Here is a 144,179-nt window from a genome sequence, read left to right on the forward strand (position 1 = left end):
GTTTGTTTTTATGGAGTGAAGGCAAATTACTCGTGGACTCACTGCTGTATCATGTCACTCCCAGGGTTTCTCAGCTTCGGTCCTGGTGCCATGTTGGGTCGGATAAAGCCACTGTGGGGGTTGCCCGTGTTTTGTAGGCTGTGTAACAGCACCCCTGGCCTCTGCCCATCAGATGCCCATAGCACCTCTCCCTCAGTTTAATAACAAAGAATCCCAAACTCCAGGATTTCCACTGTTTCCTGGAGGGGGGCAAGTTTGAGAACCACTGACCTACGGTAGTAACATTGTGGAGATACGTGGGCAGTGGTTTATCTGAAGTAGTTGTTTTCCTACAATATTGAATTAGGTAGCAATTATTATTTCAAAGGTGTTTTTTTCTCAATATGTAATTCATTAGGGTATTTACACTATTCCTGAGGATTAGCTGAATCACGCATGTTGTTCATTGTATTGATAAAGAAAATGACACAGAGAAAAGGTGACTTGCTCGAGGTGATGGAGACGAGAGCCAAACAATCTATTGACTTGTTCCCTGTGGGGCTGATCAAGGCGAAGCTGTGATATCAGAGAAATCGCTGCTTTAACGAGCTAAATGCCCAGAATGCACCAGAGTCCCACTACACTGTGGTGTACTGTGAGAGTCTCCATTATTCCTTGACTCCCTAGTAATGAGAAAGTTGGTCTGTAATCCCCAAAACTCTCAGGCGGGGCTGCCTGTGGAATTCCCCCAGGGCACCTCCGATGCACGGCCTGTGCTGTGTGAACAGACTCTTAAAGCCTGGAGTAGGTGTCGCGTCCTCCACGCGGGCCGTGGGCTCTGCCCAGCACATGAAAACCACCCTTCTGTGCCTCTAGTTCTGTGCCCTGTGATCCCTGCTGCATCACTATCGGCTCTCACAGGTTTATCGCGTCTGGACTCTGGGCTCTTTCATCAGGATGGGGCTGCCTCAGAGTCTCTTATTCTGAGAGCGAGAGTGGGAGGGACCAGGCATGTTGTTAGAGGTGCACGGAACCCAACTAACCTCAGGGAGTTCCAGGGTTTTCTACTCTCTTGTCAAGAGTTAGCGAACTGAACACTCCTGGGTCCCGCACGACGCCCTAACACAGTTAGTCCTGTCCCCACGCGTTCTGTGAGCCCGAAAGTTCCACCACGTCGCACTTAACTAGAGGCCAACTTTTCAGGTATATATACATATTCACACACATAATATACATTGTCCTACATATGTGTGTATATAATATACATATGTACACACATCTATACATTCATACAAGTTTCAATGATACGAAAAAGTGAATATTTCAGGTATGATTCTGACTATTCCTTAGAGAGGAAGTCGCACATTTTCAGGGCCTGTGTTTCTGGAGATATTTGTACGTATCTCTAGGGGTTATTTGCACTGTGCCGACAACTGATGTTCAGTATGCCTTTTCCCACTGGGTTTTGAGCTCTTCCAGGGCACACTTACAAATACTCTGTGGACACCCGTGGTGCTGGGCAGTCTTTGTCACGCGGGAGACACGTGGCATATGTGCAACAGTGTACATCGCCCTACAGAGAAACCTCCCGAATGGATTTCTCCGCTTCATAACGGGTTTGGCTTATGGCAAAGCAGAGTCCGTGTGCCTTGTAGTTACACAGCTCAGAGAATACACGGTGTTGGCTTGAATTGTCCACATCAGTGAGGCAAAAGTAAGAGAGTTTCCTAACTTCAAACTCTCGCACCAACATTTCACACGTATGCGCTCATGCACACACATACACAGAAGACTGCATGACACTGAGTAAAACAGGTGTGGACGGTCAAATATTTTAGGCAAGAAGTCATCGTGTGCAGAAATGGTAGATTTGGTGGGGTGACACTGCTGACGAGACGTGGATGACGACAGCTCTCCCTGGATCTGGACCATTCAGGTGTGTGTTGGTGGCTGGGGTGGGGTGGGGTGGACAGATGGTGCCAGGAGTGGGAAGGACAGTCCAGGGAGTCATATTTATATCTATTAGGGTGGTGCAAAAGTAATTGTGGTTTTTGCAATTATTTTTAATCTTTTAAACCGCACTTACTTTTGCACCACCCTAATAAACGGACAGGCTCAGTGATCTGTTCTGCTGTGCCTGGGGGAAATTGGGTCATTTTGTATTTCTTACATTCGTTGAATTATCAGGTTCCCACAAGAAAATTGTGGCCTCAGATTTTATGAGTGTAGTCCTAATGAAAAATATAAACAAAATACGTGTCCATTGGCTGTCAGTCCAAATGGCTTATTCAGTGAGTGGCAGATAAAAGAGAAACACCTTTAATTGAAGACTTTGAGTTCCTTGGGGTGGGGGTAGGGGTGGGGTGCTCTCTGCTCTTCTGTCTGCATTTCCTACCTCAGGAAGTAACAGCAATTCCACCCACCCGCAAATCTGTCCCGTCCCTAAAACTACTTAAAATCTCTTAGTTGCTACTATATCCATCCGTAACCAGTGCAGACGCCTCATTGGGCCGTTTGGGGTTCTTTCTAGTTCCTGCTAATCCCGTCACCTGCAGCTCTCAGCACCCCTCCACCCTGAATCTGAACCCTTCAGCTATTCCAAATGTTTTTCAGTCTTCAGATTTGCCACATAGCCTCATACATGAGGTTGGGACATGACAGCCTGGAATCATGTCCCCAGCCCACCCCCCACCCCGTCTCCCTGACTGGTCACTACCCCTTCTCTGCTGCTCTCTGCAGGTGACAGTCCCTCTGCGAATTGTGCCCTAAGCCAGCAGACAGGCTGTGCTAACTCCCCCTCTGTTCTCCTACAACATTCCGTATTTACTCTTGCTTTGATGCTTCTTACTCTGTTATCACCTCCTTTCTGTCTGCCTTCCCCCACTTTAGAATAGAGGCTACATGCCTGGAAAATAGTGAGCACTTGATAAATATTTGCTGAATAACAGAATAAATAAACTGTCCATCCTGTCTTCTTCCTAGGACCTATTTTAAAAATTGGCACAAAATGGTCCATCAACCTTTTTGAATGCGTACGTAAGCATAATTAGATTTGGAGATTAACATTTTGGCTAGCAAAAGCCCGATCTCTGCCTCGGAACTCCCACAGTATTTTACATATGTATGCATTGTTCTCTCTAAGGATAATTTCAGGGAAAGGCCCAAATCAAAAGAGTAAGCATTTTCTTAGCTGTTTAAGGAATCACTTCTATTTTGCTTTTTCACATGTGTCCCTAAGACACACCCTAGAAAAAATACATTAGCAAGCATCCACAGTCAGAAGTCAGGGTCTCATTTCCCACTCGATTCAACTGCGAAGGATTCGGTTCAGATGGGGCAAATGACGGCTGGAGGACAGGGAGCTAGGCTGTGAGGGGCTGGAGCCGTCTACCTGCGACTCCTCACTGGGTGAAAAGGGCCTTAGATCCCGGGCGTGACTTCGCTGCCTCTAGCCTACTGAACCGCGGGGTGTCACAGGGACAGACAGGCTCCTCTATCTGTAGCTATATCTTTATGATTTGATGTTGAATTTGTCAAGTGCTAGTTCTGCATCAGTTGATATGATCCTGGATGTTTTCTTCTTTAGATTCCTTTTCTAGTTGATTGCATTGATTGATTTAAAAAATAATAAGGTAGCTTTGAATTCTCAGGATATAGCACAATTGGTCATGGTAACCATTTTATACGTGTATATTCCTGGAATTCATTCACTGACATTATGTTAAAGGTTTGTTCATTTAGGATACAGGCTTTCTTTCCTTGTGTTGTCCTTGGTTTGGTATAAGAGTGATACTGGTATCATACAGTGTTTGTGGGTGTTTCCTCATCTTTTATCCTTTGAAACAAATTGTGTAGAATCCACATTATTTCTTCTTTAAACATTTGGTAAAAGTCACCAGTAAACCGACCTGGGCCTAGAGTTTTGTTGTTGTTGGTGTGTGTGTGTGTGTGTGTGTGTGTGTGTGTGTGTGTGTAAGGAGTGGTACATTTAACTACAATTAAATATACTAAATAGTTACAGGACTATCTCAGTTATCTAATTATTCTTGGGTAAGTTTCGGTAATTTGTGTTTTTTAAGGGATTAGCCTATTTTTTTCTGAGTTGTCCAATGAAAATTCATAGAATTTTTTAGTCTTCTTTAATTGCACCTTTAATGTATTATACTTTTAGTGCACATTGTAGTGATATCCCCCTTTTAGCTCTTATATTGGTAATTTGTTTACTTTCCTGTTTTCTTTGTTACTTTTCTTGCTAGAGTTTTATCAACTTTACAGTGAATGAACCAACTTGGTTTGATTTATTCTCTGTTGTTTTCTGCTATAACATTTATTATTTCCTTTCTTCTACATTATTTAGGTTTATTTTGCTTATCTTTTTCTAATTCCCTAAGGTAAATCATGATGATTGATTTGGGTCCTTTCTTCTTATATGAGCATGTGAAGATTTGAACTTTCCCCTAAGCACTGCTCCATCTCCGTCTCATAAATTATGTGTGGTACTTTTCTTTGTGTTTGGTTTTAAATACTTAAAAAAATATATTTTCCTTGAGGCTTCCTCTTTACCCATTAATTTCGTAGAATTCTGTTGTTCAATTTTTGAATGTTGGGAGATTTTTGGGTTATTTTTCTATTATTGATTTATATTTTCATTCAATTATAGTAATAAAACATATTTTATATGATTTGAATTATTTGAAACTTGTTTAGGTTTTTTCATGATGCCAAGTATGGTCTTTCTTGATGAACGCTTCATGTGCGTTTGAGAAATGCTTGTATTCCACTGCAGCTGGGTAGAATGTTCTGTAAATATTGATTAAATTCAGGTGGTTGATAGTGGCACTCAGTTCTTCTGTATTCTAGCTGTTTCCTGTATACCTGCTCATTCAGTTACTGAAACAGGAGTATTAAGTTCTCCAGATAAAACTATGCATGTGTTTATTTCTCTTTTCAATTCTATCACTTTTTTCTCCTCATGTATTTGGCTGCATGCACATAAACTTTGAATTGTCATATGTTCTTGGGGAAATGACCACTTTATCCCTGTATAATTTATCTATCTATTTATCTATTTATTTATTTGTTTATTTATCTATGACAATTTACTTTTAAGTCTACTTTGTCTGATATTAATATAGCCACTCCAGCTTTCTTTTACTTTGTTTTTGCATGATATATCTTTTCTCTGTATTGACTTTTAACCTGCCTTATCAATATATTTGAAATGGGCTTCTTGTAGGCAACAATTAATTGGGTAATTTCTAAAAAATCTACATATTGATATAATCTGTCTTTTAATTATTGTGGTCTGATAACTTACTTTTAATGTATTACTGATACATTTGGATTTAGGTCTCCATTTTTAAATTTTATTTCATTTTTTTCCTTCTGTTTTTTTCATTTCTCCACTTTTATTTTCTCTACCTTCGTTGAATTATTTGAACTTTTTGTATAATTCCATTTAAATTTATCTATCGTAATGTTTTACTACTTGACCTCTCTTCGTATTTTTTAGTGTTTTATTTAGTGATTTCAATATAAATACATACTTTTTATAGTTTAATTAGGATCAATATTTTACCACTTTAAATACAATGTAGAAATGTGCTGCATGTAGGTCCCTTCACTGTATTTAATACAAATGACATTTTTAGGTTTCACATATATTGCATCTACGTACATTAACAATCATATCAAATGATGCTATTTTTGTTTGCTTTTAATCACCAAATGTATTTTGAAGAACTTAGTGGAAGAACAAGGTACTATATTTCTCCAGATAGTTACTATTTTTACTGCTTTTCCTTCATTTCAGCTATCCTAACTTTCTATCCATATAATTGTCTCTGACTGAGAACTGTCTGTAGCAATACTTGTAGAATAATCTGCTCTCTATGAATTCTTTCTGTCTTTTTAAATTAAGAATACCTTTATCTTATATTTATTTCTAAGGGATATTTTTGCTAGATATAGAATTCTGGACTTACAGTCCTTTCCTTCAGCACTTTCAATCTGTTGTTCCACCTCATTCTGCCCTCCAAGGGTTAAGACGAGAAATTTGCAATCACTAAAATTATTGTCTCCTTGCAAATAATGAGTCTATTTTCTTGCTCTGTTTTCATGATTTTTCAATTTGACTTTAGTTTTAAGCTATTTGATTATGATACCTCTCGTCATGAACTTCTTTTGATTTTGCCTGTTTGGATTCAACGAGCATCAAATATCTGCATGTTTATGTCTCTCACCAAATTTGGGAGATTTTCAGTGATTATTTCTTTAACACAATGATTTTGCACTCTCTTCCCTCTCCTGAAACTTTGATGGCACAAATGTTATATATTTCGCTATTGTCTCACAGTTCCCGAGGCTCTGTTTATTATTTTTGACACAATATCTCTTAATTTTTTTCCCCTCTCATGTATCCATTATCTTGGAAGTCCATCAGTGAGTTTTTATTGAATTACTGCATTTCTTTATTTCTAAATTTTCCAACTGATTCTCCTGTGATCTTCTTTTGAATTTTATTTTTGCTAATACTTTCTAAATTGCTGTTTCAACCGTGTTCAATAGCTCTTCTAAGCACTTGTATAACAGCTGGCTTAATGTCCTTGCTTGATACTTTCACCATCTTTATTATCTCGTCATGTAGGTCTGTCCATTGATTGTCTTTTTTTAGCAATTGAGACATTTGTGATTCTTTCTGTGATGAGCTGTATCCTGTACATTTCAAACATGACATTATGAGATGATGGGACTTGCCTGGTGTTGGTGTTTTTAATTCAGCAGGCAGTTAACTGGTTTAGTTTCAGGTCCCAAGTTCTAGCCCATCATCTGTGGGCCATATCCAACGCCATCTTGAGATTTCAAAGCCTGCTTGATGCTATTCAGAAGTCTCCATGGCAGCATTGTCCAGAGCTCCGTGTGGGATCTTTCACTCAGCTCTCACGGCCCACAGCCCGCCAACCAGGACTGCGTTCCCAAACGTGCAGTTTAGGGGACAGCCTGGGAGCTCATGCACAGTGTCACAGGGTCTCTGTCCCAAGCAGAGATTCTGTGATGTCCCTGGAACTTTATGATTTCCTGGTCCCCTTTTCTCCTTCAGCCATAAACGTGGGACTTTAGATTTCCTAACTCCTGCCTCTAGGGCCCCTCCCAGAGTTCTCTTTCTCTATCAATGCCCACTTCTGGGTTTCTAGATGCCTTGTCTCGGGGCTGGGAAGTCCAAAATGAAAAGCAAAGGGTTAAACTCACTGCCAGCTCAATGGAACTTCAAACCCTGGGTTCTTCTGCCTCTTCTTCTTCATCTATTATCACTTACTTTACTGAATCCCCACATAGCTGCCTCAGGAACTTTGTTCTGAGTTTACAGGTGTATTCAGTGGAAAAGATAGGGTGAAGTGTGCCTGTTCCTTCTCTTTGAGAACTGAAAGTCTAAACTTCACTTCTGAGAAATGTTTTGTACTAAGTGAATTCTAAGTATGGATATCCTGGGTCAAATACAGATCTAACACATAAGAGCAACTGTGCAGTTAATTTGTAAAAATATTTTGTCCCTATGCAATCAAAAGCATTACCCAGAAAATTTTTATTCATGCTGACATACTTCAGGACATAGACAATGTAGTTTTATTTCTATGTCACTAGAAAAAAAAACAAGCTAAATAGGTCTACTTAGTTCAAACTCTGGCAGAAACAAAGACACTAATAGAGACATTCAAATTAATATTCTTAGCTTTAACATAGTGTCATTTTTTCATTTAATGCAGTATTGTATTTTTTCATACTGTGATATTATTACCCCTTTATATAAAATAATACATGATTAATACCTTGAAGATTTGGGCTCCATGTAAACATTTCCATTTTCTAGAGAATCTATTTTCTTCCTTTACTCAGAAAATAGGAACTTTATAAACGTGCATGTGGTCATTTTTTTCTTGGCTTCCAGGAAACATGACAAAGTTCTTACTAACTTAAAATGAATACTATGGCCTAGGATTTCAGTATTGACGTTCTCCATTTATATCATGTAAATTGACCTAATTAAATTTTCATTGTTGTATATTAATAGATGTAAGTTTAATCCTCTTCAGATCTTTAAAAAGTTTTCTAGAATCCACATAGTAAGTTACAGATAAAAAATAAAGCTATGAAGAAACTTCCACCCTGTTGGCCAATTTTTCCACACATCTGTGTGAGAAAACAAGATCCATTCAAATGCAGACACAGCATTATAGTCACCTGTGACTTCCTTTCTCATGAAAATGTCAGTTCAACACTTTTATCTATATTTTCAAACAGCCTCAAATTTCATGTGTGTATATTAACATCTAAACCCATTCTACTTTTTATCAGACTATTTATTTATTTAAAAGCTGAAACATAGAGTTCTCACAATTCAAACAGTTTTGTAGAGTCCACTGGAGAATATGTATACCATTTTGGAAAAGCATAAAACATCCAAAGCTTCCCCTAATTAGTCCCTTAGAGAATTACTAGAACAAACAAAAGTATAGAATTTGGATCTCCCAGGTGCCATTTTAACAGCATCCTAATAAAGTGTTACATATCTTCCAAAGCAATTTAACGCGAACACGGATGACTTATTTGGGTAATAATCAGGAGACCAGCACAGGCAGGATGTTTAAATAAACATTATCATCAAAAAGTGCATTCACAGAACATGGTTACCCCAATTGTAGTCTGATTATGTTTGCTTTCCCTCTCTCTTTGGGTCTGCTGCACTACATTTCAGTTTAACAACATTTGGCAATTTCTCTCTGAATACACATTTGTGCAGAAATTGAAACGCAATGAACTCTCCCATGCCCTGCACTGTGCTGTATGGCCACCTTTTCTTTCAAAGCCAAGTCCAGGGCAAGTGGCCGGCAGTGGGAGTTTGATAATCAATTCCGTACGTGTGCAATCTATTCTCTGCCCCATCTCTGATGGCAAGCAGACACAGCTGGTCTGTGAGGACACGTTTCCATTTCTCCACTGCCCTTAAACATCAAGGTCATTGACGCAAAGCTGGGGTGGGGACTGGGAATGGGGGTGTGTGTGCAGTGTGTGTGGCTAGAGGGCCACTGGCGTTGGCGGAAACTGCATAGATGGCTGCACAGCCCCTCACACTTCCTTCGTCAGCGGAGATGGCTGTCTAAACTGATCAGTAGTTTCCATGACAGCCACTCCAGCTAATATGAGCCTTCCACAGCAGGGATTTCAAGGGTCAAATTATTTTAAAAATTGCCTAGTTTTCCCTTCCGCAGTTATCACCTCACATATTAGTTGCTAGAATGTGGAGATTGCTTCTTTATGAAGAAAATATTGGAAATGCATTACCACAGAAATTGTAGTGTGTCAAATTTTATGCACATATATCCCACAGGGATTTTCTTCTAGTCCACATCTGCACAGAACTGAATTTCAAAGTGATTGTTTCGTTGTTGATATTTTTTTGCAAAGCTAGACAGTGTTTCCTGTTTTTAAAGAGAATAGGGCAGGTAAAGTCTACAGAAATATTGAAATGGAAGATGCTTCTGATAATTTTGGCATTTCTTTACATATCCCCACGGCCACTGCATTAATCGTTATCATCCTGCGTGAGAGGAAACCAGCTGGCTTCCAACTCATCTTACTTAACTCCTGTGAGCTGTAATTTATTTTTTGACGCAACAATGTAATCACACCTTGAAATAGACTGTTAGGTGGTCACATGATCCTGATAATGCTAAATATTGTCACTGTTCACAGATGTTTTCTGTCATGTAATAGATTCAGGATATATAGGGCATATGTTGTGCAAAATGATTCATAAAGAGGGTATTTGAGAAAAATATTGCACCTTACAGGAAGATTTCACCAGGGGCTCTCCTATATGGTTTGAGTCAATTTTGTTAAACTACGATTCCTATGTTTCAGGAGACCTCTGGAAAACTGCACTGCTGCACTGGCACGTGTGACCGAGTGGCCTTCAGGGAGCAGACTGTCACATGTGCATGCTTGTCCTGAGGAGCCCAACCTTTGACAAAAGGGACATGTGGCTGGGAGTGTAGTTCTCTATGCCACTGGTTCTCTGCCACCCCTCACCTCTGGGCTCATGCCCGAATCCCAGAACAAAGCATCTCAGTAAGAAGTCCTGATGGGCACACTAAGACACTAATAGTTGTAGAGTATTAGTTAAAAAATAATAGTTATAGACAAAAAGCCAACAAAAGAAAAAGGGGATCATTAAAAAAATTACCAAAAGATGGCAGAAAAGATGAAAAGGGAAACAAGAATAGAAACAATAAGAAACAGGAATATGATAGATTTAGATTTAACCACATCAAATATGACATAAATGTCCTGGGACTAAACATCGCTGTTAAAAGTCAGAGATCGTCAGTTTGGATAATAAAGTAAGACCCACTGCGTGCTCTTACACTACCTTACAAATACAACACTAGGTAAAGCAAAATTGGGTGGGAAAAAATGGAACACCAACGGTACTCAAGAAAGTCTAGAGGTGCTATATTAATATTTGACAGAGTCCAATTTCCAAGCAAGTAATTTTCAGAGCATTAGAAGATCATTTCATAGTGATAAATGTGTCAAGTCAGCAAGAGAAAGTAATGTTCCTAAACATTTATGAACCTCATAACAGAGCCTCAAAATACACGAAGCAAAACCCAATGCAACCACAGGAGAAGTAGACAAATCCAAATTTATAGTTTCCAATGGAGGAAAATCCTACAATATACCTGACCAGTACTCCATAAAACCGTCAAGTTCATAAAAGACAAGAGAAGTTATGAAAAACCACCGCAGCTGGGAGGATACACAACAGCTAAATATAATACGTGCTGCTCAAGTAGGGAAAAAGTAAGGAAACCTGAATAAACGATGGCCGTTAGTTATTAACAGTTTAGCAATATCATTTCATCGATTATAGCAGATATACATGTGTATATGCAATCTAAAATGTTAATAAGTGAGAAACTATGTCTGACTATACGGGAATTCTCTGAACAGTCTTTTCCACTCTTCTGTAAATCTAAAAGTCCACTAAAAAACAAAGGCAAATTGAAAGAAAATCACAAACTCTTCTTGCTAGAGTACTTTTTTTCCGGTGGTTTATTCCACCTGTCTTATTGATTCTTACTAGATTTCAGTTTCCTTTTCTTTTAAGTTGCTGTAAATATTCCCCAGGGCTGTGGGTGGGGGTGGGAGGGTGGGTAGGAAGGTCAAGAGGCTGGGCACAGAGGAAAGCCAACACTCTTTCCTATGCTCCCACCACCAAAACGGCTTCAGAGTTGCTGTTTTAGAATTGCTGTCAGGGCCATATCGGAAAATCAATTTCACAAATAGGTTGAGATCTAGAATTTGAACAAAAGGGTATTTAAAAAACACGATTGATTTATGTATTCATTTATTTTTATTATTTTCAAATATCAAATTTGCCTCAATTCAAAACATTGCAGAAAATACATGTCAGTGTATTTCAAACAACTGCCTTAGGGATATTGCCAGGCTCCCGAACCACCAAGGGAGGCAGCGGATGTGTGGATAATGAGACAGACTTGGAATGAGGCAGATTCAGGTTCAGACCAACTTACGCAGCTTGGGAACTTGTACTTCTGAGCACGTGACTTAAAGCCTCTAGGCCTCAGTTTTCTCATCTTAACTCAAAGATAATGATTTTTTGCTCGTGTGAAAAGTACATGAGGTGACGCTCATTCGTTTCCAACAGAGGAGAATCCTACAATGTACCCGACCAGTACTCCTTGGCACATGGTAAAGTGATATTATATTGTGATTAATATTCTATGGACGTTCATAGGTCCTAAATTTTCCATTGATGTCGTAAAATTGCAAAAATCGAAAATGATTATTATACATTACAGATATGGGAACTACGGTAAAGCAGAGTCAGTGATTTTCCAAAATTTCCCAAACTTGGCAATCCTTATGCAGCTAGAACTAGAATACCAGGTCTCTTTGCTTCCAGCCAAGTCAGCTCTCTGTTCAAAAAAAAAGGAGGATTATTAATATTCCCAAATATTGGGCAGAATAAGAATAGATGGCATTTCTTTTTCCTAGCTTTATGTGTTTTTTGATCTGAAGACTCAGGAAACAATGTTGGCTCCACTGTGTTTTAGAAACCACACTGATGGTCTTTCACTTAGGTAAACGTGGGGATTCGTTCCCTACAACCCAACTCCACTGTATTCACAAAAGGATGAGTAAATCAGAAAAAGACAGGGCACATTTTGCTCCAGGGAGCTGCACCAACCCCTCTCTACCAACCCCACTCCCAGTGGGTCAGGCGTGTTGCCATGGAGGGCACATTTTCCTATATTTTGAACATCTTAGAAATATTAACTCTAACGTGTGGTCACTTAAGGACACTACGGATCAGAATGTGCATAAATTGCATCTCCATGCATCTCCCATACCTGCCTACCGCTCATCACCTGATTTCACTACTTTTTAACCAAAGTTCTTAAAATATTTGCTAGCAAGCCATAAACAATTTTGACATTAAGGGATTTGATAGAGGCTGTCGCAATAAGCAGGTGCACTGATAGGTGGTTACAGATGACAGTCCTTTTAAAACACGAGCTGGCTAGTATCATATCACATCAGATGTTAGTCACTTGCATTAAGACGTGTAAGAGGAAACAAAAATGCATTCTTTCTAACAGTGATGATGGACCTATTTTTAATAAGTCTTTTCACTTGCGATAAGAGTTGTCATAGACATAAAACCAAGTAAAGAACTATATGCTATCTTGAAATATTTCTCTTCCTCAGGGAAGGGCCCCCACCACTGACTCAGCTACATAATTGACTAAACATCAGTTGCCCAAGCACTGCTACTTAAAAATTATTTTTACATTGTATGTAAACTGGAAAATTCAAATCAAAATGAGAGAGAGAAGATAATGTCTTCCAGATGACAGCTTTCTGGATAGAATCTGAAGCCTGGAGCAACAGAAATTTTCATTAACATTCAGATTACATGTCATTTTGATTCACACTCCCTAAGCAAGCTAATTTGGTTGGCAGCCAACCTTCTCACAGTGTGATGACAACACAACAAGCTTCACCGCCTCCCTTTTAGTGCTAATGATTCCTTGAGTGACAGCCCTGGTCTCGGAGCTCTGCAGGGCACCACACTCTGCCTGGCCCACAGTGTCAGCGCTGAGTGTCCTGGCAAGGACAGTGTGTGACTTCAGGAATGGGGCCCCCATCAGCCCCCACGCACATGCATACTGACCCACACAGGTGCCCCTGACGCTCACCCCTCAAGCACTACATGTTCTCAGAACAGTGTCACCAGGATAAAATAAATTATTGTGTTGGTAATTGGATGCCCTCTGAGGACCTCTGACCTTTCCATTCGGGCAGGCAGGGTTAACCCTTCACCTCACCACGGCTTCACCTAAGCAATGACTTTGGTGCTGTCTATATGCCATTCTGTCTCTGGTTTAATACACACACACACACACACACACACTTTTTTCTTCAGGAATAAAAATGTTTTGTTTACTTGTTTGTCTTCGTGTTTCAGCTTAGCAAACCACAGCCCTCTCATTCCAATTCACGCTACCTGACAGGCGTGTCGAGCTAGGAGAAGAGTACGGACCTTCATGTCCTTTCTGGAAAGGATATAGATTTGGGGCAGAAACCTAGACACCAGGATGTCAGATCTATAATGGCGGACCTCTCGTTTTAATTCCCTATGGCATCCTCAAGTAGGGAAGAATATCTGGCATATGAAAGTCTTCAGTATCTACCTGTGAATGAATGAACGAACAAATGAATGAATGAACAAATCTGAACATCTCCTAAGGAATTTCTGCCTGAGATTTATCAGGGTCATTTGCAAGTTCACAAAGCAAACGTGCCACGTGCATGCATCTTCTCCCTCACCTGGGTCCTCTTCATTCTTTTCTTATGCTACAAGCCTTACTTTTGGGGAACAAAAGGTCAGGAGGTGCTTGTCCCCTGGCACCCGCTCTCTTGCCCCATAATGTGCCCAGTGTGCAGTTTCATTCATTTATGTATTCTTCCACGCATTGGGCTGATAGGGAGTCACTGAGTGTCCCTCATATTCAGGGCACAGTGCTGGACTGTTGGGCCTCAGAGGTGAACAGGTGTAGAGGGGAGGTCCCCCTACTGGCTGGCGTCTTGAACCCACTGAAAGATGTAGGATGGCTCCTCATAGTTTAGAGGCATGGGAGTCAGGGAGGTCCTGAGCTGACACATGAAAAGAGCGGTGGTCAGGGAGCAGGTGACAGGCTAGGACAGGCTGCCTCCCCCTGCAAGCCCTGGGTGCCCCCTCCGCCACTGCTGCAGGGAGTTCGTTCCCCTGAAATCTCATGTGAGGTCTATGCAGTGCAGAGCGTGCGCAGGTACATAGTTTACAAATAGAGATAGTTGCACTCTTCCTGTAAAGTGATGGTCATCGGCGATCTCCTATAGGAAAGCAGCTGTATGTGTCGACAGGGAACAAAATATAATAAGGGCTGTCGTAGCGCCAGCTTTTAGGAATTTCAGTAAGGACAACTTTCACTAAATATTCTTCCTTGCTCCCACCATGGTGGTATGTCAATTAACTTTTTATTTTCCCCAATTTTTGGAACGCACGTGTGGGAGGGACTTGGCATTTGTGAGCAGAGAATGAGAGACTTTCATCAGAAATGTACGCCTTCTTTCTTTGGCCTATGTGAACATGTGGAAAGGTGAATCAGTTTGGAATCAAAGTAAGTAAAACATCTACAGTTTATTATACTGTTTAATTTTGTATCCCATCCGAAACTCTGTATGTACATGTGTAGAATGAGGATAATAATAATAATGCCTATTTATAGAGTCTTTTCAGGATTAAATGAGGTGATTTGAGCACTCAGTATAAGTAATTAAACTCTGAACACGTCAATTTTTATCTTCAATTCACGTAGCATTCCTGTTATTACACAACTAAAGCAAAGATGTATTGCCATTAAAAGTAAAAACTTTTTCTTCACTTTATAATCTATTACAATTTCCTCAAGGTGAAGCTATTTAAAAACCATGTCTATAATGCTTTAAAATCAAATTTAAAATTGTGGCGAGACCAGTGGAGGCAAAGGGGACTGAATATTATTGATATCAGCATGGTTGATGCCTTGTAGCTTAAACTAGCACAGGAACATGAGGGAAAGATCTATCTTTGCACTTTCCAAATGCATCCACGGTTCACAAGAGTTTGTGAAAGACAGAGACAGTTAACTTGCAACATAAACACATTCATTTGCGTTCAAGGCCAGAGCATGTTAAGTGGCCTAGCTCAGGTAGCAAGATAATTTCTTAGTTCAACGCGGGCCCCATAATGAACACGTCTCTGGAAGTTGGACCTGATTGCTTTTGAGGGTTTTTCTAAGACTGTTCTCTTATACCCACTACCTCCTGAGACACTGCTCTCAGCTGTAACCAGGCACCTTCGGCCCTCAAACCATGGGCGCCTGGTTTGCTTTGTGCGTTCGCTCCTGCTGATGACTGAGAAGCGTGTTTGTGAGACACAGCCTGGAACCAGAAGGAGAAAATCCAGATGCCTGTACAAAAGCGCATCTGAATCATGCCCATCAGCTTCCGTCTCGAAAGGGGTAAAATGTGTTTCCTGTGGTTCCAAAGGGTGAAAGCCGCGGGGAAATGTTCTTTCCTATGAAGAATTGCTTTAGAAAAGCAGTAAGTTACATGGTGCTGTAATTTTTATGGAGCAGACAAGTTCCTGTGAAGGATGTTTAAGCCTGTCCTTCCGTCTGGCACACATAGGACTTCAAATGTCCTCACTCTGGATTAAACATTTGAGTCTCCTGGGAGGCATTTTGCAACAGGGTAAAGATTCAGATTCCAATGGTCTGAAATCATCATCATCATTTCTCAGCCAGGGTTAGAACAACCCTCTTAGGGTTCTACTGTGCACCCAGAATTCAGAAAGTGCATGCTAACTGATTGCTAGAACTGTTTCTCGTTGGATGAATCTGGTGTCTTCAGTAGGTATCTGTGCTGATCAACGTTAAAACAGCTGCAGTTGGGGATCAATGTGGACTGTCATACACACGCACACGCGCGCACACGCACACACACACAAACAGCAAAGCAGGCCTGGTGCCCAGCACAAGGGCACATGGGTACACCTCAGCCAGGGTTCACGTGGCCCTGCTCATTACTGCTTTATCCAACAGGCAATTATCAGCCTGGCCTTGGCCTCAGCTGGAGACGGACACTGACAGTGCCGGCGGCCCACCGTCCCCTGAAGACGGTCTGCATGGAACCACGCCAGTAGCACCGTCCCAGAAACCGGGACAGAGAAAAGGCTGTAATATATGTCCACCGAGCCAGTGCGTAGAAAGACTGCTGAGCCCAGGGCGTATTTCAAACCACCCCATGCGCAGAGCCTGTTAGCCTGGAAAACACTCTCAGTACAGTGGGGAAAATGCTGGCATTTTATAGGAGAAGCAGGACGGGAATGCTGACATCTCAGTGTGTGTGTGTGCGTGTGTGTGTGAGTGTATGTGTGGCAACCTCGTTTCCCTGTGATTGCTCCGCAGACTTTATGACACCAGGTTTGGACGTCATTCCCACCCTCACTCACACGTGTCCCTACTGTGAGTCAGGCGTTCATTTTCTGGGCCCTTATTGTGGCTTTTTGGATGTATATTTGCATTAAGTCCTTTCTGTGTAAATAGAATTTTGCCACAAGAAGAGCAGCAGTGTGGATGGCGTGGCTGCTGGCACATCATTTCAAATCCGTCTGTCCATACTGCAGCTTAATTTAAAGACTGGGTTACTTGAAAATGCATTGACTGAGTCTGACCTGATTTGTAAATATTTAATATTCCATTCTGGTTTCCCTATAACACAAGAAGCTTCAAGGTCTCATGTTCTTGCCAATTTTTAAAGCACTGATATTGATTCAGCTAATAAGACTGTACAGACTCACCGTTCCTGGACCGCTTTCAAGAGTCGTATTTAAAGCAATTAGCAGTTCACAAGATCTTCTGGGGACTCAAAAGTCCCAAAGAATGATCTGTATTTGTTCTTCATGAAAATTCTCCTCTTTTATTTTTTTCAAATATGTGACTGTGTTATGGGTGAGAAGACAGAAAATTCACAGCAGGAAAAGAAACCACCATCATGACAGAGTGAAATCTGTTTGCAGCTTAATTAAGGCCTATTCCTTTGATCAAAATGTTCTGATTTGGGGAATGAGAGGCATAGAGGCAAAAGATAGATGTGAATTGTTGAGAATGGCGGTGGGGGGGGAAGAAAGCAGAGAGAAAATAAAAACGAATGTGCAATGCACATCTGTGAAGTTTAGCACTATTTGTATATGCATATTGCTTAGTTCATTGCAAAAATAAGTTAGGGTAGCAGTCACTAAAAAAACTCAATAAAAGACAATAAAAAGAAAAAGACGGAATTAGGTGTGAGAACACAGGAGGGTAGAATAACTTGCAGCCAGGCTAAGTCCAGCACAGAAACACCTTTAGCACAGAAAGTTGTACGAGGTGCAGATCAAGGTCCCTGGAACAGAGCAAAGGTAAAACATGACAACGCCATGACCTAAGTCTCCACAACCTGAATAATCGTGTCCGTCACAAGAGCAGATGCCTTTGACCCTGAACGCACAGTGAGTTTCTCCACAAGAGACACTTACCAGGGCTCTTGTGACCTAGATGAGAACACCCAACAGCTCAGCAGCAGTAAATATGATAAGGGGCGGGTGTCACAGAGCTGAAAGGTATCCTTTACATCAGGGTTCTCTGAGAGGCACACACTCATAGTTAGCTCTGGGAACAGAAATAAAACCGGCAGAGTTCAGTCTTGCTCTGTATTCTGGTAGCAACAATTATTGAAACTGGGCGGAGGTGGTGGTGTCGGAAGTGAGGGGTTATTGCTCAATTCCGGCAGAGAAAAACCTGTGTGCCAGGCCGGCTGGAAGGGACGGGCTTTAAAATAGCGAAGGACTTCACTTTCGTCTCCTGTACTGTGGAAACAAGGTCGCTAGTACGTGTGGAGAGAGTGACAGTAATTCTTACAAAATAATCCAAGAGACTGCAATTTTCTGACAGCCTTTAAGTCTGGAACAGAAAAAACTTGGGGATAAATTATGATGGGGACAGTTTTGGGATTAGACTGAGCCCTTATGAGGGGCGCACTCTTTGTAATAGTAGAAATCTACAGAATCCTCATATTTTTATTAATAGTTGTATTATTTTTATAATAAAATATAATGAACAAACATGTTGTTTTGTGTTGGTTTTACTAGCTTACTTTTAGTGGATGTAGACTCAATGTCATTTCCTGCCCTGGAAACTATACATGTAATACATCTCATCTTTAACGGATGAAATTTGGATGTCACTGCTTTCCTTTTAATTTTTAAAAATGTGAACAACTCCTCATTTGATACCACTGACGTTTCCACTGAGACTCTCTTATCTTTTGAGTGTAAAGGTATCCTTGCCGCTCTTTATCCTAGGTGTTTATGCTGCTCGCCTGATGTGTTGGCTGGACTTCAAGAACAACGTTGAATTATATTAGTGATAATGGGGCTGAGGCTTTGTGACTCATTTTCATAGGAATTCCACTGTGTTTTGCATTAATTAGGATCTTTGAAACCAGTTTGAGATATATTCCACTCATCATATTAAGATATGTCTCTTTCATATCAAATTTACTGACCTCTCTTTTAATGTGCAAAATATTTTACATTTTAAAACTAGTTGTAATGCCACTCAGAGAGTGCATGGATTCCTCTTCTGACCTATTGCTTAGATGAATTAGAGACATTAGTTGGAAATATGCATCAATATTTTTTGCAGGAGTGGAACATTTTGTAACCTTGATATGGTGTGTGTGTGTGTGTGTGTGTGTGTGTGTGTGTGTGTCTGTGTGTTTGTGTGTCTGTGTATTCATGCAGGTAGAGATATCAAAGTCATCAGTCTTTTTAAAACATTGACCTTTTTCTATGCTTTCAACCTTGAAATGATTTACAAAGTATGTATTCTTTAAAGACTAGATAGAGCTCCTAAAATGCATGAAATAGATAATTTTTAAATAGAATTCGTCTTGATTATTTACATTTTTCTAGAAAAAATATTTTTCAGTATATTTTCAAACTTATTAATATAGGATTTTATATATTATATAACACGTGTAAAACTTTCTTAAAAATTATCTCCTCTGGAATGTGGTTATACCTTCTTACTTGTTGCTAAAGTTTCTTATTTGTGTATCCTCAATTTTTTATTTAATAAATCAGAAATTTGTCAGAGGTCTTAGATTTATTTGTCTTTTTCCTGTGACATGGGGCATTCTACTTTCTTAATTCCTGTTGTGATTTTTTTCCTTATTTGAATTTCTTTGGCTGGCCTGTCCATCAACACCGGGCATCTGAGGTGACAATGTCGGTGGCTTAAACATTACATTCACCTGTTGCTCGTGCTTCCTGTCCACTTCTACGGCTTTAAACTCTAAATCACCATCGTTTCCTTCGGGACATATTGCAAAATATTCAATATTTCTCTTTATAAACACTTTCACCACTTTCTGATACTTTCTTTTCACAGAAGCTAGATGGATCCTCAAAAAAACAGGTAAAACTTGTGATACTATATGCTTTGATGCTTATCTTAAACCCTATGAAAACACTCCCAGGTACAGAGTAAGCAGGTGGCCAAGGCCCTGACCATGATCTGGCACCTGTTAGCCCCTCGGAGTACCCAGTCCCTTCATTACTACCCTCTACTCTCACTGTCCATTTTATGACACCCCAAACCATCGCGCTTTCTACTTTATGTGGCGACCTCTTAATTGTGTTGGTCATACAGTAGATACGAGGTGTGATCAAACAATATGGTAAATGTTTAAATAAAAACTTATTATAGTAAAAGACACATTGCCATTAACACCCCTCAAAATACTCCCTTCACTTTGAACTCACTTATCCCATCGTTCTTGCCACTTTCTGAAGCAGTTCTGGAAGTCTTCTTTCGTGAGTGTCTTTAGTTGTGCTGTCGTGGCTGCCTCCATGTCCTGAATCGATTCAAAACGTTTACCTTTCATGGTCATTTTGACTTTGGGGAAGAGCCAGAAGTTGCACAGTGCCAGATCCAGTGAATAAGGTAGATGAGGACACACCGTAATGTTTTTATTTGACAGAAATTGCTGTACCAGAAGCCATGTGTGACACGAAGTGTTGTCATAATGGAGGATGATTTACGCACTTTAAAACACATCTTCTCTCAACCGTAGCTCACACCCGACTGCACCAAACAAGTTGAAACTTGTCACACACTGTTACTAAGTTTCAACATGCCGCTTGCGGTACTGAAGATCTCTTCCTTTCCATTGGATGGCACTTGGCAGCAGCATTCACTGTATTTTGTGATCAAAATGGAAAGGCTCTGTGTCACATGTCACTTCTGGTACAGTGATTTCTGTAAAATAAAAACCTCATGGAGTGTCCTCATCCACCTTATTCACTGGATATGACACCATGTGACTTCTTGCTCTTCCCCAAAGCTAAAATGATTCAGGACATGGAGGCAGCCACAACAGTGCAACTAAAGACACTCACGAAAGAGGACTTCCAGAACTGCTTCAGAAAGTGGCAAGAACGACGGGATCAGTGATTGCAAGTGAGGGGGAACATTCTGAGGGGTATTAATGTCGATGTGTCTTGTACTGTAATACATTTTTAACTTAAGCATTCAGCACATGGTTGGTCACACCTCATGTTGCTTCTTCACAGACCATCACAGGACCTGACCCTTCATGACATTCATGATCACATCATTATATACCCAGTGATTTAATATCTGTCCCCCATTCATCTAAATGCTCCATGAAGGTCAGGAATGTTGTCACCTTGTTAACTTTTTTATTCCCAACACCCGGTACCTAGTGCCTGACACAGAATAGGTATTAAAAATTACTTGTCTAATAAATGGAATACTTAGAGACCACATAGAAACACCTAACAGTGCATACGGTCAACAAAACATCCTTTTAAAGAGAACGCCTAGCTATAGAAATTTCAGTAAGTTCCCTTGATAGCAAATTAGCCTGAAACTTAATTACTTCTGAAAAGAGTTTCTAACAAAATTCTAAACATATTCAAGATTATAGATTCTATTTATCTTTCAATCCCCTAATCCAACACTATCTCCTCCCCGAAGCCTTCTTGAACCTATTCTAGTCTTCTACCATGAATTCTAATGACTTTTGTTCTTGTCTCCTCAGTTATGCATGAGAGCAAAGACCTTCCTCTTGTATCTAGCATTCCATTTTGTGCACACCAAGTAATCATTAAACCTCTACTGAATAAATAAATATGTCCCGGGTAACCTATTATAGAATACTGAAAACCAGCAAGCACTAATGGCAGACCAATCATGATCCAGACATTCTATTAGACCACAAGTACACAAAATACAAATAACTAAAAATACAAACAACTTAGAGACCTTTCCTTAAAGACTTTATACTTTTATGTGGGAAGTCTTTTATCTTTATTCCTGCCACTCTTTCTGCCCCCACTGTGTCCTACTTCCATCACCCCCTAAGAGGAGATAAGAGAACCACCTCCAGCTCCTTGGTAACTGCTCCAGTAATCACATGTATCACAAACCCTATGACAGTTTTTTGAATTTAGAGTCTACACACCTCATAATTCATTTATACTTACTGGAAATGTGGCTTACCACTGTTATAATATTGCATATGGTTAAATGTGCCATCAAATTTGTATGTTCAAGCTTATGTTTGCTCCTGTAAGTGGGGCCATGTCTGTTTTCCTGTATTCTGTAGAGAGCTTACCATGATGCTTTGAGACTTCATTTACATGATATTTGCACAAATTTGCATTTCCATACTATCTTATTAATTTTACATAAGAAATACACCTAATTCTAATGATAATTAAATCGAATCTTATGATCCATAAAAACAGTGAAACTATTGAAAGATATTGGATAATATAGGAAGTTGGTGAGAAGTACAGAATGCATGTAAAAATACTGGAAATGATTACTCCCAATTGCATAAGGATTTCTATTTGCAAAACATTCCCATATATCTCATCCCATTTGAACCCCCACAAAACTGTTCAGATAAGCAGGTCAGAGATGATACCAGTCTTACTAGAAGAGAAAGGGTCCTAGAAGCTAAGGGTTATGGCCAAGGTCATGGAATAGATTCCTGGCAGAATCGATTTGAACTCTGGAGCCAAATCTCCAAAACTGGTGCCCCTTCCACCTGCTCCCAGATAATGGGCCCAGGGAGCTTTGATAAATAGGAAGAAAGTGAACTCTGCTACAGACAAGCAGTGCTCTGGCAGTGGGTCCTTCCTCCGTCCTCTCATGTCCTCACTCCCATCGACTTATTCTGCTGAAAGTTCTGCCTATGATTGCTAAATCGCTAAAAGGATCAAACAGAAAGACAGCTCTGCGTTATGAACTTTAAGTCCCCACGTAGATGAGAGTGAGTGTGGGAGAATTGGTAACACCTCCAGGGATAGCACTCAGTTCCTTAGATAAACAATTGAATCAAAAACATAATTCACAACAACAACCACAATAACTGGCTGTCTGCAATCCACAGACACTTTGCTCTGCAGACAATCTGTACTATCTCTAATCCTCTCAGTAAATCCACAAAGTAGGTATTACCAACATCCTAGATGAGCAAACCAATGCTTAAAAAGATTATATAACTTGTCCAAAGTCTCATAGCTAATATGTAGCTGCATCAAGATTTAGACTTTGGGTTCTGAAACTCTAATATCATTTCTTTAATCTGATGCTTCAGACTGTTGAGAAACACCAGCTTGAATAACTGAAAAACTAGAAGCTAATATAAAAGTCCTGCTCCTGTGTCAGCATTTTACAATAAGAAGATTAAGGCTGAGCAACATGCCCCAGATTGGAGAGCTGGCTGGTGGCTACATTAGGGCTACATCCAAGTCTCGGTTCCCCAGGCAGCATTGGTTTTTGTTTGTTTGCTTGTTCCCTCCCCTGACTCCCGACGCATCAGGCTGCCACTCTTGTTCCTCACACGGACTGTCCATGCACGTGCTCCGCCTACCTGAGTTTCTCTGATGGGTCCTTCTGCTTTGATCCCAGTGGCTGATATTAATCAGCTTGGAAATGGAACCACCCCAGTGGTGACCATGGTGGAGAATACCAACAGTGAATAGGGGAGACGCTGGACCCCAGAATGCAAAACTTTGTTTTGCATTTAGGATTAGTCACGATGCCTACGTGGCTGGACTAATGGGATCTGGGACAGTATGATTCATGTCCCAGTCTCAGGTGGCATGTCCTGGCTCCTGTCATACATACTCTGTGAGACCCAAGTTTCACACCTGTGCAGCTGAACCAATAAAGGCTCCCTCACAGAGCTGTAAGAACAGTGACAAGTGTGATGGAGAACGACACGCATAAATGACACACATAACAAGTTACATTTTCAGTGTTTTTCATGTTTGTTTGAGGCCACCATCACTGGGTTGCCGGGTAGTTGGTGAAAACAGGACATCAGCTGTGGTGTCACTGCGGAATCGTTTTCCAGGAAAGTTTTGGGATTGACTGTGCAGACGTGGCACAAGACTCGAATAAGTGCTGCAAACATCCTTGGCATATACGATGAATACTCGTTATTCCAGTATTTACCCACCTGGCTTTTCTTTCCTGTCCCCTCCGTGGTGCAGTGAACGTAAATGTTGTCAATTTTGAAGAGTAACTTTAACAATATTAAGATGAACATCCACACGGTATTGTTTGTCCCTTGCCCTTACTACGTTACGTGGAAAGTTTCCTGCTGTGATAGAAAAACATAGCTTTCTGATTCGTTTTACCAGGAAAATATAGTCATGCCCCAGTACATGGTTATCATGCAATGCCTTTCATTTAGTCACCATGCAGCCATTCTTTCAGCGGGTCGGGGGTGTGGGAGGAGGCGGACCACAGACAGAAGTGCAAATACACTTCAGACGGTCGGCATGGACTGCGGTGACCTTGCCCATCAGCTTCTCTGGGCTTCTTGCTCTTTTCTGAAGGTGCAAATATGCTGATTTTATTCACTATTGAGTGTCCTCAGCTCTGGAAGTCCCACGTTGCCTTTCCATGTAAATAATTCTCTTCAACTTCTACCTAACTCGGTGTCTTCTTTTTCCTGTGTTCTTATTAACTTCAGAATTGTTTGGGGCCATATTAGCCAATTTTCATAATTAGATTTTTCTCCCTAGCAACAATTCAGTTCAATGTCACAGAAGTTCTCCCTTGTTCCAGCTCATGGGGTGTATTTGAGTAAGATTTACCCTTGTACTTGTTCTTAAAGTGCTTATAGGCTTGTGGGAAAATAGAAATAATCCCTTTTTGATTCAAGGATAATGTCGTCACACCTGAGCAGATGAGAAAGCAACTTTGCCGTGGGGTTTGAAAGACAAGTATAAGTTATCCAGGTAAAGAAAATGTGAAAGGAAAAAGAAGGAGGGATGGTACAAAATCACGTGGTGTGTGAGAGGAGCCACAGGACGCTTGGTTTTTCTAGAACGTCAGCAGTCAGGTGGGGAGAGTCATGAAAGGGGTCTCCATGGGAAATGGAAGGAAAATAAGTCAGTATAGATTTTGGTCTGTATCTTAGAGCAATGGTACGGCACTTACAGATTGTAAGCACGGTGATGGCATGTGGGTTATATTTGTGATTTTGGTCCTTTGTTTCATCTCTATAGTGCGTATAACTTTTACGTTAAAGTATAACTTGCATAGATGGTGTGCACACATTTAACTGCACGGCTCAATAAGCTTCACATGTGGGCACAACCATGTGCAGTGACCACATCACCGAACCTCGCCAGCCGCCTGGAAGCTCCTTCACACGTCCCCCAAATCTGCTGCTCCAGAGGTAATCTCCATTTACTACTCAACCGCCCATGGTTACCGCGTCCTTTTGGACCTTTTGCCTACCAGTGTATCTGTGAGGCTCACCTATGTCACTGCATGCACCTGTGACTCATTCTTTCTGGGTTTTGTGCTGTAGCCTGTTTTTAATGCATCCTGTTGGGGATGGACATTCAAAACCTCACAGTGACTGATGCACGGTCAATAGGCTGAGCACAAGGGAGGCAAAAGGGACACTGTTTGGAGGCTCTTGCCATAGTTTGGGCAGGAGGAGATGACAGGTTAGATTAGAGCAGTGATGGTAGATTTGGGAAACTGGGTTATTTTGAGAGGTATCTGGGATCTGGTAAATGATTCAATACAAACAGTTTGGAAGGAGGAAAACTCAAGGCTAATGTTGGAATTTCTCCCTTTACAGCTGATACAGGGAATCTTGGAAAAGTAGATTGTTTGGTGGGGTACTAAGAGTTTAGTTTTGGACATGTCCAGTGTAAGGTATCTTTCATACGAGTAAGCAGAGATGTTAGGGATCCACAGCCAGAGGAGGGGTACTATGGGGAAGAGATAAATACGACACTTGTAGCGTAACAAGGGTTCTCACGAGGCCGGACACGCTGCGGTGTCATAGACGGGGCTGCCGTGCAGCCACAGGCCGACTTCCGTCTGTCACTCCACTGACAATCAGGCTTATACAAGATGCGCGTCACACACCAGTGACACAAGGGAGATTCTTTTGATAGTTATTGAGCCCTGCTTTCCTCTTGGCAGAGGGTTCAGCCACTGATGGTCCCACCCTACACCATTCACAGTGTTGTGTTCCAGGCCACTCACCTCAGTGACTGGGACGGGGAGGCTGAGGAGAAACCGAGGCCATGGCTTCTCCACCGTCTAGGTCTTGACCTCAGGGCTGGGCCTGGCAGCCACAACCACGATAAAACAGCCAGTTAATGCTACTCTGTGCACGCAGATGTGTTGGGCAGGAGAGATTCAACTAGAGAGGCGAGCGTGACCACGGTCCTGCGGGTCTTCCAACGAGCAGCAGAAGCTTTATCGTTAATATTTTTGTCAACATTAATAAAATTAAATCAAATACTTGAAAAAGGGAAACATCAATTGATAATTTAACAAACGTTTCTATTTTGAGGGCGTGTCTTCCAATCTCGCAGTGTTTCACAATGTCCTGTAGCTTGAGTTCACGTACTATAGAGCCTGCCACCATGACTGGCTTCTTCCTTAGTCCCACTGAGAATGATGAAGCGCTGCCTGTGATCACACGGATTGCAGAGCCTGTTCATTTCCAACCACCTTCTTTGCACCCCGCGCAACCACTGCTTCCACGCCCCCCATTTCAGTGTAAAACACTGGCAGTCGCCCTGCCCAAAATGTCTCTTCTTTTTTGACTTCTCTTTCATGCACATCTCACACATCCAATCCATTCTCAGTCCTGCTGGTGTGACTTTTGAAATGCATCCAGAGTTAAGCCCTTCTGGTCCTGCACCACCACCCGGCGGCCCCTGCACCACCGTCAGATGGCCGCGCCCACTCTCCTGCATCCTCCACCGTGGCAGTGTCTTCTGACTGGATTCTCTGCTCCCTCCTTCCTCCCACAGTCTGTCCTCTGCACATCAGCTAACTAGAAGCCACACTGTCCCATTCCTTCCCTCAGAACCATGTGAAGTGGCCTTCTTGGCATGGCCCCAGGAGCTGTGTCCCTCCTACGCTGCTGGGACTGCCCCCAGCCCTCCCTTGTCGGTTCTGCCTTCTCTGTCCCCCAAGTCCCCAAGTGTTCTTCTGCCCAAGCTGCCACGATTGCAAACCCAGCAACTGAAAATCAGGTGTTGTTCATGTTCCTCAAACGACAAGACCACACCAGACAAACAATATCACCATGTCATTAGAGGCTGTGTTGATTCTGAGTGTTTGCTCAGAGTGTATCTCCTAGAAGCACCAATGGAGACATTAAAACGGAATGGGTGAGTTCCTGCCATAGTCTAAAGTAAACAGCTGCATAACACAAGTGAAGACTTCCATTTTACCTCAGATTAACAGGGGAGAAGGGGCTAGGACAGGAGAAAGGCAGTTATATAATTTGGAATTAGGCCAGAGTAGCAGAGCAGAACTGAAAACTCTCAAGTTCAATGACCTCATTGTGAAGTGTGTGTGTGTGCGTGTGTGTGTGTGTGTGTGATATAATGACAACAAATGGTGAGGAATCCAAATCGATTACACACACACACACACACACACACACACACTATAATATATAGTTAGAACTCACAAAACCCGGTCAAGTTAGCATTTGCTACCATGTCTCCTCCACCCTCATTCTTTTCCTTCAAAGATAAAAGGTGTGTCCCTGACAAATATACTTATCAGTTACTTAGAGCAGTTCCAAGCAATCTCCACCTCTAATCTGAATGCTAATGGGGCTTATCTCTATTCACCTGTGAAACAGAATGAGATGAGGGAAGAGGGTGGGAGAATTGTTTTATTGACAGAACTCTTCGGAGACCACTGCTCTGAGCTTTGCCTCTCTCTGGCTACTGGGCAGGCTGGCCCCGGGGGGAGGTCGCCCCCTAATGGCATGGGAGGAAACCAGCGATCTGCTTTGGCTTAGTTGTAAAACGCCAACCAACCCCCCAACTTAATCTTAATTAAAACATACACACTAGCACAATGAGGTATAACACAAAAAATACCGGAATGGCATATTCGAGTTAAAAATTCAGCTTTAAACACTCCACTATACAAGTGAAGAATGGCAAAATACCATTTTTATCCACGTAAACTTTGTAGACCTTTACCCAAAAATTATTTTGTATTTGTTTCTTTAAAATTCCTATATTCCAATTTTTTTCTATTACCTCTGCCTTCTTTTGTTTTTAAATATGAGCTTATTTATGAGATCTTCACCATACATTTCTTTGAAGACTTGAAAAGATAGTCAACTTTTCGAAAAACAGATAAACTCAGGAATCAACCTCTACTGATTAAGTATAAGACAGAACAAGCTCACTGTTTGATTGTTGCTGTTTTACACGTGGAGACTTTTAGGTACAAAAGTCTTCCAGCAAAGTTTCACAGGTGCTAGACTTTTCTGAAGACTGCCACTGGGAAATGAGATCTAAAACTTTGATCTGTAAGTGAAATATTAACAGGAAAACAAAAGGCTGCTGTGAAGGAGGACAGGTGTGCTTATATAAGTGTTATTAGCAAGTAAAAGGCAAATAGCTATTCAAAACTCTGCCGAAAAAGTAGTTTTGAAAAATCTCCAGCCCAGGAATTATTTTCATCTTCTGTGTAACTCTGCATCAATTTACTTTTAATTTGAACATACCTTGTCATGTAACCCAGAACAGCTACTGAATTGGTTGATATATTCAAGAGACTTATTCATCAATTGACTTATTAATGAAAATATTTTTTATACAAACATCGAATATAATTTTCTGGATGTAATTTATTATAGTTAATCAAATTTTCAAAAGCTGAGTTAAAATTAGATCTGTTCCCTCACTGCCAAGGAAACACAAAATGAGCCCCCAGGAACCTTCTTTAAATCTGGTCTCTGTGATTTGGGTGGCACGGTGCTGAGTGTGTAATTCATGACAGCTGTACGCCCATAGAGGAAACAAATAAGGCTATTTCTGAGGAAACGTCAATTGCTTCTAATCACAGTTTCCACAATTTCTCTTGACCAAAATCAAATCTTAAAAATTGAAATTATGAAGAGATTAATAAAATTTGCATAGGGAATGTGTGAAGTAAACTATTGTTTTTAGTTTCATTAAAAGCATGGTTAGGACAGCTAAGAATCAAAGTCCCGGATTTAAATTTGGAATTCCGAGTTTCCCAAATGGGGATTAATGATGTGTTTGCATCAGCAGGGGAGCAGATTTAATTGGTTAGTTCATACTCAGAACTTAAAGTTGAGAGCTTGAAAGGTTTTTCAAAAATCCTTTTTGTTTCTTTACAGAGATGCTCCAAGGACGCTGGTTTTTAACTTTCTGTTTTGAATGCTATTTCAGATTTTTAAAAATTGAAGCAACACCATCAGTATCTCTATATTATAGCAATCCCAAGGCAATGCCGTGTGCTAACAAGATGCAAAAGGAACTTTAATCCCATTACCAATTGCAAGAATAAATGACCTCTGCTACTAAAGGGCTACAGCCCAGCCAACTATGGACTTCATTCTTTCTCTGATATGTCACCTGAATCTCTGCAGATTTCTTATTCAGTGCTAAAATGCAGCCTGACTCCAAAGGTAGCTGCAGTGCACGGGAAAAGGTATTTTAATGTAAGACCAGATTCAAATGCTATGTGGTGTTTGTGGTGCTTCAAAATATTTCTGAGAGGACGGCTGCATCGTGGTATTCTGACACTACATGCTGTAGCCACATCACTTAGAACACAGGATTTTCTTAATATGTCCCTTTGCATTTGAATGCGCTCATCTGTAAGGCAGCCTCTCCATTAACCCTTCTCCCACGGTTAACGATTAGCTATCTGAACGCATTTCTCCTCTTCCCTGATTAAAACAGCAGTCAGCTCTGCTGCCTGTTGGATGGCAATGTGCCAGTCAGGTAATCTCAGCGGGGGAAGTTGAGTCCTAATTAGAGTGGTGTCGGTGGGATGGAGGCACTGTTATTGTCACAAGCAGGAAGTGCACTAGACAGGTGGCTTCAAAAGGCAGGCTCTGAAGAAAGCACAGCTCATGATGAAGTCCCCAGGGACCCGGCCACACTGAGGCTCCTGCTCTTTCTGAAGCTGACCTTTGCACAGAAAGTGGGTCTTACGTTAGCCCTGTGAACAACGGGAGCCCAAGTACAGAATCACAACCTTGGGACACGTGGGCTGATTGCCCGCCACTTCCGGCACGGAAGGAATATGGCTGTGACAGTTTAGGTCATCATGTCCATGTGCAGACTGTTGGCAGTGCACTGTGCCTTCAGTTAGATGCACATTGTCACTGCCAGTCTGATGCAGGTAGTTTTCTCAGTCAGATTTCCTTCAGCACTAATTAAATAAGTCTAATCAGAGCAAAGACCAAGGAGGCCCGAGCCCAGCTGCCCTTCCTATGTTTGAGGCTGCTCTTTTTCCACCCCGTAACTGCAAACAGAGATTACCGCATATGGTCAGTTTCCAATCCACATACCTAAGAAATCATTCGTTAATATGATCCAATGAACCAGTTTCAAATGTATGGCACAACCTTCAGATTGTATTATCAGGGATGTTGAAAATAACGTGACCAAGTAAGAGTCTGCAGACCTGGAGTTCCCTTCTCTGCACAGGTTTCTCCTGAAGTCTGTCTCACCTGGCTGTATTTTCTAGGCATCCTCAAGGGCTCCTGAGCACCCAGTTCCCCATAATTCTACACTGAAGCTAAAACAGCTCTCCCCACAAGGCTCAGGTCTTGCTGGTTTGGTCTTCTGGAACACCCCACCGGAAAACTCCCTGTCTTGACAAAATGAGCCATCCATTCTCATTCACCTTCCGTCTGCTTTTCTCCTGACCACGTTTGCATCCCTCCCACCACACAATCAGTGTGCTTCTCAGAATTACTGTCTGTCCTGTCCGTCTGCTCCTGGCCTTCAGCGTGCTTGGCTCTCAAGGGTCTCAATGCCCAGTCAGCCTGCATGTGACAATACAGGTCCCAGGAGGCCCATGCAAGGTTCAGGCCAGGAGCAGGGGAGCCACCAGCCACTGTAGATGCCAGGTGGACAAAGCACGTCTTACAATCGTCCGGGCCAGCAGTCACTCCATTGCTGCCCACTCCTCAGCCAGAGACATTTCGGGTCTTTTGCATCACACCACCTCCTATGCCAGCAAACAGAACCTTGCACTGTGGTCCATGTGCTCAGCCAGATGTCACCACAGAGGTATGGGCTGTGGGAACAGATGTCCTCATTTGAAGCATCATGTTCATGACCACCTGGGTCTGCTGCAGGGATCTGGGGACCACCCTCACCCATGGAGACATGCCTGGCTCTCTCTTTGTTAGCTGTATGTTTTGAGGCAGAGCTCTTCACCGTCACACGCACACTGCTTACCTGTTAAGTGGAGAGCATAAAATCATGGTTTTAGTTGCTAATAAGTTGCTGCCCAGCACACAGTGTGCAAATCAAAACATGACGTGCTTTGTTAAAGTGCTCATGGCCTCCTTTCATATGTACAAAACCCCAACAAAAACCCTTCTACCTTCAACGCTACCCCTTCACTTACGGCCTGGAGAGGGCTGATGCTTTTATGTCCACTCTGAATAAAAACACTCTTGGATCGATTTTAATCACAAACTCATTCCCACTTCAGAAAACAGAATATTGAACTGGAGGTACCAGTCAAATTCCTAAACGAGATTCACATCAAAACTTTTCCTCTTCCTGCAACAGGAACCTTCCAAACAGGAAGCTTAGAGTGTTTCTCCTGTTTCCTGCTCTCTCCTGGGTTCTGTGATTTAAACGCACTTGACAGCGACCTAGACAATTCAACGACAGGAGCAGGTGATGAAACCCCTGTGGATTGCCTCGCTCCCTAGGATCAGTTTTCACCCTGTCTTCACGCACACGGCCATCCATGCAGCCATCGAGGTAGTTAGGGCTCAGTGTGACAGTGCTCCAGGGTCATGGGGATTGATTGACGTGTAGGAAGTGAGCCTGAGCTAGGCGGGGCCAGAAGGAAGCCCCTCTTGCCTGGAACTTGGACGGAAAGAAGACTGTCTCTGTTCTTGATGAGCCTATAGCACATCAGCCTGGAGCCTGTGGTCTCAGCATCCTTCTCCTCCTTCCTCGCAGAGTAGGAGAGCAGAAGAGCTTGTGGGGAGAGCTGCAAGATGGCGCCAAAGAATGCAGACTTCCTTCTTTGGCCCATTCCTGTGTCCTCATAATAAAGAGTCTTTCAGCTCTGCTCATCTAAACTGTTGTATGTTATTTGCCAAAAGAAAACGAAACAAAAACCAGTCCTAGTTACATAGGTCCCATCAGCTGTTTCCCCGTTTTAATATGTAGTTATATATAATAACCTATATACAATACAATGACCTACCTCACAGGGCTGCATGTGCTTCTAATGAGATAATATGGAAGGAGTTATTAAAGAGTTACATATATAACGTAAAAAATGGAATGTGTCTGTATGAAAGGAGTATTTCTTTTTTCTCACTGCAGATAATCTTGGGGATTACATGTCTGTAGTATATTTCTTTAAGAAATCTACAAAGACTATAGACTAGGTTTTGTCATGGACCATCAATGCTTAAATGCTTAATTAGACGTGAAGGGCAGTGGCTGACTTCTAAATACAGTTTAGATTTTACAAGGAAAGTGTGAAATAAAATGAAATACATGTAAATATGTAGAACTAAACATACATACATAGATACTATTTTATCTCATTTCTGGAAATGGAAAATGGTAGGGGATAATTCACTACATTTAGGCTTTTTTAAAAGAAATTTTAAAATCACATCACCTTTGATAGAAAAGTAGATGATTCGCTAAATCAATTTTTAATTTTCACTTTGTTCACTTGCTCTTTACCCATAACTAAGGTTTTTAACTCTTGTTTAGGAAGTGGAAGATTTCGGTGTGGCATAGCATTCACTGAAGTACTGCTCTGTGTGAGGCAGCGGGAGCGAGCGCACTTCTGGAGAACAGAACAGTAAGTATGTGTAATCCTGCTCCTGATGTTTGCAGCCTAGCGGCAGAGACAGACACATTCACCATCATCCACCCTGTGGGTGAGTGGCTGTAAGAAATACAGAAAAGTATAAAAACTGTGATTGAAAAACAGAAATAATAATGTTATTGATTTTGTCTGGCACTGAGGGTATCAGTAATCAAAGAATTATCTTTAGAGACTTGACTTTACTTGTTCATGCCCTGTGTGTTCTAAGTACATTCGAGATTACTTTTCATTTGTACGTTGAAGAAAGACAACAATTTGGAACAGATCAAAGACCGGAAGAAAAGTATTAGGTGTGAGATTACAGCCTGCCTAATGGGAAGTGCTGGTTTAAATGTTTTCTTATCATAAAATGGTATAACTGATATTGCTGACAAAGTGGAATGAATGCTGAAAGTTTGTAACAGCCTAATAAAACACATAAAGTTACCCATAATCCCATTGTCAAAAGGTATGGCGTGCTTATTTTATTCTAAATATTATTTGGCACAGACTGAGACGGTATGCATCAGTATTTTTGCTGCTCTTTTGATTAATATTAAAAGTTACATGATAAATCAATAGAACTTTAATATTTGCACAATGATCTTTAATATCAATACATCATGAGTGTATATCCATATTTTTACATAATTTCTTAACTTTTTTCCAGGAATTGTTATAACGTGCATTTCTACCAGTAGTATATGAATATAGCTTTTCAATAATGAATTACAAATGTTTTAGTTTAGGTTGTTTTCTGTAATTAGTAAGCAGTTGAGATTATCAATTCATATTTTATATGTCTATTGTTTGTATGATTTTAGGACATGTTTCATTGGGTTGTTTCTAAAATGTCATGTGATTTCCTTTACGTCATAAAATATTTGTTTATGAGAGCAGCCTCTGCTGGAATCATTCTAAAGTTAAGGCTATGTATAAAGATTTCCTCTGCCTTTCATCTCACACAGACTGAGCCCTGAAAATCTCATAGTTCAAGATATAATGGAAAGTCTAGGCACAATCTTCAGAAAGACCCCATCAAGACATAAAACATTGCAGACTTCATGTTCTCGTTGCTCACCCAGGATGCACCGAGTATCTCAAACTTCTAAGTCCTTATGTATAAGCCCACAGTTGGCACAAATGTCTGCATTTAGAATCTGTTGTGTGTTCAGAAGGCACAGAACATGCTGGAGACCAGCAGGCTTCTGAGTCTGGGAGTCTCGGACACGAAGCGACATAATGAACTTGGACTTTGGCTAAAACACACTATTGTGGTTCCCAGCAATGCCGGTTATTTACATCTTAGCGTGACAGTGGGTTGGGTGTGAGCCAAAGGGAGAATGACAACCCCATGTCACCAAAGTGTCCACCCGGCCCTACGTCTGCCAGCACAAGCTTCAGGTTTACAGAAACTCGATGCCTTCCTGTGGGCACAGAGGCCAATGTCACGAGTGTCGAGTTTCTGCTGGCACAAAGGCCCTTTTTGAGAGCACTCAACAGACTTGTCTGGTAGCAAGATAACTGCTGTAAATTATTGAATGATCAAATTTTGTTTTTTTGGGGTGGATCTCTTCAGATTCCAGTGCTGGTGGAAGTATCAGACTTCCCTCTGACACTGCTCAGCAGCTGGAAAGCCAGGGCTGAAAAATAGCAGGTTAAATGTAAACAAATCCTTTTTAATCTCTTAGCAGGGCAGCCATTTATTTCAACTGTTTTATTCAAACAAATAAAACTTATTTCAATTCTTTTATTCAAAATAATAAAAAACATTTATTTCTTTTCGTGCCAGGCCTAGAGTTTTAGATAATTTTACACTTCTTCTCTCTTTAATTTCAGGAGAAGAGCCGAGAATGCTGTGAAGTAATGTTTGTGGGTAATATTACCATCATTAACCCTTGGCAAACCGTGTGTGAAACCACACATAATTCACCCTCCAAATAGTACTTCATCGTTAGGAGCAAGATGGACATGTACCTGCTCACCGAACAGAAGCGCGGACAGACGAGAAAGTGAGGACTTGTCATCAGGGGAATGCACTGGAGGACCAGTGAGCGCATGCCCTGAGTCAAAACGCAGAAATAAAAACGATACGAAATATTTCTCGTTAAGTGTGGAAAGAGCCTTTCACTATTAAAGCAGTCATCTTGCTTGACGGACAAAGTAAACTTGGGACACACGATGGGTGAACTTCACTAACAAGAATCTCTTTTGAATGAAATGGTAATTCTGTAGTTATGTTTTTTTAAATCATTTTGCTAAGTGTCAAACACTGAATTGATTAGCACATGATAATATATGAAAATTAGGGAGCCAAAATGGATGCCACTGTAAAACTTTACAAAATTATCAGGTTGTGGGGTCTTATTGTTTTGGAATAAGCAAGGAATAATGGATTTTAAATGAAATTCTGTGCCTGGATTGGGCTATCTCTGTCAGTACCAGGTTTCCCTGAAAATAAGACCTAGCTGGACAATCAGCTCTAATGCGTCTTTTGGAGCAAAAAGTAATATAAGACCCACTATTATATTATTATATTATATTATATTATATATTATACTATATTATATTATATTATATTATATTATATTATACCCAGTCTTATATTACACTAAAATAAGACCAGGTCTTATATTAATTTTTGCTGCAAAGGACACATTAGAGCTGATTGTCCGGCTAGGTCTTATTTTTGGGGAAACACAGTATCATGTTTTTCTTGGAATACTAAAAAATACACAGAAAATAATGCATATGGAACTCACACACCCAGTTTACCAATAATCTTGTTATATTTTATCCATTCTGAGATCCCAGCATCATGATAGCAAAATACTAAAAATTTTGAAAATCACAGGGTGGAAAGAGTGGGAAGTGGGCATCAGTCTTCCTGAAAACACAAGTCACGTGACCAGCTTCTCCCATATGCATGGATTGGCTAAACTGCTTTCCCACACCTCACACTTAGACAGGAAGGGTCAAATATGATCCCTGATGATTTAAGAAGAACTTTCAACAATAAAAAGGGATAAAAGATAAACTAATGGAAAAAAATCGTAATTCAGAAAGAGCAGAGGAAAAATGGGTATTATTCTAAGTAGAATATTTGGACAGTTTTGAGGAGAAAAATATTCAGGAAAGGAACACTCTAAAACGGAGGCAGTTCTGTTTTCCAGTAAGCACGTGATTGCGAGAATAAAACTGTAGCAGGAGTTTTGGAAAATAAAGTGGAGAAAAATCCCAACGTGTAGGAGGAAAAGAGGAAGCAACAGGACGATGAGAAGAATAAAGATAAAATGAAGGGGACACAGGGTGTTATGGGCTGGGCTGTGTCTTCTGAAAAGGTGTGTTGACATCCTGACCCCCAAGACCTCAGAATGCGACCTGATTGGAAATGGGTTCAGTGCAGATGTCGCCGGTGAAGATGACGTCATACTGCAGTAGGGTGGGCCCCTGATCCAATATGGCTGGTGTCATCGTAAGAAGAGATCCAGAGAGAGACAAACGGATGGCAGAAGCCTCGCGATGGAGGCCAAGACTGGAGCGACGCGCCTACCAGCAAGTTGCTCAGACATTTCCAGCAACTCCAGGAGCTGGGAAAGGCGAGGAAGCTTCCTCACGTGAAACCTTCAGAGGGACTCTGGCCCTGTTAACACATTGATTCCCAACTCTCGCCTCCAGAGCTGTGAGAATGATTTCTGTTGCTTCAGTGCACCCAGTTTCTCATGTGTCGTTAAGGCAATCCCAGGAAATGGATGCAGGCCATATTGACCAAGAGAGCACAGCAGCTGCTTCCCAAGAGTTCACATGCCAAGAAAAGATGAAATTGTCAGAAGGACATGGATGTCCAGGTTCACAGGTGTCTCCAGATACAACAGAAATAAAGAACTGTAACTGTTTTCCATCAAAACACTGGGGCTAATGAAGAGATCGGAAAAGCTTTCAAAAGGGAAACAAACTCTCACCACCAGTATAATTCTCATACCAAAATAAGATGCTGAATGCCACCGCACTTGAAATTTCACAGTGCTTTCTAGAAGTCAACACAGCACGATGTCTTGAACATCTAGACTCTATGCCCAGCCAGTGATAAGTCAGTCTGATCGCAGAAATCAAATCTTTTCGGAGTGTAAGCACAAAAGAACACATTCCTTCAAACCCTCACAAGCAGGTGAACTGACCCACCAGTAACCGTGAGAGCACGGGTTCCTTCTGCAGAGAGCGGAGCTGTCCGGGGTGGTCCCGGTGGGGACACCAAGGGGCAGCCCAGCATAGCTGGGGCCAAGGTGCAGAGGGGCGGCCGCCAGAGCAAAGGCAGACTGCGGGGTCCCACCCACAGGGGTGCGGTCCATTCCGCCTTCTTCCCTCCACATGAACTTGAGAGTACAACTGACAGTCTGGGCAGCAGCTACCCCAGCGAAAGGCCAGTCATACGTCGTCACGTCAGCAGATCAAGCTGCTTCAAATTTAAAAAATGGAAAGTATCTCGAACAGTGACTGGCACAGAGTGAATAGAAATAAATCTAATGGCACTGAGCGGATGGCAGACGGATATGTGGGAAAAGCAAGCAGGCAAACCCTGCACCACCGTGGGGAGGAAGTGAGGAAACAGCGTCTAAAGCTGGGAAAGTGAAATGGTAGCAGTGTTATCTAGAGGTGTAAGGAAAACAACAGAAGAAAGAGCTGAAAGAGTGAAAATTGGCTGATTTAGGGAGTGGAAATGGAGGTAGAGCTGGGAGAGGAGGGAAGCTATGTATTCAAATCATTTTTGCTACTCCTTTTTAATCATAAGCATTACTTTGATTATAATACTTATAAATTACTTATAATATTAAGTATTTATTATAAAATGTTTACTTTAAAGTACTTACTATAAAATAATGTTTATTATAGTTTTAAATTAGAACATTTATTCTAGAAGACATGACATTTTAGTCACCTGATCTTGAAATGCCTGATTTCTAATAATAGACAAAATAAATTCACACTGAAATGTAAATTCTAACATCAAATCTAGGTTTCTTTCAAATAAAGAAAAGAGAGCTTTAGCTATTACAAAGTGTCCTCAAGAACTATGCAGGCATCTGGCAATTTAGGAGAACTGAATTGTAAATGGGGTAACTTGGAACTCGGAAAGATTCTGCAGAGACTGACTAGCTGTTGGCTAATTTTTTCCATTCATCTTGGGACACGGCTGGACTGTTTGTTAGCCTCCCTTGCACTGAGGTGTGGCCAGGTGAACAAAATAATATGGAAAGAATTGATGTTCTCCATTTCTACCTGGAGCCCAGCTGGGCTCACCTCCGCTTCCAAGCCAAAGTCACGCTTTTCTCAGGGTACCGCTGACCATAATGATGAAGAGGGTGGCAGCTGAGGACACCCACTTCCTGGGCATCTCCCACATGGGGACTGAACAAGATGGGGACATAAGGGCTTGGCCATTTCTGTACAATGCTGGACTCCTCTGATGGGCAATTGGGGTTATTATAATAAAGACATAAATGCTGGACATAAGTTGCTGCCATAGCAACAACCTAAAATATGTAGCTTTGGCGTAATGAGGAAGAACAGGTAACAAGGTGCTATTATAATATCAGAAACTGGAAGGATAGAGACTCGTGTTATGCAGAAGCAAAATGTCTGGTAAAAGTACTATTCATACCATTTAGAAGGCAGACTATGTGCCCAGAGTTTAGTGGTGGACATTGGAGGACAATGTTATATGTGTTCGTTGGCTGTGTTTAGCCAAATGGTAGGGGAAAAATATGAGCTCAGACCATAAATAAATAAATAAATAAATAAATAAATAAATAAATAAATAAGTAAATAAAAAGTTTGGCTTACAAGCAAAAATGAAAAGGAAAGAAAATGGAGAATGTCTAGAAATTTAAGACTTCCGTTTTGTGTTTTTATTTGTCGGCTTCAAGGGATAAAAAATATGATTGAGAAGGCGCTGAGAAAACAAACACGTGAATGGCCACTAAAACTCCCCGATGGCAAGACCACAGGCGAGGTCTGAGCGTCTGGGCAGGTCCTATGATTTCAGTTAGCCGTCAGTAACTCCGGGAGAGAGACTTGAGGACTAGGAGGCAGTGAGAGATCAGGTGTGAGGGTCATGCCTCACAAAGAACTCCGACGTGTTTATGCCACAAGAAACCAGTCAAAGGCGGTCTGGCCACTGTCTACTCATCTTTGGCTGAAGAAGCCACGAGCCTGGGCTGGACTGTTGCAGCATGAAAACGTCTGGTGGCCCAAAGGAGCGCCAGCATGAGCGGGGCTCTGAAGCTTGTTCACTCCCAAGGACAGACTTCTACTCATACCCACTAAGGTGTAAGGCCAGTAAGGATAACGAACGAGGGAGAGTCTCCAGAGAGCGATGCCAGGGCAACAGAATCAAGGCTGCCCCACGTCCGGGCAGAAGCTCATGCCAGCTGCCATAACTGCCGTGGGCCAAAGCCTACTTGCCTTCCATTTCCCCAGTCTAAACAGGGCTTTGCTGCATCACTTTCCCTGTTTCACGACTGTACGTTGTTGTATTTGGGGAGGAGATGATGGGGACGGGTGGGGACTCAATGTGGCAGATTTTGTCTCTCGCATCTACTCCGGAGCTAGTAGGCATGTCTGTACCAGCCACAGTGCATTTTAATGCAGACCTTTACTCCAGCTGTTACCTTTTACAGAGCAATATCATCATTTTGATGAAGACACTAAAAGAATATGCCTTCCACTGAAGAGTGATACAGGAACAATGAACTGTTGAACGTGGAAACCCTTCCCAGTCCTGTCTCTTGGAAGCATTTGCTGTGGAATGTCTTCACTGGGAGACTTAATTTCCTTGTTGGTAAAAATGGAAGAACAATAAGATACAGAGTCGCTGTGCCCGGTAAGTGATCAATAATCGATATGCATCACAGTGCCTGGTGTGGGGTAAGGGCTTACCCGGTAGTCACCCAGTGAGACGGAGACTTCTCCAAACAAGGCTTATGAGAGGAAAGCATCCACTTGGCTCACCACGACCTTGCTGAAAATCTTGGTCCATTTCTCTGCTGCGCCCCCGTCCTCCATTTTCTGAGCTATCCTAAAAGCTTGCAAATGTCTCTGAGTACTTTTTCCTCAGTGCTTTCAGCTCAGCGGTTAGGCTTTCATCTTAAATGAGGATCTCAGATCTTTGATTATGTGATATCTTAGAGAGCCAGCAAGTAATTCTGTATGAGGGGTGATAACACCCACTCACTGCCTCTCAGCTATTTTATTTTAAAGTCACGAAATGTCTATATCCTTGGTCTGAGGGAAGTGCTTGTCTATTGGTAGCTGAATGTGCCTGTTTACATATTTCTAGGATTTTTTCTGTCTAGCTATTAACACTGGTTATTTTTAACGTCTATGTTTCTATAACAAGAAAAACTCCGCCCATAGAAGTCTCTTTTACATACAGAGAGCAGTCTGTTAAACTGAGTACATATGAGCTCATGCCTTTATTTTAAATGGCTCCCAGATGAGAACACCTGACTTCTTCAGTGTGATAAGTGCATAGAGTGATAACATGCACAAATTGAGATGCATTAACAGGTAAATTGCTTGTTTAATTACAAAACGTAAACTACTTAGCATGTGTATGATGTCAATGTGTTTCTCTAGAATCGAAGACGAAGACTTTGACCTTATAACCACACAGTTGAAACTCAGCTTTGTGTGTGTTGGAATTCGTTCTTACATTGTCACGTGGCAGGTAACGAGGTTGTCCACAGTTTGACTGTGACAGCCGTACAGTTACAGCCTTGGGAAATTGAACTATTGCTATTGGCAATATCAGGCTGTTCTGTAGTTAAACTTTTACATGAAATGGCATACGTTAGCTATTTTACCCCCCAAAATTCCCACCTGACAGCTCTTATTAAGTTAATATTGACTGTTTTAATCACAGTGTTTGTTCACTGACTTTCTTTTTCAAAACTGGAACAATAAATAAAACCTTTGTAGAAACCCTTTTGGAAAGTCTTGTATTCGGTTATGTAACGCATAACCGATTCCTTGGGACACCGGGCACCTGCGGCAAACACAGTGCTTCTTGGGAAAGTCCTACCGGTCCTGAGGTTTGGTTGGGAGGAACATTCTTGCTCAAACCTGGACAAAACTTTGTCCTCTGACTTTCCTACACAACACATCTCTGGTGTTATTTGGGTCCTCACGGCATGACAACAACCATTTCCGGTCAAGTCATGGCTGGTGGGGCCTGGAGGGGAGCTGGGGGCTCTGGACCACCGTCTGCCTTCAGAGACGCTCTGCTGTGACAGTAAGTGACCAGGGCCCGTGTGCTGCAGGCCTGGCCCTGACACTTACTCAGTGGCAAACTCTGGGCAAGGCCCTAGGTGTTCACAGGTCTCCGTCTCCCCATCATTAAAGGTGGGACATGCAAGAGGCAGATTATGCGACAGTAAGATCCCTTCCACCAGGATACACTACAGTTCCGTGAAGGGGTTCGCAGGAGGCGAAACTCAAAACTGCTCTAGTTAGTTGTCAGACTGGAAGCTGGTGCTGAGAATATGCTCTGGCTATTTGTCTTAATGCTAACAAGATAGCAAACACATTGCTACTATTCCCCGCCATGTAGAGAAGAGCAAATAATGATGACACGTTCCACACGTCACAGCCTGGCCTAGAACAGAGAAGAAGCTCGAAGTACGTCAGCAGCCTCCTCATCCCTTTTATTCCCCCCTTTAGGGCGCAACTTCGATGCACTTTGTCAACTTTACATGCAATGCGTACTCCACACCACACAAATGAGTACAGCCCAGGAAATAAATTCTCATGTGTTTCCAACAGTGTCTGTGCATAGTGGGTGTTCAATACCTGAATAAGTAATAGCTGGTCTGCGTCCTTGTACTCAGTCATCCTCTCCAGCTGACCGCGGCCGCACCTCCATGCCTGTACTCCACAGCTGAGTACCAGTGACGTCCCCGTCCCCAGCCCCCACCGCAGGACGGCTTTCTCTGACCACCGCCTTGGTCCCTCCAGTGTTCCCGCTGAGACTGAACTCAGGAAGGCTCCCAGCCCCTGGCCTTCCAGTGCTTCTCTTTCCACCCCTCCTCCCTCATGGCAGCTCCTGCTTGCTTTGCTCCTGGGTCATCTGCAGTCAGACCCTGGCAGCCATCTCCGTCACCACCACTCCTCTAAATGTGCCCTGAATTTCACTTCCGTGACCTTCAGAGTGAGTCATGATTTTGCCAAGTCCCCTGAGAGCTCAAGTCTCCACCTGTAACTTATTCCAATGCGTCTCAGCTGATGACACCATCTCGTCCTTTGGGGAACACAGGAACAATCAGAAGTGAATTTCTCCTTCTTACTGTCTGAGATTCTACCCCCTCCCTCAGTCCTTCCTGTAGGCTTTCGCCTCCACCGTTACAACTGCTCTTCTGAAAGCAAGTAAGTATTTAACCCCAATTTCCTTTTTCTTTCCCAATCAAAAATCTTTATTCTCTACTCACCAGTTCATTCTTTCTACGGGATATTTGCTGCTACCATAAAGTTCATTCTATTCTTCAAATTACACTTATGTTCCCCTAAAACACCATACACTTCCACCTCTCAGCCACAGAAGAAATTCTATAAAATATATTCCAGTGCTTTCTCTCCAAATGTTTACCTTTCAATCAGTCTTCTAATGTGGCTCCTATCCCGACCCCACTGCATAGGAGGTGACTTTGACATTCCTGCTCTGCCTTTATCCTAGCTGGCCTCCAGGGAGACTCGACACCATCCAACCCGTCTGCTTCCGTAATTCCTGATCCCAAACCCTCCTGGTTTCCTCCCTGTCTCACCGTCCCCTTCTCATCAGTCTTCTCTGCTTTCTTTTTCTAGTAGGTCTTTAAATGGGGCGTTGCCCCCAGAGCTTTCTCAGCCGAACACCCCCGTTTTCTACCTACTGTCCAGCCCCAGATGGGCCCCCTCGGTCCTTTGACAGCACAGGTAGTTAGTGCGCTGGTGGCATTCAGCTTTCTATCTTTATTCCTGCCTGTCCTGGTTCTCCCCAGATCCGAATATCTCACTGCTGCTTTAATACCTGTAGCTATTGACAAAACAAGGAGCTCCAAACTCGCAAGCTAAGTTTCGAAAGTGAATCTCCCGATTAAATCCTCCTGTGGCTTTAGGGCCATCTCCTCCCGCCTCCCTTTGGCCCCCTCCCCCCCACCCCTCTCTCTGTATTCCCCACTTTGTCAGGTCTAGGGGTGGAAAACTCTCTGTACTATTTTAATCATTAAGCTGCTTTGTTATTCCTGCTGGTTTTCCTGACCCTGACTGTACCCCTGCAAACTCGCTTCATTGGCCAACATATGTCATTTGTTTTCTGCTGGGACCCTGATTGATGTCATGAGAAATTAAGCTTCTAAGAAGTGGTTTTTACTTCTGGTTAGGTAGATAAATCAGGTCTCAAGTCTTTTATAATGATGACTCAGAATTGCTCTCTCTACTTTTCAGATGAGGAATCTGATAGTCAGATAATGTAGCTGAGGTTAGAATGTGCATCTAGATTTCTTATTCAAAACCTGGATGGGAGCTGTGTCCCCTTCCACACATTGCATTCCAGCCTCCTGACTCCTAGTTCCAACGTCCTTACGAACGTTTTCCCACGCACCTTTACACAGATGAGTTCCTGGTGCCTGTGATTGCAGGGAAGAATTGTGTGGCGCTCACCATATGACCCAGAGCTCAGCCAATTACAGTGCCACAGCCATGGCCACGGCCGCCCACAGCTGTTTGTGGAGATCGCTTTGTTGGCACCCAGCCACACTCACACTCCCTCCTTTAGTGTTGTCTGTGCCACCTTGTGTTACAACAGCAGAACTGACTAGGTCTCACAGAGACCCACAAGGTCTAAAACACTTCTGGCCCGTTACAGAAAACGCTTGCTGACTCCTGGTATGTGACTGTTCAATTTCACGTAACATAGATACGAGGCAGGTGAGGTCTGGAGGTGACATTGTGACCGTCTACCACACACACAGACATTTCAGGTCTCTTTCCTGCTCCTAACTTCCGCCCCCACCTTCATGTACAGCCCTCCGGGGAGCAGAGGTAGGAGCACACTTGTGTACATTCGTGGAGTTTTCTCAGGGCAGACAGGTGTGGGAAGCCTTTTCCATGGCTTTCCAAGTGGGAAAAATGTTGGTTATCATAAATATATTGGAGAGGGGTAAAATATTGAAATCAAGGACTTCCACTGGGCTTGATTTCAGTCTTGAAAGAGAATTTAACAAGGGAGCGCCTTCATTGAAAAACTTCCTAAATCTCCTAGTTTTCTACCATGAGAGGTGAATAAGAGATGGCCCAAGCCTCTGTCATTGGAGAGAGAGAGAGAGAGAGAGAGAGAGAGAGAGAGAGAGAGAGAGAGAGAGAGAATTAACAGGGCCACTGCATTTATAGTTGAAGGGATCACAGTTTATTTGCAATAGTTTTACTGACAACTTCATTCAGTCTTTTTTTTTTTTTTTTTTTCTGTCTTGATGCTCTGTTTGTTTCTCTTATTTCACTGATGTCCCTTAAACCTTTTAAGGGGTTCTAACCTTATGAAGAAACTACCAAGTATGTGTCGTAAATTCCTCTCTAGGGCAATATAGTTCCAGCAGACAGCCACGCAGGTGTCCTGCAGATGAGAAGGAACCACCTGCACTGGCTGCTTCTGGATGTGTCTGTCCCAAGGCAGGAACCCAGGTCTCCCTAACACCCGAGTTTCACACATCGTGCTTAACATGACAGGAACAAAAATACTCCCCCTCACCTGTCTTTACGAGTGAGCGTCGACTTCACCAGAATATTCCTTCCAAAGGGTGGGTGCAGGGAGGAGGTGCATTAGCTTTTCACCACCGCTCCGTAGGTTGTACCTGAGGATGCGCCTGTGGGCGCCAGCATCTCACAGTGGACCCCACCCACCCTTTGACCGGCACAAACCCATCTGGGGGCATCGGCCGTCGAGCCCACTTAGAACACAGCGTTTTCAGAAAGTGGCTTTGCTTGTGGGCCTGCAGTGAACAGGGTCCATTTCCATGACTGCTGGGCCTTTTGGACAATAGGACAAAACAAGTCATCGGCAGATTTTATATCATCCCGTAACTATTACAGCAAATTATGTGTTGTTACAATCAAATGGCACGGTGGGAAGAGAAAGCTCTCTAGTGAAAGGATATGTGCTTGAGTTCTATTGCTGCTATTTTAGTGGCTGTGCTACACTGGGCAAATTACCTTACATCTCTGAAATAGACTTTACCCTGGACCTCTGTGTGCATTTTATTTATTTATATAAGCCTGTCTTTTCCATTTGTGAAATGGAAATACTAAACTCTCACACAACTCTCAATGTTACTTTGTTGTACAATTTTACTAAGATAATATTCATCAAATACTGTGCAATTTTAAATTTGTGCATTATGTCACTTACATACTCACATGCACATATATGCATAACTTAGGCTATATGAAATATTGTTTTCATGGAGGTGATGTGATAAATAAACATACATTTACATATTACACCTGTGATTGGGATGAGAAGGGTTTTTCTTTCAAATCAAAAGTGAGAAGCTCAACTCCCTAACTCCAAGTTAGCATGTTGTGTCTTAGGCCTTCTGCGGGGTTGCCAACTACCGTACAGTCTCATCCTCACTGACTCAGGTCTCATGGTGAGAACTTTGGTTCTTACATGACATTGATAAGAAAGCACCAAATTCAAGGTGATACTTTGTGATTATCATGATTTCTTATGATAATCCATTATCTATCATCATACACGTCCTTTTTCCTGTTTTTTTAAATAGTGAACAACTCTGAAGTAAATGGAAAAAAGGAGGTGCCTATGAAAAATAATCATGACTTCAAATTAGATAAAAATATTGAAAGCATTTTAGATTTCCCAGGTGATTTTAGCACTGGCAAATTCAACATCGAACCCACACTAAGATAAAGTGTTTTGATTGCAAGCCTATGTATTTTTAAGAAAAACCAAATTTGTGGGAGACTCTGAAAGAAGGGAAAAGAAAAATAAGTGCCCATCAGACCCTTAAAATGCTTAGGAGATGGCAATTTTTCTGTAACCAACCATACTCGCTCTGCTTCCCGATACTGAGGAGAAGAGATTTTAGTACGTATATTCTAGGCTCCAGATCAATACTGGGTAAATAGTGCGGTTTTCTTAGACCTTAATCTTGAACCCTTCAGATCATTTTAACCTGAAAAGAAGCTTCTTTAAACTGTAAAGGATCCTACAAAGGGATTTCAGACCAAGCTGGTGGTATGATAACATGATTAAATCATTGATCTAGCTGAATGACTACAGGCCATTAAGAAAGAAACTACTATTTAATGGAATCAGCAAAACCCTTTAATTACTGATTAAAGATATAAGCAGGGGACAGGGGCTACCATTTAGCCCTGGGCTTCCTCATTCCCTTTCCTTGAATTGGTACCGTTTTACTATAGCTATATTTTAAATGGTTTTTTGGTGAAAAGAAAAATGAAGGAAAAGAAGGGGAAAAAACCCTTTGATTTTGTAACACTGTACACGCACACACACACATCATTATATCTATCTATCTATCTAAGGACAGAGAAAAAAATGAGCACGCCTATAAAATACATAAATCAAAGAGAGCTTAAAATGGAATATAATAAAATAAAAACAGCAGTTTTATTTGGAGAGTGAAGTTATAGTGATTTTTTTTATCCTCTTCATATTTTTTTTTTTTTGGTTTTCCTTTCATAATGAAGATATATTACTTTTATTATTTGAGGAGAAGTAAATCGTATGATCGTGTTTTTGCTACAAACATCTTCAGACTTTTCCTTTGCACAGGAATTTTTCCGTGCTAGCAACTTTGAAAACAATGCAACTGACATAATCCTTACCTTGCTATTGGCAAGTGTCACATCATATTAGTGTTTCAAAATGTCTCATTCCCTGTGACTCAGTGTCAAGCTACAGAGTAGTTTCTAAGGATTAGTAATTTTGTATGTTCCCTGAATTTCTGGTAAGTGTCCACTCCCCACGCCACATCAATATGTTTAAACTGAAGTAGAGTGTTTGTATCTGGTAGGCAGGTAGTAAATGCAGCCTGAGTTGTACGAAGAGGGTGAAAAACTTTATTTTTTCAGTGCGGGGCTTCTGAAGTATGCCACGTCATCTTTCTCATGTGTAGAGAAAGAAGTCTGGATGGGAGATGGTTAGAGGCAGGGACGACTGGTAGAATTTGACTTTGTCCAACTCAGTGGTGACACACTGATTGCTCTCTTGAGCTGGCATTTAACCCATGTGTCACTGGTTACTTTTCTGTTGTGACTTGTGCCCCTGAGTCTACTGCCAACTCCTTGGGAGAAAGGACCATAATTCCTGCTCCTGACATCCTGTCGCCAGCCCAGGCTTCCTCGGTCCCCGGGAGAAGCTCAGACACAGCTCCCATAAGCATTCCCCAGCCGAGTGTAGTCCATTTTGGGTCCAAAGGAGTTAAGTGCTCGTATTTTCCCTTCCTTTAGTCAGGTAATAAAGTAGAAATCATTTACAGATTTCCTAATTGTAAATCACACATGTAATCCTGAGTAAACCCATGTTGAGCAAAGCTAACATTTTGGGGTGCATATTGAAAGATCTGTATTGCCATGTTTTCTTTAGGATTTAAAAATTAATTGAGGTTTAGTCTAAGTTTGCCCAATAATTATGTCCTCTTTACTATGCTCGGTATTACTCCCTAAATCTAGTTTCAGTAAAAAGAATACACCGTTCTCATAATCAACAGAAAGACTGTCGTCTCATTTTCTGTTCTCTGGAAGAGTCTCCGTAAGATGGAATGATCTATTTATTGTGATAACATTTTTTAAGTGAAATAATTTCTACAAATATCTAGCTTCTTGTTTTTGTTTTTTTCGGTTTGTTTTGTTTTGTTTTGGAGGCATATAAACTATTGACTCAATTTCTTTAATATTAAATAATTATTTCCCTGTTTTTCCTCATCCATTTTAACTTAAATATATCGCTAAGAATTTGTCCACTTTCTCTACATTTTCAAAATGATTGATATAGTTTTTGATGGCATTTTCCTATCCTCTTAAAGTCAGTTGGGTAAGTAGATGTGCACCTTTTTCACTACAGATATTATCTCTTTGTTTCTTCAGTGAATCACACCAGAGGCTTGTTGGTTATTTAAATACACTTTTTAAAAACGTTTGAGTAGTTTTGATACTTTTATATTGATAGAAAAGTTGCAGAGGCAAGCAGACCGTTGCGTATACCAGCGTCATGTTTCTCCCAGCTAAAAAACTCACAGGAATACACTAGTAACTAGACTCCAGATACCATTCAGATTTCACTTATTCGTTTGATATCGCAGGATCCCATCCAGGATATGACATTTTACTCCATCATCTTGTCTCTTTAGCCTCCTCTGGTCTGGACATTTCTCAGACTTCCCCTGCTTTTCATGATGTGACAGTTTTGAGGCCGAGCATTGTGTAGAATACGCCTCAGTTTGGGTTTGAATGATCTTCCTCTGCTAGTTGTCCTGAGGTTGTGGGTTTGGGGGAAGAACCTCAGAGAGAAGTGCCTTGCTCGTCACCTCTGATCACTAGTCTGTGTTACCCACGTGACATCCCTGGCGAGGTTGTCCTTGACACAGTGGGTGATGGAGCCCCCGCCAGATTTCCTCATTATAGGGTTTCTTCTCATCTTCCCTGCACTCTACGCTTGGAAGCCAGCTACTAAGTACTGAGGTCACACTGGGGTAGGGAGTGAAGTGGAAGTGGGTTTCAGCCCGCCTCCTAGAGGGCGAGTGTCCACACACTCCTGCAAGGAAGAGTTCTCTCTTCTCCCACAATTATTTATGATTCACCCACTTACTTACGTCAGTGTGGACTCAGGATATGTCTTTGTATACTTTTGATTACAAGCCAGGCCTACATTATCTGTTTCCCTAATTTCAGGTTGCCTCCTGTGTCCCTTTAACAAGCCCCATCCTTTTGTTTTCCGAGCACTTCCTTCCTTTGCGGAGAATATGAGATGATCCAGGTACAGTTTAATTTTCCTTGACCCAGCTCTAGAATCAGCCATTTCTCCAAGAAGCCCAGGGGACTTTTATTAGTTCTGGTTTTCTATGGTTAATTAACTTCTAATTGAATTGCTTTGCTTTCAGAGAATGTGCTCTGTACTCTATTGTTTCATTTTTTATTTGCCAAGTCTTACTTTAAGCCCTAACATCTGGTCAATTTTTGTTATTTTTTTTTTGTGTGTGTGTGTGCTCTGAAACACCATTAGATAATGGCTGGGTGCAATATTTTATGAAAATGGAATACATCGAGCTTCTTGACACTTATTTACCATTTTTATGTATTATTTTAACTTTCAGATCCGTCCTTAAACTTATTTATTCAGAGAGAAACAGGTTGAAATCATCCAGTATGAAGCTGAATGTGGCATTTATGTTGTGATTGTATCACATTTTCATGTTTGCTCATTTGCAGTTGTTTAATTGGCGCATCTAAGAAGAGCCCGTGCCATAGTCATCAGAGCCCAGTATGAAATGGGAGCACAGGACCCGGTGGAGGGCAGGGTGGGTCATATCTCCCTCCCATGGGCCTGACCCACAGAGGGAGGACAACTCCTGTTCATTGCTACGTCACACCAGGACAGGACAGGTGCCTGGACGAAGGCTGAGCAAGAGACCCTGTCAGCTCATCTGCCCTGTCTCTCTGCCCTGTGACACTGTGGGGCACGTGCCCACCCTTCCCAGGCTCGTGCCAGTGCAGTTTGGGGACACAGGGCATCCGCTAGTGATGTGACCAAGGACGTGGGGGGAGAGGAGGCAGGGTGGGGACCTGAGCTCCAGGGAGTGAGCTCCTGAGAGCTCCGCCTGCGAGGTGAGGAGGCAGCACAAGCATGACAGGTGTGAGCCAGAGCTCCACGCCACCGACATATGTCCCATGGTCTCACTGGGTTTCAGTTAGGAAAACAGCTCCAGATTTAATATTATTAAAAATGTAAAGATGACTAATGCAAAGCACTGAAGCCCACGGGTGGGCCCTCTGAGAGCAGGGCTGTCTGATGGACGGACGGCTCCCTGAAGCTGGTCCTGCCTGCTCGGGTCCTACTGCGTTTCTTGCTGAATTCTAAAAATTAGTTGTGTAATGAATTTGTTTATCCTTCAAAGTACTTTTCATCTTAACATGTACTCAGCCTTATTTGGATGGTTATTATTTGCCCAGTATATCTTTGTCTTTTATTTTATTGTCAGTTTTTATTTGTTTAATTGTGCCTCTTGCAAATAGTAAATAGTTTCACTTAATAATGTTTGTATGTATTAAATCAATTTTGATATTAGTTTCCCCATTTACACTTATTTTGATGATTGAATGTGTTTTTTCTCGACCAAAAGAAAACAGTTTATTTGGAAAAAGAACAAGAAACGGAACCACCGAGGAGTCCAAGCACGCTCGCAGCTGGCCTGCCCGCTGGCCGCCCACGTGGAGAAACGATGATTGAACACTTTCTATCTGCCCTTTTACTTTGTGATGCAGTTGTCTTGATTTTTCAATACGTTTCTTTCATTTCCCTCCTTTGCCATTTGATTAATTTTTTAAATTAATTTTTTATTCCAGCTCTCCTTCAGCTGATAAAATGTAAAGCATCTATTTCTATATGCTTTGTTACTGTTTAGTTTTAACACGCATAATTAGCCAAGTCTGAAGTTTATGACTCAAGCTCCATCCCAAACAGCACAATAGCTGTAGAAGCTGCTGCGGTTCTTCCTCCCACGCTCACCTCCCACACCCGCTGTTACCATTCCGTGCGGTGATAGCAATTCTTTCAGTGTATTTACATTAGAGTGCCTTTATTTTGCCTTCTTGCACAAACTCCCTTTCTGTACACACAACTGAGGGTTACCATGCATTTTGGGCTCATGCCTTTGAAGACAGGCCATCCACTCTCTTCCAGTTCCCATTATTAAACTGAAGAAGTGTAGTGGAAATGAAATTTTTTCTTTGCAAGAAATCTGTCTTTTCTCTATTTATAAAAGTTCTTTTTGACCTTTGAGGTCTGTGGTTTTACCACCATTGGTCTGAATGTGGTTTTCTTTTTATTTTTTCTGTTTGGTACATGTTGTCTGGCCCATAACTGTCAATCTAACTGTGGACGCATGTATTTCATTAGTCCTAAAAAAGGTCCTTTTATTATCTCTTCAAATAGTGTCATTCCTGTTGCTTAGCCTCTCCTTCTGGTACACCAGAGGATGTCTGCTAGAACTTCCCGTGCTGCCCCTGAGCTCTCGAATTATCCTTCAGATATCCGACCCATGTGCCTTTGGGCTGCATTCTGGGTGATTTGTGTGGATTTTTCCTGTGAAAATGCTTTTTCTCTTTAGTTTAATCAGTTGTTTAAAAATTGAGTTTTGTGTGTGTGTGCGCGTGCATGTGTGTGTATATATATCACAGACACATGTGTATTTATAAATAGATAGATCCATATCTATATCTACGACGATATCTATATGTCTACATAGAAATATTTGATTTGGTTATTTTTCAAAGCCATCTTGCCATTCAGGATAGTTTCTTGTTGCTTTCTCAGTTCACCAATTTTTAAGAACGTGTACATGTGTGATGTGCATAATATTGGGTATATTCTCTTTCATTCCAGTTGCAGACAGTCTAAAGGTGGAGCTGAATTTCCAGCGGACTCTCAGGCACCATGGTGGCTCTTTAGTGTGTTGGCTGGTCTTTGATTGCAGTCTCTCATGTTTGGTTGATTGTAATTTGCGGAAAACCAGAATCCCTAATCATGGAGGATTATTTCGCTTCTACTGGGACCTTGGATTCCCATTTACATGGGGCCATTTCATTATGAAACACTGGACAATGTTGGTGCTACTGGAAACAGTGAAAGAGTTTGATGAGGGAGGAGGACAGCGTTTCTTTTGATTGTGAGAAGTGACCTACAAGTAGTTTGAACAGTGTAATGTGAGTACAGGTGATGTTTAGAATGAGGGAAAGACTTAAGAATGGTTCTAGTAGAAATAAAAACGTTGAAGCCCTAAGTGTGTATGAGATTATGAAAGGACTGAAAACAATGTTGTAATTTTAAGTTTTTAAATCAAGATATGTAGTGACAGGCAATTGAAAGAATAAATAATAATTAGGATGAGGATACTTGTAACTATAGCCAGAGCGATGGCTGCCTGCCATGCTTTCACTGGGATGACAGAGCACACAGCACGTCTGAGCACACAGTGTCTCCCTTGCAGGTATGTGTGGGCCTCTGTGTAAGCAGGAAGCGTCACTAATGTAAGTTCCAGAAAAAACCCTTCCGAGAGGGCTGACTCATCGAGGAAGCGAATGCTTGCTCTGTGCTGCCTTCTTTCTCCTTTCTTTCTGCCAGACACTAAGATCTGTGGCTGGCCCATCTCTGAACCTCAAAGAGAAAAGGAAATGATGCCAGAACAAAACAAGGACATCTGGGTCTCCGATAACTTCCTGGGGCCTCCATACAGACCCTTGATTTTCCAACTCCAGAACTGATGCTACACACCCCACTTGACACACTATGGCACCTTTATCAAGACAATTATAACCAACCAAACATCATAGCTGCTTCACAGGGGCGGGGTGGATATAGGATGATATATGTGAAAGTGTTTGTAAGACTCTAAAATGCTAAAAGATAAATTGCCATGTGTGAACTGTAATAAACCAGGAAGCATTTCCATATTGTCTGCTTTCCAAATGCGTGACATCTTGTTCATGTAATGTTTAGGAATTTTTAAAATCATCACTCTATGCAAAATTTGTGTTTTAAAATCTAGTTGGTATTTATGTATTTGGGATAGTAACCTTTTGTTTCACATTGTGGTACCAAGTGTCCAATTCTGTGGATTAGTAGCAGAAAAAGAAGCAGGAAAATGAATTTAAAGGTGCCACTTTATAAAAGCCAGCACTTTTGCTCCTGATCCAGTGTTGTCTTTCCACCATTGTTTTATTATGAAAGTGCTATTGCGATTGGTGAGGCATGACAGCCCCTCACTGGGTGGAGTGTCCCCATGACAGCTGATGTGGCTCCCAGTCTAGGCTCCAGAACCATAGCCCTCTTCTTGCCTGTCACACACTGGACCTCTTAGATTCAACGATTGTCCCTGAAATGTTTAGTAAAAAGCTTCCCTCTCTTACATAAATGAGTACGTTCTGACTCCTTAGAAATGGAACGAATTAGTCCATGCTCTGTTGGCTTCACTGACTCCCGTTTGCACATCAGCAGTTACACGGCCCTTGTGAAAATGATGGCATGATGGTTGACGCTAATTTTGCAGGAAACTCCTTGTATAGTCTAAGCGTCCAGCCTTGTGGATGAGGTCATTGGCAAGTGTACACAATTTGTCAAGACTCTAGGAGAGTAAGTGATCAAGCATGTAATGTCACTCAGAAGGAATGCAGAGAACCCTCTGAAAATTCCCACGAAGCAACAGCAGGAGCTCTGCGGAAGTCACCCTGGGGAAGGGACTTGATCACCAGCATCAGGCAAGCCCGGTGGTAGAGTGAGTGTTCGGCTGCAATTAGTTTCATCTAAGCATTTCCGTAATTTCATCCAATTATAACTTTTAAAGCTACAATGGTCCTGGTTTGAAATTCTTTATGATAACAGTCAGCTTCTGACAAGAAGCCTTTCTAAAAGCTAAATGAGACAAAGCCCTTGAGACTAGAGGATAGATATATAGTACTCGCACTGAACATGCCAGCAATTTGAAAAGAACTGAACACCCCAGGAAAATGATTTTGTTCTAAGGAAATTTTTCAATTAAATTCAACAACATTTACCATCTCCGTGCTTTCTGGAAGGCAAATCGTATGAGACATGGTCCCTGTCCTGGAGGAGACTTCATTCTTGAAAGGCAGGGGAAGGCCCAGCCCTAGATTATGGCTAGAGGCAAAGTGAAGGTAGAAACACCATATCTGGGGTTTGGGGTGATTCCACTAGAGACGAAAGTGTGTGAGTTAACTGCATGAGTGACGGTACGGGGACATGAAGGAAACCAGAGGCAGGACAGGGTATTCATGGATACTTTGTCACCAAGACTGTGACTCCTGAGGCCATGATGGGATCAGAGCAGAAAGAAAGTGATGAGAAGATGGATCTCCGTGTCTCCAACTCCCATTGGAATTGAAGCAGTTCTTTTAAATGTTATACTATTGAGTCTTCATATGGTTGTGTGTGAAAATAATTAAAATGATTCTAAAGGCACCAAATTAGACTACAGAGCAGAAATCACAAAGTGTGGTCCTCCGAGGCTCCCTAAGAATCTTTCAGGGAGTCTGTGAGGTCAAACCTATTTTCACAATAACATCAAGACACTCTGTGCCTTTTCAGCACTGTTGACATTCACACTGATGGTACAAAAGCAGAGATGGGTAAAGTGCTGGTGCCTTAGTGCGAATCGAGGCAATAGTACCAAGCCATCAGAAGAATCACTGTATTTGTCACCGCCTCACATTTGGGGGCAGGGGCAGGACTCAGAATATCCTCGGTGAAGGAGCAAATGTTAATTGTATCGCTCTCACAACCTCAATACCCGTCCGCCTCTCTCGTGAGACAAATGAGAAGCATTGTGTTTCTGCAGCATCCTGGAACAAAACGGTTGTTCTGAGGAAAAGAACTTCCGTGTTGATTGAGCTGTAACTGAACTAAACACTCTCTCCTGGAATATCACTTTTAGTTAAAAGAGTTATAGATCAGCTGTGGTTCCTAACACTGAAATATTTGGCACGTACTTTCTTAACAATAAGTGAAATGATCTATGCTTCAAGGAAAACAACAGACAGTATTGGTTGTCTATGATAACATTCAAGCATTCCAACAAAATTGAGTATCTTGGAAAATTTATGTTTGTCACCGTGACCCTAAAAGCTTCCCAATACTTACAGACTTCTGTGATGACCCCAATCAATGGTTTCTAGATGTTATATAATGAAATGTGTCAACACTGGGGAGCTCTGCATAACTCAGTGACTGATGATTTCCAACGAGTGATGTTACAAAACCAATAGCCTCCAAGTAGCCAATGAATGGTAGGTGAATGATCCATTCAAAATGCAAAACAAAGCAAGAGACTTAAGGTAACGAATGTAGTGCAGAAACTTAATTGACACACTTTGAGATTTCACGTTGCAACTAAACTTTCACAAAGCTGCATTTTAGTTTGTATTTAAGCAGCATATTCACATATATCTAAAGACTATTAACCCCCCCCCTTCCAACTACAATTTGTGTGAAACTGGGTTTTCTGAATATAGTTTAAACAACTCACAATGACAATGGATTGAATCAATAAGCATATCTGATTGTCCAGATTTCATTCATGAAACCAGATGTTGAAGAGATTTTCTAAAATGGAGAACTTCATTCTTCTTACTAAGTTGGTTTGTTTTTTTATTGGGGGTTAGGGGTGAAAATACTATAGTTATTTTCCACAAGAAGTTTTATGTTCATATGTAATGGACATATTGTCACTTTTACCTGAATTAACAAATAGATGATTGAAAAATTTTAGTTTTCATTTCTAACCATCTATAAATACAACACACATAAATAAAATACTTTTGGTGCCCTCAGTAGTTACTAAGGGTCTAAATGAGTATTGAGAAAAAAGTATTTGACAATCTCTGATGTACAAGGGATGTAACTGAAGACAGATATGGAAAGTTCTGCTAGTTGTGAACTGTGAAAATACAGAATGTCATTGTGGCGAGCTGGCATTTCTATCTGGAGGCCAATGGGCCTCCATAAATATTTGGGGGCCAAAGAGTAATGCTCTCCTAATTGTACCGGATTAGAACGTAGCGCTGACGAAGATCAGAAGTGACAGAATGTAGGGAGACCAATTGGAAGACAAGCTGAAATAAGCCTCTGTCCATAGCATCTTAGAATAGAAAATAAACAAGTGTCATTTGAGAATTTGCAAGAACGAGATTTAGTGGCTGATTAGATATGAAGGAAAGATTGCAAAACATCGAGATTTGGAGGGTAGTGACTTAGAAGTGTTGTTCCCTGAGACTCCAAAGTAAAACGATGCAGGGAGAGGAGAGACTGAGGTTTTAATTCAGGGCATGTTGGGTTTTGTTTCCAGAGTCTCTTAGGGTCGACTGGAGGTGGTGGGGAGGGGTTGCCCCGTACGTGGTTGGAAAGGTTAGAATCCAACTTGAGAATGATATCAGGGCTGGAGGTACATGGTTGGTCCCATCAAGAATCCTTGAGAACGGAAGAGGACGTCAGCAAAAATAATAGATGTACAGATGGGAAGTGGGCATCTAACATTTTCCATTAGGTGGCCAGAGAAAAAGAGGAGAAATTAGAGGAAAAATAATCAGAGGCAGGAGCATATAAAAAGTGCCATATCAAAGAAGACAGAAAATTGTTGTAAAGGACTTGGCAAGACTTTTCACTCAAGTATAGTTGATTTTAACAATTATTTAACTTATTTTCTTTTGTTGTGTTGTATTTCTGAGATTTGGGTGGTATTCAGGTACTTGAGGAATTTCAGAAACAAGTTCATGTAACACAGTGTCCTCATTGCTTCATGTTGCTGGAAAATCAAGGAAACAGATTACCTTACAGTCATGCGGCCCACACATCTGACATGATTTCACTGGGCTGCAGTCAAGGGGTTGCGTGGGTGCACTGTCTTCTGGAGGCTGGAGGCAGAATCCATCCATCCCCTCGCCTCTCTGGCTTCTAAAGGGCACCAGCATTCCCTGGCTCATGGCCCCCTTCCTTCTTCACAGCCAAAAATGGCCCATTGAGTCTTTCTTACATTCCATCGTTTGGGCACTGACTGTTCTGCCTCCCTCTTTCACACTTGAAGACCCTGTGATTCCAATAGACCCACCAGGGTGATCTTTTTATTTTAAGGTCTAATGAATAGCAACCTCAGTTCTGTCTGCTATCTTAGATCCTTTGCCATGTAAGGTAACACGATCGTGTGTTCCAGGGGTTACGATGTGGACATCTGTGCAGGACTGCTGTTCTGCCCATATCAATCATTTGCATTTGTTGACTCATTAAGCATTTAATAACTGTTTATGAAATCATGACAAATAATTGTAAACATAGTTCTAGTGAGTTGCTTTTTCACTGAAAAAAAGGTAGACATTTTAATGTCTCACCTTCATTTGGGAAGGATCTTATGAAGAAAAATACATTTTATAAAATGTAAAAATAACTTCCTAGTTCAATTGTATTAATTAAAGCATGCCAAGATCTGGCAAATTGAATCTCTGACAAAAGATTATTTTTACAAGGGAGAAAAGTTTCTGAAAAGCCATTGATGACAGCGGTGCCCCTGGTGTAGGAAGATACCCTTCCTGTGTTGTGTGATCTATTGCACTGCTGAATGTTACTTTTTAAAAATAAACATATGTAGTTTTCATAATAAAATTGATTTATTCCTTCCTTGATTTAATACAATATGATTTTCTGTTTTACAAAATACTTTTGATATATTGGTTGATTTGCTTCCCATACCAGTTTTTATGGGTTATTATCACTTTGTTGGTAAGAAAATGTAAAGTCTGTTTCAGAGAAGTAAAGTAATTTGCCCAGTGTAGCACAGCCACTAAAATAGCAACAATAGAATTTAAGCACATATCTTTTCACTAGAGAGCTTTCTCTTTCCATCATGCCATTTGATTGTAACAACACATAATTTGCTGTTAATAGTTACGGGATGATGTAAAATCTGCTGATGACTTGTTTTGTCCTATTGTCCAAAAGGCCCCACAGTCATGGAAATGGACCCTGTTCACTGGAGGCCCACAATCAAAGCCACTTTCTGAAAACGCTATGTTCTAAGTGGGCTCGACGGCTGATGCCCCCAGATGGGTTTGTGCTCATCAAAGGGTGGGTGGGGTCCACTGCTTTTCACTGACTCACTGTCTGATATCCGTCACCACAAGGGGACTATTTGTCCCAGGTGTGGTTACTGTACTTCCTCAGTTCACTCACAGCATTGAGACATGCTCCTCTAAGTGGGGCTGGTCCGTGTGGGCCACCATGAGCAAGAATCAAATTCATTCACAGTGACAATGTATTATTACAATTATTATTATCACTGTTTAACCACAAGTGTAGGTGTGTCCCTTATGCTCATGGATGTCTCCAGCACGGCTCATGTCCGTTTATGCACACACATTGACTTAACCATTACATTTATGTGGACTGATCTAATAACCATTACATTTTACCAACCTGGATGTTTTTATCACTTAAAAATTTCATAGAAATATTCACGTATTTAATAGCTGCCAAGCTTTTAAATACACCCAGCATTCTATGGATGGTTTTCATTTTGCTGTAAACTCACTGGAATTTGAAACTGACAAATCCAGTTGACAACACCTCCTGTGCATCTCTCTCAAATTTTGATTTTTCCAAATGGAAATGCCTGTTTTGAATAAACAGAGGCATTCAAGATCAACTCCTGATAATTTGTTCTCGGCTAACTGATACTACTGATGATACTTTCCAGTGTCTTGTTTTCCTTCTCTCTGGTGGTGTCTCTATCATGCACGAGCCCGCAAAGTACCAAATACCTAGGATGGGGGGTGGCGGGCTGCACCTCATACTCCAGTGCCTTTTGTCTCCAGCCAAAATGCCTCCAAGAGCCCAAGTTCACACTTGTAAGAAGTTTCTCGACAAACTAGAGGTTGTGCAGATGTGAGTTACTGCAAGAGTGAGAGGTTTTAAACCATATATTTTAAGAATTAAATAAATTCCCACCCCTTAGCTTGATGAAAAACAGGCTGAGGAGGACATACAAAGTCACATCCTATGTCAAGGACAGTGAAGCAGAAAGAAAATTAGCCACGTGCTCTCTGGCCTGAAGGATTAAAACCAAGAGCAATTGGAGCTCTTAGGAAACTTTTCAATTCAGTCTGAAATGTAGCTGTTCAAAAATCTAAGCTGTCCAGAGATAGAAAGGAGGTACTGAGTGTTCTTTTAGTAGAAAAGGAAATTATTTCATAATCACCATGTGAAAAGCAGCATAATGGACATTTTTCAATTATTTTGTTTTCCACAGTAAGCTAATCAGGGAAGTATTCTTCGTGTTCAGGCTGAAACACACACTCACAGAAGCCAGGCAAACGGCCTTGGGATTGCCCGCCAACCAGTGACAGACATGGGTTCAAAGCGGACCTTGGACACTGTCTCCCCTATTCTTTTCTTTATCTTTCTCTGGTCAAGGCAGACCCTTCAGGATTCTTTCTGACCTTCAGGAGGATTTCAAAACACGGTGTGGGTTGACTTCATGGATTCAGGTTTGGTCCATGACAGGTCCTGGCTGCTGATGACCCTAAGCGGTTTGGCCCCTTGTCAGAGGTTTGCTCGGAATGGACCGTGTGCGGTCCTGGAGCAGGAAGCAGGATGGCAGCTCCCAGTCTGTCCCGACTGGGGCAGGTGTGCGCCAGTGACACCACCAACACTGCTGGCTCGTGACCAAGTACTCTAGCAGACTCATCAGTCAGCCATGAGACAGCTTATTCCAGCCTTGCCAAATTAGTCATTGTTTTTCTGTTTTTTATATCTGAGACATAATATCAAGAATTATATTGGCACAAATCTGGGAAAAGGACAAAAAAAGTGATACAATTTGTGTTTCAGTTTCACCTATATTATTATAAATAAGCATGGAATAAAAGTAACAACCAGGAGTTCACAGAAACAAGGAACAAAGAGAGAAACATGGCAGTGAGTTTATTCCATTTTTGACAAATTAATGGATGAATATGGATTTGCTCTTCAGTAAAGAGAACTCTAGGTCAAGCTGAAGTTTGAGGAGAGGAGAACCCACATTTGGACCAAAGATGTTGTGTGAGTAAGAGAATTAATGAGTCTTTGCAGAGATACCAGGAACTCCAAAAGCCCTACCATCAAGTGGGACCTCTATCTACATGGGGACGACCACTCTAGAACTTTCTGGAATCTGGAAGCCATATGGCAGATGGATGCCCAAGGCAGGTGCTTCAGAGTCTCCTGACACCACATCATTTCTAAGCTTCCCATGGATTATCTGCATAGTACTTGGCACTGTCACACAAATGTATCTACCTAAATATGCATTGACTCACTAAGTACTCCGGGGATAGGAGGGGAGGGAGAGGCTTCTCTCTCAAGCACCTGTCCTCTGATTGGAGAAAGGAAGAAACCAGGACATGTCAGTAGCCTAAGTGAAGCAATAAGTAATTGGAAATTTAGTAATAGCAACAAGCGCTTTCAGTAATGGAACTTGTCTTGTATCAGATTCAAGAATAAAAAGTGGGCATTTACCCTCATTTTTTGCGGGTGAGGTAGCAGGGACATTGTAGGTAATTTGCTGAAAACCACTCAGTACGTGATAACACTAATGTCATCAGCAAGAGTGTCTGACCCCAAAGCCTGTGCTCTCTGTAATCCATTTTGTTGCAAGGAGCATGGCTAGCTGCGAGGTCATCACAGACTCTGCTTTTGTTGACCTCCAGAGGTCAAAACTGTAGAAGTTACTCCTGACTGACATGCTCTCAAGTTCAGTCTGTCCTGCACGTCCTCCTGAGAACCATCTGCAATGTGTTGCTACATCTAAATCTCCTGGGCATAAATGGTTCCCAACATATTTTAAATACTTGATTGGCGTTTGTTTAACGCTCGTTTTATTGTGTAGTGCCTAACAGAAAATGTTCACCACGAACACCTTAGGTTTCCCAAAGTAACCATCACCTTTATTTACAGGTGTTTGCGATGGTGCAACAATAGAGGTGTTTTTGTTTTGGTTTTTTTTCCAAATTCCTTGAAAAAACGTAAAGTAGTAGAAAAAAACCTGAAATTTTTCTAAAAAGCTACCTAAAGTATTTAAATAGTTTTCCCCCACAATTTCCGAGTTACTTTTTAATTTTAATTTTTATTCAGAAATTCTTTTTCTTTTTCTTATTGCTTTACTTAGGCACTATTTCACAGTATTTGTTTACTCACTGACAAGTGTAATCACATAACATAAATACATTTAGAAAGATAAAAGGAAAAATGGGTTTAATCATTAAATTAAAGTCACTTGAATTCATCAATACAATGGTTGAACTTGGAAGGATTTGCCTCTAAACATCAAAAATCTCTCCGAAGAAGGCCAAAACAAGCTAATTCGACAAAAACAGAGACCTTTTTTGATTTGTGAGGAAATTTTCTGTAAAAAATATTTATCTGAACTCCTCAGAGTTGTTCGTAAGATAACTTCCCTCTTAAAAGAAGTCGGACAGCTGGCTTTGGAGATGCCTCTTATCAAAATATTTCCCATAGGTATTGATGCTATCCTGTCTTTTAAGTCTTTCCATCAGAGTTATTTTGAGGTACTCTGACTAAGGCCAGAAATCCTTAGTCACGTAGTCACTTCTGATGGACCAGCACTAAGGACTAACCCAGGTCCCTCTGACTCATTTTGTCTTCCTTGAAAGACAAAAATAGCTCCTTTGTTTTTACTACATTGTCGTCTAAGGTGTGCCCTGAAATTCGGCAAACTGGCCAATGTGAAGAAGGCACGTAAACATGTGAGAGCCAAAGACAGGAGCAGGGAGGCGCACTGAGGAAAGATGGAGAAACAAAAAACCCAAAATCTGACATTCAAGGACAGGAAGTGGTGACAGCAGGACCTCACTGTCACACAAGAGCTCCACAAACGGGCCGAGAAGGACGACTCCTGCTAAGCATACAATACCATAATCATCAACTTAGAAAGAGAAGAGCAAAGGGGACCAATAGTGACACTGGACAACCTACAGCATCTTAGTACAGCCCAAAGGGGCAGACTCTTTGTAAACACACACGTGTGCGAGGCTCTCTGCCAGGGTTGGGGGTGCAGGCGTGGAAAACATACCTATTACCCCAGGGAGTTTCCAGCCTCGGGATGGGAGAGGACATGCTAGACAATGAGATGGTTAGTGGAAGTGAGCAAAGCAGACCAGCGGGTCTCAGAGAAATCGTGCATGACCTCATGCTCTGCGAACAGAGGAAATAGAAAGTGACCAAATGCCCAGCCAGGAGCAAAAACATGACCACAGGAAATGCAAAATAGTCTGACCTAGTAATGAAGAAGATGGAAGAGGTAGGAAGAGGGCAGACCAGACAGAAAGGTTACACTGACCTAAGCATTCCTAGCACTTTTCTGTGTCTAATGCTTACTTTATCAGCAAATGCTAATGGAATTCCTATGACTGCCTCAGTCGTTGGAAGGTGTCAATAGGATCACAAGAAACTGTTCCTGCCCAGATGCTCACGCTCTCTGTTACCATGGATATGACTGACTGCACACTACAGCCAGGGCCTCTCCCGGGGACTTTCCATGAATTAACATGCAACAACTCATTATCCTAATCCCTCTGTTCAGATGAGTAAACTGAGGCATACAGTGGTTAAGTAACATGCCAAGATCATTCAATCATTAGGGGCAGAGCCAGGATTGAAACTAGAAGCATCTGCTTTCAGAAATCACCCTCTTCATATATACACAAATTTCCATTTGTGTGTATTACACATGTCACTGTGCACCTGTGTGGGAGACACACAGGTAAATGTGCATACAAGCACCCACATAGCCACATGCCCAAGTGGAACATTTGAGAGTTTGCTGTAGGATGAGTTACAAGCTTAGCTACCAAGACCCCCTTCCTGGGGCCACCCCCACATCAACGTTCCCCTCCCCTAATGCTCCCTAGGCTCAGTTGCAGTCACGCAGCACGATTTGGGATCTGCCAGCCACCCCACCTTTGCTTCTACTTTTCCCACCTGCCCATCCACCGACCAGCTCTCTGGTCCACGCTAGTGAAGTTCTACTTCCTCTTCCACACACAGCGCAAATTCCACTCGCCCTGTGAGCTTCTCTTGAACCTCTCCAAGAAAGACAATTCCTCTGCTCTCCCAAACTACTGCATATGCTTCCTGACTGCGCTCTTTTCTCACATGAAGGCTTGTGTTTTCACTGTATTTTCACTACTGGCTCTGAACTTTCAGAGGACACATCCTTATTTCTCTGCCCTCATCAATCATATGGCTCTTGATACAGGATAAGTGCTCGGTACAGGTTGGTGGAGGGATAAGAGCACCTTCACCTTCCCTTACTGGGGTGATGGTGGGAGTTCTCCAGCCCCGAGGCCAAACGTCAGATCTATGCTTTGGTTTTGTTGCTCCAGTTTTCAGTTCTTGAAATGCTGTCACCTCTTTTCATATTACTTTTGTTTTTGTGAGGGTGGTGTTGTCTTTAGATTCAGTTCAACTTAATAAATATTTATTAAGTCCTATAAGATGTCAGGAACTATGACAAGTTCGGCAGACAAGAAGAATAAATGTAGAAGTTAACCTCAGGAAGTTCATGGTCTCCGGGGGAGGCCGGCTTGCAAATAACAGTTACAGCAGAATGGGGCGGACACAATGACCACGGAGTGAACAGAGTGGTAATTGTCTGAGGGGATTAGGGAACAGTGAGTTGTTAACCGGGTTCCCAAGGAGGGTGAGCCCTTTCCAACCACTGGGGCCGCTGTGCAGGCCACTCCCACACCCAAGGCAGATTTTATGAAGCACGAGCAATGAATCCATATCCACATAAAAGTGTTTTGTTTCAATTGTAATTTTATAATTTTGCTCCTAAGATATTAATTATGGTTGGCTATGCTTTCTCAGCAATCATTACAGGTAATTGCTTAGCTTACCTAAGCAAACATGGAAGTAAAAAATATAACATCTAAACAGGAGTAAGTATAATTAATTTTTTTAGAAATTAAGAATTATACGGATAGTGAACAATACTGTATTTGTTGCAGACAAAACATTTGTTGACCGTAATTTTGCTGTTTTTCATTTCAAATTTGGGACCCAGCACAGTTTTTCAGGCTTCAATCTCTTGGATAAGGCTCTGGGCTTCAGGAGCCCAGACTGTGGGATGGCTGTGCACGGAGGCCGGAGATGCAGGAACAACAAGAGGACAGTGTGCGTGGCAAGGGCGCGCCAAGCAGCCTGCAGATACAAGGAAGCCGGGGGCAGGAGGCTGTTCCCGGAAAACAGACAGCGAAGGCATTTTCCAGAAGTTCACAGATTCTCTCTAATGATTCAGTATCTGCTTACTACTAGACTTCTGCTTCTCTTGTTGCAGCTCTGTGAGATCTCTTTCCGTTTGGTCTCCTTGGCTTGTCCATGTTTTCTCTCTTGCACATGCTTATTGTTCTCTCAGAAAGCCCTCCATGCCTCCAAGTCGCACAATACTGTGATTTGGTCTATTAACTCACTACCCTGTTCCCCGAAATAAGACCTAGCCGGACAATCAGCTCTAATGCATCTTTTGGAGCAAAAATTAATATGAGACCCGGTATTTATATTATTAAAGACCGGGTCTTACGTAAAATAAGGTGGGTCTTATATTAACTTTCGCTCCAAAAGATGATTAGAGCTGATTGTCCGGCTAGGTGTTATTTTCAGGGAAACACGGATCTGTCTTGAGTCAGGGTACAGAGCTTCTTGTGGTGCTGTGACGGTCCCCACCTCACTGCCTCCCTTGAGCTCTGCCACGTCCCACTGACGTCCCACTCACATCCCACTCATGTCCACTGATGTCCCACTGACGTCCTTCCTAACGCTGCCCCATTTTATTCAAGTTAGAAGAGAAGCAGGGTCGATGCCTTCCTTCTGGAGCCCCATCGGTTAAGCAGACAAAAACTGCTTTCTGCCTTAAGGACAGCAGAAAAATGATCTCTATCTATAGAGAATAAAATGAAATATTTTCTAACATTTGGGCTGCTTTCACTGCCTTAAATAGTCCTCTATGCAGAAAAATCTGTCATACTCCAAATGATATCAATTTAAGATTAGTTCCTTTTGTTTCTTAACTTTTTAGAACATATTCAGGAAATTTGTTTTTCTTTGAAGCAAGCCATGTTTAAATGTAATTACAGTCTTAAAAAATATGGTTGTCTCTCACTATTCAAAAAGAGCTGTTTACAATAGAAAACATACGACCTATTTTGAGTGCACTAAAGTTTCTGTATACAAAAATAACATCTACATTAGTTCATTTACATAACTGTTTATGGCATCAAGTGATTAAAGAAATTGGAATGATTAAAAAATATTTTATTCATATATGTATGTCTTGGATAATTGTATGACGATACATGCAATTTTAAAAGTAGCCAGAATTTTACAGTAAGAGCGGACAATAGCTGTGTAGTAGGCATATAATTATCAGCCATGAATCGATTTATCATTACACCAAACTCCGTTTCAATCTAGTTTGAAAGCTTGAGAGAGACTAGCAGCGTAGGGCGTGGATGGTTAGATCTGTACACAGTGGTTGAATGCAGTCAGTATTTTGCTAAACTAAATGTTTAATTTTGGCAGGAGTTTGGATACTTTTATTTTCAATATTCAGTTTTTAAAACTACTGTGTTTCCCCAAAAATAAGACCTAGCCAGACCATCAGCTCTACTGCGTCTTTTGGAGAAAAAATTAATATAAGACCTATATTATATTATATTATATTATATTATATTATATTATATTATATTATATTATATTATATTAAAGACCCGGTCTTATTTTAATATGATATAAGACCAGGTCTTATATTAATTTTTGCTCCAAAAGATGCATTAGAGCTGATGGTCCAGATAGGTCTTATTTTCAGGGAAACACGGCATGTACAGTTATCGTTAAACAATTGAGGTCTCTCTTTGTAATTCGATTCCTATGTAAACTGTCACAACTCTTCCTGAGGAATGATGTTAGAAAGGAGACCAATCAGATAACAGTCTAGTGCTTGTGACTTGAATCAGTCTAGAGAATTCTGCTGCACATGGACCATGTGTCACCTTCGAGAGCTTGTTTCGTCCTCTCACCCCCCCTGCCATCGCTTTGCATCACCACATTGACCCCCTCTCTCTCTCTCTCCCTCTCTCCCTCCCTCCCCTCTCCTCCCTCCTCCCCCCTCCCTCCCCTCCCCCCTCTGTCCCTCTCTTTCTCTCTCTCTCTCCGGCCCCTCTGCAATTCTCAATGAGCACTGTCATCAAGGCAATCGGAGGGATGTGATGAAAACCATGGGAGCTTTTAGAAAGAAGAGCCTCTGATTGCATCCTGTCCAGCCAGAGTCCTCACAAATGTCAAGGGGACATGAGTCACTTCCTCTCACAATGACAAGAGGCCATGTGCACTCATAAAAGCAGGCATTTTGGGGCTCTACCAGCATATTCCAGGAACCATATTTGTGCTCATGGCATAACTATAAAATCCAGCGTATTAGTTTTACTTGTGAAATGCTTTGCCAGTGTCTTTGTGCCGGATGCTTAATTAGGATTTAATATATTGATGACCTTAATTTTTCACAGTCCACAATGGCTTGCAGAATATATTAAAATAAGAACAATTTTAATTTTTAAAATTAGCACTCTGTCAAGGTCTTCATAATTCCAATTATTGTGCCCTAGTCTTAGAAGCAAAAAATGATGATTGTCATGACTATTTGCAACTATGTGGTTTATTAATCAACAACGTGGAAGAAGCACGATTAATAGTGTGAGGAACATAGTTCCACTCTCGCACACTTGTAAAGGCTTATCGCCCAGAGTCAGGGGGACCGACACAGAAGAATCACACTTCCTGGTTTCCTGCTGGATGGAAATGAGACCTGACCTGTGGACAGGAAGGCCCACACACATCGGGGCTTTGCTCTGGCAAATACCTGTTCTCCTCTGCTGTTATTTCCCCAAAATAAGAGAGGCAAGGACTTTCAAATATCACATTAAGAAAAAACTCAGAATCTTGTGATGCAGAGTAATCAGATGGAAGACAAGATACACGTTAGATACTAATTACCAGAGAGAAAATAGGGGCTGCTAGTGGTTGAGGGGCTGCAATCAGAGGAGTGACTTCATGGCTGCTTAATAGTTGTCAGGATAATATAAACAAGGACAATATTTACTGATTGAAACATGAAAGTCACTTCACCTGCTATTTACGTCTGATTCAATCAATTTACACTAACATCTGCTTATCTATTTGTAAAAATCAGTATTCTCCAAACCAATCACCTGTCTTCCTTTCTGCCGCTGTGACCCTGAAGCTGAGATGTCTCTCAGCCAAACCCAAATGGACTGCACACAGCTTCCGCTCCCACCTGTCCCCGTGTCACCTCCCACGTGCCCCCTCTGCTTTACCTCTGTAACTTCGTGTACACTAATCACTCGGTAGGCAAGTTGCGATTCTATTTCCCGCGTGTACACCCTGCTCATTTTCAAGGCCCAGCTCACACGCTCCCCCCTGAATACTCACTGACATGACACTTGCAAACTGCATCTGCATCCCTTCCTTCCCACCCGCTGCTGGCGCCATCCCAATGCCTCATGTGGCGTGCTGCCTTTGCGGCCTCGCCATCCATGGGCCTGTACCATGTTGTCTCCCGTGTGCGCCTCACGGCAGTGCCGCTTCCTTATTCCTTGCCTTTGGCAACCGGGCAGGAATTTTTTGTTAGATAACCATGCTCTTACCAGTAAATTACAATGATCCTTGCATGTGAAGTTTTACACATATTAAACTACCCAAGGTTCCCCACTTTCATGGATAGATCCCTAATGCAGTTCTATAAACCTGAGACTATGAAACCAGATCATGAAAATTTACCCTGATGCGGAAATTAAAGCCCAGAGAGAAACAAATGTTTGTCCAGAGCACTGAGAAATCTGGAATTATCTTAACTTCAGAGACATATCTTCACTCTCCAGGAAGACGCCAGACTCTCTTTCAAAAGAATATGGAAAAGTTGGGGGGGGGGGGATATTACATATCAACTCTCCCTTTAAAGCAATGAGGAAGGAAAAGAGGACCCTAGGACATGTCTGTGTGTGGCTTACCCTCATCCTTCAGCACAAAAGGTGACCTGGCCTCCCTTCCCTCGTCCCCGTGCCATGGCCCTTCCACTGACACTGGAGTCAGTGGACCTGCGGCCACCCAGATGGGTGCACCACCTGAGACCAGCGTCATGGGGTGTCACAGGATGGACAGGCCAGCCAGGGCCTTCCTCCCAGTGCTTCTGAGACACTGTGTGTCATAGCCTGAGGCCTCACGCAGAGTGCACCGACCTGCCTGGGCTTCTGGGGCCTTAGCATTCCTGGGGCCTTAGCATTCCTGGGGCCTTAGCATTCCTAGGGCCTTAGCATTCCTGGGGCCTTAGCATTCCTGGGGCCTTAGCATTCCTGGGGCCAGACTAGCCCTTTGTGCTGATGACGTTTCTGTGAGGCACACCCACGGGCAGAGAGCGAGGGGCGTGCACAGAGGTGTCTCAGGGGCCAGTGCACAAAATACTCCAGTAAATGTTTGCACAGGTGCTAATGACTGCCAACAAATGCTGGAACTACAGACAGAACCCGGGAAATGGCAGGACAGGACAGTTGAGCATGGAGACCCAGGACGGGGGACTGCTCACAGGGGAGGGACGCAGTGCCAGGGTGAGGGGAAGAGCAGAGGGGTGGAAGACAAGATGGGTGACAAGTGGTGTCAGCAAGCCTGGGAGTCCCTGAAAACACATGGCCAGCTTTGATTTTTACCATGGGCTATGCTGAGCCCAGGAACACTCACTGGCTTATTCAGTTCAAACCGGGAAGTGCTGCCTGAGTGCTGACTATCCTGTGCACCCATCAATTCAGAGGTCAGAGAGATGGGACCACACAGAGCCTGAAACAGAGGGGTGGGCTGCAGCCTTGTCCCAAATCTCCTGGGGAATCAACGGCGGAGTCTAGAGGACAGCCCTGGGCACTGCGCAGCAGGGCGCACCATTACACACTGCCACTGCTTCTCCGTGGACACAAATGTACAGAGCTGAGTGGGACACGGACCGTCAAACTCTAGGTGCAGGGGATGAAACGGTAAACAAAACTGAAAATAAGCCATTTCTCATATTACGGAGCCTACCTTTTAGTAGGAAAGAAAGGCAATAAAGAGATAACTCATAAATCATAATTGGATAATAATAAGTTTGAATTTAGAAACACTATCAAGAAATTACATAAAATTCTTTATGGTGCTTATTGAAGAGACGTTATTGGGGGAGTTAAAGAACCAGTAATAACCGAGTCTAGTGACCATGGCTACAGGTGCTGCGGGTTTCGCGTTCACATGCTGTATCATCATTGGCCTCTCTTTGCTTTGCTTTCTGAGAGGTTGAAAGTTAAATTTGGGCCCACACCTTGGCTACCGGTACAGGAACTTATCCATTTGATGCACCAAACTTATCCTACCATTGTTTCCTGTGCCTCAATTTCCTGTTTCGTTTTATGTATTTAGCAAATCCGCAGCTCTCTAAAGGTCATTTGTAAAAAATGTCACGCTCTGAATAAATTAATCATTGATATCAGACACGGCCAAGCTGGCAGGCAATGCGGTTGTACACTTAAGAGTGGAAATGGATGCCGCTTCATGATTCAGTAAGTGCTTTCCATATTCAGCTTTCCTTCCATCTGCATGGTCATAACTATCTTATCTCCTGGTTGGTGAAGCAAAAGTATACATAAGATTCTCCAAGCGGTATCTGTACAACCTCTAAAAAGTAGGTCAAAAGAGAATCTGGTTCCATCTCTCCACCGTGCAGCTCAGGAATCAGTGGCTCAGAGACCCTGGTGGGAAGACTCTCCCCACCCCACGCCCCTCATAGGGCCTGATGGTGCCAGAGGCCTGGTTTACCCCTATTTCAATCAGACCCTCTTTCTTCCCTTGTAATCACCAGACTCTGATGCCATAAGCACATGTGCTGACATTGATTGTCTGCACACGCGGTAAGTTTGATTGCCTTCTGTGCTTAGAATCATGTCACACGCAGTCGCCTTCTGAGAGGCGCCTCTAAATCTGGGAGTCTTGCTGGCTAAACTTAGCATTAGACAGAGAGATGGCTGGGCCGTGGGCTCCTGGGCTTTCTGAGGAAATGGAAATGGGAGTGGTCTTTGGATTCCCATTAATATTAACCTATCAAGAAATCACAAGAGGATCCTTGAGGTTAGGTCACTTCAAAAAAGTGCTCTTCACACTGGCTGTACCTGTCTGTCCACTCGGCATAACATTACCTCCACATCGTAGGGAGGGACTGGAGTTTCTCCTCCTCCACATGATAATCCAGAAATGGCACAAATAATAACACTATTAAGGAGGCATCATAAAGCATAGACAAATTCACATATTACAGGTCTTCATGTACATATGAAGCTTATTAACTTTATCACTTATTTCTAAGAGATGTATCCTTGTTTTCTTCACTGTGTAAGTCAGTGCTATAAGAGGTTGCTAGAAATGGAATTTAAATGTAAACCCAAAGTCCCGATACTGCATTCCTTGTTTCACATTGACATTTGATTAAATCAGATGGATGCATTTACAGAGCAAATGAGACCCTTGAAGGATATTTGGCATGTTATCATTTTTGAAGTTTTAATTGTAACAAACTAATGCAGGTGGCTGAGCTATTTGTAAATCTGACATGCAATGAATCCAAATTCTGATTTTAGAAGGACAAATACTGAAGGTAGGTCCTGAGATGTCCTCCAACTTCTCTAATTGACATTTCTGAGCACCAGGAAGAAAAATCTTAAGACACACGTATGGTGAGGCTTTTTAAAGTGGTGTGATGAATTGTGTAATTTGGAGAGGTATTTGGAGAAAAGCGTCAGGCTGTGGGTAAGTGGGTAACATGGTTAAGATGAAGAAAGAGATCACTCTGAAAGGATGTGTGTTGCCGAGAGGACCACCATGAACCACAAAATAAGATCCGCTCTAAAAGCCCTGACGCCCCCACATACCCACCCGGGCTGCTTGTTCCATTTAGGACTGTAGTGCCTCAGTCTGCTACAGAAGTCAAGGGGCAGAGAAAGGAGAACGGGAGCGGCTTTTATTCTGAACAGGAGCAGCGTGCACAGGCTCTAATTAAAGCTATTTCAGAAAGCAGAGAGCTAATGCAGACCATGTCTGATTTTCAGCAACTTTACCCTGACGCATGTCTCCCTCGTATATTATTAAATTGCATAATCAGTACACGTGCTTTCTGTAACACCAGGAGTTCACTGCTGTCCGGAAAGGAACGAACGTGTCCTGATTGCATATTCGTGGCTGGGTGTGTGCACATGGCTGTCTCAGGATGAGGAAAGGGCATTGCTTTGCCTTTGCAATTGTTCATCCCGGAAGCCATCCCTCACCCTCTGCTCCAGCTTTCTTTTCTCTCGCGTATTTGTTCATTCACCCACTCAGTGTTTCCCAGTATTGGGTGCTGTTTAGTCAGTGAGGGCTGGGTAGGAACACAGCACAGCCTTCCGTCACAGAGCTCGCACAACAGGACAAGTAGACAAGTGCACAGCTGATCAAACCGTGTGGTCACAGGATACGCGCTGGGCCTTTGTGGACACAGAGCAGGGAGGTTACTGTCTAGGGCAGTTCCAGCCGCTGTAACAAGATATCATAGGCTGGGTAGCTAAGCAACAGCTACTTATTTCTCCAGTTCTGGAGGCGGGAAGTCTGAGCAGGGCGCCGTGCAGGGAGGGTCTGGTGACGGTTCCCTTCCTGCTTCAGAGATGGTCGTCCTCTGCTGGGTCCTCCGTGGGGGAGGGACCAGGCATCTCCCAGGGTCTGCTATGAAGACACCCACATCATTCATGAGGCTCCATCCTCATGATCTAATCAGCTCCCAAAGGCCCCACCTCCTCACACCCTCACCTTGGGAGCTCAGATTTCAATAGATGCTTTTGGGGACACAAAGACTCAGTTCATATCGGTCATCATGACAGACTTCCGGGCGAGATGATATTTCTTTGGTTTTGAGAGAAGCAGGTTGTGTAATGGAAATAGCCAAGATTTTGTAGTTAGAGCCTTGCATTTAAATCTATTTCTGGGTCATTTGACACTTGGGAAGAAAATCTCTCTGAACCTTGTTCCCCCCAAGTCTGCCCAATGCTGATGACGGGTCCCTGATTCCAGAGCAGGAATGTGTGTTAAGTGGTTTGAATGCGTGACAGCTCTTGGTGAGCACGCGGCAGGTGCTCGGTCATGTGGAGCAGAGTTAATACGCGTAGACTTCCAGTAGGTAGAAGGTAACAGGTAGGTGATAGCCTGGGGGAAGGGACGAGCATTTTAGGCAGAGACAATGGACTGTGCAAAGCCCTGGGGTGAGGAGAGAGGATGGCCTGTCGGTGAAAGGAAGCGGCCTTCCTCATACACTGGGAGTGGAAATGGAGCTGAAACCTTAGAGGGAGCCAGATGGTGAGGGGCTTGAGCGTCACGCTAAGGGACATGAAGAAGCCAACAGAGAATGGTGTCATCAGGTTCTCATCAGAGAAAGACGACAGCAAGTTCAGTGTAGAGAACAGCAAACGGAGCTGTTTGGCCTGGGTCTGGGGACAGTTAGGTGGCTATGGAAGACTGTGCAGAAGCCAGGTGGGTCATGTACGTGGGGAGAAGCAGAGAGCTACGTCACAGGCAGTACCACAAGGTGCAACGTGGAGGGTGGAGGAGAGAGACGCCAATGACTGTCCTGTTCCCAGTGGGCCTGCAGCTGGCACCCATGTCTCAGATGGAGACGAGACCTGAGGGGAAGATGAACCCACTTCCGCACGTGGAGAGTCGCCTGTAGGATATTGAGGTCACAGCACATTCAAATCAGGACCATGAGGGCTGGTCTGCCTGTGAATGGAGCCTTAGGGCGCGCAGGCTTCACACGGCGAATGAACGCACAGCGTGGGCGGCACACATTTATTCTGTTCCCACGACATGCCCTGTGATGTGACCACAGCTGATTTCAAATAAAATTCATGTTTAAAGGACATATCGCCACAAATGTCATTTGCAATCACAAAACCAGGATTATGACTGATTGTACCAGACAGGATTCAAAAGAAGGTTCAGAACACCTAATATTTACCCTTGTTCTTTTAGTGTCAAAACCATTTGCTTATTTAGGACCTATAATTGCTGAATTATGGTTTTGGGGGGTCTGGTAGGTCACTTCTCATCAGTTGTGTTAAATACATTACTATGGTATTAGTGTTGCTATTAATAAGGTAATATTTATTATGGCCAAAGTCCATTTCCAAGTCACGACAGTCAGTAACTCACACCCAGTCTTCTGACAGATATGCAAGGCAAGCTGAGTGGGTCTCACGAGAAGCCCCACTTTTCCTGCACTTGGCAGGGCTGCCCCCATGCAGCTTTTACATCCCGGACTTGTAAATGAGAACCTGTAGCTCCTTCTGCCACCAGGCACAAAGCTGCAGCTTAGCCTGGGTCATAAATTCAAATTTTAGTATAAAATAACTTACAATTCACTTACGACTCAAAATTCCTGGGATAACTGGAGTGGGTGACAGAGGAGAAACAGAGACATATTACCTGATGCCCACCCATCATTTCTAAAGCTAGGCTGCCAGCTTGAGAACACGTCATTTCACATCAGTTAACTTTCTGTAACGCACTAACTTTCTTTTCGAGAGCACTGGAAATAAACTGGCCTAGGGATTGAACCTATTACCAATTATCAACTAATTCTGTAAAGTCTCCCTGGAATTTGAGAGCTGCTGAGAGTCAGATGCATCCGGACGGGCAGGAAAGCCGCACACAGAGCCTAGGTCTCCTCTTTTGCGCACAGTGGTTTTTGCTAAATAGAAGTGAATATCTCTATCATCCCGTGTTTCCCCGAAAATAAGACCTGGCTGGACCATCAGCTCTAATGCGTCTTTTAGAGCAAAAATTAATATAAACCCGGTCTTAATATAAGACCTGGTCACATATTATAGTAAAATAAGACCGGGTCTTATATTAATTTTTTCTCCAAAAAGTGCATTAGAGCTGATGGTCCAGCTAGGTCTTATTTTTGGGGAAACACGGTAGGAACTTAGTTTTTCTAACTGATGAGGCATTGTGTTTTCAATGCTACCAGGCTAGGCTGGGAATCTGGGTTCTGAATTTAATTAACAATTAAAAACAAAATATTTTAACCATGTGAGCCTATTTCTCTTGAAATATAGAACCTGCAACAGTAATTTATTTCTACTAACAGAGAGTTCTGTCTTCCGGTTGGGTATGACTTAAAAAGTTGTTATTTCTAGGAGATCTGTGCAGCATGACTGATTACAGCTTGCCGTTCCTTTTGTCAGTGGCAGGATGCTACCTTCCTTCTTGTGCCTTCTTGTGGGCTTAGGGATCAGGGCGCTGGGTGAATACGGATTCACTGTGCGAGAAGATGTCCACCTCGTCTGGTGCCAATGTGACCAGGTACAACTTACAAGACGGAAGCGAGCCCGACTAGGGAAGTATGAGGAAGGGCAAGAGGACACAAAGCAGGGAATCCATCCATTTTGATTTAGTCATTAGTTACTCACGTCGTATGCATGTGTTACAATGAATGTAGAAATAAATAAGGGAAATATTACGACCTATCAGTTTTTATTTCAAACATTTATAGGAGTTCTGATCTGAATTTTGATACACACATTAATGGAGGCCAAAGGGATATTCTTTATATTTTCCTTCCTGATATGCATTAAACGTCCTTTAAAGAAATCGGTATGTGGCAAGCATGGAGTCTAACGGGTGTCTAACGGATGTAGTAATCTTCAGTCTCCTTCAAATGAGCTCTGTTACAGCAGTTCTCAACCAGACGTGATTTGCCTTCCAGCAGACAGTTGGCAATATCTGGAGACATTTATGATTGTCCCAACTAGAGGTAAAGGGGGTACTCCTGGCATCTCGTGGGTAGAGCCCAGGGATGCTGCTAAACACCCTACAATGAACGGACAGCCCCCACAATAGAGAATGATCGAGTCCAAATGCCAATAGTCCTTTATTTATTATATTACTTCAGGTAAAGTATATACTACATAGAGTAATACTTTAGACCTGTCCCCATCAGAGTTTAAACTTAGAGTGTGGGCACATGACAACAGAGATAGAAATATGCTCCATCTTAGGGCCAGACTAAATAAAAACTTCCATCTGGCTTCACGCTGAGGCCTGCGGAACTCTTCCAGAATGGATTTATTGTGGCTTGTGCAGGATCTAGCAGTGGAGAGCTCCAGCTGAGTATTTATTGAATTTGGCACAGCCACTAGTTTTTGTTGGATGTTTGCATATAATTTTATTAATTCAACTTTCACCATATTCCAATATTTTTGGTTAACATGGGGCTTTAAAATTAGTGGGCCATCTGTGTTAGATATTGTCGGCTATTTGCTGCCAAAGATTTGGAAAGATGCAAAGTACGAGATGCACATATTGTCTCAGGAAAATAAAGAAAATAATTAAAATGTTGCATTTACTGTTGTCCAAATAAATTTTCAAAGCTCTCGTCTTCCACTTTTGCTAACAAGTCTTATGAGCATTTGACTAAATCAACACAAAGTCCATTTCAATATGCAGTTTTCTATAAAGAGATGTCTGTATGTGTATTATCATATATTGTATGAAGTCTTCAACATTACAAACACTTTCATTTACCATGGATTTCAATGATGTCAAGTTCATAAGATATTTTTAACTTGCTGAGGCATATATTAATATATAAATGCTGTGCACATGTGCATTACAATTTACTTGCACGAGTCTCACATCTTGCCTTCTTAAACGTGCTGAGTTGATGGATGCGGCTGAGGCATGCTCTAGTGCGTGGACACATGGCATTTTCATGGGACCTAAGGTCCAAGAATTCCAATGCAATCAGTGGATCTTCTGCTCAAACATTATTTCCTCAGAGATCCCCGAAGAGCCTTCTTAAACAGAACCCTTGGCCACCCTTTTATCTGCCTCACTTTGCTTTTTTCCTTCACTGCATTTATTACATCTAACATTACATTACATATGGATTTGCTTATGTTCTGTTATCTGTCTTCCCTACAGGACGTGTGAACTCACTGAGAGTACATATTATGTCCCATTAGCTGGAGTAGCCCTAGAAACAAGACAGTGGCTGGCATTTACTAAATGCAAAATAAAAATGTACTGAATGAATTTGAGGGTGAAGTTTTTCACAAACTTTTATAGATATTAGCAGTGATAATAATGGTTTAAATATATCAACCCCGTACTGTGTACCAGGCACATTATGTCAGAATCTCGTTTAATGCCTGTCACCGCCCACTGATAAAGGTGATATTAGTATCCCCAATCTATAGATTAGAAACTGAAACTCAGTGAAGTTTAGTAATTTGCCCATCTAGAAAGGAGTGCAGGTAAGATATGTTTCCAATACTTTGATTCTGGAACCTGTCATTCTAACGACTTATGCAATACCCTTTCCCTAGAAGATGAAATTGAAAATCAAGTTAGAACTTAACTATATTCATCAACATACTAGCGATAATTAAAATGCGTTTGGTTTTACAACCACTATTTAATAGCACTGCATGAAGAACTCGTGAGATGACACTGATCATGAAGTGCAATGTCATATGTCCTCTCTCCACTTAGAGACAAAAAATTGACTCTGGTTACCAATAAACTCTCAAATAATGCACCCTCCAGAGAAGCACAGGAATGCTGTGGACTGAGTGTACCTAGGTGTGGTCAAAAAGTACAGTGAGTACTTACATTTAAAAAAATACATTACAGTAAAAGACACATTGGTCATCAAAATGGCGGCGTGAGGTGAGCCTCTGGAAATCTCCCCTGGAATTTACAGCAAATTAAACATCTATGGCTCCACAAAGGACTCCCTGCACAGCAGACAGGCAAGACGAAGAGTCTCACTATTGAATTCAATTGAAGGTGGGCGAATTGCGCGAGCAGGGGAGGAGAGAAGGGAGAAGTGCAGAGACGGAGCCGCGCGGGCGCAGGACGCAGACCTAGCTCAGTGCTCCGAGCTCGCTGCTTCCCGGAACTACCGCAGCTGCAGGAGAGGGAAGAACTCGGACTGCTAGGGCTCCGTTTATGGCCCACAGGGCTGAGGGGGCAGCATATAACACGGCTGAACCCAACGCTCATGGCAGAGACCTCGGAGCAAAGACTGAGGGAAGAAGGCTGAAAACGGTGGTTTAAGCCCTCGCTGCCGAGCAGAGAACGGAGCCTTAGGCACTGAGACTAGCCGCCCCTTCCCTACCCTCCCAGAGCTCGCCCCGCCCCCACCTGCCAGGTGATAGAAGCAGAAGAGTAGCAGTGGCAGATCAAAAGAACAGAATATTTGCTGTTCTGAGAACTGTGGAACGCAGACACAGATTCGCAGCCCAACTAGTTCCGGCAAAGGGGAGGGAGCTGTGGAAGCAGGATTGGCTGTGGTGGTGGTCGCCGCCATTGCTCTGGGCCACCTCTCACAACTCACCCTGCCCCTGACCCCACCTATCTGGGCGGATCCCTGCAGGAGTAAACAGAACTGCTGAAACATACGGGCTCTGAATCTGGTGTAGGAAGAGCTTTGGAACTTCAAAAGCTCTCTGCATTCCCACAGGGACACGGTGCCCTATACCCCAGGCAAACTGTTAACAGAGGAGAAGCCCACCTTCCAGGGAATCCCCCCATTGTGTGAGAAGCTGGAATAGTGCAGAGAAAACATAACACTACAGTGTGAGAGCGAAAAAAGGGCTGCAGTCAGAGAGAAGATAAAACATTCTATCAACAAGTATTAGAAAACAAAAGAAAGACCTCTTCCTATCAATTTATTGCAGAACCCACTCCTGTAGATGTCTAGGAAGAGAAATAATAAATCATTAATTGCCATGAATAACCAAAGAAACAAAACAGCTCAGAAAAAAAGTGAAAAGTCTCCAGAAAATGAACTTAAAGATGCGGAAATATGTGACTTAAATGACAGAGAATTCAAGACTGCAGTTCTGAAAAAACTCAACGAGATGCAAGAAAACACAGAAAGGCAGTTTAATGAACTCAGAAACACAATCAAAGAACAACATGAGCATTGTATGAAAACGATTGAAATTTTAAAAAAGAACCAAATAGAATTTCTGGAGATTAAGAACTCAATAGAAGAAATAAGGAATGAGATAGCCAGCTTCGGAAGTAGAGTTGACCAGATGGAGGAAAGAATCAGTGACATCGAAGATAGAAACCTGGAAATTACACAGATGGAAGAAGAAAGAGACTTGAGACTTAAAAGAAATGAAGGAACTGTACTAGAACTTTCTGACTCCATCAGAAAGAGCAATATAAGAATAATGGGCATACCAGAAGGAGAAGAAAGAGAGAAGGGAACAGAGAGTATATTCAAACAAATTGTTGATAAGAAGTTTCCAAACTTGTGGAAAGAACTAGATCCTCGAGTCCAAGAAGCAAATAGAACACCTAATTACCTCAATCCCAACAGGCCTTCTCCAAGGCACATTGTATTGAAGCTGTCTAAAATCAACAACAAAGAAAGAATCCTCAAGGCAGCCAGGGAAAAGAAGACGGTAACCTACAAAGGAAAGCCCATTAGATTATAATCAGATTTCTCAGCAGAAACTCTACAAGCCAGGAGGGAGTGGAACCAAATATTCAAACTATTGAAAGAGAGAAATTATGAGCCAAGAATAATATATCCAGTAAAGATATCCTTTAGATATGAAGGAGGAATAAAGACCTTTCCAGACATATAGAAGCTGAGGGAATTTTCTAATACACGACCTGCACTACAAGAAATACTAAAGGAGGCTATTCGACCACCATCAACAGGGACAATTTGTGGCAACCAAAACATAAAAAGGGGGAGAGTAAGGCCTGAACCGGAATATGGGAATGGAGAAAGTAAGCGTGCTGAAGAAAATTTAATACTCTGAATACCACAGTTTCTTTTACATAAACTTAAGGGTAACCACTCAAAAAATCTCCAGAACTGAAATATATAGTGCAATAAAATAGGAAACAGAGGGAAACATCATAGAATACTACCACACAAAGAAAACACAGCAACAAAAGGCAAAGAAACAATGGAGGCACAGCCTTATCAGAAAACTAAATATAGAATGACAGGAAATCCTCACATATCAAAATCGCCCTAAATGTAAATGGACTGTACTCACCAATAAAAAGGCACAGAGTAGCAGATTGGATCAAAAAACTAAACCCAACCATATGCTGTCTCCAAGAGACACATCTCAGCTACAAGGACAAGCATAGACTCAAAGTGGAAGGGTGGAATTTGACACTCCAAGCAAATGGTATCCAGAGAAAATCAGGTGTAGCCATAATGATATCAGATGAAACAGACTTCAGGGTGAAAAAGATAACACGAGACAAAGATGGACATTTCATAATGGTAAAGGGGACTATACTACAAGAAGACATAACAGTCATCAATATTTATGCCCCCAATCAGGGAACACTGAAATATACCAAGCAACTACTAACAGAACTAAAGGGAGAAATTGACCAAAACACAATTATACTAGGGGACCTAAATACATCATTGACAGCTATGGATAGATCATCCAAACAGAAAATAAATAACGAACTAGCAGCCCTAAGTGACACAGTAGATGAAATGGACATAATTGACAATTATAGAGCACTTCATCCTAAAACATCAGACTATACATTTTTTTCTAGTGTACATGGAACATTCTCAAGGGTAGACCATATATTGGGACATAAAATCAGCCTCAGCAAATTTAAGAAGATTGAAATCATACCAACCATATTCTCTGATCACAAGGCTTTGATATTGGATATCACGTGCAAAAAGAAAGCAGGAAAAAACACAAATACATGGAGATTAAACACATACTTTTAAAGAACGACTGGGTCAATGAACAAATTAGAGGAGAGATCAAAAGATACATAGAAACAAATGAGAATGAAAATACATCCCACCAAAATTTTTGGGATGCAGCAAAAGCAGTTTTAAGAGGGAAATTTATATCATTATAGGCCTATCTCAAGAAACAAGAAAAATCCCAAATAAATAACCTCATGTTACACCTTAAAGAACTAGACAAAGAAGAACAAATGAAACCTAAGGTCAGAAGAAGAAAGGAAATAATAAAAATCAGAGCAGAACTAAATGAAATAGAGAACAAAAAGACAATAGAAAAAATTAATCTGACAAAGAGCTGGTTTTTTGAAAAGATTAACAAAATTGACAAACCCTTGGCTAGGCTCACTAAGATAAAAAGAGAGAAGACAGTAATAAACAAAATCAGAAATGAAAAAGGGGAAGTTATCACAGACACCACAGAAATACAAAGGATCATCCAAGAATACGATGAAGGACTATATACCACCAAATTCAATAACCTAGAAGAAATGGACAAGTTCTTAGAAACATATAGCCTTCCTAGGCTGAACCATGAAGAACTGGAAAAACTAAACAGACCGATCACCAGTAAGGAAATTGAATCAGTCATCCAAAACCTTCCCAAAAGCAAAAGTCCGGGACCAGATGGCTTCACTAGTGAATTCTACCAAACCTTCAAAGAGGATCTAATACCAATCCTGCTCAAACTCTTCCAAAAAATTGAAGAAGAGACAATGCTCCCTAAATCATTTTATGAGGTCAACATTACCCTAATACCAAAATCTGGCAAGGACAACACAAGAAAAGAAAACTACAGACCAATATGTCTGATGAATACAGATGCAAAAATCCTAAACAAAATTCTAGCAAATCGAATCAACACAGCATTATAAAGATTATTCATCACGACCAAGTGGGGTTCATCCCCGGGGCACAAGGATGGTTCAACATCCACAAATCCATCAATGGGATACATCACATAAACAAAATAAAGGAAAAAAATCATATGATTATATCAATTGATGCAAAAAAAGCACTTGACAAGATACAACATCCATTTATGATTAAAACACTTAATAAAATAGGTATAGAAGGAAAATACCTTAACATAATAAAGGCCATATATGACAAACCCTCAGCTAATCTCATAATTAATGGTGAAAAACTGAAGCCCTTTGCTCTACGTTCAGGAACACGACAGGGCTGTCCCCTATCACCTCTGCTTTTCAACATAGTGTTGGAAGTCCTTGCCAGAGCAATCAGGCAAGAGAAAGAAATAAAAGGCATCCAAATTGGGAATGAAGAAGTTAAATTATCACTCTTTGCAGATGACATGATGCTATATATAGAAAACCCTAAAGACTCCACCAAAAAGCTATTAGAAACAATCAACGAATACAGTAAAGTTGCTGGCTACAAAATCAACATAGAAAAGTCCATTACTTTCCTATATACTAACAATGAAATCTCAGAAAAAAAAAATGCAAAAAAACAATTCCTTTTGCAATTGCAGCAAAAAGAATAAAATACCTAGGAATAAACTTAACCAAGGATGTGAAAGACCTATATGCTGAAAACTACAAGACAATTTTAAAAGAAATTGAAGAAGACACAAAGAAATGGAAAGACATTCCGTGCTCATGGATTGGAAGAATCAACATAGTTAAAATGGCCATGTTACCCAAAGCAATATACAGATTTTATGCAATCCCCACCAAAATACCAAAGGCATTTTTTAAAGAAATAGAACAAAAAACCATCAGATTTGTTTGGAACCACAAAAGACCCCGAATAGCCAAAGCAATCTTAAGAAAAAAGAACAATGCTGGAGGTATCACACTCCCTGACTTAGCTTGTGCTACAGGGCAACAATAATCAAAACAGCATGGTATTGGCAGAAAAACAGACACATAGACCAATGGAATAGAATTGAGAACCCAGAAATAAAACCACATAAATATGGACAGATAATTTTTGACAAAGAAGCTAAAAACATACAATGGAGAAAAGACAGCCTCTTCAATAAATGGTGCTGGGAGAATTGGAAAGCCACATGCAAAAGAATGAAACAAGACTGCTATCTGTCACCATGTACCAAAATTAATTCAAAATGGATCAAAGACTTAGGCATAAGACCTGACACAATAAACTGCATAGAAGAAAACATAGATACTAAACTTATGGACCGTGGGTTCAAAGAAAATTTTATGAATTTGACTCCAAAGGCAAGGGAAGTGAAAGCTAAAATAAATGAATTGGACTATATCAAACTTAAAAGCTTCTGCACAGCAACAGAAACCATCGACAAAATAGAGGCAACCAGGTGAATGGAAGAAGATTTTTGCAAACAGTGCCTCTGATAATGGGCTAATATCCAAAATATGCAAGGAACTCATGCAACTCAAAACAAAAAAACAAACAACCCAATTCAAAAATGGGCAGACAACCTGAAAAGATATTTTTCCAAAGAGGACATGCAAATGGCAAATAGACATATGAAAAAATGCTCAACATCACTAATCATCAGAGAAATGCAAATAAAAACCACAATGAGATATCACCTCACCCCAGTCAGAATGGCTATCATCAACAAGACAAATAGTAACAAGTGTTGGAGAGGCTGTGGAGAAAAAGGAACCCTCATACACTGTTGGTGGGAATGCAGACTGGTGCAGCCCCTATGGAAAGTAGTGTGGAGGTTCCTCAAAAAAATTATGAATAGAATTGCCATATGACCCAGCAATCCCTCTCCTGGGTATCTACCAAAAAAATCTGAAAACATTTAGAGATAAAGACATGTGTGCTCCAATGTTCATTGCAGCTTTGTTTACGGTGGCCAAGACATGTAAACAACTAAAATGTCCTTTGGTAGATGAATGGATAAAGAAGTTGTGGTATATATACACAATGGAATACTATTCGACGGTAAGAAAAGATGAAATAGGACCATTTCTGACAACATGGATGGATCTTGAGAATATAATGCTAAGTTAAATAAGTCAGACAGAAAAAGCAGAGAACCATATGATTTCACTGATGTGTGGTATATAAACCAAAAACAACAAAAGAAGAAGACAAACAAATGAGAAACAAAAACTCATGGACACAGACAATAGTTTAGTGGTTACCAGAGGGTAAGGGGTTGGGGGGTGGGAGATGAGGGTAAAGGGGATCGAATATATGGTGATGGAAGGAGAACAGGCTCTGGGTGGTGAACACACAATGGGATTTATAGATGATGTAATACAGAATTGTACATCTGAAATCTATGTAATTTTACTAACAATTGTCACCCCAATAAACTTTAATTAAAAAAACAAAAACCCACACATTGCCATCAATCTCCCTCAGAATACTCCCTCTCACTTCAAGCTCACTTATTCCATCGCTCTTGCCACTTCCTGAAGCAGTTCTGAAAGTCCTCTTTCATGAGTGTTTTTAGTTGTGCTGTCATGGCTGCCTCGATGTCCTGAATCTTTCATGGTAATTTTGACTTTGGGGAAGAGCCAGAAGTCACACGTTGCCAGGTCCCATGAATAAGGTAGATGAGGACGCACTGTAATGTTTCTATTTGACACACTGCCACACCAGAGTTGTGTGACACGGAGCCTTTCCGTGGTGATCACAAAATGCCATGACTGCTGCTGCCGAGTGCCATCCAGTGGAAAGGCAGGGATCTTCAATACGGGAAGTGGCACATTGAACCTTAGTAACAGAGTGTGACAAGTTTCAACTTGTTCGGTGCAGTCAGTCAGGTGTGAGCTATGGTTGAGAGAAGGCGTGTTTAAAGTGTGCCGTAACTCATCCTCCATCATGACAATGCTCTGTGTCACACATCGCTTCTGGTACAGCAGTTTCTGTAAAATAAAAATATTACGGTGTGTCCTCTTCCACATTATTCACCGGACCTGCCACTGTGCAACTTCTGGCTCTTCCCCAAAGTCAAAATGATTCAGGACATCGAGGCAGCCACGACAACACAACTAACAACACCCATGAAAGAAGACTTTCAGAACTGCTTCAAGAAGCAGCAAGAACGATGGGATAAGTGTGTTTGAAGCGAGGCGTAGTATTTTGAGGGGGATTGATGGCCACGTGTCTTTTACTGTAATCATTTTTTTTATTTAAACATTTACCATATTGTTTGATCACACCTCGTATGTATGTATTTGGCATCAGCATTACCTGGTATGTGTCTTTCTGAGCCCCATCCCCACCTTACTGCATTAGAGGCTTTAAGAGAGGCCAGGTGGTTCTGAGCACATTTGCTGAAACACTGGGTAAGGGGATGTTCTTGAAATGTTACACCAGTTCTGCTGAGAGCGATCCAGCAAATATGTGAACGTTTTATAATTCTACGATAAAATATATTACGTATTCTTTTCCAAACAATTTAGGATGGGTGATCAACTCCACAGATAGAAACTGTTCTCTCTCTAACATCCTAGAAAGACGAACGATATACCACGAGTCCCCAGCCCTGCCTGTGTTTGTGCTGAGTTAGACACTCCCAGGGCTGCCTGCCTGCCATATACACACAAGCTGCAGTTTATGGGGCACACGGGCATTTTAGCAACTAGTAAAGTCAGTGCTGCTTCTTCAAGCAGAATCAATCAACCAGAGTTCTTTCCAATGTTCTCATAGTCCAGTATGGTGTACATAAAAAGGCATGGATGCTTAGAACTTGCTAGAACATTTTGATTTACCTGTCAAAAAAGATTCACTTAACCTCTTATTAAATGTTCTTTTAAATATTCACTGATTTACAGCAAAATTTTAATTGTTGCCATCCCCACATGGATCCATCATTGCTTGTTGAATTTGGAGGAATAGTGTCCCTTTGCTGTGTCTGGATAGCTCTGCTTCGTACAAATATTGCCAAGGCCTCAGTTTTGTTCTGCTCCATGGTTCCAACCAGTGCTCTTCAAAACGTGATTTATTACTCACAATACAATCAGACAAGGGCGTGGCCAGAAGGAAGAACTACCGATGAAATTGGATGAGATTGGAAAAACAACAGAAAATGTATGCGGTGCAATTGTCACAGTAATGCACTGAGTCAGGCATATCCAGGCTGATTATAATAATAAAGGAAATCAATATAATATCACCAAGCTGCTTTGGCATTTATTACTGGATTTAATCCTCTCAACTTCTTTATTAGTATCTGTACTTTTTTATGTACTTTTTGCACATGACATAATGTATTTGAGACTCAGTTGCCCATCTTCACACAACTTGTGTGTCTATATCTATATCTATATCTATATCTATATCTATATCTATATCTCTTAATTTCCATGGTGTATCCTAATAAACTAACTTTACCTACTATGTTACAACAGATTACTGTTGTGACATAAAAAAACAAAATTCTTTTTAGAGGATCAGCCAACCAGAAGAGCGAGACACACAGAGACAGGATATAACACGAGTCAGACATCAAGGAAAGTTGTATATTGTTTTATCTTTGAGAAAGAAGTTTTTTAGTTTTTAATATTACTCTATAATTTTTTCACAACTGTTGGGAAAACTAAGCAGACCCTGAGTCTTGCCTACAGTAGAGAAACACTTTTTTGTTATAAAGTTTTAGGCTTTTTGCCCTGGGTGGGCATTATGATTTGGTAGGGAATTCTACATTGATGCATTTTCCATTTACAACAGCCATAAAAAGGGCTCAAAAATTAGAGGCTTCACCACTGGGCAGAGAGCTCACCGCCCGCTCCAGCCTCTTGTTGGCACACCAGATGATGACCGACAGAGGGAAACCTTCCTGACCTGAATTAAGGAAATGTAGTCACCTGGAGTCTGTTCTTCTGTGTGCCTCACTTCTCTTCAGCAATGCGGGTTCTGCTCTTTGATGGGTTGAATAGAGAGAAGAGAGGAAGGTCCTTTGGAATTTCCCAGAGCTGATGTAATGTCTGATGTCTACAGGGTCAGCCATGTCTCTAGAGTCCCTCCCTCTGGGAAACGTGACAATAATTCTGATCTACAGAGCAATGGTATGAATGACCAGGAATCAGCGCACAGCACACGGTTTGCCCAATAACGGACAAAACTCTCCCACTTAGACCTGAACTTACATTTTTCTCCCTCATTGAAAAGAATGCATATTGAAAGGGCGTCCCACAGAGAAACTGAACGTATAACCTCAAGGCCACCACTTCGGGACCTGTTTGTGAAGAGAGTCTGCACTTGACGTCAGATAACCTGGTTCAAACCTGAAAGCCACCATTTGATAGACACGCGAGTACGTCCGCCAGGGCTGGGAGGAAGCTGAGGGCCACCAGGAGGAGGAGACCATTGGTGGCAGAGGAGGGACAGCAAGTGGGGCCCGGAGGCTGAGCTTCAGGAGTAGTTGGCAGGAAGACCAGGCTGTGACACTAACACTAACGAGGCAGCGTCAGATAATAAGGAAACGGGCCAGGAATGTGCCCGTGCCCAGGGTCTGCGGAGGAGCTCAGAGCAGAGCATGAACTTGGGGGTGAACTTGGGGGTGAACTTGGGGGCGAGCGTGGCCTCGTCTGCAGGCCTCCCTCGCTCTTCACATGAAAGATTTAGTGATGATCGTATCGCCATCCACCACTGCCTGGTTTTAACAAGAGGCAGGTTTCACCTCTTCCAATAATTATTAAAAAAAAGAAAATGACACTCTCCTAACTCAGAATTCAAAGGGGCTTATTCAAGGGGAGAAGTTTTTATTTTCTAAATATGTACGTGCTGTTTAACTTTGAAGTGGCTGCGGGAAGGGCAATGCCATCAACTTAGGTGCAACAGGCAGGGCAGCCTTTCCTGTGAGTCTGTGAATTCAGATAATAGGACACATAACTCACTGTGAGAAAATTGCCTGAAACTTTATCCAACTGGATCCACTAGAATAATGTTCCAGCCAATTATCGAGCACTCACCATGGACTTTAATATTTACAAAATTAATATAATAAAATAAATAGTTGAATTTTACCTAATAAGATACTATATAATTATGTGTTTATTAAAAAAATCATAGCCCCATACACATTTTGTATGGAAAGAAATACTAAAACCATACAGAAGGTTCGTTACCAAACGAAGGTGAGTGATTAATGTAAGAAGGTGTTGGGATCCAGTGGGAGGAGAGATTCAGGCTCTTGTGGAAGGACTGGCTTAAGAATAAAAATCTAACCAGTACCTGTGAACTGAAGGTGTGAAATAGAGGTGAACATGAGAAGAGAGAGTGACATCGTTCTCACAGGACATCGTTCACATCACACAGGACGTTTTACCTGAGCTGAGGCTGGAAACGAGGCTGCACTATGATTACACAGGCAGGTGGGGGGGGTCCTGGGGAAGAAGGGGTGAGCCAGCACAGCCCCCCGCAGCCTGCAGGCAGGGGAAGCAGTCGGTGTGGGTTTGGGGCAGCAGCGTGGGACAGAGGCAGCTGGCACATGGGCTAAACGTGTGTGCCATGGAAAACACACATGGATGTTGGCGACTGTGTGTGAGTGGCTCTAGTTAACGACTCCTCTGATTTCGTATGAGCTGTTAAAAAGAATCACTATTTCAACCAAATTATCATAGCACTAAAAATGTTCGCCTACCTGTCAGTGCTATGCCTGCAACTCGAACCCTATGATGATTTAACTTTCCTGCAATATTCCATCTCCTTATCATAAAAGTGTAGATAAATAACTCAAGTGCAAAGAGAAATTCTTTTTACGCTTCAGGGAGATGCTTTCAGCATCCAGAGCCCGCCCCTGTGCCCCTCGACTCAGTAGAACAGCTTAGCAGAAGAACATTGGCTGAAAAGCCCAAGCATTTTGCATGAGCAGATGGCGCGTGTGGCCATTTTTGAAGAGAAACAAATGGATAAATTTAATTAGAAAGGCATTTGACAAGCTCCTTTCCCTCGGTTGTATAATTTTGGAGACAACTGGGATACAGTGCATTTTTTTTTCCTTATAAAGATATACTGTTGCAACATTTTCTCATTTTCCCCCTGATTTTCTACATGCCTACCTCAGTTTAGGAGCTCATCAATGATATTTATGCCACTTTTCTTCAGAGGCATGGCGAAGACTGGCTATCCCTGTGACTCTGTTAGCAGGAGACCCGCTTGGCATCGTGCAGTTACTACATGGCTGGCCGGGTGCCAAGGGCCACCTGTTTCTAGGGCATGTGCCTCCCACCACCTTGAGCAGCTCATCAAGGCTGCTGTTCCATCAGGAAGTGCAGTCTTTGCAGAGGGCAGGTCTCAGTGCATTACATTTCCACAGGGGTGTTTTGGAGGCGCAATCCTTGGCCTTCCAATATACTGAAGGAAGAACTGAAGACAAAGGAAGTATCTTTAATCTCAGTCCAATTCTTGATATTAAATAGCACAAGTTCTACAAGGAGTCAGTGTGAATAGGGGTTTATAGGACTCACGACAGACAGCCACCCTCTCTCTCTAATGTGTTTAATCCACAAGAGGATTAAATGGTAAAGCTAGGGCACAGATCTTTGCAGCCATAATTAAGACTAGGTCATTATAATGAGCCTCAATGCACTATGATGGTGTCCTTATAAGAAGGGGGAAGTCATGGCAAGACAGACCCAGAGACAGAACGCCACGTGATGAGTGATGCAGACCTCTGAGCGAAGCAGTTATAAGTTGGGGAACACCAAGGAGCAACAGACACCCCCATAAGCTGGAAAGAAGCAAGAAAGAAGTCTTGCCAGAGTCTCGGAAAGAGCATGGACCCGATGACAACTTGATTTTGGATTCACAGCCTCCAGAACTGTGAGAGAACAAATTTACATTGTTTTAGGCCCCCCAGTTCAGTGCACTTGGTTATGGCAGCCACAGGGAACTAATACACCGTCATTCAACAGGGATACCAATGGTGGTTCAAGAAAGCAGACACTAAAATTGGATTCTAGCACTGAATTACCTGGTGGATGACTGACCATAGAGAATGGGCACCAGTGGCAGTAGGCAGAACACAGATTAATCCCAGCACACGTTGAAGTGTAATCGTTAGAATTTTCAATGATGATGAACTGGGTTGTCACAGAACTGGAAGGAAAGGGACTAAAATGTTGAATGCATCAGACGCTTGACAAATAAGGGGCAGATAATGATTACAAGCACAATGGAGTCAAGTGGCTACTGCTGGGGACAATTATTACTTGGAAACACATAATGAAAGATGAGAATGTGCAGTCAGCAGTGGAGGTGGGGTGCAAATGCCGGAACCCCCTCCCCCCCCAAGCATGGAACACAGATGTCATCCCCGCAGTGGGATCGCGTACACCTGCATGGCTTCACAAAGAACTAAGTAGTGGAGGATGTCCGGAATAGGTTTGACTCTCTCCCCAGGCAGGTCTGCTAGGAGAGATGGGTCCCAGAAAGACGAGGCGGGGGCATATGCATTGAAACACTTGAAAACTGTTACAACCCAGATTCAGTGCCTACTGGACCCCAGGAGAACCCACTCCCTCCTGTTAGAGGCTGGTGTCCCTGCCTTCTAAAGAGAGTGCAGAGACCTTGGCTTATAGGACAAAACGTGTCCCCATCAGGACGTGGCCCAACACCCCCTTCGGAGCAGCAGAGCAATAATGGGAGAGGCTGAGCCGGCGGAGGGAATAACAAAGGGTCCACTTTCCGGCAAAGGCACCTGCTGACGTCATCTCGTGTCTCTTCCACATGCTGCCCCGCACTGAGGCCTCCTGCCAGCCTCCTAAAGGCACCACAAGGGCAATAGCTCTGAGAGGAAACCCATGGCCATGGGGTCATCGCCCTTGGCACTGTGCAGCATGGGGATCCTGCTAGAAAGATGGCACCTGCCTGTCTATACTTCTGTTGTGCTGTCTCATGTGTACCACCTAAGACCACAACTTTTCTATGGCATGCGGTCCTCAGGGATACATGGGGCTGGGACACATGGGTACAAGTAGGAATGGCTCTGTTTGAAACCACTCCCAGTGACCTGCGTGGGGGAACGTGCCCTTTCCTTTCCTGAAGCCCTAGTCTTCGCAGGGTTATAGGTTCTAGTTCCATAAGGGAGAATGATTTCATCAGAGGTCTCCTTCTGGGTCCCACTGAATTATCAGCTACCCTCCAACCCAGCTGCTTAGCAATCCTCACGGAAAGGCACAAGCAGACCAGACGCGTTAGCTTAGGATAAGAGATTCTGAAAAGTTTCCTTCTACTTTCCTAATGTTCCATACTAATAGTAAAATTAGTATGTCACACTGTAACATTTAATTAGCTTATTGTATGTAACCCTTCTATATGAACTTACTTTCAGAGCTAAAATAAAAAATTATACTATATAAAGAGCCATTCTGCTGCACTTGTATATAAATTCAAGGATTGGTATTTTATTTTAAACGTGAGGAATATGTGACTCAGAAGAGACTTCTTAATCTTTAGGAGTTCTTTTTATTTCGTAATTCTTAACATGAAGATGGTAGACCTGAAACATGTTTAGATGGTTACCTGGTGTGATATACCATCATAGACACATGATGCTTACATTTTTTTTCAGTGATGATGCCAGCAACATAGAAACTGAAATTGTGGGAAATATTGAATCTCTGGCGTTGATGATGAAGTAAGTTACTTTGGAAATTGAAATGAATAAAAAACACAAAATTGCTTTTGATGGCAACTATGAATATATTTAAATAGTATTAACTGACAGTGTATTGTGTTCAAAAGGGTCTTTGACTGGTGTTCTCATGAAGCAAAAGCTGTGCTGCCATAAGAAGTAATGGGAAGTGAGTACATTGAAACAGTGTAACGACTGCAGCCCATGGGAAGGAGGGGACACCTGGGATGGTCATGGCGGGATTCTCTGGGCGACGCGTGTTTTACAATCCACATCAAAGGACAGTGTATTTGGGGTAATATTCCCTCCACCCCAGAACGAAGTGAATTGATTCTTTTTCTAAGTTCAAAGGTAGAAAGAAAACTGTCGATGAAAGAACATGAAGAATAGAAATGTATTAAAATAATGCAAATGAGATATAACCTACTATTGACATGGTGATATATAGTCTTTAATATTCTTAAAAGGAGAATAAGATACTCTTTTGCAAAGTGCTCATGTTTTTTACTACGTACAGAATGGATAAATGTGCATATTAAATGTGGATCGTTATTCTGAGTTTAAATTGCAGTCTCATATACCATTAGAAACACATACCATTATCCCTCACACTGTGTCAACCCCCCTCCCCACATCCACTACCCCTCTGACATCGCACACAGCCAATACATTTCCACTGTTTCTATTCCTAATGCTGTACTCCACTTCTTGTAAGTATGTATATACATATATATATATATATATATTTATATAAACTTATAGTTGACATTCATTATTGTTCAGCTTCAGCTTCAGGTGTACAGTGCAGTGATCAGGCATCTACATCATCCCTGAGGTGGTCTCCCTAATGAGACAAGTGTCCATCTGACACCCTACAAAATCTTTACAACATTATTGATTACATTCCTCAAATTAACGTTCGTAACCCGTGGCCATCTTGTGGTTACTGACTGCTTTCTAAACCCCTCACCTTCCCCCTTATCTCCACTATTAAGTATTTAACTCAGTCTCTACACATGGAAACTTAACTTGGTTTTATTTTATTACAATTATAAACATTGTTGCATTAAACATATCCTACATATGACTTTGTGTATTTGTCCATTTGTTTATTTTGTAACATGGTTTTAGAAATGGATACTCATAAAAGCTTATTAAGACAATTATCCAACTGCCTTGTATGAAAAAGTGTCTGGTGAATGGAGCCCCTAAAGTTGTGAATTGTAGAAGTATTTTTCATAAAACCATTAGAAGTCTGACTTTTCTAAGAGCTGAGTTTGACTGGTGACTTTAACTGTTAAGTTTCCTCTTCCTCTCTATGACACCTGGTCTTGGGACACCAATGCCACCACATAGCATATACTGAAATAATAGCCCAGAAATGGAAGACAAATTCCTAATTGCAAATCATCATCTCTTCTATATCATCATTTAACTAATTAATTATATACCTACATAATTAATTTATATATACATTTATAATTAATTTATATATACACACACGTCAATGACACTGAGCAGATTGCTAATATTTTACCATATAAATGTCATTCCCTTTTGTTATAAATAATCATTACACATGTAAGTTTGTATCCATATAGTAGATGTTATAATAATAATGATAATGATACTAGTTAATTATAAAAAAATTTACTAGACAAAAATACATAAACTTCCTCAACAACAGAAAAAAAGAATGACTTTAACATCTGGTTAGAAGAGGTTAAGCTTTTTCAGAATTGTGTTCTCTTCAGCAAATAACTAGATAATTGAAAAAATTTTAAGACACACCTCTTTGCAGACGTTGGACACCAGGCAACAAAGGACCATGATCCCGAAGAAAAGGGGAACAAATGAAATTAGCCCAATATTGTCCTGTTTTCTTTCTTGAGATGCTTTCTGGATACATTGATAGAACAGAGGAACCAGAAATAACCTGGCATAAAAGAATACTTAGTCTATAATTCAATTTATATTAAAAATCTATAAAATGTAAGTCTACTCTATAATAAAAAGAAGAAATTCAATTGTTCCATAGGTGTGGTAGGGGGAGACTTACTGGACAGGGAAACAAAAGAAGCCATTTGTGTGTGATGGAAACGTCTAATACATCGAATGAGGTGGTGCTTTGCAGACGTGCACACGTGTCTTACCCATGAAGCTACACTTAAAATGGATTCCTTTTACCATATGCAAAGTCAACTTAAAAAGATGCTTAAAAAATCAAACAACCAAAAATAAATGTAAACCAAAGCTAATTCAGGTATGAAAGAAATACAAAGACAAGTAAAATTTTAAATCGGTAAGAGGAAATTTGTAAGTTATAAGGACAATCAGTAAAACTGACAACCCCCAAATAATTTTTAATAATATAAGTGAAAGTCCAACACAAACAAAAATGCCAATACACCATACTAAAGTAAAGATAAATATCCTAAACTACAGAGACAGTTAATAATTTAAAGAAAGTAGTTGCGTAGATGTTAGCACATTTTAAGTATTCATTTTCTAATATAAATTTAAATTAATGGAATTTGACACAAGAAACATGTTAAATATTAAATGTGGCAATAGCATAGAAATCATTTTTAAAGTTTGCCAAAAAATATCACCTCAAAAATATGCTTGTGCATATAGAATTATGGGTTAATTCCAGTAAACCTTTATAGAACATATAATTCACATTCTATTTCAAAATAACCCAGAGCATTGAAAAAAATTGCACCTCTCCTAGATTCATTTTATGAACCATAATAAAAAGGTGACAAATAGTACAACAATCTAACTTGGTATGGATGCAGTCATAAAAAAAATTAGCAAGTGCTGAAAAGATTAATACAATATGACCAAGTAAGATTTAGTCCAGGAAAACAAGCCTAATTCAACATACAGAACCAGTGGGTCAACAAGGTCCCAGAGAGATACTGGTAAAATCAGCAAACATTCTTTTTTGTAACAGCTTTATTGGATAATACTTCCCATACCCTACACTTCACCCTCCTAACATATATAATTCATAGATTTTTAGTATGTTTACAGAGTTACGCAGTCATCATCACTATCTAATTCTAGAACATTTTCTTTACTTGCAAAAGGAAACTCATACCATCAGCAGTCACTCCCAATCCCTCCAAACTCTGAGCTCCAGGCAACCATGAATCAATATTTTAACTCTATAGGTGCATATCTGGGGAATTTCACATATATGGTATCATACACTATGCAGTCTTTTGTGACTGCCTACTCTCACTCAGCAAAATGTTCTCAAAGTTCTTTTATGTCGCAGCATGAATCTGTATTTCCCTTTTTTTAAATCGCAGAATAATATTCTATAGCTTGGATATACCAACATTATTTGTCCATTATCAATCGATGATGGTACCGCAATAAGCAAGCAGATCAAAGAAATGGGCTAGAATGCCCCAAAGCCACCCACCTAGCCAGAAGAATTTAATATAGAATATAATAAAGTCATCTCTCAAACCAATAAAAAATAAGAATTACCTCAATCTGTGAAAAAATAAGTTAGATTCTGAACTCATACCATTTTCTAAAATTACTCAGAGATGGATCGAAGATCTAAATGTATAAAACAAGAAACCATAAAATTGTGGTTTGCAATGTAGGTGGAGATTTATTTAATCTTGGGGAAGAGATTTCTGAACATAACTCCAAAGCAGAAACTATGAAGAAAAAATTAATACCTTCACATGTGTAAAATTATGAAGTTCAGATGGCCTAGCACACCTTCACAACGTTAAGGCAAATGGACTGGAAAATATAAGTATGGTATGTGATAAACAATGTTTAGTATCTCTAAAATATATTCTCTCTAAGCCAATAAAAGTATGGACACCCTGACAAAAAGAACAAAAATATCCAGGGAAGAAAAAATATATATATACCCTTCGTATTATTAGCTGAGGGGGTCTTTAATCTCATTTTAACAGCTCCATTATGTGCTCTTTCGGTCTCAACTTTTGGTTCTCTAAACCTTGTTAAGCCACGCCCTTCATAAGCTGGCACTTCTTTATGGTCTCATCAGCTTTTATTTCAATAGCCGCTCAGTAGAAAATTAACTGATTTTGAGTGGGTTTCCTCCAGATCTTGGAATTGTTTGCCTCATCCTCTTTGGTTTGGAGACCAGTTTCAAAACCTGGAGTTAATTACAGTACAGAATAAACTACAATTTCTTCCTCATTAACTTTTTTTATTGCTAGCATGATGGCCAGAGACCCTCTGCTCAGTTCCATAAAATTCAACAAAAATCTAACTTTGTAACCAAGGAAAATAGTCTCAGCTTCTCAGTATTTAAGGAGGAAACTGAGAACAGAATTTAATTCCATATTTACCCAAGGCCTTGCAGTGCCAAGAAAAAGAAACAGAGCAACAAGTCACTTTATGATTTTACTTATTTTTAAATGTATTTTTGTCCAGTTTTGAGATATAATTGACATAACATTGTATTAGTTTTAGATATACAAGATGATTTGATATATGTATATATTGCAAACTGTTTACCACAATAAGCTTAGTTAATATCCAACACCTCACATAATTAAAACTTTTTTGTGTGATTAGAAAAAAAGAAATATCCAGGGAAGCCACTTTCAGGCTGGCAATGGCACAGGTGCTATGGAGTATATGGGAACTCAGGGATTCCTGACCCCCAGGTCAAGGGAACTCCAGTGCTTTTAGTTTCCCTTAAAGGAGCAGGTGTATTACCAGTGTGAGCGCTACTGGGCTAGGGCTGTGAACCCTGGCCGTCACGAGACTAGGGCATCACAACTTTGGGAGCTCACGCCTGCTCAGAGAGTGCCATGAACGGTTGTGAGCTTCACTAGGGAACCGACAAAGCCAGCTGGCCTCCCTGAAGGCCTGTGTCCTTGGCCAAGCGAATCAGAAAGCATAACAAACCTCATCAGAGCCTCGTCTTCACAATCCATCACCCAGCTGAAGCCCTCCAGAGTATAAAGAAGGAATTCCCTACATCCACACAGGGATCAATAATTATATTGACAAATAATCATTGTAAATACAAAAAGATGTTTTTCAACTACTTAAATGGCAACTGTAGAGAAAGAACACCTCCCAGTAATGGCCAAGATGAGGGGAAGGTTCAGCTGTCCCCACGCTTGCTGGCGTTTCCTCCAGTGAACACTTTGTTCAGAGTCACTGGGAAATTGGTATCCAAATCCATGAAAAATGTGCATGTCCTTTGATACATCCATTCTACGTTAAAATTAGTGAATGGGAAAAATATAAGAATATATAGAAAAGTGCGTCAGAGAATATTGACAGCATGAATGATAACAGTTAGACGAGACCTCTTACACGCTGTACAGGAGCAGAAGCTGGGAGGCAACGCTGAGCAGGTATTAAAAAGCATTATGAAGGCTTATAGTTGACGTGGAAAATAACCATAGTATATGGCAGAGTGAAAAAAATCAGTTTTAAAATTATATAGAGCATGTTTTCATTCTCTAAAAAGGTAGTATTTAAAATGTCTTAAGATTACTGCTATTAGTATCATATTTCTTTTCACTTTTGATGTTTTAAATCATTGAGCTTTATTTAGTAATTTTAAAGTTATTTTTCAAAATACATAACTTGTTTCATAAACGTTTCGTTAAACATGCGTAGCTGTATATAAAAACTGGTACATGTTTGCCTACGAGGTTATATGTGAACTAATCACAATGATATAAAAGGTTGCTGATGAGACTGGTTTTGTGACTCTTGGTTTATTTCTGTAATTTGCCATTTACTAGGAAACACTTCCTATCACAGGGTGTACAACTTCCATTAACCAACAAATAGTCCAGCTTTCTAACTGATACTATACTCAGATAATTGCTTTACAGTGTCACAAATATCTGGATTTTGAATTTCATGTGAATTTCCCTTCTGTTGTCGTGTTTCCCTCCTCTGCAATTTTCAGAGATCATCCTGTCTTTATCTGATAATCAACCACACTGATAATCTATTGATCATGATGGTGGGGACAATTGATTAAAAAAAACACAAAACTATTCTAAAAGCAATAATAACATAACACACAAGGTTCATTTCATTTGAAACCTGGACTTCACTAACAATTCCTCTGCATATTCACATCTTTTCTGGTCCATGGAAATACTGTTATTTACCATTAGAAAGGGTTGCATACAGATGCAATATTCACCAGAAATAATAACATGCCTCTAGAAGATAAAAGCAAACTCTAGCATTGGGAGAACTTTACAGAGATAAAAGCAACTGATCTTATGCAGCATACTGCTGCTGAAAGCATATAGTCTGAGCCCGTTTCAAACAGTGAGACTTTACTGTTAACCAAATATTAAATCCAAGGAAACAGAGATGGAGAGCGCTTCGCATAGACCATAAGTGGCAGAGCAAGGATTAAAGTAACAAGATGAATAATCGTATCTCCACTATTAATTAAAAACTGGGACTCAGCGAGGTAACTCACGTATCAACGACCACACAGGCTACCGTCAATGACAAAGGTGGTCTTCCACGCCCGACTTACAGCCTGTGACGTCTTTAATGTTCTCTGTGGCCTCTCAAGTATGTGACCATGACATGAGCAGAAAATTACTTTAAATCAAGTCCAGACATCAAACTAAATATATTTAATGGAATAATATGATATGTTTGGTTTGCTCCTGTAAGTGTGTGTAAATTTGCAACAGAGGAAGGAAGCGTAAGATAGAAATGGTGCCTTCAAAGAGTGTCCCATCATCATGGCGATAGAAACATAACACAATGAGTATGAAGCAGTAGGTGCTCGACCAGCAGCTTACAGAAAATGCAGTGACAGCACAGAGATGGTAACTCACTGACATGCCCACACGCGCTCGCGCGCGCACACACACACACACACACACACACACACACACTCACCCCAGCCTCTCCCCAGGGCAAGCGAGATGCTACCAAGGGAGGGTTCACAGGGAAGAAGTAACTTAAATGTGCCCTGACAGATGATGAGCTGAGAGAGCAGCTCAGGTCTCATGGGAGCTTGACATTCCAAGGACAAGTAGGAGAAGTATATGGCATGGAGTGACCGCAGGGACATGGGACTTTAAAGGAAGTAAAGGCACCGAGATGCCTTGTGTCCTCTGCAGCACCTAGCTGTCTCCCTTGCTCCGCTTCTGTCCTCAGAACTTCTCCCCATGTGACAAAGCATATCGTTTATTTATCTCTTTTTATTCGACTCAAATGTAAGGTCTACCAGGGCCCCGGTTTTGCCGTTTTGTTCAGTGGGTCTCTAGTTTCCAAGGTGGTGCCAGCCACGTTGGAGGTGCTTAATAAACATGGTAAAAGTTAGGCATAAAAGCAAGAATAAATGTTCATTTTGGATTCAAATTCTAGCTGTATTATTAAATAGCTGTAGGACTTCAGACAGGTCTTTGAACTTTGGTTTTCTCACTGAAAAACATGGGTTACTAATAATAATTGAAATAATAATGATTAATTTTATAAGGTTGTTGGAGGAGCAATTACACATGCAAACTATTAGCAAAACGAGTGTCTAATGGCTGTTAATACCAGCATGCTGGGGCCGTTGGTGAGGACGACAGTAAGATTGCCCGGGTACACAAGGTTTTTGGTTTGGCTGGTGATGGTGGTGACAGTGGTGGCTTTCTCCTTCTCTCTGAGGACTGACAAGACTGTAGCGTAATTGGTTACAGCGCATCGCCCCACGTTCCATTGGGGCACAGCAGCCACCAAGACTGGATAAACGTGCACCAGAGCTCCTCGTTTTGAAACAATTACAATCACTCCTACAGGGTTTACACTCCTGACCTCGGAATTAATTAGCACTGGTTCACACAAGCGTCTGTAATGGGAAAATACTGCCTAAGATGTGTGCACACATACTGTGTGTGTGTGAGAGAGAGAGAGAGAGAGAGAGAGAGAGAGAGAGAGAGAGAGAGGGAGACTAGCACCCTGAACATAGCATACCTCTCAGTCCTTTTATTACGTGGAGACTGGGTTACATTCACATTCGCTGCATTATCGGTGTGTCCTCTGATAGGTGCACAATGACTGGAGACTTTTCTTTGTAATGCGTTTTTGTGTAAATAAAGCCACTGGCATTGATCTCTACAAGCCCCAAAGTAGAGGCCCATCAACTCATGAAACAATCTTTCCTCCTGTTCCCCACTAGCCCCTCTGAGACCATCTGCTAGGTGTATTCTCTCAAAATTCTCAGAAAGAATTCTTAGCAAAAACGAAGCTTGCTCCAACAATAGAGGTTCACCCAGAATAAACTGTCCTGCTGGGAATGTGGTCCAGCAGGGGGCGCCTGACTACAGCTTCCTCTCAGGCAGGACCTGCTTCTGGAAAGCACCACGTGCCTCACCCCAAGTAGATCTGTGCAAGACAATATTACTCATCTCCAGAATCACCATCATCTTATAACCCGTCATCAGCTCACCCGTGTGACTTCCCTACGTATCTGAAAGCTTCTGCTTCCCCTAACTGGCCTTTCAGCAGAGGCCTGTGTCTGCAATGAGGACACCAAAGCAAAAAACGTAATGAACTGAGGAAGCGTCCTGGGGCCATTGGGGGCTTTGTAATTTAGGGAACAGGGCCGAGGGATTTTTTTAAAACACCCAAGGAAGCTGACTCACTTGGAAGATGGTAGAAACGGAGTGTGTGCTTTCTGCTTCTCCTCTTTACATCATTTTAAGTTTCACCTGAGAGGAGATTCTATCAAGTAGCACGTTGCATGTGAGGAGAATGTGCTGTATTCTTGGACGACACAGAAAAGTTCCTGCACTTGTAATCCATTGTGAAGACGGGGCGCTCACCATTGCTGTGACCGCAGACCCTCAGGTGTCTAAGGACAGAGCGCTGTCCGGCCAGTGCGCGCCTGTCTGAAGCAGGGTCACTTGGAGGATGTTCCCTTCTCTCCTCCCGGGGGACATTTCCTTCCCTCCTTCATCTGCTCTCATCGCACATCTCCCTGGGAAGCAAGCTGCACTATCGCAGGCCCACCTGGAAATCACACTTTGCTGCTGTGCAAAGTGGCTTCAACAAGGTGTCCCTGGCCTCGGGCTAGCCACCTCTTCAGTGGCCCCCTGGCTTGCTCTCCACTCATTTTAGTCCCGAATTAGAAGCATTTCCTGCAGACAGAGCTTGTCACATCCCAGCTCCTGACACCCCGCCGGGTCCCCTTCTCCCTCGGGGACGCAGTCTATTGCAGACGAGCAGCCTCCTGTCTAGCGGTGACTCAAAGGTCAGAAAACTCTGAGAATCAGGGAAAAGAAAACGTCAGTCTGGGAATTACTGAATGTACGTATGTTCAGAAGGCTGCATCTTTTAAAAGATAAATATCATAGGCAGAAGGAATGCTACGGGACCTTTGTGTTTTCGTGGCTCACTGTGAGATTAGAGAGTCCCTTGCTGAATGCAGAACCACACACATTCACAAAGCGCCAGCATCCACCTTCATTTACTTCAGCCCCACACCTGCTGGTCTCCATTCTTCTCACCTCCCCCTTCTGGGACTTGGGGCTTTCCTTGACCCAGGTTAGATCAAAAGTTCACTCCTAGATCATTTAACTGTGACCGGGAATTTAGGGTCATTTCCTTAAAAAATAAAAGCCTACCAGACATGCTTAGTTCGAGAAGAAACACTGGAACATAGTTTGTTCTAATTATCCACGACTGCAAGAAAACGAAAAATTAGATCAAGGTTTCTACTACTACGACCTTCAGCAATAATAAGAAAGAGTTGCTAGGTGACACCTTTGGCTGAAATTCGGGCATGGTGAGCACCGATGGCCTAGAGTGGAAACGTCACCAGAGTTCACTCAGAGTCTATGTGCACTCGGTACCTGCACCACGCAGGCCACAAGCATTCCATTCTTAATCGTGCGCTGGGGACACAGAAGCCAGGACATGGATCCCGCGGGTGTGAATGTGCTTTTGTAGCAGGACACCTCAGACCGAGTCACACGGAATATGAGGTGTGACTCTGGATTCCACTCTTTTTCTTCCTCCCTCCCTCCCTCCCTCCCTTCCTTCCTTTTCTTTCTTTCTCCTTTTTCTTTTTTTCTTTTTGATTTGAAACAACAGACATGTATTCTCTCACAGTTATGCAGGCCAAAAGTCCGAAACTAGCATCACTGGGCCAAATTCAAAGTGTCGGTCGTCATCCGTTATTTCTGGTCCGTGAGGTTCTGAGTGTGATCACCAGAAATCACTTAACTTCCAGAAGCTCCCCTGCCTCACGTATCCTATGGGGAGTTTTGAGGATGGAATGAGGGGAGGCAGCCAGCTCACTCAGGACAGTGCCTGTCCTACCTTTAGCTTGGAATTGGATTGAGAGAAATCAGACAACAGTACCGTGTGGAACTGAGGACGATGGCCGCCATTAACCTCCCAGCTCCCGGTCCCCGAGGAGACATCAGAGGAATTCAGTTCTGCAAGCCTGTGACTCAGCAGGCTAGAACTGAGCCCAGAGTATAAACCAGAATCCCCGTCGTGTGAAATAGAGTCTGGAGAAGAGAACAGTGTCTTGCTCTAAAAAACTAGTCACATTATAGATTCTTAAGGTCCACACAACTCTGAGTTATTGTTGCTCACCCAGCACTGTGGATGTAAGTATTTTAGGCTTTGAAAGCTAACCAGGCTAACACGTGAAGTAGAATTTTACTGGGAGCTTCTTAACGTGTATTTCCTGTGACAGAAGACCAGATATATCTGTGGATTTACTTTCTCGTAAAAAGCAAAATGCCAGTCAAAAATAATTCTTGTTACCTCTGTGTCCAAGTTACTCAAAACTTTGCAGTAACTTGAAACACACTGAGAACTTGCTGAATTTAGAATAACAATGACTTTCTTTTTTTTAAATTAAAATTTATTGGGGTGACAATGCTTAGTAAAGTTACATAGGTTTCAAGTGTACAGTTCTGTAATACATCATCTATATATCAGAGTCAGTTGTCCTTCCATCATCATATATTTGATTCTGTTTACCTTCACCTATAACCCTCCTTCCCCTCTTACCTTACCCTCTGGTAACCACTAAACTATCATGTGTGTCTGTGAGTCTCTGTTTCTTTATTTGTTTGTCTTGTTCCTTTGTTGCTTCCATTTTTACATCCCATATAAATCATATGGTTCTTGACTTTTTCTGTCTGACTTATTTCGCCTAGTCTAATAATTTCAAGATCCATCCATTTTGTTGCAAATGGCAGTCTTTCATCTTCTCTTATGGCTGACTTTAAAAAATGGATGCCACTTAACAAATTCATCGTAGGTGGTATATGAATGAAATTTGACCAGTAACCTAATTTGCGAGGCTTTGGTGACCATTTATTAGCTGCATTTTTGGACGACTTATCTACTATTTTAGTTATGTTTTGTTTTTTATGCTCAGGTAAACCAAACAATTTCACTAGGTACTGTCTTCAGATTTAGAGGGAATTGTAATCATCTTAGGCGTTATCTTCAGAAAGAAATCCGTATCCTCTGTGGAAATAGTCTGTCCCATCTAACTTCCTAGAACGGTAATTGCTAAATGGTAACTTATTGTTCTGGAGAAAAAAAGAATCTTATACCACGTTTTTGCTCTTAAAATGATACTTTTGATGGTAAGTGGTGAGACTCCCTGGGGTGGATGGTATCTATACCACAATGTTGGGGGCGTGGGAGAACAATTCTCTCCACAGTGAGACACTGGTGCCATGTTAATTGCTCTGGACCTATGTGACAGCTCCAGACATAGTTTTAATGCTCAATCAACCATGAAGCTCAAAACGTTCACTTCATGCCCCTCATTAACAAATTGATCCCTTTTTTCCATGAGATGAAGACAGAAATGCCTCTTCACTAAGGCAGTTGCCTTATCTCCTAGAGAGGCGTATATGAAAACTAAGGGACAATTCAAGCTGGCTAGTGGAAACATTCCATTTTCACTGCCATAGGTATAGGAAAGAGCCAGCTGTCATACTTAAAGGACGTGCTTTACATCTTCTCCCAACGTACTATGAAAACCGGCCGCAGACTGGGGTTTCAGTTCCAGCGCTCACCGTCTAGGGCCAGTTACGCAACTTCTTGGAGGTTGGTTCATTCTCATGTGCTCCCTCTTTAAACAAATCCCCAATGCCAGAGAGGTTTAAAACATGCCGTTATGGGGAGCAAATGCCTTAATGTCAAGACTATATTCTATTGTTTTGAGGCAAGATACCGAGGTAGAAATTTGTGAGTCTTTTCCAGACACAGGTGTGGGGAGCACAGCAAAAGAGCACACAAAAGTCTCCAACCCATTGCTGAAGCCCCTCTGCATTACAATCACATTTGTCTAGAAAAATTAGGAGGAAGCTCCTTCCTTCCTGCCCAAACTAAGGCGGGAAGAGACTGTTCTGTCCCAACTGTCCCGGCATGGACGTCGGGGACGCTGGCCAAGTGGCAGCCTGGCAGGTGCTGGCCAGGAGCAGGCCACTGTCACCCAGAGCCCCAGGGAATGCCCAAAGCCAAGGCCTTTCCGGAAGCTCACCGATCCCAATTCTGTCTTCCTGCTCAGCTCAGAAGCTGTGTGAGTAACGTTTTGTATGACCTGGCGCTGGACTCAGTGGAAAAAGGAACAGCAGGCAAGATGTAGTCATCCTAATGTGCTGCAATCTCCCTTTTGCACTAATTGTTAGAAACCAAAGTGTAGAAGGTGTAAGTCTCTACCACACAGACAGGTGTAATAAACTGATTGTGGTAATAATTCTGCAAGATATACACACATCGAGTCATTGTGTTGTACACCGCTCACCTTAAACTTACGCAATATCGTATCTCAATAAAATTGGAAAAATCAAAATGTGATCTTGCTTGAAAAGGCAAGACTCACTGACCCTTAAAGATTTCAGTGTATTCTAGGCCAGGCATGTAACCTCTTTGTGCTAAAGTTCCTTAAACTACAAAACATGTAGATGATAATCTTTCTGTGTATCACAGCCCGAAAAATACTCTAGAGTTGAAATGTTAGATGTAAGTGGTTTCACTGGGAATTGTGATGGTACCTCTCAAAAAGAAAGAAAGAAAAAAAGAAAGGGAAAGAAAGAAAGAAATTATAAACAGTAAGTGGCAAAATTAGAAATGACACACACACACATTTGCAAGGCACTCAGCCCTATGTTACCTTAAGGATGCAGAGTTAGGAGTGATGGGTGTTTATCTGCCTTTCTCATTACTGTAGAAATGGATGGGGAAGCAAGCACAAATCCAGTTTACTTACATACTTAGAAAACTTACGGGTTTTCTAGAAGAAGTGTTTGGTAATTCAATGATGTATTATAGAACGTTTTTGTTTTTTCACTTCTGTGAAAAACAGCATTTCTAGTGCTTTGCCTTATATTTGTTCAGAGATGTATTTTATAGACCTCATTTATACCGAGGACAGGTCTCAGATTTTGCCTCCTGTGTGGCCACCAGAGATGTGTGTGCGTGTGTGTGTGTGTGTTCATTTCCTTTTATTTGTAACTGCGTTTGCCCTGAGGGTCTCATTAAAGTGAGCAAAGGGCCTACTGACGACCTGGATTGGCAGGGCTGCTCTTCCGTATTCCAGACACTTCGTACATTCTTCAGCACGTTCCTATAAAGCCACGTGGATCTTAGGGCACCGCGCAGTAATAAAACAACCAAACACAAGTCCTGTTTGCACTGAGGCTCATTGGGAAGCCTGACTGCTCCTCTGGATTTCCTTCATTTTACCTTGAAAACTGTGGGTGTGTACAGAACGGGAAGGGCTCTGCATGCCAGTAAAAGGGACCACTGAACAATGAATAATTCAATAGTTTCATGTAGCCAACACATACCCATTGATTTGAGAAATTATGTGATTACCAAACTGTACAACCCAGACATAAAAGTACAGATTGAGAAATTCTAGGGTTGGGGAGTGTGGGGCCGGCACCCGCAGGACGCTGTTCAGAGGGTCAGTAAGTCCTGGGTGGGGAAATGGAGATACACTGATCGCGACACTGGGCCCTTAGCCCAGGGCAAACTTTCGCTCAGCCCTGAGGGGTGGTCCAAGGTCAGGGTGAGAATGAGGCAATGAGACAGCCCAGGCTGCTGCTTCATGTGGACGTCCTGTGTACGTGGAGAACGGCTGTACTGAGAAGGATGGGAACTGAGGAAAAGGCCTGCATGTGTGAGAAGTGAGTCCCTCTGGTGCTATCTGACTGACCCTATAAGGCGTCCCTTGTCCCATGTCCTCAAGTGTGTGAAGATGTCACTTAAAATTAATGTGAAACAAAACCTAATATCAGTAGTCAAGAGCCTCACTGAACTGAGTTAATACTTGTGTGTGGGCCACGTGGCCTCAGTGTTAGTTCTGAGTCTTCCTGTGGGATTTAAGGAGCTCCCCTGTGACTGGTGGGCAAATCCAGGGCCTGTCACCCAGCCCTCTGTGTAGAGTGCCTGCCTGGTCCCAGGAGTAGAGGACAGGAGTGAAGTCAAGGGACAGAGTGTGGCCCAGGGTCTGAGAGCATTTAGCAAATCGCATGGGGTTACACGGTAATGGTTCCGTTTGGGCAAACCTCTTTCCTGGTTGAGTTGAGCTGGACAGGTTCCCAGCAGGTCACTACGGACTCACCTTGGGAACTGTAACCAGCAGTGAGTAACCTGACAGAACGCGCTAACTAAGTTTTTGTTTGAAACACCTAGGGGCTCATACAACCTGTCCGGTTCAGTTGTTTGGAGGTGTGTTCCCAGTCAGAGGAGGACGCTGGTTCTAAAAGTGAGCTTCTCTGAGTTCAGCACTGCTTACGCCTCACAGTATAGCCAGCTCTTAATGGACAGCCAATGGTTGTTTATTATTATTATTATTGCTATTGTTAATATTATTATGTTTTACTGGAAGCAGACACACTGCTGTTTCCTCAGTATCCATCCTAACTCCAATTGGCTGAGATATTGCTTAGAAAAGCTTCATAGAGGAGAAAGAGGGGAAAGTTGGGAAAATCCTGAATATTCCGCAGGGCACCCAACAAACCCGGGTTCTGACATTGACTCTGTCACAGACCAGCCATGTGACTTTCAGCAGGTCTCTGGGTGCTAAGCTATTCAGCACTCGAGTGATCATGAACTTTACTGTCTGCACTGGGGTGTCACTAGAGTGAAAGGGGCACTACGCATAATAACTGACGGCCAATAACCGTGAGCCAGACAGTGCTGGGTGACGCACAGCACACGGCCACCTTCTGTCAACAGATGCCACTAGGGTTTTGAGCACAGGAGAGCACTTCACAGAAACTCCGTCCCTGGTGCTCAGCAGAGCAACCGCAGTCGCCCCCCCTTATCCGTGGCTGTGCTTTTGGTGGCATCAGTTATCAACTGTGGTCCAAAAATATTAAATGGAAAATTCTAGAAATAAACCATTCATAAGTTCTAAATCGCATGTCGTTCTGAGTAGTATGAGGAAATTGTGTACTGTCAGTCACCTCACTGCATCTCATCACGCAGGCAGTGTATAATCTCATATCATCCCAGGAAGAAGGGTAAATACAGTATAACAAGGTATTTTGAGAGAGAGAGTGAGAGATGCCACATTCATGTGACTTTTATGACCATATATTATTATAGTTGTTCTATGTTGTTATTTTTTAATCTCTTACTGTGCCTAATCTATAAATTAACTTTTTCATAGGTATGTACACTAGGAATTAATATAAGATCTGATCTTATAGTAAAATAAGACCAGGTATAATATAATATAACATAATACCGAATATAATATAATATAATATAATATAATATAATATAATATAATACCAAGTATAATATAATATAATACCACGTCGTATATTAATTTTTGCTCCAAAAGACACATTAGAGCTGATTGTCTGGCCAGGTCTTATTTTCAGGGAAACATGGTAGAAACCAACATCAACATATGTGTGCATGTAACGTTCTCCAACCACGTGCTCAGGCTGCACCCTCATTCTGTGCCCCTTTCAACCTGACCTACTCCTCTTGGATCTAGGTTGTTTGGCTATTTTGCTGTACAGGGACCTCAGAAGCCAAATGAGAGAGACTTATCTTCTGTCTTAGTCTGTTCATGCTGTTTTAACAACATGCCATAGACTGAGTAACTTGTCAACAACACACAGTTATTTCTCACAGTCCTGGAGGTCGGAGTCTGGGACTAGGGTGTCAGCACGGCCTGGTTCTGGTGAGTGCCCTAGTCAAGCTTTGCCGCCGGCTGTCATCGCACGGTGGCGTCTCATGGTGGACAGAGATCATCTCTCTTTCTCTCTCATCTTCTTATAAGGGCTCTAATCCCATTATGAAGGCTCCACCCTCATGACCCCATCACCCCACAGGCCCCACCTCCTACCGTGTTTCCCTGAAAATAAGACCTAGTCGGACCACCAGCTCCAATGTGTCTTTTGGAGCAAAAATTAATATAAGACCAGTCTTATTTTAATATAAGTCATTTTTAAATATAATACCATATAATATAATACTGGGTCTTCTATTAATTTTTGCTCCAAAAGACGCATTAGAGCTGATGGTCTGGCTACATCTTATTTTCAGGGAAACACGGTAAAACCATCACCTTGAGGGTCAGGGCTTTGTTATATGGATTTGAGGGTCAGAGAGGAAACAAGAATTCAGCTCATAGCATCTTCCATTCCTTTACATTTTAAATAGATTCAGGAGCAGGCCAGGAGAAGACAGTGATGTGAATGTTTGCAGGAGGCAGGGTTTAATGATCCATATATCCTCAGTCTGGATCACAGTGGAAGTTTGAACGCTGGGTTTATGCTGGGGATTCTCTACGGTATTCCATATAAGTTCAGAATTTTCGTTGGAACTGCCAATATGTCAATGACAGACAGAGGTGATGATGATAATAGTTTCTGGGGTTCTTCCTCTGTGTCAAATATTTTGGTTGGCAGTTTACAGGAAGTGTCTCATTGCATTTTCATAGTCAGCCTATGAGGTAGGCATGCTATTAGCCAGATGTTAGGGGTGAGGATGATGAGACCGGCTTGTATTTTCACAGGAAAGTTGTAGGTGGAAAGAGACCAAGGCTTGTGTCCTCAGTGAGCCATTAGGGGATTTAACAGGGTCAGGAGGGGGTGGTGTGATAAGAGCCCAGGATGAGTGGCCACCACTCCCTCCATTTCCAGTCCTCTTGTCTGTGGTGTCAAAGTAAATTATGCGTTTTAGAATTAATTCTGCTGCCTTGCATTTCCTTGTCTTCCTTAAATCATGGAGTCATAGCCTGGGAAAAGATCCATGAAAATCATCTTGTGCATATGCCCAGAGCAGCATATTACACTCAACTTGTATGAGGCTATGTTCTGAAATGGCTGTGTGTCCATACAGAATGCTGGACAGAAATACCACCATATTTTAGTACCCCAAACAGTTCCGAAAATGCTTTGCATATTTATGCTATGTGACTTACTGAATCACGATGGAACTGAAGAAAAAATAAAGAGACAATTAGGGAGTTCTTCAGGGTACACCAGAAAGTCAGAGGCAGAGCAATGGACTTTCCCAAAATATATGACTGATGAGTGCCAACTAAAACCCTTTAAGTAAACGTGAATTTAATTTTGCGGATCTTTTACATGATTACAATGACTCCTTTTTTCTTTTTCCTTGTTAGCAGGCATTTTATTCATTTGGTCTTAATATGAAGATTAAACAGAAGTCGATGAATTCTCAAACCTCTTATTCCCAAGGTTAACGGTAACATATGCTCTATTCTTGAGCCCTAATTATGCTCCTAATCATTTGTTTCATGTGTTGTAACTCCGAAATACACTGTGTGAGAAAGAAATGAGAAATTTAACAATTTTTAAAAGAATCAAAGTCCAATTAGATAACCATCTGATTTATATGCTAAATCTGCCGAGTGAAGCCCGGTGTAGAAAAATGAGCTGTAATTATATTGGGAAATGTTCCAGAGACACCAGAAAGACATCATTTACAATAAATTATTATGACTTCCTCTTCCTTGTTGTTCTTTATGTATTGTGATTACAGTATTGATTGTCTCGGAAGGATTAGTGCATGACTAAGTAAGTGAACATGACCTGCTTTGCCTGGTTAAATCAGCAAACACTGCATGTTATTGATTTCTACATTTGGTACCAATTAGTAACCAGAGGATAACCAATCACACATTCCGAGCTCATCTTTAGATATTTCGGATTTATGAGAATTACTCCATACTGATGTGTAATTCATCTCTCCACTACAGGTGGAATGTTGTGCTGGATTAGCAGTTTGTCAGGGTCAACAGTTGGCTTTTTCTGTCTGCTAAGAAGGAGAAACTGGGAAGACCTGTAAATAAACTGGTTTTAGCGTTCACACTCCCGCTTTGATCAAATTGCCCATGGGGGCAATTCCAGTAACTTGCTTAGTATTTCACCCTAGAATTTCCTTGAGAGAAACCTCAGGTCAGAAACACTGTTTACATATCCTTGTTGCAAGAAAATGTGGGCTGGAGTTTCAAGTCTTCTTAGAAAAACAGTGCAGGGAGCTGAAGACTGAGTGTCACAGTCTAACCTGGGTTTATTTTCAAGCCAATGAAGTGCTTATAAAATTCACCCACTGGTGGAGTGTTTGTTCAATTTATATTTATTGTTCCTCTGGATTAAAAAAACGAGCCTCAATTCTTTAGTTGTTTCTACATAACTTTCACTTTCAGGTGAACAGTATACTCTTCAATCAAGCAGGTCAATTTGGCATTTAATCCAGAGATATAGTCTAGACACAAAGAACTTTCCGCGATGCAGGGTCCTTTCTGCAGAATTCCCGGAGCTTACAAAATACTTCTCTTCTTCAAGTGCTTCTATTACAGCCTCATTTTCACACCCTATCTATTTCCTAGATGTTATAATGTGTCTTTTAAATTCCCATATTTTCGCTTAATTCTTTTAACATACCCTTAGGATAAACTTAACATGCAGCCTATTGCAAAACATAAAGGAATCCACCAAATGACTCAGAGCAGAGGTCAGGTTTGGTTCTGTGGACGGCGACATCACTCCTTTGATGAGGACGTCATGGAGCCGCCAGGCCACAAACTCTAGGTTTTATTTCAGATCTTCCCCAACTGCAGAGAGCTTTTCCATTTACATTATTTTTTCACCGAAGCGAGCTTTAATAAAGCAATAATCCCCTGAGATCCCCTGTGGAGCCTTCATGTGTAAGAAGTCTGCAAGGTACTGCAAGTCCTTACTCTTCAGAATCAGTATAAATAAGTGCAATTTGGTCATGTGTACATGTACATACACACGCATGTACACACATGTATACACATGTGGCCTTCGTTGGTGTCTGTGCAAATTGATGTAACTCTTTTGAAAAGAAAATATCAACAAGTAGCAAGAATCTTCATTTTCACACTTTTATAATCCATTAATGGAACTCCTAGCAATTTGTTTAAAAGCTAATCCTTTTTTAAAAAATAAATTTATTGGGGTGACAATTGTTAGTAAAATTACATAGATTTCAGGTGTACAATTCTGTACTACATCATCTATAAATCCCATTGTGTGTTCACCACCCAGAGTCAGTTCTCCTTCCATCACCATATATTTGATCCCCTTTACCCTCATCTACCACCCCTTTCCCCCCTTACCCTCTGGTAACCCCTAAACTATTGTCTATGTCTACGAGTTTCTGTTTCTCATTTGTTTGTCTTGTTCTTTTGTTGTTTTTGGTTTATATACCACATATCAGTGAAATCACATGGTTCTCTGCTTTTTCTGTCTGACTTATTTCGCTTAACATCATACTCTCAAGATCCATCTATGTTGTCACAAATGTTCCTGTATCATCTTTTCTTACCGCCGAATAGTATTCCATTGTGTATATATACCACAACTTCTTTATCCATTCATCAATCGAAGGACATTTTAGCTGTTTCCATGTCTTGGCCACCGTAAACAAAGCTGAAATGAACATTGGAGCACACGTGTCTTATGGATAAATACTTTCAGATTTTTTGGGTAGGTACCCAGGAGAGGGATTGCTTGGTCATATGGCAATTCTATTCATAATTTTTTGAGGGACCTCCACACTACCTTCCATAACGGCTGCACCAGTCTGCATTCCCACCAACAGTGTATGAGGGTTCCTTTGTCTCCACAGCCTCTCCAACACTTGTTACTATCTGTCTTGTTGGTGATAGCCATTCTAACTGGGGTGCGGTGATATCTCATTGTGGTTTTGATTTGCATTTCTCTGATGATTAGTGATGTTGAGCATTTTTTCATATATCTATTTGCCATTTGTATGTCCCCTTTGAAGAAATGTCTCTTCAGGTCCTCTGCCCATTTTTCAATTGGGTTGTTTGTTTTTTTGTTTTGAGTTGCATGAGTTCCTTGTATAATTTGGATATTAGCCCCTTATCAGAGGCACTGTTTGCAAAAATCTTCTCCCATTCAGTTGGTTGCCTCTTTATTTTGTCGATGGTTTCTTTTGCTGTGCAGAAGCTTTTAAGTTTCATATAGTCCCATTCGTTTATTTTAGCTTTTACTTCCATTGCCTTTGGAGTCAAATTCATAAAATGCTCTTTGAACCCAAGGTCCATAAGTTTAGTACCTATGTTTTCTTCTATGCAGTTTATTGTGTCAGGTCTTATGCTTAAGTCTTTGATCCATTTTGAATTAATTTTGGTACATGGTGACAGAGAGCAGTCCAGTTTCATTCTTTTGCACATGGCTATCCAATTCTCCCAGCACCATTTATTGAAGAGGCTGTCTTTCCTCCATTGTATGTTTTTAGCTTCTTTGTCAAAAATTATCTGTCCATATTTATGTGGTTTTATTTCTGGGTTCTCAATTCTATTCCATTGGTCTATGTGTCTGTTTTTCTGCCAATACCATGCTGTTTTGATTATTGTAGCCCTGTAGTACAAGCTAAAGTCAGGGAGTGTGATACCTCCATTATTGTTCTTTTTTCTTAAGATTGCTTTGGCTATTCAGGGTCTTTTGTGGTTCCAAACAAATCTGATGATTTTTGTTCTATTTCTTTAAAAAATGCCATTGGGATTTTGATGGGGATTGCATTAAATCTGTATATTGCTTTGGGTAATATGGCCATTTTAACTATGTTGATTCTTCCAATCCATGAGCATGGAATGTCTTTCCATTTCTTTGTGTCTTCTTCAATTTCTTTCAAAAATGTCTTATAGTTTTCAGCATATAGGTCTTTCACATCCTTGGTTAAGTTTATTCCTAGGTATTTTATTCTTTTTGCTGCAATTGCAAAAGGAATTGTTTTTTGTATTTCTTTTTCTGAGATTTCATTGTTAGTATACAGGAATGCAATGGACTTTTGTACGTTGATTTTGTAGCCAGCAACTTTACTGTATTCGTTGATTGTTTCTAATTGCTTTTTGGTGGAGTCTTTAGGGTTTTCTATATATAGCATCATGTCATCTGCAAAGAGTGATAATTTAACTTCTTCATTCCCAATTTGGTGCCTTTTATTTCTTTCTCTTGCCTGATTGCTCTGGCAAGGACTTCCAACACTATGTTGAAAAGCAGAGGTGATAGGGGACAGCCCCGTCGTGTTCCTGAACGTAGAACAAAGGGCTTCAGTTTTTCACCGTGAATTATGACATTAACTGAGGGCTTGTCATATATGGCCTTTATTATGTTAAGGTATTTTACTTCTATACTGATTTTATTAAGTGTTTTAATCATAAATCGATGTTGTATCTTGTCAAATGCTTTTTCTGCATCAATTGATATAATCATATAATTTTTGTCCTTTATTTTGTTTATGTGATGTATCCCATTGATGGATTTGTGGATGTTGAACCATCCTTGTGCCCCGGGGATGAACCCCACTTGGTCGTGATGAATAATCTTTTTAATGCATTATTGTATCTGATTTGCTAGAATTTTGTTTAGGATTTTTGCATCTGTATTCATCAGAGATATTGGTCTGTAGTTTTCTTTTTTGTGCTGTCCTTACCAGGTTTTGGTATCAGGGTAATGTTGGCCTCATAAAATGAGTTAGGGAGTACTGTCTCTTCTTCAATTTTTTGGAAGAGTTTGAGCAGGATTGGTATTAGATCCTCTTTGAAGGTTTGGTAGAATTCACTAGTGAAGCCATCTGGTCCCGGACTTTTGCTTTTGGGAAGGTTTTGGATGACTGATTCAATTTCCTTACTGGTGATCGGTCTGTTTAGATTTTCCAGTTCTTCATGGTTCAGCCTTGGAAGGCTATATGTTTCTAAGAACTTGTCCATTTCTTCTAGGTTATTGAATTTGGTGCATATAAACCTTCATAGTATTCTTGGATGATCCTTTGTATTTCTGTGGCATCTGTGATAACTTCCCTTTTTTCATTTCTGATTTTGTTTATTAGTGTCTTTCTTTTTATCTTTGTGAGCCTAGCCAAGGGTTTGTCAATTTTGTTAATCTTTTCAAAGCACCAGCTCTTTGTCACATTAATTTTTCTATTGTCTTTTTGTTCTCTATTTCATTTAGTTCTGTTCTGATTTTCTTTATTTCCTTTCTTTTGCTGACCTTAAGTTTCATTTGATGTTCTTTTTCCAGTTCTTTAAGGTGTAACATGAGGTTATTTATTTGGGAGTTTTCTTGTTTTTTGAAATAGGCCTATAATGATATAAATTTCCCTCTTAAAACTGCTTTTGCTGCATCCCAAAAATTATGGTAGGATATATTTTCATTCTCATTTGTTTCTATGTATCTTTTGATCTCTCCTCTAATTTCTTTTTTGACCCAGTCGTTCTTTAAAAGTATGTTGTTAAATCTCCATCTATTTGTGTTTTTTCCTGCTTTCTTTTTGCAGTTGATACCCAATTTCAAAGCCTTGTGATGAGAGAATATGCTTGGTATGATTTCAATCTTCTTAAATTTGTTGAGGCTGATTTTATGTCCCAATATATGGTCTATCCTTGAGAATGTTCCATGTACACTAGAAAAGAATATATAGTCTGATGTTTTAGGATGAAGTGCTCTATATATGTCAATTATGTCCATTTCATCTAATGTGTCATTTAGGGCTGCTATTTCGTTATTTATTTTCTGTTTGGATGATCTATCCATAGCTGTCAATGATGTATTTAAGTCCCCTAGTATAATTGTGTTTTGGTCAATTTCTCCCTTTAGTTCTGTTAGTAGTTGCTTGGTGTATTTCGGTGCTCCCTGATTGGGGGCATAAATATTGATGACTGTTATGTCTTCTTGTTGTACAGTCCCCTTCACCATTATGAAATGTCCATCTTTGTCTCTTGTTATCTTTTTCACCCTGAAGTCTGTTTCATCTGATATCATTATGGCTACACCTGATTTTCTCTGGGTACCATTTGCTTGGAGTGTCAATTTCCACCCTTTCACTTTGAGTCTATGCTTGTCCTTGTAGCTGAGATGTGTCTCTTGGAGACAGCATATGGTTGGGTTTAGTTTTTTGATCCAATCTGCTACTCTGTGCCTTTTTATTGGTGAGTTCAGTCCATTTACATTTAGGGTGATTATTGATATGTGAGGATTTCCTGTCATTCTATCTTTAGTTTTCTGGTACGGCTGTGTCTCCATGGTTTCTTTGCCTTTTTGTTGTTGTCTATTATTTCTGTGTGGTGTTATTCTATGATGTTTCCGTCTGTTTCTTCTTTTATAACAGTATATATTTCAGTTCTGGATTTTTTTATTTTTTTTGAGTGGTTACCATTAAGTTTATGTAAAAGAAAGTTTGATATTTAGAGTATTCCATTTTCTTCAGTATGCTTACTTTCTCCATTCCCATATTCCAGTTCAGGCCTTTACTCTCCCCCTTTTTATGTTTTGGTTGCCACAAATTGTCTCTGTTGATGGTGGTCAAATAGCCTCCTTTAGTATTTCTTGTAGTGCAGGTCGTGTATTAGAAAATTCCCTCAGCTTCTGTATGTCTGGAAAGGTCTTTATTCCTCCTTCATAGCTAAAAAATATCTTTGCTGGGTATATTATTCGTGGCTCATAATGTGTCTCTTTCAATAGTTTGAATATTTGGTTCCACTCCCTTCTGGCTTGTAGAGTTTAGGCTGAAAAATCTGATGGTAATCTAATGGGCTTTCCTTTGTAGGTTACCAACTTCTTTTCCCTGGCTCTCTTGAGGATTCTTTCTTTGTCGTTGATTTTAGACAGCTTCAATACAATGTGCCTTGGAGAAGGCCTGTTGGGATTGAGGTAATTAGGTGTTCTATTTGCTTCTTGGATTCGAGGATCCAGTTCTGTCCACAAGTTTGGGAAGTTCTCATCAACAATTTGTTTGAATATATTCTCTGTTCCCTTCTCTCTTTCTTCTCCTTCTGGTATGCCCATTATTCTTATATTGCTCTTTCTGATGGAGTCAGAAAGTTCTTGTAGAGTTCTTTCATTTCTTTTAAGTCTCAAGTCTCTTTCTTCTTCCATCTGTGTAATTTCCAGGTTTCTATCTTCGATGTCACTGATTCTTTCCTCCATCTGGTCAACTCTACTACCTAATCTGGTTATTTCGTTCTTAATTTCTTCTATTGAGTTCCTAATCTCCAGAAATTCTATTTGGTTCTTTTTTAAAATTTCAATCTCTTTCGTAAAATGCTCACGCTGTTCTTTGATTGTGTTTCTGAGTTCATTCAACTGCTTTTCTGTGTTTTCTTGCATCTCGTTGAGTTTTTTCAGAACTGCAGTCTTGAATTCTCTGTCTTTAAGTCACATATTTCCATATATTTACATTCTTTTTCTGGAGACTTTTCACTTTCTTTCTGAGCTGTGTTGTTGCCTTGGTTATTCATGGCAATTACTGATTTATTATTTGTCTTCCTAGACATCTACAGGAGTGGCTTTTGCAACAGGGTGATAGGAAGAGGTGTTTCTTTTGTTTTCCAGTACTTGTTGGTAGAATGTTTTATTTGCTCTCTGACTGCAGCCTTTTTTTTCTCTCTGACATGGTAGTGCTATGTTTTCTCTGCACTATTCCAGCTTCTCACACGATGGGGGATTCCATGGGAGACGAGCTTCTCCTCTGTTAATAGTTCGTCTAGGTCACAGGGCGCAGTGTCCCGGTGGGTATGCGGAGAGCTTTTGATGTTCCAAAGCTCTTCCAGCTCCTGATTCAGACCCCGTATGTTTCAGCAGTTCTGTTTACTCCTGCAGGGATCCGCCCAGATAGGTGGGGCCAGGGGCGGGGTGAGTTGTGAGAGGTGACCCAGAGCAATGGCGGCCACCACCACCACAGCCGGTCCTGCTTCCACAGCTCCCTCCCCTTTGCCGGAACTAGTTGGGCTGCGAATCTGTGTCTGCGGTCCACAGTTCTCAGAACAGCAAATATTCTATTCTTTTGATCTGACACTGCTACTGTTCCGCTTCTAGCACCTGGCAGGTGGGGGTGGGGTGAGCTCTGGGAGGGTAGGGAGGGGGCGGCTAGTCTCAGTGCCTAAGGCTTCCGTTCTCTGCTCGGCAGTGAGGGCTTAAACCACCGTTTTCAGCCTTCTTCCCTCAGTCTTTTCTCCGAGGTCTCTGCCGTGAGCGTTGGGTTCATCTGTGTTATATGCTGTCCCCTCAGCCCTGTGGGCCATAAGCGGAGCCCTAGCAGTCCGAGTTCTTCCCTCTCCCGCAGCTGCAGTAGTTCCAGGATGCAGTGAGCTCGGAGCACTGAGCTAGGTCTGCGTCCTGCGCCTGCGGTGCTCCATCTCTGAACTTCTCCCTTCCTTCTCTCTTCCCTCCTCCCCCGCTCTCGGGATTCGCCCACCTTTAGGTGAATTCAGTAGTGGGCCTCTTTGTCTTGCCTGTCTGCTGTGCAGGGCGTCCTTTGTGGAGTTATTGTTGTTCGATTAGTTGTAAATTCCAGGGGAACTTTACAGAGGCTCACCTCACGCTGCCATTTTGATGACGTCTAAAAGCTAATCCTTTAATAGAAACATCAATATATGCAATGAAGATGTTCTTTCAATACTATAAATAATAATAAAATATGCAATATTACAATACATTCAGATTATGATTATAAAATCCATATAGAAGTATAGAAATGATAACATATTCTTCCAAGGAAAGAGCAGATATGCTGCTGTAATTTCAACTACTAAATTCTATACGTGTGTTTATATATGTGTGTACATATATGTATACACATATATAATAAACGAAAATTCTTGTCTTTAGCTGGTACGATTACTTAAGCATTTTTCAAAATAATGTCTTATTTTGTTTTCAATTAAAGTAAACTTATTTTTTAAAGGTAATTGTTAAAACAGTATTGTTTTGTAGCTCAACATTATGAAACACATACAATTAAAAATACTTAAAAACCCCTCAGCATTATCACATTTTAATTCTAATCTGGCATTAGTGTCGCTCAAAGGTTTTTGAAAACTGATTTGTGTAAACATTGTTAGATTGAAAGTGAACAAAAGGCCAGTGGCATCATGTGAAGATGAAATTCGGGGTGGTTAAGAAAACAAAGGAGCCCTGATTTTGTTTTGGGGTACACGGCACCAGAATCCACTGCTCTCGTCATGACATTTCAGGACTATGCAGTGTGCACATACCACGAGTACATGTGTGTGTCTGACTGCACATTGTATCCATATGGGAATCGGGAACGAGGGGTTTGGAACCCCACAGGCAGTAGGACCGCAAGTGCCGTGGGTGCCAAGGCCTCAAAGGGGGAGTGGTTCAGAGGGAGACCATGCAGGTAGTGGAATTTAGGTCAGTGGTGTCTCTACAAGAATCAGAAAATGCTGACTAGAGGTATTTCTGTGACTGTGGGAAGACTGAAAAAGTACGCAGAGGCTGGATTGATGAGGGAAGCCCTTTAAAGAGAGAGATTCCTGCTTCACCCGTCAGGAACCCCAGCTGTTTTTCTTTCTTATGGGAAATAATGTTATAGCAATTTTTCCAGAACAAGATCACTTTCCTCCACTGAAATCGGGGTGAATGTAGGTGTCATTTGGCAAACAGACATTACCAGTCCCACCTGGGGTCTGGGATAAACTTAGCACAGGGATCATATTTTTATTCTCTAATGAGGAGGAGGCAGAAACCTTGCCTGCCTGTGAAAGTGCCGTATGTCTGGAGTCGGGGGGGCTGGGGAGGAATGGGTCTCAACGTGTCCCACCCTGGGGATCAAATCAAACCCTGGGTGATTTTCATCAGCTGTCAGGAGCGGGCAGATATCTGTGCAGGACCAGGCAGGAAATTAGGCTATTAAATTACAGCCTTTCTCCGAGGGGCCGGGTCATTCTCCTCCCCCTTCCCACAGATGCCCCAGCAAAGCAAGCATTTTGACCGTTTATCTTGCCAAACTTAAAATACCTTCTCCAGAACTAATTTTTCCCCCAGTACTTGAGATCTTTGTACTCTGTCTTGCTTCCCTGATCTTATATGGATCTAAGATTAATTTGCACTAGCTAGGAGTTCAACAACAAAATCAATTTCCATTGGGTCAGATGGGGTCACTCCGGGCTCAAGTAGTGTTGGGAAAGAAGGATTTTTATCATTCTGGAAGCATAACGCCAGGGCTCAGGATGAAGAGAGAGAAGCACATTCCATAAAAGCAATAAATAATTCCTTCCAAAGCATCAGAAACAAATAGGAACTGCTTCTTTTGCAACAGAGTTTCAAAAAACTATACATAAGCAGGTAAATAGGCCTCTGGGCAGGTGGGGGAAATTAGCAGATAGAATTTGGCACACGGCAATGGCAAGCAGGTAGAACTGTGCTGGAACCATCAGCCCTTGTCCCCGGTTTGGCCACGAAAGGTTTCCCGTTCTCTCCTTAGCTTGTGGCACATTTAAATTAAGCACAAAATTTATAGGAATGTCCTCTGGCATGTCCACACAAAGCACCTTTAGAACTTTAGAGCCTCCTTCCTAAAAACAAAATCAAACAGTGGTTGTATTTATTTCCCTCCATCATTGAAATGCACCATCAGTGGAAAAAGCATTCAGAGAGCAAATTAAAACCAAATACGGACATCATTAGTTTTTAGCATTTCAGTTGGTCATTGAGGCTTAAAAAAAAAAAAAAATCAAGAATAACAAAGTTTTCTCTGTTTCTTCTTTAAAAATTTCAAAACCTATCATGGTCTAGGGCAGTCTAATCGGTATAAAAATGTATCAGTCACATGGACAATATTCTGTCCTACCCTTTACCTCTATTCAAAATGTGTTAGTGGATACTGGTCGTACAGAAATACACTGTGCTGATACTTAGAGCCATGAAGAGATGAATCAACCCTGGGTCTTGCTTTCAATGAGCGTGTGTCCGAACGATTACACATCCAAGAAACATGGGCTTTATAAAGTAAGATTATTAAAGTTAAAAAAGATAGTGCATTGATTATGTAGAAACAATTATGCATAAATGACATGTAGGTAGTTGTACATGTAATTTCATTTAATTGCCACCAGCGCACTGGATGGTTGTTGTATGGCTCTGGTTTCAATTACACGGATCAAAGTCCATTCTAAATTTAAGTAAAAAGGGATTTATTCTAGGCTCTGATTGTCAGAAGAACTGAAGTAAAACAACTCTAGGCTGACATTTCAGGGTTGACTGCCAGGATCGTATGCAGACCTGTGCCACCAAGGAAACCACTGGCCCTGCCCTATCCAGGACAACCTGCTGACCCCTGAAGCCACCATGTAGCCAGCAGCCCCCAGAGCACGTCAACAGGACTGTGTCACACGCCACCTCTGCCCCGCAGGAACCATTTGCAAATACTAACTTCTGAGTCGTTCCGACTGACAGCAGTGACGGTGCTTCTAGAACCTCAGCTGCTGCTTGTCTGAAAAGTGTGGTTTTTATCCTTCTGGCCTCCACAACCCAGAAGCGGGCTTGATCGACCCTCCAGCAGTAACCGTCACAGTGGTTATATACCGGCTTTCACAGAATGGACTGAATGTAGGGAAGGCTTACAGAGAGCATGTCCATTACATGGCCCCAGCACACAGGACCGTGCGTGACCTGCGACCCCGGAGACTGCTGAGCCACAAAGACATTGTAGGTTATAAAGTGCTGAAGTCCAGGAGAGATACACTCAGCATCTGTGGATTCAGGAAGAGGAAGATACTAGATGAAGTATGACTTTTGTTAAAATAAAAATGAAGAGGTGTAGAAAGGAAGGAAGGTACAAAGAATAAATTCCCTCATCTTATCATGCTTCTAGCTCCAGTTCAGACGTCTGCGCCTTAGACTTTCACTTGAGGTTTTTGAGATGGGAAGTGGCATGATCAGATTGATGCTTCAGAAAAATCAATCTCTTTATCTGGGCTCCTTAGTAATGGGATAAGAATTTTCCATAACGATGTGCTTACGATACAGTCAGAATTGGCAGCTGACCCAATTACCGCTGGACTTGGCTCGCATGTAACCTGTACATGGGGACAGCTACTGTGTGTTAGGGCATGACGTTCAATGTGATATGAGCAGAGCCCTAGCTAATGTAAAATGAGCAGTGTTCAGCTATACACAACATCATAACATATTCTATAGAAGTTTGCAGTTATATAAATGGTAGGGAAGGATGCCCGAGGAATTCACAAAAGGGAAGGAAAGATCAAAGTGAGATGTGAATGCAAATGAATACACTTGCAAATTTCTTCATTAAAAAAAATACCTAAAGGACTGTGGTCTTGTGTGTGGAGAATTATAAAAACAAAGCGCAGAATGAGGCCATCATCTGACCTTCTTGAGTATACATGCACTTGCTAAAAGGGCAGAGAAAATGTCCCTGCAATGTCTTGTGACTGGTAAAGGAGGAGATTCTGGAAATAAGTAAGAACCCAGTCTGTAAGACACCAGGCTCACATGGGAGGGTCCTGAGCTAAATATCCTCATGGATGTGACTGTTGCCCAAGCAAATCCTGCAGAGAGGGAGGCAGAAATGGCAGCCAACCCCCTGGAAGGGAGGGGTGCTTCCCCCGTGCTCTGAGCTCTCGCTCTGATGTGACGGATTTAGCACAGGATGTGGCTTTAGGCACATTGTTGCAGTGGAGACTCACACTCCTATGAACAGGCAGACAGGCACATGCTCTCACACCCGGGACCGGGAGTGCGCTGCTACCCTCCTCTTTCCCACTCAAATGGCGCTTTAGAAATGCTGTTCACTTTAAGTTGAGAAAGCATCCCCATTCCATGAAGATTCACTATAAACTGCCCTTTAGGCACATAACTTCCAATGCTAAAGCACACACACACACACACAGATGTATGTGTGTGCACACACACGTGTACACCTGCATATACATACACACAAGTACAAGGACTGACAATTAGGTTTGTGAACTTGCCACCGTGTGCTTACCTGGGCAGCACAAACAGCTTGGTAAGGTTTCATAACCTTGGTATATCAGTGTCTCAGAGCTGTGTTCGTGTCAACATGTGGCAGTGTCTTGCTGAGTGGCATTCATTATTGTTGTTGCGTGTTTTGTGTGCCATTGTGAGAATGTCTGAGCTTGAATTAGAGCAATGGACAAACATTAAATTTCTTGTTCAACGTGGTAAGAGTGGAAGAGAAATCAGGGACATGTTAGTCCAAGTTTATGGGGATAATACCATGAAGAAAATGGCAAAGTACAAAGGGATTAAGTATTTTTGTGAGGGGAGAGAACGTGTCACTGATGAAGAGAGGTCGGGGCAGCCAGTAATGAGCAGAACTGATGAAAATATAGCAGAAATTTGTTGAATGGTGTGTCAAAATTGTTGGCTGACTGTGAGAAGCATAGCAGACCAGGTAAACATCTATAGAGAAACAGTTAGGAAAAATCTTAACTGAAAACCTTGGCATGAGAAAAGTATGTACAAAAATGGTCCCAAAGGAGCTCAGCGATGAACAAAAGCAAAGGAGAGTGGAAGTTTGCCAAGACCTTTTGGAGAGGCAGACGATGTTTTGGGCCGTGTTATCACTGGCGATGAAATATGGGTGTACCGATACAACCCTGAAACAAAGTGTCAAAGTGCACAATGGAAGTCAGCCAATTCTCCATGACCAAAAAATTCTGCCAGTCCAAATCAAGAGTCAAAACAATGTTGCTAACGTTTTTGATATCAGAGGGATTATTCACTATGAGTTTGTACCAACCGGACAAACAGTTAACCAAGTTTACTATTTGGAAGTGCTGAAAAGGCTGCGTGAAAAAGTTAGACAAAAACGACCTGAACTTTTTGTCAACAATTCATGGCTCTTGCATCACGACAACGCACCAGCTCACACGGCACTGTCTGTGAGGGAGTTTTTAGCCAGCAAACAAATCACTGTATTGGAACACCCTCCCTACTCACCTGATCTGGCCCCCAATGACTTCTTTCTTTACCCGAAAATAAGGGAAATATTGAAAGGAAGATATTTTGATGACATTCAGGACATCAAGGGCAATACAATGACAGCTCTGATGGTGTCTAGAAAAAGAGTTCCAAAGCTGCTCTGAAGAGTGGACTAGGCGCTGGCATCAGTGCATAGCTTCCCAAGGGGAGTCCTTCGAAGGTGACTGTAGTGATATTCAGCAATGATGTATGTAGGACTTTTTCTAGGATGCGTTCACAAACTTAATTGCCTGACCTCGTGTGTGTGTGTGTGTGTATGTGTCTGTGTGTGTGTATACATATATATACACAGCCACATATATACACACATGCACATACATATGCTCACACACACATACACACCCAGAAACATGCTCATGTGTGGTTTCGACATTTGTCATCCAACATGACTGCATATCTATGCTAAACAGACAGGCACCCCATGCAGTGCTGACAGGGGGGTGACTGTCATTATGGGAGGTCATTTGACGCCCTAATTGGGAGCATTCCTCATACCAGCGCATGGCCACAGCCTCTGTGGTGGGGTTTTATCTAAAGATAAGTACTGTCTTTCCCCAAAAATAAGACCTAGCCAGACAATCAGCTCTACTGCGTCTTTTGGAGCAAAAATTAATATAAGACTTGGTATTATATCTATTATATAATATTAAAGACCTGGTCTTATATTATAGTAAAATAAGACCCAGTCTTAAATAAATTTTTGCTGCAAAAGACGCATTAGAGCTGATTATCTGGCTAGGTCTTGTTTTCGGGGAAACACAGTGAGAATTTACATGTAAATTTACCTACAACTGTATCCACTGAAACTCTGTGCATAATGGTGACAGGTTGAAAACAACATGCTCACTGAACAGCAGAGACTTGGGAGGTCAACAGTGGCGCATACTTAACACGGGACGTCAGGCAGTCGTTGATGATTATGAGATTTATCAATGTAGTCACAGCTGAAGATGTTGAGCAGAATGAAAACAGCTTATAAAATAGGGTACACACTAGGAGGGTCTTTACATCACCGAGTCATAAAGATCCAGAACGGTATGTTCCATAATGTTCGTAATTATTTTTGAGGTGGAGAGAATCCATGTGGTTCTTATCCACATTTCTCTTATGTGTGTTGTCAGCATAGCTCATTGCTGACAAGTATGTTGGCATAGGACCTGATAACAGGCAGGTGGAAACGTATTTGTGTCACCCACTGGCACTCTGCTATTGGTCTTCAGAGGGATTCTTCAACTTTTCTCCTTAATATGCAATCTCCTTCAGAACCTGGTCATAATTTTTAAAAAACCTTCATTATAGTTTATCTCAATATTTTGATATTTGTAGCAATGAAATGTTATTATGAGAGAAATGTGGTGAAGTGAAAGCAAATCAACATGCAGCCTGTGATATTTTGGAAAATCCAATAGGTGAATTTGTTCAAGTACAAGAGTAAGGAGCACATGGCTGAGTGATGTCATTAAGGGGGAGGGTCTTGTTGCCCGACCGAGGTCGCAAAACTGTCACGTTACTAATAATCTGAAATTCTCATTTGGAGTCCCTTCCTGTCATATGCAAGAAAATTCTAGTATGTTTGCGTGTGTGTGTGTTTGTGTGTGTGTGTGTGTTTGTGTGTGTGTCTGTGTGTGTGTTTCTATTATGTATTTGGCCATTCTCGCCAGCTGCTCAGCAGCTTTCCACTCAGCTAAGATGATGGTTGTGAGACAAATCTCCTGAGGTGTATGCTTTTGGTCACTGGGACTCATGCTCAAATAATGGTTCTTGAAGAATGTTAAGCCTAGACTATGAAGACTAAGGAAATGTGACACCTTGTCTAAAAAGAATTTCACTGAGAGCACGCCACATGGGGGGTGGGGGGGAGTGGTCCAAGAAACCTGGTTCGAGTCCCAGCCCCACTGCTGGAAAGCTGTTTCATCTGCTACCAGATGCTCAGGCTATCTGACCTAAGTGAACTGATGGCCACGTGAACTTCAACACTCCTTTTGGATGACTTTCCTGTGAGCTTCACTTCGTATGAGATGGCATGACGACCATCTGAAGTTTCATGAGAATTTGACAAACGTGAAAGTGTATCTACATATTTAATATTTAGTTAGTAATAAGTTTAATAAGTGATAATTTAAATGTTAAATACAAGATGATCCTACTAGTACCTTTAATAATTATGTCTCCTTATTCTGTAGTCTCCTTGACAATATAGCTCTATCCTTTCTCACCAACTCATCAAAGGAAACAGAAAATAAATGAGGCTTAGAGGGGCTCCTGACGTGTGCATTGCGGTATAAACGGGGTAAAGAACAAAAGGAAATCAAAGCAAAGTAACAATAACAAATAAATACAATTATCGTGAAATTATCTAAAAATGTATACCTCTCCATGCCAGGACCAAGCACTTTTGTAAATATTTTCAATAGATTAATATATAGTTTCCATACAGCAACCCCTGTAAGCAGGTACTATTATTATATCCATTGTCTATACGAAGAAACCAAGACTAAGTTAGGCAAGTTACACACCTAGTCAGGTGTCCCAACAGCCTGCCCTGTGACCAGGCTCTGAGACTTTTCTGCTACTTCTATCTTAAAATTGTTCCTAAGATGAGCAAGGGGAAAGAGACAGCTTTTCCTAATATGCTGCTGTCATTTGATCCTATGCTTTTGTTCCGATATTATAGAACAGAGCAACACTTTAATGAAAATGGGAAGGAATTTCTATAAAATGCCATTCCTTTCAAGAAGGATTGAGAGTCAGATGGACCCAAGTTGGAAATATGAGTCCTGCCTCTCTTTAGCTTTGTCACTCAGTACTTTTCTGAGCCTCAGTTTCTTTACATTAAAATCAGGAAATAACATGTATTTTCATGAAGACAATAAAAATATCTATAAATAGTCCTGCCATACAGAGATGCAAATCCACGAATGCCTGACACCTCTTCCCCTCCAACACCTCGGGGCCCAGCATCTGATAGGCTGCAGCGGGTGCCCTGTGGGTGCCCCGTGGAGGCATAACGAGCCTCCTTCTCCTGGGAAGTGTCTGGCTCACGTCACTTAAATTTTTCGTTACAACACATTCACCACCATTTACCACGCTCAGCCATGCTCTCCTGGGCTTCCGTTTGTACTGAGAAACGACAGGCGTCGAAGTGGGATCCCAGATACGTTAATGGTTGAGTTTAGTGGTCAGGGTCAGCAGACTCTGGAGCAGCTCTGTTGTTTCCTTCCCTGAGATTTATTTTTCATTTCTCCTTCCTACTTAGAAGCTGTGACTATGATTATTCTCCTTATTCTGCAAACGCCAACTCTAGTAGCTTTCTGTTAGTTGCAAACAACCTGAGCTAGTAGGAGGCTTCAACTTTCTTTAGCCCTAACAACAGGTGACGTTATTTGAATATATACAAATACAGCTACATAGTTTTACATTTCTTCCCTAAATTTAATTATATTTTCTTTTTTCATAGACTTGAAAGTTAATGTTTCATGAGATGCTTTATCCACAATGAAAGATTCAATCTTCCATAAAGCATAATACTTGTAAATGATTGTAAGTGGCAGTAAATAACAAACCCAAGTTTATATGTGTGTGCCATTGTACCATTCACTTGGAAATGATTGATAGGAAGAACTAAAAGGAAATACTCCTGAACTCTTAAAGGACTCAAGAATATACTGGTATTCCGAGTATATTCATAGCATTCTAAAATAGACTTGCAGGACAAAATGCCAATACCGCGATACAAACATATACATTTTTTTTTTGTTCTGATATGTGATTTCGTAAACTTTAATTTTTTTTTTTCCCTCTCACAGTCATATAGGGCATTTGCCATAACATAATATTGTCTTCAAGACAGGCTTTGAAATAGTTAACCAAAACAAATGAACGAGGTCTTAGATTTGTGGTGCTATATTTTGGAGGTCTTCAGGATTCCAAACATGTACAGAGATGTGTATGGGACATTTCTCCTCATTTGGAAGATTTTGATCCCTTCCGGCCTGGATACGAGCTTTAGGACCTGGGCCTGGGCTGGATGCTCTGGCGACGAGCCAATGACAACACAGCACAAGGGTCACAGGCAGTATGTTTCTAAACCCAGCCAGATTAAACTGCAGTATTATACTGTTAGTAATGCTATAACCTCCCAGAAAATTGTGATTTGTTATAGGAACACACTGGCAATTAGTAGATGTGCTTGATTTAAATTTTTAATAAGCATATTCAGTGTTAATATTGTATGAAAATAGCCTCCACAGTGTACATCTTTTCAGCAGTTTCACGGCAATAGGACACCTACAGGCACAGAAAGTTGTGATTGCCACATGCAGGATAAAACATTTTGTAAGTAGAAACAGGTGTGTGTTTCATTTTCTTGGGTTAGAAGAAGCTCCCTTCTAAAACATGCCTACTTCTCAGGGGAATAACTTTGCCCCTTGAAAAATTAGTAGGTGGATTGTTTAGGAACAGACGCATTTTCTAAGCTAGCCATGGGGGCGTAGAGAGGAAGACGTGAGACATTGGAGGCTGGCCACAGAGGTATCACATCGCGCATGCTCACCACTATCTGCAGGTATCGTCCAGAAGCCCACCTGGAAGAATCACAGATTTGTTTCTCTTTAAACTTGTGTGTTAGATTAATATATTCATCTGTCTGTATGATGAATATATTCATCATATCTCTGTCTCATGGATATGACGCTAGCGTGTGAAAGAATAAAATACATATCTTCTCACTTGGGACCCTCTAACTCAGATTTGTAGGTAGTCTGTGACTGCAAAGTAAAAATAAAAGCCGAAATTGCCCTCGTACCATTCCCAGAAAATCCTTTTATACTTATGTCCCTAATCTGTATAAGCGACACATTACAACTAGCACTGGATGTGGCAACTAAACCGAATCCTCGGGGCCCCAGGAGCCTAGGGGTCCAGCTAACTACGGCCAGAGGGATTATGTTTCTTCTTGTGATGGTTCCTTCAGCTGAGTGGAAAGACAGATCCCACCGGTGATCCAGCCTGATGGAGCTGGTTCCTGGGGGCCATTTCAGGGCAGGAAGGGTGTGTGGGGGGGCGGCAACAGGACGCTCTCGGGGCTGCTCAGAGTTCTCAGGTGATGAGGTGACGACCCTGACACAGGCTCTTGGTGTGGCCGCTGTGGGGCAGGGCCTCTGCTGTGGAGTAACCACTGGATACTACAGAGAGAGTGACCCTCCTGGGTTGGCTGTTTCCTCATGCCCAAATAGGTCAGCTGAGAGTAGAGGCCACCCGCAGGTGAGGGGTTCATTGTAAGCCGTGGTTCCAAAGGGGAGCCAAAGCCACACCATCTGACCCTGAGCAATTTACCTATGCTCTGGTCGGCTTGGGTTTGCTCTTCTTGGGGACACTTGGGAGGTCGAGGCAAGTTAGGGATTCAGTGAGAACCCTGAGCTGGTAACTCTGAACTGTACCCATTATTAAATCATAATGACACTAAGAATGAGGTATAATGATATTTTATGTACAAGACATTTAAATTCCTAACGTCTGAAGTCTAGTTAGTGTGTGGACTGATTGAAATGAGTCACTTCAAAGTGATCTGGAGATGTTTTAAATCATATTTATTGTATAGAGGGAAATATTAATGGTGGGCTCTTCACAAATTAAAAAAAAAACTTTCAAAGAAAACATTTTGTGTTGCTGACACACATCCTTACTTTTTGTTCATCAAGTGGGTAGAGGAATGGAATAGCTTTATGTTAGACTGATATTTTTTAAAAAATAAAAGTCTTTAGAAAACTGTTTATCTTCCTATATAAATACCAAAGAGAAAATCTTTTTTTAGGGGAAACGATTTGTTTTTTATTTTTATAATATTTTCCAGATGACTTCAGTATATGCTCATTTCTAAATATGTAGAAAGTGCAAAATATATTAAAATTACATTAATTATATTACCCAAATAAGTCAAATGTTAATATTAGTGATATGTCTTCAAACATGTGTGATTAAATATATGGGCAATATATATAATCTTATATGTATGATATAGTATGATTATTTATAGCTATAGTATACTGTACATAAATGTCATACATATACACTTTTAAATTGTATGTGCTTGCAGAATGCATGTACAAGTATATGTATATTTTAATTTCACATTCTTTTTCTATTTACTATTTTGAATAAATTAAATATTATAAAGTGTTTTTCAAAAACCATCCAATGATGTTCACATAGCATTCTATCACATGACCGTAACATATATAAACCATTTCCATATAAGGCTACCCGCAAAAAAATTTTATTATCATAAAAAACATTCAAATTGCACATGTGTTCGATATAGCTGTGCCTATCTCCTAACATTTCAATTTTTAAAATCTGGACATGAAATTCAAGGGTAAATTGGTACGGTTACATTAAAGTTTTGAGGCATTTTTCATAAGTAGCCTTCCAGAAAGCTCAGACCAGTTTACATTCTCCAAAACAGTGTATGATTTCCTTTTCAGCTAAATCCCTGACGAATCTGAAGACTTAGAAAAAAAGTCTATACGATATATGAAAGATGTTTTATTATTGGCATTTGTCTTCATTTGATTATTTGAGACATGCAATGTACATTGACTTTTCAGTTTTATTATTTTTGTGGGTTGTCGATATATCTCCTTGGTGTGTTCTTGATTGTATTATAAATACATTTGTATATTAATCCAACATGTTTTCCTCATGTAAAGTTTGCCTTTGATTCTACTTCTGGTGATAACAAAGTACAGGAATATTGTTTATTCACATTTTGAGTAGACTTTACTTTTTAGAGCAGTTGGGTATTTTATCAGATATGTTTTTTGCAAATACTTTTTCCCAGTTTGCAGCTTGTCTTTTCATTCTCTTGACAGTATCTTTCCCATACAAAGCAGAAACTTAAAATTTTTCAATGAAGCCCAGCTTATCAATATTTTCTTTCATGGATTGTGCCTTTGGTGCTATATTAAAAAGTCAAGGTCATCTGGGTTCTCTCCTAAGTTATCTTTAAGAGTTTTATAGTTTTGCATTTTACATTTAGGTCTCTGATCCGCTATGAGATAACTTTTGTGACATGTGTATAACGTTTGTGTCTAGATTCATTTATTTATTCATTTTGCATGTGGCGGTCCCATCGCTTCAACAAATGGTGTTCCAATGTGTCTTTTGGAGAAAGAATTAAGACCTGGTATTATATTATATTATATTATATTATATTATATTATATTATATTATATTATATTATATTATATTATATTATATTATATTATTATAGATCGGGTCTTATATTAATTTTGCTCCAAAAGGCGCATTCGAGCTGATTGTCTGGCTAGGTCTTATTTTCAGGGAAACACGGTACTGCATTTGCCTCTTTGTCAAAGACCAGTTGGTTATATTGCGGTGCGTCTATTTCTGGGCTCTACTCTGCTCCGTTGATCTTTTGTCTATCCTTTTGCCAAGACCACCCTGTCCTCTGCCTTGATTACTGTAATTTTATCATAAGTGTTGAAATTGGGTACTGTGTCTCCCCTTCGTTCCTGCTGGATGGTTACTCACTTAATATTTAGTTCTCAGGCATCACAGCTCTACCTTTAGCCTCAATCTAAGTAAAACTATCTGTGGAAACAGTTTTAATACAGGAGATTTTTTTCAAAACACATTACACTAAATACCTAAGTTTCAAAATGCAGAAGACATGGTAAGCGCCAGTGCTGCACGCACTTTAGGAAATCCTTTTCTTGTTGAATTCTGTGCGGAGACTGACTTAGGATAGGCAGAAACAAAAATTAGTTTGCTAACTTTTCAATCGTGTGGTTTTTTTTAACTAAAAAAAAAAAGAAAAGAAAAGAAACAGTGGGTTTTGGACCACTTGGTAACGCCCCACAATTAACATCTGATGATTACTCCTAGACAAAATATCTTCTGTTGGTGACTTGTTCAGTGCGTAATGCAGGGAAGGGGGACGAGTGGCCAGGGGCTTCCTCCGCCTCCTGCACCCACCCACAGGCACCCCACGTGGCTGTTTCCTGGCTATCCTTGAGAGCTCTGCTTGTCTTTGCCTCTCTGAGAAGCTGCTGACTTCCTCCACACCCACAGCTGGGGCAGTAACCACCGTGAGGTGGAGAACAACCTACCCAGCCCGTTTCCCGTCGGGCAGCACTCTTGGAAGGTTTTTCATTGCCTTGGACTAGAATCTTTTTCCTGGAAGATTTACCTGTTGGTCCTTCAGTTTGGTGGGGAGAGGACGGCAGCGTAAGCCATTGCTGCGTTTCACGTTAGCTTTTCAACTCTCAAATATGATATTCTGCTTCCCCCCATTTGCCCTAGGTTATGTGTCTCCTTCCCGGTCCTCCCAGAGGGCAGGCTTGTCACTACTGTCTCTCTTCTGAGTGCACTCAGCTCCTCAAGAGAAGAAAGCTTTTCTCCTTCCATGAAAATGCTGTCACCATGGTCAAACTGGGTTCAGAAGCAGATTGGTTTGGTGACAGCATACGTTATTCTGTAGTTGCTTACGACAAGCCAGACCTGGCTGTGACTTAGAATTACAAGGAGTGGCTGGCCGGCCTGGTTCTGCGGGCTCCTGCTTTGGGAAGAGAATCATCTAATGAAATACATGGAAATGGCATTAACTAATTTGGGGAAGAGGGATTGTGGGGGGTCAAGGTGGGGGTGGATTGGGACCAAATGAAAAGCAAATGTGAACGCATTTTTTTCTGTAATACCAAACACATGCTTCGCGTGCCTGTAAGAGTGGCTTAAAGGACGCGTGTCAGCCTGTGGCGACTGCAGGCTGACACACACAGCTCACACTTCCACAATCCTATTTCCTCGCCTCCAATAGGCAGTTGGCTTCCCTCCTTTTATTTAAACGGCCTAACTCAGCTATAAGAGGCTCCAAGATAGATGATTGGAAGATTAACTCTTTCACTATTCATTAAGTGACAATTCAGCATTTTGTTTGATTGTTCAGCTTCCCACGAAGAGACCTTTCTCTGTATATGAATTCACAGGTTCCATACACTGGGAACATTCTGCTGTTGTTGGAATCCACGCAGGAAAGTTCAACCAGAGGCCAATCTTGGAATATATGTGAGGAAGACAGGAACAGGAGAATCAGAAATCTTGCCGCTCCCACAGAGAGAAATAAAATAGCTGTGAATGTTGTCGTTTGCAAGTTGGCACGAGGAACTGGGAGACGTGATCTCAATGTCAAGTGACCACCGAGCTCAGCCTGACCAGATAAAGGCCCATGATGGAGTGTGATGGAGCGTTATCAGGTGCCCCTGTACAGGACGGCAGGCAGTCAGGAGGCTGGTGGCACTGACGGCACACGCATCCAGCCCTGCACACCCTGCCTCTGCAGGGCAGTCTAGAAAGGAACCAAACTGCAGGGGCGACGCTGATGAGGGCGGGGGAAGGACGAACAGCTCCCCAAACCCAGGCGGCCTCAATACTGCTTCCCCTGTCACAGAAAAGGAGTTGGGCTTGTTGCTTAAGGTGATAACAATGGAACATCTGCTTTTTTTTTTTTTTGGTTTCATTCCAGTAATTGGAGATTCTCAGCGCAGCCCTTCTTCAAACATGACAGCTGATATTTAGAGCTCCACAGCCTCTCCGTCACCAACGTGCTGAGAGAATTAAGACACAAGGCTAAAAATGGGCGCTTCCGGCATTGCTCAAGGCCCCGCCTTTGCTTAGGTGCCCTGATTTTGAAAGACTATCCCCTCCCACACAACACGGTGAGGAGGCATACATAACATAGCTGCATAGATATTATGTATCTAGAATAAAGAGAAGGATTTAGGATGAAGATTCAAATATGGATTTTAGACTTCAATTTTCTTAACTGAAGACATTACCTATTTGGTAATGAGGCAAAACTGTCACGATGTTTCGGAGGGTGGGTACTCGATGCAGCGCCTTGCTCTTCCTTCCAGAAGCCTGTGTGGGCGGCGCCTCTGCCCGGAAGGAGACAGGCCTCCAGCACAGAGCTGGCTTCACAGAGGACTTGTTTCACAGCCACTTCTCACCATGGACCCCACACAGTGCTTCTGAAAATCCTCAGACCTGGTCCCCAACCTTCAGAGCCTGGGACCCATATGCCAACTGAAGTATTTGAAAGGGAAAAATTAGACCATGCTGTTTATCAGACACTCTGTGGTTTTCTTTTTGTTTTTCCTATAAGAACACATGCAAATTATAGTTTTAGAGGTAGAATAGTCCTATTGCTTGAATTTATGCATAATGAACCTGACGCTTAAAGATGTGAGAAGAGTTAACGGAAGTTAGAATTAGAGCATACCCTGTTTCCCCGAAAATAAGACCCAGCCAGACAATCAGCTCTAATGTGTCTTTTGGAGCAAAAATTAGTATAAGACCCGGTATTATATTATATTATATTATATTATATTATATTATATTATATTATATTATCCCCAATATTATATTATGTTATATTATACCTGGTCTTATACTATATTATATTGATAAGACCCAGTCTTATATTGTACTAAATTTAGGCCGGGTCTTATATTAATTTTTACTCCAAAAGACACATCAGAGCGGATGGTCTGGGCAGGTCTTATTTTCGGGGAAACACGGTAGTAGGACTGGACTGCAAACCAGTCAGTTGTCACCTTCTGTTTCTGAGCTCATGAAGCCAGTTCTCTGGGAGCCGAAGCCGAGGCCTCGTGGTAAAACCCGTGTCGGAATTCCCTCGACCCCCGGGGAGAAGAACTGGTGTCCGTAGGACTGAGGAGCGATCCCAGACGAAGCAGCTCTCTGGATGGGGAGGAACCAAACCTCTGCTCTGCACCTGCGCAGGCTGCACAGAGTCAAGGGGACACCTGTCTACAGGTGTAAGTGTGGGGAGGCGGTGGGCAGGCTGGAAGTCCGCGTGGACTGAACTCACACAGACTGGCTCCCCACCCACGTGTCCAGCACAGATGAGTCTGCCCTTCAGTCCCAGGGGCCCGGGCCCCACGAGGGGCTTTCCCTGCCTTGGAGGTGGGACGTTTGGGTAACTGGGGAGAAGGAGAGCAGGGTGCGTATCTGCGTCTCCTGCTTCGCTGGAGCTGGGACACGGGCCGAGGGCTCGTCCTGCTTGGACTTTCCAGGCTGGGTCAGCCCCCTGGAAGCTGCAGCGTCTGGAGTCCTGGGACTCACAGAAACTCAGCTGCTTGTGGGGAAACAAAGTGGAAACCAGACATAACTGACAGAAGGCACTATTACTCTGAGTGATAGCACAGAAATGGTAGCTGAGAAGCAAGTGATGGGATGGAAACCAGAGAAGCCGCGGGAAAGAGGGTGAGGCGTTGCAGGAGGGACCACAGCTCCACCCTGGGGAACACTGGGCTTTGCTTCCCAGGCCACTGGCAGTGTCACATCTGGACAGAAAGTAGCTTTTAAGGGAATCACCACCGTACTGATGCGCCCATGACTGAGCACCACAAACCAAGCTGTGGACAACCTTGCCTTCCACTTCATTGCTCTCCCAAGCCTGTGGCCAAGTTCATGTCTAAAGACTGTCTCAACATTCATCATGAAATACTCACAAACTTGCTGAAAAATGATGTTGTCATATTCAAACAAGTCTGAAAAACAGACACAAAGTACATACTCGCTAAGCCTCTCTTTGGATGTGCTGCCAGTTTGGGTATTCATATTTTAGTGTCTTTTTTTCTTTTTTGTTAAATTCAAATCGTCTAGCAAGGCGTGGGGCAGATCTCTGCAACACTCCATATTGACTTCGCAATATTACATATTTAATGCCTCCCTTAATTCAATTGGAACTGTGGGATCCTGTTACAAGGTTAAACTACAGTTTCACTGGGTGTCATCCAGCAACCAAGATTTTCTTTCTTTTCATGTGTTTTGATGAGGCATAACCATGGCTTCAAGCTTTCTCTTGCCTATTTGCCTCTGCATAGGTAGTTAATAAAACTAACATCAACTAACAGCCCCCAAACACTCCCAAATAACTGTTCTCTTACTACACCAAAACAGGTCAATAACCTGTCAGGAAAGCACGAGGACGTCCATGCAGGACAGAATGGAAACAACACAGAAAGCAGAGTTACGGGCATGTAGCTCTGGAGTCAGCCGGAAGGCCAATGGCTGTGTTCACACGTGACACTGAGCGAGGTCATGTGTGGACCTCCGCTGCCTTCCTCCTCGAGGGAGCAAACACTCAGCACGCCTGTGCATTTTGGTACCTTCTGCTCCCAATTCACCATGTTACGCTGGTGTACCCAGATCTTTCAGGGCAGGTCACTGCCACCAGGCCACTCATTGCTGTCTTTGCTAAGGTGTACACACAAGAGTTTCCCATGGCGTTGTCCTAAGAGCGAGTCCGAGAGGCAGGGCCAGCCAGGGGGTGATGCAGCCGGCTGGCAGCGCCCCAGAACGTGGAGCCTGAACACTGGCAGGGCCGTCTACAACAGTGTGTTGCTCAGGCCTCCATGACAGCTGCTGAAAGACTGTCTACTATTACCCTCCTACCTTTACAAATCACAGCCTAACGATTGACACCTTACGGTGTGATAGCAACGCATGAGTTGCTATGGAGGCAACATCTGGATTACAGGTGTGACGATATGGAGGCCATTTACTGATGGACACCTAGAGAAGCACATCCCGAGCGCAGCGCTTCCCGGAAGACTGAACACAGTGACAAAGGGAATCACATCCTTGTTCTGAGAGCAACGTCACGTAACCATTCAAGTCAGAGGGGGAAATCTCATCTGAAACCTCAAGTGACATTAAAAACAAAATGGGAAATGAAGGTGCTTTTGATGTTGCCATCACATTCTTCAGGTAAACATTATAGTCTATTGACGGGGATTGTCAAATAGCCAAATCAGGTGATGAAAGCTGAGAGCTAAGAACCTTCTCGCTTGAAAATGCACATTGCACAGGCAGACACACATTCTGTGTGGAATTCCAGGTGGTTCTGAGTCTCTGACCCCTTGGTTACCCAGTCCTTTTTTTCATAGGTATAAAGAAGTGTCCAGCCGATGTGAACTTAACAAACATCCGACTGGAAACTATGACAGAGTAAGAGCCCAGACTCAGATCCTGGGTCCCAGCACACAGCCCCCGATGCCTTTGGCATGTGACAGAGGTGGGAGCTGAGTTCTGGGGAAGAATGGGGACAACCATGGTGGTTCCACATGGTTCTACACTTGCCCCCAGTGAAGCCTCTGTGGACACTCCTGTCACCCTTAATTCTGCTAGTCAATCAAGAGTAATACGGTCTATGCTCTGAAATACAACTGGGTGACGCCCCCAAAGGCAGCCTCTTAAGCAGTTGTTATTCCTTAAAGGGGTACAAGCTAGAAGCTAGAAGAACAAGAAAAGGTGGGGGGAAATCTCATGGTGAGAGAAATCAGCCCTTAGACTATTAAACTATTGCACACAATTTAACATTTTAAAGTATTAAAAATCAGTCCATCAACTGTTAAAGTATTTCACATGCCTTAACATGCACAGGCTACACAACCAGGACTTTTCACCTGTGTCTGTGCCCTTTAACTTTTCTTCTGTTCACAAGAACTTTTGATGATTTCTACGTGTGCCTCTTCCTCATCTCTCAGTTCCCTTTTAGATTCCAAATGCATTCAGCATTTTTCTGTTTTGAGAGCTGTACTAACTTTGAGAGCAAATGAGCACGTGATCAGTTGACTTGGATAGAAACTACCTGTCCTTCACTTAGGAGAAGGGGCTTCGAGTTCCCCAGGGAACACGGGACGGGGTCAGTGTCGTAGGAATTCTGCTGGATTCCTTCATGGGACTGATGCCTCCTGCATCTCCTCTCCTCACTGAATCCATGCCTTGTGAAGCTTCTTTCTTACTCTTTCCTGAGTCTAGCTCCAGCCATGGTACCCTCCACCTCCACTCAAAATTCTATAATAATTGCACGTTTGCGAACAAAGAAAGTCCAAATGCCTGTTGGTAATCAACTCCTTCTGCAATATAACCCACTTTATGCTCATCTCACATCTCATTAGCACCATATGGATCAGTATTTCAAACTGTACCGTGCCCCAGGAAATGAAGCTTCACACTACTTCCTCTGTTTGAAATATTCCCTCTGTCTTCCTCCTCACTGTCCCTCAAAATGCCATTTATCCCTTAAGATTCACTGCAAAGGCTATCTCAAAACTCTCATAAATTTGCTCCTGGCATCTTAACCTAATGGAATGTCTTCCTCTTTTGAAGCTGTATCTATGTCTATATCTATATCCATCTGTCTCTTCTCCCTCACCCTCTCCCTCTCCATTATCTCCATCTGTCTCTCTCTGTCTACGTCTACAGCTGTATCTACATCTGCTGGAACTATAACCCCCGTCCTGGGGCAGGTAACACACCTGTCTGACTCATATGTGTGTCTCCTACAGGATCGAGCCTTGTTTGTTGTACCACAGCCGGTGCTTTATTTGTTCCCAGCCTCACCTCATGTGCTCCTCGTGACGACCGGGGAAGGTGGGCATTGCTAGAGACACTTTGTGGATGAAGAGGCGGCTCATGGAGGCCAAGTTACCTTATCTGAAGTGTGGTTCTCTTCAAGGCAGGTTTGGGCTCTGGCCCCAGTGGTGCCTCTAACACCTGGGTGTGCTCACTCTGTGCTGTCTTTGTGTTGGAAAGACGGTTTGGGGTGACGGCTGAGATGGCAGTGCAGTGACCAGCGACATCGCTACTGATTGTCTCAGTACTGCTGGCTCGCAACTTCCAGAGCTCTCCCAACCCAAAATCACGAGAAGGACATATTGTTGTTTGGTTTTATAATATTAACTATTAAAGACTGTAATATTAATTTTCTCACTTTCTTTTTTAAACAATTAAAGACAAATGCAGAATCAAATCACAGAAACATCACTCACACAGCAATAGAAGAAGTCCTCTCTGGCTTGGTTCCCCAGTGAATAGTCACATTTCCAGAAATGTCCTGTACCTCTACTTTTACATGACAGTGAATATTCCAAGACTACATGTCAATGGTGGGAAAAGAACCCACTGAGTTTCAAACCTGCTTCAAGGAGACAGAAAAATAAAGGTGCCCTTTGCTGTTTGCAATCTATTATTTTAGCAATATGATCTTTTGCCTTCTCTTCTTTATCTCAATTTCCTCCCTCCTTCACCCCTAGTTCTTTTCCCTACTCCTTCATCTGCTTATGCTTTTATTAAAAATTCAGCAAAATTTCTCATTTTTTGTGTGACTGTTAGAGCACTCTTTTTTCCTGCATTATATGAGTCACAATATGTTGATTACTAAACAATGTTAAGAAATTCACGTATATTTTCTATAACCTTCACACTGAAATATAGATTTATTACTTCCATTTTACATATATAAGAAAATTGAAACTTCTGCTATTTCGTCATATTTATTAAATTGATCAGTTTCAATTATTAACACATTTTTAACAAAACCATGCATTTGTTAGTAGATAATCAAATATACCCTAGAATATATTTGTGATTTTACAACTGCATATTGTCTCCTTCAAAATTAGTGTCATCACTTTCGTAAGACAGGTAGAACCGCAGGATGAAATACTCAAAATTAGAGCTTCTAACGCGATCTTAATGACATAATTCCATTTTCTCCAAAGTTTGCGAAGATTCAAAAGTAACCGACGTACAAGTTTTTTCTCCTTACCCTTTGGATCTATAAACAGCCCCTGTCAGTGGGACTCACTTGCTTTTGAATATGAGGAGGATATGAATGTGACATGGCCATAGCTCACAGAATTGTGCATAAAAGAACCGAGGAAAGGGTCTGTACTTCTTATCCTAGAATGAGGATAAGAAAAACAAACATGAAATTACGGTGAGTCATAAATCAAACATTGTTTCCCCATGTTCTCACTCTGGAACTGCTTTGTCAGGAGAGAAAACTGAAGTTCTAAGGAGTTAAGAAAAAACACACATAAGCTGTTCTTGCTCATGTGACGGATGCAACCACACGTGCATGCACGCACAGTCTGTGTTGGGTTTCGGGCTTACAGACCTGTGTCTCCACTCATCTTGTCCAGCTCCAGAGCCCCGCCTCTCAGCTCTGAAGTTCTAGTCACACAGCCCCACCCGCAGCCCCTGCCACGAGGCCCAGCTCTTTCCTGCCGTTCCTGGTGTCCTTCTGACCTTCTCCCCCAAAACCCAGTCATCGGCTGTTTACGTCAAATTCTCTTGATTCAGGATCAAACCCAATAGGAGAAGAAGCATAGTTTGTGTGTCCTGACTGCAAACTGACTAATACATGGACAAAAAAACCATCCTTTGCCCCTTGTTTTGGAAGAGGAACAAGCGAAGGGAGGCCACGTGGGTACGTTCCGGGTCTGGGACCTGCACTGCTTCGTGCGCTGTGGTCACCTCAGCTGTCAGAGCCTCGGGTTCCTCTTTTGTTAACAAAATAACAAAATTCTACTGCCCACTCAGGGACTCTTATGAGGATTCACTAACTCAGTTGACAAGATGTCAGCAAAGTGTCCCCGTCCCCGTACATGCACTAGGACAACTGTGCATGGCGCACAGCAGGCCCTCAACTGGCTTGGACGGAGAGCCCTAGTCTCAGTGACTTAAAATCCCTACCTTTCTTAATCAGTGACAACTTGCTCTAGCCGTCCCCAAGTGGGGATGGGTGGCTGGAAACATGAAGCAGAGCGCAGAGGTCTGCACTGGGGTGAAGTGGACCCCAGAGCAGAGAGAAGCAGTGTTCCAATGACGACAAGCAAAACGTGCCGACTTGAGCCGTTTGGAAAAGCAATTTCATAACTATGACATAACAGTGAAATATGAGTCTCTGATGAAAAACGTACAGAATATCATTCCAACTGCCAGCTTTGAGAAGCATTTTGTAGCGTTTGTGTAGGTGAGTTCCTAGATAGGAAAGTATCTTTCTGTAATATAAAAATTACACGAGAACTGGTATTCGGCCGAGACTCTAGAAACCAACTTCCGCAATCCTTTGAAAGTGCGCATACCGCAGCAGAATGTGAGAGAGTGAGCAGGCCGATGTGCTGCGAGGAGCAGCCTTTTTACCAAGAATTATCATTCTAGGAGGTCACAGCCCAGGTAAGTCCACAGACATTTACCCAGGTTCTGCCTCATGTCAGGAGGTGTGCAGGGCCATGTGGAAAGCTGGCCTTTGTCACTGAGTGCCAGGCCCTGCCAGCCACCACCTCCAGGTCCCCTGAGAACACAATTTCACACAATTGTGGGGGTGGGATCATGGTTGGGGTCGTGCTTTTGAGATCCCAGTGAGGTCAATGGAGTCCTTCTCTGCTGACATGCAGAACACCCCCAAATTTTCAAATGTATTGATGCTAATGAAACAATAAGGGGTGGACGAGGTCAGGACGAACTCTGCCAAACCCAGGAATTCATGAGGCCTTTATATGCACCGTCTTGGCAAACTGGCCATCGAGAGTAAAAGTCTGTGGGGAGTGACTCCTTCTGATAATAGTCTACTCAGCCTGCGTCACAGAAATACACAGAGGGGGCGACTGAAACAACAGACGTGTATTTTGAACAATTCTGGTGCTTGGAGTCCAAGGTCAAGGTGCCGGCAGATTCGGTGACTGGTCAGAACGCTTCCCGGCTTGCAGATGGCTGCCTTCTGGTCACGTGCTCCCTTGCAGACACACAGAGAGAGATGCAGCAAACTCTCATGGCGGCCCTTCTTATTGGGCCCGAGCCCATTCAGGAAGGCTTCACCCTCATTCCTAATGGCCTCCAAAGGCCCATCCCCCAAGACCATGACATTTTGGGGGAGGCGGTAGGGTTTCAACATAGGATTTGGGGGACACACATGCTGCCCTTGACGACAGTGTCCTCAAACCTGTGTTCTCATGGCCGTCTTGTGTGTCAGGCGAGAGTTCCTCAAGTTTCCACTTGAGCCCACTGCCTACATGCTGAATACGGAGGTGGGGGGGGGGGTCTGTCTTCCCTCTCCCTGTTTTCCAGATTAAAACTTATTGCACTGATGCTTGCTCGGGCCCCCGGTTTGTGACCCCTCAGACTTATCATTTAGGCAATGGCACAGACCCTGAGTTAGGACACAAAACTCTAGTGTCATGGGATTTGGGGACTGTCACTTGACATCCATGCCTCGCTTTTCCCACTTGCATAATGCATTTTAATTTATAAGGAACGTGCATGGTCTCTGCCAGGCTTGTGCTAAATGTTAATGATACAGAGGAAAAGCTCATAAAAAGCTCAATTTATAAAAAGGAAAAAAAATGAGTGTTGGGCACCTTCCATGTCTCAGTGCTACCATGTGTCGTGTTAGTTTGCAGACATTATTCTCTCTTTTTTTTTTCAGCTGAGCAAACCAATTCCTAAAGCTTAGGTACCCTGTCCACGGTCCCTCAGACAGCTATTAAGTAATGGACAGAAACTGAATCTGACCCAAGTTTGTCTGAACACAGAGCATTTGCCATTTCCACAAAGTTTTGTTCTAAAACGAGATGCCTTCCGGTGCGCGTGGAAATCTGTGACTTTAGAGAAGCACTCTCCCCGCCACAGTCGTGGCAAAGCTGGATATCGGCTGTAAAGTCTCCCATTTTGTCGCGTGTTGGCATTGTACTCCTCACGTAGTGAAAAAAATCGGAGCCGCAAACCAGTAGCTGCAACTATTAAATCAGATAATTATGAGGACGCCCTGTGGTCTGTAAGAGTCACTATAGATCGGTCCTGTGAAATTCCCTATTTATTTCTGTTGTACCAGGAGAGGATAAACGGAATTGCTTTTTGCTAGAGACAGAAGATTATATTCTCATCTAAGGGTGAATACAGTCGCAGCTGGTCCTTTGTAATTGTCACTCATTTAAAATGCCTCGTGATTAAAACTGGATTGTTTTGAATTGTGACTTTATTCAACTGAAACAATTATGTGTTCTGTGTGATTCAAATCAATGATTTCAGGCAGCAGTTGATTATTTCGGCTTAATTTGTTGTGCCTTTTGCTTTTTTAGACAGCCATTGGATATCAAAGTCTGAAATTAGATTTTAATTTCCTTTCGTGGAATTTCACATGTATGTGGCATCCGTTTTCATAAATGTCATGATGCTTTTCTCCCTATGTGAGTCCATCCACTGACAGCACAGGTTCTCAGACCTGCCACTGGCAGGACCGTCTCTGTGGCTTTCGGACAGTTAAACCCTCCGTGTCAGGATTAGTTCTTCATGTCTAGTATCCCAGCGCCAGAGCATGTCAGTGACAGAGCTCCAAGGCGGGAAGGCATCCACAGGAGGATGAAACGTATCCCAGGAAACAAGTCTGGCTCCCGCCTGTTAAGATGCCTGCAGGTTGAGATGAGTCTCCAGGAGGCCGTCGTGCTCCCAGCACCACTTGTGGGAGCGATTTCTACTCCTGCCCACGGTCTCCTCCCAGTCACACCCGAGGACGGGTGAGGAAATCATCACATCCTTGTGTGAAACAATGATTTTTCATTTTGAAAAAACAAGTCACAGGAATGTAAAACTCTCCACTAGCACTGGGATATATACTGGGGGTACCCCAAAAATGTATACTGTGTTTCCCCGAAAATGAGACCTAACCAGAAAATAAGCCCTAGCATGATTTTTCAGGATGCTCGTAATATAAAATAAGTCCTAATGCATCTTTTGGAGCAAAAATTAATATAAGACCTGCTTTTATTTTGGGGGAAATACGGTAGGGCTTATTTTATATTGTGAGCAGCCTGCAAAACCATGCGAGGCCTTATTTTCCAGCTAGGTCTTATTTTTGGGGAAACACGGTACACATGGCTTGTATGCATCTTTTGTTATTGGTATATATTGAGCATTACAATTTTAATACAGTTTTTTCCTTTCTTAAAATGTGTATACATTTTTTTTGGCACCCTGTGTATAAGCTTAGTAACCTGTGGTAGGGGTTATGGATACTGGCAAGAGATAGAATGGTAGAGGAGACGCACTCAAGGAAGAATGAGAATCTACATATACCAAGAATAGTGCCTCAATTATTAAAATAGTCATATCTGAGGACATGAGCAGCTTTGTTCCTTTAAAGTGGGACTAAAGCTATGAGGTGTTACACAGGTAATACTTAGCCTAACTGTAATTTGAATCAATGTCCCAGATCCACACACAGGCTGAATCCCGGATTTCAAAAGAGCAGCATCTACCTTAAATGATGTGCGAGGAGCATCAGGGCTTTAAGGGAGTTTGAATGTCATGACCTCCAAAGGGCCTTTTCAACTTAAAGCAGAGATGATTTTATGGCTGATTGAACCTCCTGTGGGAGATGAGAATTGATGTAAGAGAGAGAGAGAGAATCAGAAAGTACTGAGACTGCACGGAAAACCCTACTCCTGTTTCACACACTTCCATGTTAAGCCCAGAAGGTCCCACAGAGATGACTTGTTGCCCAGGGACTCATGCGACTTAAAGCAGAAATGATACAGCGGTGCCTTCCACACTCACAAGCCAGGTCCTCTGCTACTTACCGAGAAGTTATCGTCCACAAATAATAAATATTATGTAAATGCAAGGAATGCTTGACTCTTTAAATGTGGTTAAAGAAGTATCACCTAACACAGGCCAAACATCATCTGTGATCCCAACGTGCGTCCAGCAGCCTCAAAGTGTGAGCTGGAGATGCCACACCTGGACCAGGTAATGGATGCAGACCAGGCAGTTCATGGCCTAATAAATACACCATCTAAACAACAAGGGACAAAATCCTGCCCCATGTAGGTTTCCCATTTGAAACTTCCATGGATTACAAAGGAACCTTTTTCACGGGAAGGGAATGGAGCACTCCGACTGGAGTGCGGGTGGTTTCAGTATGAGGTCATAGTTCAGTTCTGTTCCATTTTTTAAAAATATGGAGTTACGGCTTGAAATCTGAGATCTCCTGGACACTCTTAGATGCTCTGTGAAAGACCAGAGCTATTTTACAGCGCACTAAGATTTTTAATTTGTCGGTGACAAATCCAACGTTAAGAGTTGATAAGATGCTAACTTAGGAGGAAGACGGCCTAGAGCATTAAACAAACATCAATCCACTAGTCCAAGCCAGAAATCAGGCATCGTACTGGAATTCCTTTTCCCATTCCTGAGTATCCATAGAATCGCCATATATTTTGTTCTCATATTGACTATCTCTTCATTGTCTCTATTGCTCTGTGTCCCTACTATGCTGTCTTTTTTCTTCTGTCACCAGTATTACTCTTCTGGAATACTGAAATAGCCTCCTAATTGAACTTTACCATTTAATAAATACAATTCACAGCTCGGAAAAGAATATCCAGAAAAATACTTATTCCTAGATATAATTACATGCAGGGTTATCTAACAAAATATGCATATCTGTACACTGGAAGTTACAAAACAATGGTAAGCATAATCAAAGAGGACATTAAAAATGGGGAGGTAAAGTGTTTTCATAGATTGACAGACTCAGTATTGCTAAGAGGTCAATTCTTCCCAAATTGAAGTATAGACCCAATGTGATTCCAACAAAAATTCTGCAAGACGTAGACAAGCTGTTCATAAAATGTATTCAAAAAGCCAGGAACTCAAATACCTAAAACAATTTAGAAAAAAAAAAAATAAGAGAGAGAGAACTAAATTGCAGAACTCACAGTGCTTGTTTTCGGGATATATTATAAAGCTACAGGAATCACAACTGTGGTTTGTCTTACGCTTAGACACGTGAATGGATGGAACAGAACAAAGAGTCTAGAACTAGATCACACATAAATGGTTCATTGAGTTTCAACAAAGGTAAGAACATGTCAATGGAAAGGATGATATTTTTTACAAACACGCTAGAACAGTTGAACATGTATTTTAAAATGAAAAGAATACTTCTATTTTTATAAATAATTCAAAATAGCTCATAGAATGAAATGTAAGACCTAAAGTTATAAAATTTCAAGAAGCTAACAGAAGAGAAACTCTGTATAAACTTGGATCAGAAGATTTCTTAGACATGACACTAAAAACACAATCACTGAAAATAAAAACTGACAAAGTGAACACCATTGCACTCTGGAAAATTTTGTTAAGAAAATGAAAAGAGAAGACACAGACTATGATACATTTGCAAAACTATCATATTTGATAAAGGACTTCAATCCAAAATATATAATGAACTCTCAATGCTCAATAAGAAAAGTAAAAACTAATTGAAAGTGGCCTAATGATTTGTACAGACACTTTACAAATGAAAATAGAAAGATGGCATATGAGCACATAAAAGGATGACTAACTTGATAATTTAGCAGGAAATTACAAATTAAAACCACAAGATGATATTACTGCACACCTATTAGGAGGATTAAAATTAAAAATGAATGAAATACACCTGACAACATTAAGTCCTAATGAGGGTATGGGGCAACTGGAATCCTCATTTATTGCTGATGGGAATGTAAAATTGTACAGCCACTTTGGAAAACAATTTGGCAGTTTCTTATAAAGTTAAACACACAACTTACCATTGGCCCAAATATACCACCACTCTTAGGCATTTACTCAAGAGAAATGAAAAAGCATATTCACACAAAAATCTGTCCACGGATGTTTATGGCATTGTCGCTTATAATTTAAAAATACTGAGACAACCCAAATGCTTGCCTGTGAATAGATAATCAAACAGTAACATAATTCACAGGATGCAATATGTCTTATTAATAAAGAGGAGAAAGTGCCTATTCTCTGAACAAAACGGCTGAATATCAATTGTGCCGTGCCAAGGAGAGAGCCAGGCTAAAACGTTTTCAGACTGTATGGTTCCGTTCACATCATGTTTTGGAAAAAGCAAAACTACTGGGACAGGTAACAGGTCAGACTTTGCCAGGGGCCAAAGGTGGGGCTGCTGTGCTGCAGAGAAGCAGAGGGTCTGCTGGAGGACGTCGGCATTCCTCTATGTCCTGACTTTGGCAGTGTCTACACATCACTATGCATTTGTCAAAATGCACAAAACTGTACATTAAACGTGGCAAATTTACTA

Source organism: Rhinolophus sinicus, linkage group LG05 (assembly GCF_036562045.2).
Source record: "Rhinolophus sinicus isolate RSC01 linkage group LG05, ASM3656204v1, whole genome shotgun sequence".
NCBI classification, from domain to species: domain Eukaryota; kingdom Metazoa; phylum Chordata; class Mammalia; order Chiroptera; family Rhinolophidae; genus Rhinolophus; species Rhinolophus sinicus.